Genomic DNA, 120,845 nt, shown 5'->3' with positions numbered 1-120,845 from the left:
AAGAGAGAAAAAAACAAAAACAAAAATGAAACAGCATTAAAATTGCATTAAAGTTCAATTTGCTGCACAGTGACGCTCGCTAGTCTGAGCTGTTTACTGGTCTTTCATTACAGCCTCACCATCTCCACAAAGAAGACACACAACTTTGCGCTGCACTTCTGCGGACAAATAGCTTAAATCCCACCTTTAATACCCAAATTTCATTTAGCTATTTTTTGGGGAGAGATGTAGTTGACTCGTATCCACTCGACCTCAGCAGGAAAAGGCAGAGGAGTCGGTTTGACGACGGAAGCGTAAACGTGCCCGGAAACATCTTATTCTTTGCAATGCAATCAAACGACCCATTTTCACCAAGCATTGTGCACTGATATACATTTATCACCAAACCCAAACACGGGGAATGTAGAAAAACAAATAGGAGCGCTCCAACCTTTCTTGATTTAGGGTGATGACGCCAGCTTTCACAAGAAATTCACATTCGGCACTCATGTGAAATATTGTCCATTATAATCCTGTCCGTCAGACACTTTCAGGATTTTGGTTTCAGCTCCTGCTGGTTTATCTGGGGAGACGCAGAATAAAGTTTAAACTCTCCTTTCTCTTGTTTTCCCACATCCTGACGCAACAAATATATTTTACAATCGATGTCAAGGGGGCCGGATCAGTAAAATCATTACCTAGAAGTAACACTAAGGCCAAATTTCTCCTTTGTTTTAGTGTAAAGGAGGTAAACAGGTACAAAAATCTGTATATGTAATGAACTGTTCCTCTAAAAAATACATGAGGAATTAATATTAAAAATGAATATTAAAAAGAATCGATGAAATGACACCCTAAAAATATTGTCGAGTTAAAAGAGAAAATCTCGTCACTGTGGGAAAATTTGCCACTAGAATTGATAAAAAAATTGATTTGTAGCATGTATAAGAGGAGGTATAATGTTTACAAGGCTGTTCTGGTTATTAAATCAATCTTTTTAATTTTGCTGTTTTTTTTTTTCGCTATCGTTTTTGTGTTTTTTATAGAAATAAGAAAATATCATTTTAACAATATCACTAGAGGTTTTTTTTTCCATCAAAAAATAATTTTGTTTTCAAATTTTGAAGTAAAAAATACATTGCTAAGTTACTTTTTCATTTATTTTCCTTGCTCGTTTTTGTTTTTTTTTTTTTGAAACCCACTGTATAAAACCCCCAGATGCATGTGAGAAAAAACGCGCGGGGCGCACCAACACAAAGATTTAATTTTATATATATATCTATTTATATAGATATATATATTATACAGTATGGAGTTTTAAAATTGCAGTCATGAATTGACCGTGAATGAGGATTTATTGATGGAGTTCATCTCTCTCTATATATCAACACACACACACAAACACACACACACACACACACACACACACACACACACACACACGCAAGGCATAGATAGATAGATAGATAGATAGATAGATAGATAGATAGATAGATAGATAGATAGATAGATAGATAGATAGATAGATAGATAGATAGATAGATAGATAGATCAAGCTTTCCATTAAGTGTGAAAATTTGTAAGCAGCACTAGCTTAGCATTAGGCTGTTGGATGAGGAGATGATTGTGCTGGTGGACAAAATTCGAAGGTTAACTAGCCAGAGGATTATAACCTTAAAGATATTTCTAAATGCCCTAAATTTGTAGTTATTCACATATTTTTAAATGAATGCTATGTTCTGTCCTTGTGTGTGTGTGTGTGTGTGTGTGCATGGCGGGCTGCGGGTGAAGGCTGCTTTACCCTTGGTGTTATAATATAACAGTTAAATCCTTGAACAACGAACTCAAGCTAACTTAATTGTGAAAATGGCACAAACAAATGAATCAGTCTGCATGAGGGAGGGTTTAATCAGTTAATAATCAAATTGAAGCACAAGCAAGGCGGAAAAATTGCTTCCTCTTTAATTATCTTTCCTGATTCGACAGCTTTCATTGAGGAAATCTAGATTAAAATAAGATTTTGACACCAAAATACATAGTTTAAAATATTGTAGAATTAACGCGAGCTAATGTTGCAGCTAAAAGCTTCAATTACATATTTTGAAGATTTCCTGTGCCAAAGATTTTTTTACGAGATAAAATTGTAATGCGGCGTGGCACGGGAAGTTAGAGCGACAGAGGAATTTCCCTCAAGGGATTAATAAATAAAATTGATGATAATTATTAAAATTGGTAATGTTGAGAGCCACAAACCTCATTTTGTTGGGGGACGTCAATGCGAGGCGGACGGGTGAGGGTCATTTTAATCGAATGAAAAAAAATCTATATAATCAAATCACAATTTGTAATTAGGGCTTCGAAATTAGATCATACAGCATTGTATCGCTCAGCATTTATTTACTTTGAATTATAAGTGAACACCTTTCCACAGAGACCAGATAGGAATCAAATTAACCAACGGCAAGATTACGCTCGTCTCTGCAGATTTCTGGCTTGGAGCGTCTCTTCTGTCTTCTAGCTCGAGGCACAGATGAGCTTTGTTAGGGAATAGATGCTCAGAATTATTATTTTAGTCCTATTTTTGACACGAATTGCAAAAGCAAACATTTTGGCGAAGTCACGGTAACAGCTTGGGAATGGCGATCGAGATCGATATCTGTATCCCGAACTGCAACATGACTCAACGGGAAGGTTGGTCTTCCCGGAAACAACCCGCCCTTACTTTCAACCTCCCGCCCCAAAACCTCTCCCGTTACCCAACCAAATAGTGGGCTGCGTTTTTTTCAACCGAAGACGTCGCAGGATAAGGGAGTTTTGGGCGAAGTGAACACAGCAAAAGGCGATGAGTTAGTCGATCCCAACTAAGACATTAAGAATTTCAGTCCCGTCACTCTGATGACCTTTGAGAGCACGCAGCCCTAATGGCTGGGATAACCTGGGATAACCTGGGATAACCTAGGATAACCTGGGATAACCTAGGATAACCTAGGATAACCTGGGATAACCTGTGATAACCTCACGGTCGTAAGGTTATGTTTTCAGGCCATTTCTTAGTCCATTAAACGCTCATCGGCTCGAATCTACGAACCCCAAGAGACCAGACGAGGCCCCGTTGTCTTCCTCCGACCTCCTTTTCAGTCCAACGGGAAGGAGACGGTCCGGCAGAAGCACCCGCCCTCCTGCAGGATCTTTTGTCACTATTTATATTTTCATTTAGTTTGTCGCTATTTGTACTGTCGTTTAGTTCTGGTTGTGTATTTTTCAACCTAACTGTTCCATTATGTTGTCCATTATTATCCCCGATGTTCTTGTTCTCCCTGCTGTCTATTTATTTGTGGATGTCTTACAATTTTCCTAATGTTTCTTTATTTATATTGATTTTTTTCTCATTTTTTGACGGTTATGCTGCTTTGACAAAGGAATTTTCCTCCATGGGGATCAATAAAGTTTATCTCAGCAAACGCTTGCCAGCCGCCTTGGACCGGAACCCTCTCTGGGGACGGGGGATGTCACAACAGGAACAGGTGGTTTCGAGGTGAGCGGAAGAGGAGACCGATGATTATGTCACACACACACACACACACACACACACACACACACACACATATACATACACACACACTCTTCCAGGCGGTAATCCGTCCTTATGGCCAGGTCTAACAATCCATCCACATCTGACAGATACACAATGCGCAACATGATCAACCACATATCTATTTATATTGTTTACTTTGGTATTATTGGTATATTATTTGGTGTTTATTTTGCTATGGCAGGCCCAAAAAGTCATTGCTTGCATTTTTATTTCCCCAGGTGGTGTAGCATAACTGTCTGCAAAAAATGAAGCATAATGCAAACATCTTTTATGTCTTTTATTTTAACATTTAGGTTCTCAGTGGATCTTTGATGCCCAATTTTATATCGCACTTTGGATTTACAGAAATTGCATGAACAGTAAAAAAAAGGGGGGAAAATAAGATATACAAATAAAACTATAAAGTGTCAAAGTCAAGGCTATAAAGTGTTTAGATATATAATAAATAAATATATATATATAATTATATAAAAGGGAGTAGCAAAATTACAGTTAAATGCTGGTATATGAAAAGCTGTGTTCTATTTATCAGAAAACAATTGAGCGCTGTAGGGCAGTTAAAAGTCTGAGGAGTTAAATGCTTAATATAAAGTAATATCCACAGATGCATACACACACACACACACACACACAGATTAGATTCAACTTTGTCATTACACATGTAAGGATACAGAGTAACAAAATGCAGTTAGCATCTGATCAGGAAACAGCAGAAGTGTATATGTAAACAATGTGTAGTATTTTCAGATAAATGCAGTATTAAAAAATGAATGCAATTTTTTTTTTACAGCAGAGTGCAAGTAAAGGTGGATAAGATATAAGAGAATATCTACAGCTAGTGAGAGAATGGTGGATACTTGTCATGTGCAGATTATCTACAAATAGGTAGTGATTAGTATGATTAGCAGATGCCAATATACATATGGAACTATATATAGTGATTGCAAACTGTTATGATGCAATAATAGTGTTCTTCATAAAGAGCCTGTAGGTACTCTGGTAGAGGAACACATGTCATACAACAGTAGGCATATCCAAAGTGTAAGTTTTTTGTTTTTTTTCCCACGTAATTCAAGTTTTTATTGTATTTTTTTAATTATGAGGGCCACCAACACGGTTGACTGAGGTATGAAATACACATGTGCAAAAAAGGCTTTTTTTTTTTTCATGTTTCTCCAGAAGATGGCAGCAGCATTGTGGCCACGTTCAGGTTGTATAACCTTCGCGTGACCACCTTCAGATATTTCAACCATGGCCTTACAAAAAAAAAAAAAAAAAAAAAAAAAATGAGGGCTGACACTTCAAGAACAAGCAGAAATTTTTAGTCCTGGTTTTACTAAAATACAAAAACAATTGTGTGTACCGTATTTTCCAAGATTCTGCGCCTGTTGAAGGAACCCAAAGTCTAGACGCCACCTCTTGACGTGCAACAGCCGCGAGTCTAGGAGGCCAAACCATAACACCTGGCTCGCCACATTAATGTCACGAGTGTGATGCAAATGGCAACGATGCTTGGAAAAATAAGGACCTCGCAATACAGCTGCATGGCCTTGAGGGTGCCGTAGATCCTCTGATAGCAAATTACTGCTTTCGAGGGTTCTAAGATAAGACGGACTTAGTCATTTTACCTAAAACACAGTTGCTAGACTTGTCGTCCTCCCCACCGCAAGAGGCAATGAACACAATGGAAGCATATAGGTATCATAACTCTAATTAAAATCTATAAGCAGAATGCTTTTTCATTTTCAGAAAGTAGCAGCATATTTTGACTCATACTTAAAATGAGTAATAAGTAATCCACTCGTGCTGCGCCCGAAAACAGATGCATCAACAGGTTGGTCAAAAAATGACATGTAAAAGGCATCGGTGTCTGACGCAGGCTGGGGAGCCGCAGGCTGCCTGTAGCTTAGCTGAAGATTTCAGTGAATCCAAACAGGTGGAAGATGTTCTGGGAGCAAAAGAACGCACTCCTAGCCTGAGAAGCCGAAGACGAACGGTCCACCAAACCACTCACTACGAGGTTAGTGGAGTAACCGGAAGGGCCTCCGCATAACCCGAGGAAAGAACGAGGAATGCCGTTGGACGGAGGGATGTTATCAGTGTGACATGTTACGTGAAACCAAGATGGGGTCGCATAATGGAAGACCTGCCACCTGAGACCACCGCCATCTCCCCTTCCAGGTCATAACGACGGCTTGGTAGTTGCCAAAGACAAGGATCCTGGCAGTCCAAAACTCAGCTGCAGAAGGAACATGGAGTGTCACACTATTTGTTGGAGGAAGGAACCTGGGCTGGTGTGAGAGGCCTACAGGTTGGAGGCCAGAAGGACAGGATTGGGAGGACCTGAACTGAACATGAGTGGTAACTTTATAATTGGATATTTGTGCTCATCATAAACTGTCCATAACAAATACTGCATTCAGGCGTACGGGTGTTCATATGTTTGATGGCTGCTTTTGTGTCTGTATCTTCTGACCTGCGGTTGGATGTCTTGAACTAAGGTAAGAGTTGGGTAGTGGTAAGGTATGCCGTAAAGCTGGAGGAGGAGTCCAATCGGGTCTATTTAGGGGTCCGCAATTTCACAGAATAGTTGAGCCTTGGATTAAAGGGGAAAAGTCTAGTTTCCATCGTTGTCGCAGAGCAGTGGATAAGCTCTACATCCTCTGCAGAGTCCTAGAGGTTGCATTGTTCACTCAACAAGTGTCTTGTAGAAGGTATTTGACCACGTCCCTTGGGGAGTCCAGTTGGGGCTACTCCGGAATTATTGGTTCGTGTTGCTGGCTGCTTACTTTATTGAAGTGGCTTGGGTGAAAATCAACAACTCCAAATCCAGCAAAGCCTGATTACATAGACAACAGATCGATGGAGATTTATGACAGTTTGAACAAAGGAGGTGTCAGAGGACCTCAGAAAGAGTCCACAGTCAGACAGAGCGTTAACAAATGGTGAAAATTCCAAACCGTTGTTATTGTACCCTGAAGTGGTCAACAAAAATTTCTCCAAGATCAAGGCATGTGGAAGTCACTAAGGAACCCGGGGTAACTTCGATGTCTGACATTGGTGAAAGTCGATGTTCATGAGTCCACTGTCAGGAAAACACTGAGCAGCAGTGCTACTGCTCTCCCAGAAAAATATTGCTTACCATCTAAGGTTTGCAAAAGATCATGTGGACAGACCAGGATACTGGAAGAATGTTTTGTGGGCGGATGAAACCAAACTAGAACTTTTTGGCTTAAATGAGAAGAGTCAGCTTTCCATCACTGATTTAACATGGTTTTCTGAGCTGCATCGGAGAATTGTAATGGAATATGTCAAGACATCTGTTCATGAGGTGAATCTCAAGAGACGTTGGGTCATGCAGCAAGACGGCAATCCTAAACACAGGGTTTTCCACCAAATGCTGTTTAAATAAGAATAAAGTAAATGTTCTGGGATGGCAAAGTCAAAGGCTTGATCCTAACCCTATTGAAATGTTGTAGAAAGACTTAAAGCAAGGAGTTCACATGAGGAAATCCCCAATCACTTCGGAGTTGAAGGTGATCTGTATGGAGGAATGTGCTAAAAATCGTTGGTTGATCTGCAAGACTAATCACGGTTACGTCAAATTTTTTGCTGCAGTTATTGTTGCACAAGGGGGTTCTTTTGCCACTTGCAGTAGATAATATATTAAGTACAATTTTTCCATTAAATACATGAACAAAAAAAAAAAATCCATCACACTTGAAACTAGGTTTTCTCTATCTACTTTTAGATCAAGCAATGCTTTATGTCACATTTAGGCAGAACTATGGAAAATGTATTGTGTCCACAGGTACATTTACAGACACAGACAGGGAGATGAAAAGCTTTTGCTTGAATTTGAGGTCTATAAAGGTGTATGTGGTGTTTTGTAAGATGAATGAATGTAAAGTAATGGTGTATCAAAACAGGTGATAAATTTAGTATAGCTGATGTAGGGCATGGTTTAAATCAACCACAAAACTGATTGCTCGTCTTTCTGCGAGGACAAAAAAAAAAAAAAATTAATTTAAATTAAAAAAAAAAGTCGAGCACAATAAAGGAGGCACTGTTGAAAGGGAAAAGTATGTCCCAAATCAATTTTTGTACCATTTATTAGTAAATCTGACACAATGCCAAAATACAAGTTTATACCCACTTATTCTTGACAGTCTTTGCAATAGATTGTAAAGCAAACAACATTCTATTACAGTTAGTAGACCTAAGAGGGAATCCAAGGTTTTCTTGGGAATTCTCTTCAAATATGCTTTAAAAAAAACATTCAATTGACTTAATTTTCACTTTCTTTCTTTTTTTATTTATTTATTATGGACAAATACTTTTCTGATGCACACATTCTTTAATAAATCACCATACTTAACCAATTCAGAGAACATCAGCAATAAAGACTATGCTACTATCCAGGGGTGCTTCTCATCAAGAAACCTACCGGTAAGTCTATTTACTGTTGGTCACGGCCTTTGAGTTTAGTTTGGCCTTTAGTTTTCTTAGGAAAGAAAATGACAAAGATAAAGGAAAAGTCCAGCATGCAGGATATTAGAAGAGTTCAGCTGAAGTGCTTTGTTGCTGAGCTATTCAAAGGAGTAAACTGATTGAATATGATTTATATTTCATTACATCATTTTTTGAGGTCCGAAAAGAGCAACCGTGCAATTCCTGGATCCGTACAGGCAAGGGTGGGAGGACAGAAAGCGAACAAAACAAAACAAAACAATACAAATAAGGTGATTCTGTTTTTTGCATTTTGAAATGGGAATCATAACATCATTTGAGGCCAATTGTAATCCATGGCAAACCTACATTAATCCAAAGTCTGTGGTCTTCACAATCCGCATCCTGCTGTAGCCCAGGGAAGGGCTTGCAGAGTGGAGGGGACTGGGATTACATAAATAATGAAGAAAAACAAAAAAAAAACTGTCTGACAATCTGCATTATAAAACAGGTTTTGGAAAAACTGGCAGATCCAACATGTGTGACAAACAGAAATATAGAAATAAATTGGTTGCTTTTGCTTGAAGGTAGACACCAATGAGATTCTAATATATTTGGAGATATATAAAATATATTTTTGGCCACAATAAAACACATCCTTGGGTTTTCTAATCCCAAAATTATTGAATTCACAACTCAATAAATGTTGAACAGAGGTAGCTAATTTAAGAAGCATTTAACAAAGATCATATCTATTAACTAATAACTAAAAATGTGTTTTTTTTTCCTTTTTACAAATTTAACCTACTGAATGATATGAATATATAAGATCGATAATATGAACTTGCAAACTATCAAAAATGCTACTCTTGCTATGCATATTGAGCATCTATCATGATGTAAAAATTCACAAATCTCAACTCCAATGAGATGGAAGATAAATGTACAAAATGGTGATGCTTTTAATCTAATTTCCATTGTCCAATTATTAGTTTATCACATTAAATAGGAAATCTCAACAAGGTAGCATTGGTAGACCTCAACCCAGACTTCAGTTTTGTTTGAGGCAGTTGCTCTTAATTTCTTCCACTTGCTAAAAAAGTAAATCATAACTGCAATGTGGAATTTCCCTACATTAAAAATGTCTTTAATTATTATTCAACACTTTGGGAGATATGAGTCTGCGGAGCTAAGGGGTATTTTTTCATCCAATCCCAGATCAATACCGGAAGATGGGAAACAATATTTTCATACGCCTTAAGCAAACTTCTCACCCATGCTATCTCGATTCAGAGTTCTGAGAAAAGACTTTTCATTTGCCCCGTCCACACGTGAATATAAACGCTCAAAAACAGACCTTTCCACGCATTTGAGCCAAACATCCGCACATGTGCTTTCAGTCCTTAAAACCAGATACTTTCAAAAACATCTTCTATGTGGTAAGATCTCAAACACTGTTTTCACCTTTACTTGTGGATAAGAAAAACATGCTTTTTGGCAGCCCTAGCTTTTTTTTTGGATGTGAAATGTGTTGTTTTTGCTTGTGGCATCAGATGCTGCGCTACAAGCTCTTCTTTTAAATTCAGGCAGCTCAAGAACTGCCACCACCTCGGACGGCATAGAGAACTGTGATATTTAACAAAAGAGCAATTATATTAATGCCATTTGCAATGCACGATGTGGCCAAACGTGCGGTATGTTATGTACAGCATTTTCTGTTTTAAGAGAATTTATAGAGGTTTAGAAAAAAATATTGAATGATCATTTATTTTACATATAGTACGGAAAATAGGCTCATATGCTTACCAGAGATATAAAATATAATATAATATGAGATATGTTTACATATCTCTGGTAAACATCTGAGGAACAGCGAAAATAAGTTTTCTGTACTATATATAAAATAAAGTCTTTATTTTTGGAGAACTTTAGGTGTGCAGATTTTTTTCAAAAATTCTATTCAGTCCACTTTTTCGATCCAGCACCCGTCACTAACTGGGCGGCGGAGGTGCGTGTTTTATCCTTTTTCTAGCTGTTTTAAGAGAATTTAGCATGCTGGCGTGGATGTGATTTTTTGGGGGGAACCTATGGATTTGTGTTCATTTTGTGAATGAAGATGTTTAGCAGAATACTGACATTCTAGACACTGAAATGGGCATGGTCTGGAATTTTAGGTTCTTACTAAATTAAGCTCAGAATAAGGACCAGGCCAATTACAACTTTCCATTACTTAGTCTTAAAAAAAATTCTCTCTCAGTCATATAAAACTATAGCAGCAAAAATTGTTCTGAGCTCTTCAACAGACAGTTCACAATTACAAAAATATGCCATCAATTGAAAAATATACATTTTTTGTTGGAGAATCTCAGCTATCTTTTTTTAAATCTTACAGTAGTTTTACGGATTATCTCAAGACATTTGACTATTTATTTTTTTTAAAATAGTCGTGAGTATTACTTCTGTGGCCCCCACGAAATGCCAAAACACCTCCCCGTGGCTAAGCTGCTGGTGGCTGGTGACAACTATTAAAAAACAACATTAAAAAATAGATACAAAATTCCAAATATAAAAGAGTCTTAAGTCACTTTCAACAAATATGCAAAGAAAGAGCTCTTACTGTTTTGATGCCCAGATTTCAGCATTTTGCTCATTTCCAGTTTAGATTCTTACAACGGAATGGGACAATACTGAGAGGGTGGAGGTTTCTCGTCAATCTCTAAGCAGCAAAAAGTGAAAACAGAAGTTCTAAGCTATAAGGTCCCTGCCTAGGAAGACAAAACCTTCAAAACACTTCTTCTTGCAACAACATGTACTGTAGTCCACTGACAACAGTATCAGTCCATGATGTCATCTTTACGAATGGAAAAAAGAGAACGAATCTACTCTCATGTAAGACATTGATCAGAACAATTCGCCTTAGCGGTTTGTGGTATAAAAGAAGAAACCATTAAATTTGAGACTGAAAAAATTAGTAATCTGGCAATTGTGGATGTTAGCTGGCCAATGTGTTATACTCGAAATGTTCCATTCACAAAACCATGGAGAAAAAAATAACACTAAACCCAGATAAACCTTTATATTGTATAAAAAAAATAAAAAAAAAAACTTGACTTTCATTTAGAGGCAGAAAGTCTTTTTCAGACCATTAAAAATGAATAAAATTGAGATTTTAACCTTACATTCGTTTATACAGTATGAAATCCTTGGCTAATGGCCCATGCTATCGTGGATCCATTAAAAAAAGTGATCGGGAATGACTATGACATTGTTCAGTTTCAAAAAAAAACAAACAAAAAAAAAAAACAACAAGTGTTGGTTTGAGGTTAAGAGTCTTATATCAAAGCCCTTCTCTTTCAAAACTGTTGTACAGATAAGTATATAAATGACCATAGTCAGTCTTTAGCTTTATACGGTGATGTTTTTTTTTCAGTTGAAAAATCTCATTTCCTGAGATGTTGTTCTGGTATTTTCCCCTACAGCAATCTGTTTGTTTTAGGTTTCCTTCTTGCGATACATTTTTTTTTCTTGTGTTCCATCAGTAGTTCCGGATGCTGAAGAAGCCCACGCTGGTTGGTGACTCCTTGACTGTGACGGTAACTAAGTTTGCGGTTACGTCTGTGACAAACACATGTTCTATCACGCTGCGGGTGGGCTTCCAGTCTTGACTCTGGACCATCATGGGATGGCTGTGAGTGGCGTAGGACGAGTCCTGATCGGATTCCGAGCTACTCTCCTCTTCCCCTGTGCTCATCTCGGCCATTTTAGCTTTCTTGCCGTCTCTGGATGCAGATCTCTCCTGTTGGCTCTGGACTTCTGAGGAGGATTTCTGAGCACTCCTCTTCTCCAGCCTGCCTTGGGCTCTGAATGTCTGGGTTTCCGCGATCTCTTTGATTGTGACGGATGAAGGCTGGTTCTTGGCTTGCAGCCCTCCTGAGGTAGTTGGACAGTGAGCGGGTTTATACTTCTGGTTCTGGCTGGCTGATTTCCGTGCCAAATTTGGATTTCTTTGACCTAACAAAGAGGGAGATTCGTGTCCTAGTGCACTGTTAGTCTGCACAACTTTGCCGTGAAGGTTGAGCAGCTGACGGCCGGGACCTTGACTGGTGGAGGGTATTTTCGATGACAAAGAAGCCACCAGTTTAGCATTGGGTACCTTCTCCAAAGTGGACAAAGAAGCCTGGAGTTTCTTTTGCCCATTGGTTAAGCTCAGTGTGTGCGGAGTCATCTGGTGAACGGGATGCTTGAATGTTTTTAAGTTCAACGGTGCCACCCCTTTTGATTTACATGCGACTGATTTAAAATCCAGAATCGTCCCACGGCTCATACCAGAGATTGACAGTTTAGCCTCCGTTGCATTCCTGGTCTGGATGGATTTGTTCAGAGAGACGGGGGAAGGCTGGACTGATCTGCCAGATCCTGCAGAGCTCATGGAATTCTTTATAGCCCCTCCCTGGGAGAGCAAGACCTTGTTCTGGCCGCTCGCTGCATCTCGTACTGAGCCTTGGTAAAGACCCTTGACATCGAAGCTCCCTGGATGAACAGGCTTCTTTATCGTTCCTTGGAGATCGGACTCTTTGGACGTCTTGAGGATTTTACGAGAGCCCTTACTCTGCGGAAATTCCCCGACTTCGGTTGGAAGAGGTTTTCGACCGCGTTTCTTTTGAGGCTCTGGTTTTGCCATAACAATCTGCGCTTTCTTCTGAGGGACGGGGTGGAGGTCTCGCGTTCGGTTACTCGAGTGGTCCTGTTTTGATTGGCCATCCTCCTCCTCATCATCATCATCGTCATCATCATCTGAAGAGGAGGATGAGGAAGAACATGAGGTGGAGGAATCTGAGGATGAGGATGATGAGCTAGATGAGGAGCTGCTTGACTTCTGGGCTTCTGGCACAATTTCCTAAAGTAACAATACAAATGAATGGTGAGTACAGGGAGGAAGAACGCAACGGATGAAAGCAGCCCTAAACTTACAAGGATTTTCCGTGGTCGTCCTCTTGGCCTCTTCCCTCTCTTCTTTATCTGAAGTTCCTTTTCTTGTTCTCTGCAATAATATATGAATCCATGAGTGGCTCCAGTCACAACAAAGTGTCTTCAGTCTATTGGTTTTATTTGAACTGAAATACGTTGGCGTGATTTTAAACCTGAATTAGAGGGAAAACATTCTACTATTTGAGTATAACTAAGATGAGGCACACAGCACAGAGCTACTTCCACAACTCAACCCCAACCACTGAATGATCAAGATCAGTCATTTTAAATGTCAGATGCTGCCCTCCCTTGGGTCTTGAGGTGACGGTAAATGGAAAACAGTGACACAATTTAAAAATATATATATAAAAATGTATATAGTTGAAGCTTTCACGGCATGTCAATTTTTTCATGTTACAACCTTACTCCCAAATTATACCCCAAAATAATCTACACACAATACCCAATAATGGCATGACTTTTTTTTTTTAATGTTTGCAAAATTCTTAAAAAAAAAAAAAAAAAAGATATTGCATGATATTACACAAGAGTTGCAGCCATTAGTCAATACTTTGTTGATGCACCTTTGACAGGTTTCTCCAAACATGACACCTGGGATTCATGCAAAAGAGTTCGATATTTATCTCATCAGACCAAAAAATTTTGTTCCTCATGGCCTGAAAGTCCTTCAGGTGCCAACTGACAAACTCCAAGCCACTGCCTTGTGCCTTTTACTGAGGAGAGGCTTCTGAATGGCCACTCGACAACACGGGCTGGACTGGTGGATTGCTGCCGAGATGGTCATCCTTCTTGAAGGTTCTTCTCTCTCCACAGAGGAACACTTGTGGTCTGACAAAGAGACCATTAGCTTCTTGGTCATCTACCTGACTAAGGCCGTTCTTCCAGGATCAATCAGTTTATCTGGTGGATTTGTATAATTAAAGACTGATAGTTCAGGTATGCTCTTTTCATTGAGACATACAGTTGTGTTAGAAATAATAGCAGTGCATGTCACTAATCAGACCAGGGAGAATTTACATTTCTCATAGCAAATGATTTATTAGAAGGTGTAGTAAAGTACTAGAAACCCATGACCTAACAGTCAAATATATATGATATGCACACTGGTGTCTGGTTAATTGAGTGATTAATTGAAAGAGGCCTGTTCAAAATAATATCAGAGTGGAGTTGAATTAATGAGGTAATTCATTCTGTTAGAAAAGTTTTGAAACAGACTCTTATTCATGGGCAAAGGCAACAAATGTTGCACATACAGGTACTGGTTATAGTTATATTTCGCTCTGAAAATCCGAGTAAACCAATTTGTTTGGGTCATTTTTCAGAAGAACAGGACAGATTAATTAAAAAAAATGAACGGGGAAACAAATAGAACTTTGGAAAATGATAGACTGTTCTGCAAAAAAAACGGTGCAAACTGTAGCCCCAGAATGAAAATAAGAAGCCTATAATACAGAGTTTTAAACCAGTGATGAGACCAGCGATGCTGTACATTGATGAAAAGACAACTGACTGTTATTGGAGCTGCCAAGCAGGAGGTCTCGAGGAAGACCAAAGAGAAGATTTATGGACATAGTGAGAGAAGATATGAAGGTAGCTGGTGTGAGAGAGGAAGATACAGAGAATAGGGTTAGATGGAGAAAGTTGATTCGCTATGTCGATCCTTGAAGGGAAAAGCCGAAAGGAGAAGAATATGTACATACATATATAAACCAATTAGAAGAAGTCTGTACAGCAAAAAAATAATAAAGGAATACATAGGATGAATAACAGTATACTGCTATAAACAGAATAGCATTTTATTTAAACTCAGTTTACAACTATGTGATGAAAGAATGACGCTGCAAATGGTAAATTGCACCTCGATGAAAACGTTACATTGTACATTGCCAATGAGATGTTCTACTGTGTACTGAAATGTGAACCTGTGTTCTCCTGACAAAGGATGGTTGTTGCAGTCTAACAGCAGCAGGGATGAATGAACAGTGATACCTTTTCTTCAGGTACTATGACGTTTCAGTCGGTCCCATAGGGATCTGCTATTGGGGTCTTGCAGAGGGTTGGCCAGATTGTCCATCAGAGATGACGGCGTGGATATCATTCTCCATGCCCCAACTTTCTCCACTGGGTCAAGCGGCATCCGATGACTGAGCTAGCCTTCTTTTTACATTCTGTCCACCCTCTTTCTCTCTTATCCAAACATGCCACTTCCCCGGCGGACCACTCAAGAAAAGATGGCTGATGCCACCACAGTCATTGAAGGTCTGAGGGAGTCTCCTGTGCCCCAAAATACCTTAGTCTCTAAACAGGTCGAGTAAAGTCTGACCCTTCCTGGCTTTGCCATGGTAGAAGCGCTTGAGTGTTCTAGTGATTCCAAGAGTGATGCCATCGGGAGTTTCAAACTCCTGGTGAAGTCATCCCAGCAGGTAAGATCAAGGATGAGGTTCCAGACCAAACGCAACAAACAGCAAGACCCCAACAGCAGTCCAAATCAATAAGGACAATACAAGACCTCTTTTGTCTCCGGGAGAGGAGGAGGGACGACCCTCGCAGGCAACAGAAGACCACTGGCCACCCTCCCAAATTCTATGACCGATTCCGACAAGGAAACAATTGGTTTACCCCGAAAGAGTAGCCAGAATTGGTTCGATGAAAATGATGAGGCCATCACTTGTCGCTAAACGGTGGACATGCTTCGCCCTCTGCTTACTATCTGAACGTGGATAATAGATGGAAACACCAACATGTATAGGCAGAATTCCAAATCCACAAAGCTCAGAACATCAGGTTACCAAGTAAATCAAAAGGAGATCAAACAACGCGCTGACCAACGCAACCTGCGCTGCTTCTATGTCACAGGTAGATCTTTGGCCGAACAAGTTCGCAGGTGGTCGGCCAAAAAGATGCTGAAAGCTCTGCTTCCATCACTGATATTGAGTGGATCCTTGGAGGTATAATTTCGAAAGCCTACACAATTATCATTTGTGCTCCGCAGACAATCTTCTCTGTATGACCCAGCAGTACCTCTTCTACCATCCAATGTCCCTGCCACCTCCATTCCCAGAATTCAACAAGGCAATCAACTGCTCAAAGCTCCAGAACCACATAACTTCCAAATCAAAATCTTCATTCAATTTGGCCCTGAGAAGAAAAAATAACCTGATGCTCCTCATCCTCAAGATCTGGAAAACCAAGATCCTCCTGAGCAACTTCCGTGACGCAAACATCATTAGTGTCTTCAAAAAAGAGGGACCAAGAAAACTCCAGCATATAGTTTCTCACTACTGAGAATTGCATGCAACATCTTTGCTTGCATTCTCTCCCAGCACCTCCTCATCTTTGCAGGAGATATTTTCCCTGAGTCCCCATGTGGCTTCAGATCTTCACGACAGACAATAGACATGATTTTGTGTGTCCGCCAACTCCAGAAGAGTCAGCAACAAAAACAACCAGTAACGTTCAAATACTTGGATCTCCTAAACACCTACAATAAACTTTCCTGATCTGCAATGTGGGCGGTCCTCGCCGGGTTTGGCCGCCCACTTGACTTCATATCTCTAATCCATTCCATCCATGATCACATAGATAGAAAAGTACTTTACTTCCAAAAATTCAAGTAATTTACTTAAATACTTGAATTCATTATATTATCTCAAGGAGCCAATTCATTAAATCAATTTTGGGGCTCCAATTCAAAATATTTTGGGGGTTACATTAGGTTTATGAAATGGGATTTTTTTGTTTTTGCCTATCAATAATGTACAATAAACTAATTACAAGTATGATATTTTCAAAATAAAAATTAAAGAGGACTAATTGATTGGAAATCATCATTACAAGATAGAAATCTGAACCACAAATATCAATTTCTAAGCAATACTGTAACTTTTTTCAACTCGCAATTTCACATGATGTTTGCAGATGACATTGTGATCTGTAGTGAGAGCAAAGAACAGGTTGAGGGAAATCTAGAGGTGGAGGTATGCTCTGGAAAGGAGAGGAATGAAAGTTAGCCGCAGCAAGACAGAGTATATGTGTGTGAATGAGAGGAACTTGGGTGGAACGGTGAGGCTACAGGGAGTGGAGATCAAAAAGTTGGAGTATTTCAGGTACTTAGGGTCAACCGTCCAGAGCAACGGAAAGTGTGGAAAAGAGGTGAAGAGACGGGTTCAAAGAGGTTGGAATGGGTGGAGAAAAATATCAGGGGTACAAAGAGATAGAAGACTATCAGACAGTATGAAAGGAAAGGTGTACAAGACAGTGGTGAGACCAGCGATGCTGTATAGACTAGAAGCTGTTCCAATGACAAAAAGGCAGGAGGCAGAGCTGGAGGTTGCAGAGATGAAGATGCTATGGTTCTCTTTGGGAGTGACCAGGATGGACAGGATCAGGAGTGAGTCTGTCAGAGGAACAGCACATGCTAGATGTCTTGGAGAGAAGGTCAGAGAAGCCAGACTGAGATGGTTCGGTCATGTACAGAGGAGGGATAGAGAATATATTGGTAGACAGATGCTGGAATTGGAGCTGCCAGGCAAGAGGAGACCAAGGAGAAGTTTTATGGACGTAGCAAGAGAGGATATGAAGGTAGCTGGTGTGAGAGAGGAGGATACAGAGAATAGGGTTAGATGGAGAAGGTTGATTCGCTGTGGCGACCCCTGAAGGGAAAAGCCAAAAGAAGGAGAAGATGATCCTTTGGTTGATTGCAATTTAGTATGAAATCTGTCATCAATTATTTAACTAATGCCAACTTATTAATAGATTGTTGCAGTAACTTTGATGGAGGTAAGGACTTTTTTGCAAACACTCTGAGGAGGATTCAGGTTTGAAAACACCTACTGACTGGGATTTGGGTAGCAAAGCAATGTCCAAATCTGCAAGCGTAGACTTACGATCCCATGAATAATATAAAGGCAGGCTACAGACTCATGTTTGAATAAAAACAAACCATGCATTAATTGTTTGTAACCAGATACACTGCAGTCTCCGCTGACATTGGGTGGGATACACCCTGGAGCACTTATCACTAACTAATGCGCCTACATGCTGCCCAAAATATACCACTTAAATAAAAACTGAGAAAACACAAGAGATAAAATAATTGTCCCACTTATTGAAATTATCTCAATTATTAGTTGGCTGTATAAACTTATGTACTGTACTGTAAGGAGAAGGTGCAAGGCAGAAAATCAGAATATGAAAGTCTGACACAAACAAGCTCCCGTCATGTGCTCTAGTATATTTCATAGAAACATAATAATCAAAAGAGAATTCAGGAGAAGAAATCAAGTCCAATTGCCTAGACAAGAGATGACTGACCGTAAACTGGATAATTAAGAATCTCCATAGACACATGAAGAACAATTTATTGACTTGCTTTCAATTTACATCTGTTAAGGTTCTTCTTTTAAAGCTCTGAGAGTAAGCGGACTTGTTATATACAGAAGATACTGCTCAGACTTGATGCAAGACAGCTAAAAATATTACTTTTTAAAATAATCTTAAATAACAGTCCAAGAGCCTTTAAGCACAAACCATATCTACAGTTTATTGTATGAATTTTGCATTTTTGAAATGAAAATGTTGAATTTTGTCACAGAATTTGCCACTTGTTTGTGCGTGGTGTTTAATGAAAACCCTTACTTTTTGTTGAAGGCAGCCAACAGTCTTGGGTCAAGGATGTTTTCTTGTGGCTCCCAGCTGTTGTGTCTGAAATAAATCAACATGTAGTGTTCGCTATGTGATGATAACATGCATATCCACACACACACACGCACATGCACACACGCACACTAAAAAGTTCAAGTATTCACCCCCACTTGGCATTGGATATTTTACCTTTTTCTTGCTTCTAGAAATGAAATCATGGTCAATATAATTGGGCTTTTGGACAAGAATGTGCAAATCAAGCTTCTCCCATGTCAAAGCAGGCTTTTACAAACTACGGCCAATGAATCAAAAATATAAAGTGTAAAGTAGTAGTTGTAGTTGTTGCATAAATATCCACTCCTTCAAAGTGACAGACCCAATTCAACAGAGGTCCAGCTAGTTACTACTATCTTTTGTACTTAGCTCTTACTGGGCATCCCATTTATTATTTTGTAAAAAAAAAAATCTGTTTATATTTTAAATATTACAGAGGTTTGGGATTTTTTCTGAGAATTTTTTTTTTTAAAAAGCTAAATTATATTGAACATGATTATAACGAAAAAAGCTTGAGAAATCAAAGGGGTCAATAGTTTTTATAGGTACTGTGTATACACGAAATTTTGCAGTGCAGTACTCTAATGGTAGAGTACTGCAATTATCTTTCCCAAAAGGGTAAAATGGACAATCTTTATAAAAGGAGAGGTCCTTGAAAAGAGGCCAATAAACAAAACTTTTAAATAAACAAATGAATACAAATAACACTTGAGAGTAAGTGCACAATTCACATTTAATTTTCCTGGTGATCCTACAACTCCTACTGCTTTATAGGGACTAACCCTTTCATGATCACCAATAGCCAAATTACATCTGAAAACATTGTTTTGTGCCTTCTACATACACTCTTTTTTTCCCCCCAACAAATGCACTCCTTTCAGAAATGACGCCTTGTAAAAATCTACTGAAGATGCATTTTAACATGAGTAGATCGAAAATAATAGTTCATATGCGATGGTAAAAATGACAAATTTACTACCGTTTAGACAAAACATGAACTCTCAAAAACTTCCCCAAATCTGGTGGTCAGAGAGACAACAGTATAACACAATTTGACTTCTATTTTCTTTAAGTTCTATGTTGCAGTCGTATTCTTTTCTGTGAGGTCGCCAAAGCAAATCATTTGCCTCCACCTTTCTCTTGAAGGACGATGTTTGAATTGTTTTGCACAAAATTTTTGTAAAAAAATTTTTCCTCTAACACATATAGCAACATACACTCACTGGCCACTTTTAGATTCCTTTTTCACTGATTGTTCAATGCTGAAAGCTTTCGCATGATAGGACATCAATGCATGATTTCACGGGAATTTCAAAGTTGTGTGCTTGTTCCTTCCAGACAGTCTGGCCTCAAAAATATCAGAAACTGCTGAGTGGTTATGATTTATACACACAATTATTGTTGTGATTAACAGAGAATAGTCCAATCAATTAATGAAAAAGGAAACAAATGAAGAAGTAAAAATACATACAGGAGGAAACATACAGTGAGTTGTAGTTCTCTGGGCAAAAACACCTTGCTGACGGCACCATCAGAGGAGAATGGCCAGACTGGTTTGAGACGATAGAAAGGCAACAGTAACTCAAATATCCCGTCAACCAGTGTGAGGAAATGTAGGGAATGACCCTTTCCGAACATTGAAACTTGAAGCAAATGCACTACAATGGCAGAAGACAACAATGGTTGCTGTTCTTGTCGGCTAAGAACTGAAACCGAAGCTACAGTTAGCAAGGGCACGACAAAGTTGGTCGCGTTGGAGTAATATTCCCTGTTCTGATGAGCCGCAATTTCTGAAGGTGCCTTAAAACTCTGGACTAAGAATTAGACGAAAAATTATTATTATTATTATAAATAATAAATTATCAATTGATCTTGTCAAATCAAAGTTTAACGATGAAAGTGCTATTTTTTCCCTGATGAAAATAACCCGTTTAAGTAACACACACTTAAAGTGCTATAGTGTAATTATGTGTATTCCAATTTCTACGAATAACAACAAATGAAATCAAACATTTTGGTTCTCTGTGATCAAATCAGGAAACCATGCATTTGTTGTGATCTTTACTTTCATCATTTGTAGTGGTGGAGTTTAAACCTGATAAGCAGTCATCAATGCCCACCCTTCATATAAACACACACACACACACACACACACACACACACACACACACACACACACACACACAAAGGACACAGCTCAGAAAAGTCATGGACGACATCAGTGTGCAATGATAGCAGATTAATGCAAGTTTTTTTTTTTAGTAATATGGATTGAAAAGAAAATTGTGCTGTGGCAAAATTATAATAAAATCTCAACTTTTTGGAAGCTTTTCACAAAAATAGTCATATTCCCAGACTGTAAGGTCTTTCTCGATTTGACAGTAATATTTGTTTGGTAAAAGGTTTTAAGCTTGTTATCAAAGTATGTAAACATTGAAATTTGTGTATCAACAAGTGACAATAATAGAAACAACACATGGCTAATGAGTTAAGACGTCATTCGGCTTGATGCTAACATCTTACATTTCTGACGTAGCGAACAAAAGAAGACATCTATTGAGGTGGGGGAATGTTTTGCTTTGTCGGCTTTCAGTTTCCACAATAGATAAGGGATTCTGTTTAAAATAACTGCTCAATATGAAGTGTTTTTTGGGGGGAATACAGCGGGAATTCGTCGTTAAAGTACGAGCAACAATCGGCATGCTGTTGTTGTTTTCATTGTTTCGGCTGAGCGGCGGCACTTGGACTTACTTAGCCGACCACCCCCTCCACTTCACCAGAAACTCCAACTTTCCCTGGAAGGAGAGCGAGTAAGAACATGTTAGCGGATGTTAAATGGATCACACTCGGGTTGATTTATCAATATTTCTCGATAATAACCTTTCGAAGTCGTTTGTTAAGAATACATTCGGCATCAAAAACCTGCTCTCCCACAGCGCTTAGCTCCTCCATGTCTGGCTTTATCCCAAACCAGAAGCTCGAATTAACCGTTTCACGTCAAGGGAATTGAATGAGTGCGTTTACAACTTCCGGATTGTCTGATTATTAAATTTCAAAATAAAAGTAAAACACAAACTCGAGAATTTGGAACTGTTACGTTTGACCCCTTTTTCCACCATTAAACAACAAGAACGGCAATACTGACGATAATAATAACAACAATAACGATAATAATAATCATAACATGACTAACTTGAAAATGAAGGCTACCTGAGTGTCTCATATAGCTATATTAAGTTGCGCCGCGTCTAACAAGTGATATTATTTTGAAAATATTAACCGGAAGTCTAGTGGTGTTTAGCGTGAACTTGACATGTCCATCGCAGCCGCCATCATCACATCAGACTAAAAACGAGTACTATTTTCAAGAGGAACGGCGATGATGGAAAATAATAATGAGAAAATGCATTTATGAAAAAGAAATTTCGTGCTGTTCGCTATGTTACGACATCTGCCACCTATTTCAAAGTTTTCCAAACAATTAAAAGTTGTAAATTCAGGTTAGCCATCCCTCCAACTTCAGACTTACATCAAACTGGGATGTATTTGAACAATTTCTCACAATTCAATGAGACATTTCTTGTGTTGACTATAAATAGGAAATACCTCATTTAAATAGTTATCAATACACTGCCGAAAAAATATTTACCCAGTTGGATGTTTTAAACATAAACAAAAAAAGAACTCCACTTTTTTTTTTTTTCCTTTTTACCTCTTGTTGTCTTTAAACCATTACTGTGTAGCTTTAAATGTACGCTTGGGGTCAATGTCTTGCTAGAAAGCAAATCTTCTTAATTTAATTATTTGAATATTTGTCTGCAGTCATTGAATTTGAATTAAATTTGAACACAGAGAAATACTGAGATGATCCGGTTTCTTTGGTAGTGGGTTACCTGTATTTAATCTCTAGTATTTCCTGATACACTTGTCTATTCTGATCTCACTGTCTTTCACTTTCAGATTAGAGTGTTTTTTGGAAACATCCCAGTTTTAGTGTTCATCTCTTGCACTTTTCAGACTTCCGCGTCTCCTGTTGGAATCTCCACGATGTCCTTTGCTAGAATGTGCGGCTCTTTTTTTTTTCCCAAAGGAATTTGGGGCCTGCAACCAGACAGTAAAAGCCAGTCTGATGACCACAACTCACTGTTCCTCGTCTCTGCAGGGTTTTCAGAAGTAAAAAACATAAAACCACAGCTCAGGTAGTTTTGTTGTCATGAAGCTTTTTCACCCTGTTTGCAAAAAAACTATGGGAATGTCTTGAATGGTTGTTTATGGATCCCAAGATTCAGTGGGAGTTTTCACTTTCCGGGCCTTGATCTCCTGCATGTTTTGCACATTGATTTCTTACGCTTTTTTTATGCCCAGTTGTTGCTCCTTTTTTGGCTACCAGCTTTTTCATTTTTTTTTTCATTACAACCTTTTTTTTCTCATTACAATTAAAACCGATGCTTGCTAACAATAATACCTCCCTGTTGTCTCAGTCTGAGTCCAGTTAACAAATACACAGATCCAACAGGCGATAATATTTAATATAATATTATACCATTTTTATACTATAATACGATACTAATATTATACTATAATATTAGTCTCGATATGAACCGAGAGCAGATCTTTGGCAAGGATTGCCCACTCGGTGAAGAGACGGTGCTGAAGAATTGTACTGTCGTTCTGTACGCTTAAGGCGTTGTGCTTGAATCTTAATTTTTCTCTTTCTGGTTGCGTTCTATCTCCTGATCCTTGAAGCTATGGAAATATTTTTTCAGGCAAATAAGGCAAGAGTATCAGACTCGCACCCCGCGGGACAATTGTGGCCCTCTGAACAATATTTTGTGGCCCCCTGCCTGAAATCAAATCTTTGTGTTAGTGCGTCCCGTGCATTTTTTCTCACATGCATTTTGGGGGGGGGTTAAAAAAAAACAGGCAAGGAAAAAATGGAAAAGTAACTTTGCAATGTATTTTTGCTTCAAAATTTGAAAACAAAATTATGTTTTGATGAAAAAATATCTAGTGGCATTGTTAAAACGATCTTTTCTTTCCTTATTTCTATAAAAAACACAAAAATGATAGAAGAAAAAAAAAAAGCACAATTAAAAAGATTGATTTAATAACCAGAATAACCACCATTAACCTTGTAAACATTATACCGCGTCTTATACATGCTACCAATCCATTTTCTAATAAATTCTAGAGGCAAATTTTCCCACAGTGACAATATTTTCTCTTTTAACTCAACAATATTTTTAGGGTGTGAGTTCACCAATTCTTTTTAAATATTCATTTTTAATATTCATTTGTCATGTATTTTTTAGAGGAACAGTTCATAACATATAAAGATTTTTATAATTTACCTGTTTACCTCCTTTACAGTAAAACAAAGGAAAAATTATGACTTAGTGTTACTCCCAGGTAATGATTTTACTGGTACCTTTATTTTACCTTGATATCAAATTTGGCCCAAAATGAATTTGACACCTTGGATAAGGACACCTGTCAGGTTGTCAGATACGACATGCAAGCTTATCATTTTTTCGGGATGACAAATGCTGTGATTTTTGTTTTATCCTTTATCCTGATTTGGTAATGTTAAAATGTGTTAGGGCCAATATATCAGCCTGGCGTTCTTTAAACCATTAACATTAAATGCTAATGAACATTTCTTTAATCTATTTTATCTCTAATATACTTTTAATTTCCTCATATGGAACACATGAATGAAAATAAAACACTATCTTATTCAGCAGGGCCATAAGTCTAAGTGCATATATTTTTAACTGTTGTTTGGATCATCAAAAAATAAAATGATTTCACTGAGATTTAAAAATGTATTTACCTTGGATGACAAAAATATGAAATAAAGTTATGGCTGAAAGGCACCGGTTTTGACGCACATGAAGACGTCACGCAGGCGAGCGTCCCCCCCCTCTTGTCTGTAAAGGGTTCTTGTTAAAGTTCAAAACCGAGAATATCCTCTTGCGCAAAAACTTCAAACCAAGCAAGCTCGGCATTTTCTTAGTAAATATTTGAATCTCTGACTTTATCCAGCTGGCGGTAAAGGTTCACGAGAGAATCGCTGGTGTCAATTTGGAGTCACGCTGCAGCTCAATGAGCTCAAGCTGCAGGTGGTCTGCTGTATCATCGGGTTTCGCGGAGAAAATAGAGGAAAACAAACACGATCTTTTTCAATAAAATCCTAAAAGCGCTGTTGAAACTCCCCAAGTGTCTGCTGCATACCTACTGATTTGCGCAATGATATTGTTTTCTGGAAACTGGTAATATATTCCTGCATTGCCTGGAAACATGTGGTAGTAGGTTACATTTGTGACAGGTGCCTTTGTAAAAGTGAAGACTTTGGTATGTAAGGATGACTTATTTCCACATTATTGCCCCTGAAGGCAATCAGATGGTTTGTAATGTCAACTAAAAACCCAGCCGGCCAAACAAGATCGTGTACTTCTGGCGTAGTAAGTCCCTATTTTGTCAAGAATTATGCAACTTTCTTTCAAAGAGAGTAGAAAAGGTGCAACGCAGACCCTTCGACTGGGCCATCTTAGACCGTTGTGATCCACAACATCTCTGTAATCGGCCTGGATTTAAAAGAGAAGCTGTTGATGCCAAAGAGCTTTGGAGCAAATGTACACTGCTCAAAAAAATAAAGGGAACACTTAAAAAACACATCCTAGATCTAAATGAATGAAATATTCTTATGAAATACTTTGCTCTTTACACAGTTGAATGTGCTGACAACAAAATCACACAAAAATGATCGATGGAAATTAATTGTATCAACCCATGGAGGTCTGGATTAGGAATCACACTCAAAATTAAAGTGTAAAAACAAACTCCAGGCTGATCCAACTTTGATGTAATGTCCTTAAAACAAGTCAAAATGAATCTGTGTTGCTTCCTGAGTGGACACTATGATTTCACACAAATGTGATTGACTTGGAGTTACATTGTGTTGTTCAAGTGTTCCCTTTATTTTTTTGAGCAGTATATTTAGTGGACTTTATTACTGATCTCATAACTTGGTCAAATTTAAGAGGTTTGACACAGATAGCGAGTTGGTGAGAGATGCAGTGGAGTTTCATGGCACCCTAATCCAACTCTCCCTTAAGCTCCACTCTTACCCCTTTGCCAAAAGGGCCTGATCTCCGGAGCCCAAGCCGCCTCACGCCCGGCTTCACGGTGGTTTTCTCCGGTTCCCCCGCCTCATCTGTATTCTGTGATCGTGAACCGCTCACCAGCTGCCGGAACCCCAGAAAAGCTGTCGGTGTACCTCGTCCCTTACACTTACCTCCTTCACCGATTTTGTTGTTGTTTTTTTTTCATGATATCAAACTACATCATCGTGGCAGAACAAACAAATACGTTCTGGTCCTTTTGTTTTGGTCCGTAAGGCTCGGGAAGTCCAGCAGTCATACCATTTCCACTCGTCTCCAAAAAAAAAAAAAAAAACAGTAACTGAACGGCGTCAGATGCATCCCTGCTTTCGTCAACAGGTAACAAAAGAAGTTTTGCTTGCACTGGTAGTTTAAGTGACTTTTTTGTTTTTATTTTCCATTGCCTTACAAGTCATTTCCCTACTTAAGGGTAAGGCTCCATCTCTCTTTGTCCATCCATCTTCAAATACCACTTCTTTCCCGCTTCTCCCATTTTACCATTTATTCTTTTTGATCCAAAGCAGCATGGTTGGTTTAACTTTATGGATAACATATTTATACAAATTACACGCATGATGTTTTGTGATGTAATTGAGGATACATCTAAATGATCTGAATTTTTGGGGGGATACAAGTTCTTTTTTTGGTAAAATAACTAAAAACATGAATATTTAAATCGAACCGAGCTAAATGACGTGACAAAAATATAACATCAGTTATCATCTTTTCCTTTCCTCTTTTTTGAAACTATTTTGTGGATGATCATTGTTACAGCACCTATAAAGAGACATCCAGCCAGAGCAGCCAGTCCAAAGATGACGTTCGATGACACGTTCTCACCTGCAAGGGAAAAAAAGATCAGAATTAACTATTTTTTTAATTCAGTGTTTCCCAACTTTTTTTGAGCCACGGCACATATTTTACATTAGAAAAATCACACGACACACCACCAAAATAAATATGTCAAAAACATTTTTTAACGCATAAGAATGAGACCGTAGTCTCAATTTACTTAGTGTGAAATCTAAACTATCTAATATCTGTAGATTTGTCAAGTTGCAATGCAAATTTCCCACTTTTTTCAATGTCTGAAGACATGTCATCAATATGTCTGGAAATTGTATTATTTGAAAGAACTCTGGCTATTTCTTTATCAACACCAGATCCGAGCATTTCTTCTACAATGATTTTGCCGGCAGGTAGTATTAATGTTTTGCTACGCTGCGTGTCTGTTTGGATTTAGAGACGAGTTCAGCAACTTTATAGCAGCTTTCACTGCTTTCTCACTCGTCTTGGTAGTTTTCAACAACGCTGCCTGTTTGTTTCCGCAGATACAAGTACTTTTTATTTTAAAAATGTATCACGTAAAGCGTCACTAATCACTCTGATACACGGATGCACGGGTTAATTCACTACCCGTTGCCATGGAATGGACACGCTGCCCACATAGACATAGGAAGACACATTATTTGCGTTGGATAAATAATTTTCGGACCAATCGGGTGAAAGTGGGCCTTTTTCCACGGCACACCTGATGATCTCTCACGGCACGCTAATGTGCCGCAGCACAGTGGTTGGGAAACACTGCTTTAATTAACACTAACACGAGCAAAATGCACATTTTTTGACATTTTCCAACTCATTTTGGAGCTTATTTTTCCAATGTTAGCAGTGTAATGTTGGTTATTGATTAAAAACAGTATGAGGTGACAGTTGTTTGGTATTATCACGGTACTCTATTAATGATACTCCACCTCCCCCAAAAACAAATGAATAATGGAATTTTGAAAGCTTAAAAAGCGTTCTCAGTTATTTTCGGGGATTTCAAAGCAGGTCCACTCCAGCTAAAGTGTGATGGCTCGGGGATCTGCGCCTCCCCATCCAGAAACGGTTGCCGCAAATGCCGTTTCTTGTGTCCAGTCTAGTTTGTTTGTTTTGCATCAGCATCTAGCGATAATAATTTATCATTTATTAATTTGCTCTCTATAATTAACCCATCATGGATGAACCAGGAGCAGTAGGCTGCCGTCCGGCGGCATCTTGTTCGAGGAGCCGGTAATCGAACCAGGAACGTTCGGTTCCAAAGACAATCGCTTTACCTCCAGTCCCTACAGATATTTCGACAAAAATTCACCTCAACCTGGATGACTGACAACCTCCGCAGACACAACTACATGGTGATCGAGGAGTTTTCAACCAGCCTGTCGCCGAACGAAATGCAGGTTTTAGGCTCCTTAACATCATCCACCATTTCTACCTATACCGTTGAGTTTTGGATTGGCGGCCGCACAAAAGTGTTTAGGGACAAACCTCCAAACCGCTATACTCTCTCTTCGCCGGACTACCAACTGTCTGCACTCTGGACAGGAGGGTCACACTAGAGGGCCGTCGCAAGCTGCCCGAATGATCAGGCTCATCAGAAACCAGAGCGATCAGGTCAGCCAAAGGTCCGATTTCCCCCCAACTCTTCATCCTGTCAGCTTCCCATTCCAAGTCTGGTGGCCGGGAGAGACACTTGTGGTCTATAATATTGTTGCGAGCCACGAATGTTGAGGTTTATGTGGATTTTTCTGTGTGATTTTGGGGTTGTTTGGAATTCTGTATTTTTTTTTTTTTACCTAGAACTGCATGGGAACAGTAGTTCTACTGAGTCTTGTGCGTCATCGCTCTGACCAACAACACCTATTGGTTATTAAACAGAGGTTTTACCGTCAACCAGGTGTTTTCCTTGAGTAAAATGCTACAATATTGTTGCGAGCCACAAATGTAACAGTTTATGTTGATTTTTCTGTGTGATTTTGGGGTTGCTGGGAATTTTGTGGGTGTGGTTTGGGTTGCAAGGAATTCTGTTTTTTATTTATTTATTTTTTTTTATTTTTTTAACCTGGAATTGAGCAGAAACAGTTAGTTGTGTATCCTGGCTCTGACCAACAACACCTATTGGTTATTAAACAGACGTTTCACCATCAACCAGGTGTTTTCCCTGAGTAAAACAATACGCTTGAACTGTATTCCTTAACATGAGACTGGAAACATGTTTTGTCAGCCCTTCTTTTTTTTTTTTTTTCTTTTTTGGGAGAGTCTGCCAATGACGCACGGGATAAAAAGAGAGAGAGAGAGAGAGGGAGGTAGAGAGAGAGAGAGAGAGAGAAGACTCCTCAATGGCCGTCAGCCCCAGTGAGTGAGCGTCCAGCTGCATCCATGTTCCTCTCTTCACCTTCAGACCGGTGGTTCTTAACCGGGGTTCGATTGAACCCCTGGGGTTCGGCGGAGGTCAATGGCGTGATGACACGCCCCGCTTGGCCATGGCTGGCTGCAGGTGATCACGCGAGATTGCTTGGAGGATCTGGGCCGCAGGGATTTTGGCGCGCTCAATAGTCAAATTGTGACGGTCGTAATGGTCACTCATGGTCACTCATAATATTTCAATCCCTTCGTACTAATTATGTCGAGCAAAAAGTGAAAGTGGTTGGAGGAGAATGTACAATGTAGGACTGGTTCAGAAAATTAGAATATTGTGATAAAGTTCTTGATCTTCTGTAATGCAATTAAAAACACAAAAATGACTTTTTCATGATATTCTAATATTTTGAGATAGGATTTTTGAATTTTCTTACGATGTAAGCCATAATCAACAATATTAAAATAATCAAAGGCTTGCAATATTTCAGTTGATTTGTAACAAATCCAGAATGTATGACATTTTTGTTTTTGATATTGCATTATAGAATTTAAAGAACTTTATCCCAATATTCTAATTTTCTGAGACAGTCCTGCATGGATTCACATGTATCACAGGATGTGATGGGAGTGTGATGGGAGTCAGCATCCCGACTGCATGATTTGCAAAGCCGAGTCGAGCAATTCTAGTCCAAAAACTAAGGAGACATTTCCTTAAGCTGCATGGAGATGTGCAGTAAGTATTCATTATTATGTTTTATGTGAAAATCATGTTTGGCTTGTTTTATCCTAGGAACATAGTGATGTTGATGCATGGTTCATTCAATGCACCAGTAAAACATAAACCTCTGTCTTGAATTTGGAAAAAAAATAGATAAATAAATAAAAAAATGAATAAAATAACAATAATACAAAAAAAAAATCAAATTTTTCCTAATAATGCGGTACCTCCAACAAGGTTAAGAACCACTGCCTAAGACACTCGCATACCTGCTCTTGCACAGAGATGTGCTTTTTTTTTTGTATTGAAATCACCCGATACTCGTCTCATTCTAGGTTGGCCCTGGCTGGCGCTGCGTGCTTCCCATGAACCCTAACAAACAGGGATCAATTACAAAACTTTATGATTAATAATCAAGTAATGATTATTGATGGACACCATCAAGTGAATGGAAAACTAAAAATAAAGCTAAAAGCGGAACCAGTTCCCTGTATTTACATTCTCAGCTCAGTCATGTGGAATTATGGATGAACAGCCAGATAATCTTCCTTCGGCCGAAGGGAATATTCAAATCTTTGTACTTTTTAACACCTGAAAACACTTTATAGCCTTGATTTTGACACTTTATAGTTTTATTTGTATTTCTTATTCTCCCTCCTTCCTACTATTATTTATCATTGTTATGTTTTACTTGAAACTCTGACACAACAATTTCCTTCGGGATAAATAAAGTTGTTCTTATTCTTATTATAACACACTCTCAGGTACCACGGGTAGATAAGCCAAATAACCCCTTACCCTCACTGGTAACTAGCATGTGTTCAGTGTTGCTCAGATGACCGTCGTTGACCTCTGGCTGGATACCCAGGATGTGACACATCAGGGGGTAGATGTTGACTGTTTCGAAGGGCCCCACCACCAGATTCTTCCGGAAAGCAGGGCCCGATGCCCTGAAGAAAGCTTTCATGTTCATTTCCTGGTTGTCGAAGCCATGCTCTCCCTTGTTGAACTGGACCGGGAAATACTGCAGGGACCAAAGACCAAATTTGACAGGACACAATTTGTTCATAAATGTGGTGCCGGTAACCTAATATGACAGTTTTTTTAACTGGTTACATGTTGAAAATGTCAAAATGAAAGCATCAAATATTATAACAAAGGGATTCTCAAAGTTTGAGCTTTTCCCAGCAATTAAGCCATGATTTGGAACAATGGATTAAATAAATAAATTTGAAAAAAAAAAAAGAAGATAGAATTAATGTTTAGAAGAACAATGACAAAATACACATTGGGAATTTTGGAAATAATCATTTTCTTGAGCTTTACTTGATGCTTACCTATTTTTCAAAATTAATTTTTAAATATTTTAATTTCTTCAAATATTCTAATTTTTAAATAATTATTTAAGATATTTTTTACTATAATAGCCGTTCGTGTTTACCAATTTCTGTTGGCTTGCCTCACCATGAATATTACCAAACCAATTACCGGTTTAAGAGTGTCGGATTGTCCACAGGAGAGCCTATTGGTTTGTAGGTCAAGTTTTCATAAATTTAGCAAAAATATTCAATACCTATTTTACATTTCTGTGTAGGTTTGTTGGTAGATTTTTCATAAATTTAGCAAACGTATTCGATACCTATTTTACGTTTCTGTGAAGGTTTTCAGTCATCCGGATAATTGTTAATCATTGTCAAAATATTTTCGCAAACAACTGGATTTGAATTTCTTCCCTTGCAGAGATTTCACCTCTTATTCAGACAGTTTCTCCAGTTTGAGCGGTCTGTGGGGAGTTTCCGTAAATAACTACCACATTTGGGAGCTGGTCTTTCTGGCCGGTTGAATGGCGTTGTTACGTGAATTAGGTATAACTTCCGGGGACTCGTCTTAGTTAAAATTTGAATAGGTACCGCTAAAATTCCGATGATATGAAACAAAGTAGTGAAATCTTGTAAATCGATTGGACTGAGGCTCAGGCGGTGGATCGTCCCGGGCAGTTTGGGGAAGACGAAGAGACCTGGTTTGTGTGAGGTGATGCGTCTTGGGATGGATCTCAGTACGGCGTGATATGTCGGCAAAAGGTTACAGCCGAGGCCCCTTTCACTTTTCAGAAACGTTTTTTTCCATTTTGGCAAAACTTCTTTGACTCCTCTCTCAAACCACCCGTCTCTCAAACCACCCGTGCACCTACTATTATTCATTATTGTTATGTTTTACTTGAAACTCTGGCACAACAATTTCCTTCGGGATAAATAAAGTTGTTCTTATCACGATCCTTATTGAAGGAGGAAGCTACACCAGTTCTCGATCTTTTGCCCGGGTGTCTTGTCCTTCGATTGCAGCGGTCTTTGCCTCTTTTCTTGTGGGGTTTGAAGTTTTACTGGTATTTGGTGTTTGTTGAAAACCCTTCTGAGTTTGTCTGAAATACCAGGAGGACACAAAAGCATGACAATATCTATGTTTGTTCTTGTTAAACTCCTGTTCTGGTTTTTGTTCTGCTGAAGGCCCAACTATGGAGGCCAAAAGTTTTAAAGGCTTTGCTAACTTGTTGGACCTCAGTTTTTCTGCATTCAGCGGTTGATGGGATTTTTTGGGCTCAGTAGTGAAGAGTTACGACAACTCCTATTTTGCGATCAACGGGGTGATGCGTTGTAAAGAGCAAGTATTGGTCCGTGTGTGTTGGTTTCTGATTGATCTCAATATCTGTGTTTGCTGTCACCTGCAATGAGGATTGGGAAGATGTCTACATTGGTGAGATGAAACAACCTCTGCACAAACTTTAATGGACTTTAAAAAACGATGAAGGTTGGACGATTGAAACGACGAAGGGGGCCTTAGCTAGGGGGCCCATAAATAAAGCTGTGCTGGGAAGATCCGCCATCGCAAATCAGACCCAGGTGACGACCCCTTGAGCCCCAGTCCGAATGATCTACAGGTTTTTCTCTTGTTTCACACGATCGGAATTTTAGCTGTACTTATTCAAGTTTTAACTCAGGCGAGTCCCCAAAAGTTTTAACCATCCAACCTAGTTTCTGAAAAACAAGTCTCATTAGCATAATAAGCCATCACTACTATAACCAAACCCCAGGTGTTATATACGGAAACTCTCCATTATAACCGAAGAAGCCTAAGCGATTAGAGGTGAAACATCTTAAAGCGAAAAAAAATTCAAGTTGGATTGCCAAAAAAAAAAAAAAAAAAATATTGATAAGGATTCGTTTAACTTGTGTCTTTACCTCTCCATCTTCTGTTTCTGTATTAGATTTCTAAACATGGTGCAGAGCCATTACAGTACATGAGTCAGGGAAGATAACCTTTTTTGATTTATGATCCATACCTCACTTTTTTTTTTTTAATACATTTGAACTCAATACATTGACGAAATAAGTTGCCGACCAGCCAAGTAGCAAAATTGTTTGTATCAACAAAATGCAACTCTTTTGAAATACTACAATTATGACCGTCTCTTACAGTTTTTTTGAACAAGCCCCCCTGAAAATTCTGAGTTTGTTTTATGTACTCAATTAAATATGTTGTGAACGCATTGGACTTGATGATCATATGTTTTGCCCAAACTACATCTCTTCCCTACTCAACTGGGCTATTGGTACTTACGAGACCAGATCCAGCTGTTGGCTTACTCTTACGGATCTGGGTAAAACAGCCTTTTGTATTGATGCCCCCAACACATGGAACACTCTGCAACAAACCCTAAAATTAGATGCCCGCCCCTCTGCCGCTGTTTTTAAACACTTGGTTAAAAATCTATGTACTGCCAATTGCACTTGTTTTTACTTCTATCCACCCCACTTGTAGTTTTTAATTTGATCTCATTCTCACTTGTTTGGAGTTTTATCTACTGCTTCCGTACTGTCTTTAATTTAATCACATTTGCACCTGTTTTTAGTTTATCTACTGTTTTTTTTAATTTGTACTGCCAATTGTACTTGTTTTTAGTTCTATCCACCCCCTTGTACTTTTTAATTTGATCTCATTTTTTACTTGTTTCGAGTTTTATCTACTGCTTCCGTACTGTCTTTAATTTATTCTCATTTTCACCTGTTTTTAGTTTATCTCCTGTTTTTTAATTTGATATCATTTTATTGTGGTGCTGTGCTCTGCTTTGCTTGTAAACTTGTCGACCCTGAAAATGAGGGAGACCTCAGTGGTCTTACAAGTATAAATAAAGGTTTGAATGAATGAATGAATGAACTGTATGGAGCATCCAAAAAAAACAAAATCAGCATTTGATATAAGAAATTTTCACCATACCCCGTTAATAACATGTCCAGCGTCGGCCAATAAAATAATCGGCAGAATGCGATCGTTATTTCCAAAATGCAGCCGCTCTGGTATCTCTTCCTTCTTGTAGACTTGGAGGTGGGGATGTGCCCCCTTCAAGGCTTGGTAAACCTTCTCCAACTTCCCAGGCTTTGGCAACAGCATACCAGAAGGGCCAAAATCCACCAGGTGGAAGGTTAAGTCTTTAAAAGAGAATCCCGGGATCTTCGATAGAGTGATCTCCTTCACCAGCCCATTGCGGTAAACCGTGGTCATGCCGTGGTCGGATGTGAGGATGACGTTCAGGACATCGGTTAGCCCGCGGCGCTCGGCCGACTCTCGGATGTAGCCAACCGTTCGGTCCACCTGCCTGACCATCTCCCTGCGCTGCGGCGAGTCAGGGCCGTATTTGTGTCCCGTGCCATCCGGTTCCCCGAAGTACAGGGTCACAAAGTCGAGGTCCTCGTCTCTGAACCAGCCCATCACCTTATCGGCGTTCTCTCTCCAAGCCGTCTCATTTTTGTAGTTGTAGAGCAGCGGCTCCACTTCCCGCACCATCGCAGTCTCTCCCCGGTAACTGGAAGCTGTGCCAGGAAAGTGAAGAGAACCAGCTTTCAGGCCCTAGAAGAAACGAAAACAGAAGCTACGTTAAAATAGCGGACAATATTGCATAAGTGACTTGATATCATGCAAAAGGTACAAAGACAGAAACATATCATATCCTGGAAACCACAACTAACAGCTTTTATCGCTATTGCTATGCCTTATCTATAAATCGCAGCTCAAATACTGAAGCATATTGCTCCTGTTTTGTTTGTTCTGCATACAAATTCTTCTCGTGAGGTTTAGGTTACATTCAGGACCGTCTCAGAAAATTAGAATATTGGGATAAAGTTCTTTATCGTCTGTAATGCAATTACAAAAATAAAAATGTCATACATTCTGGATTCAAATCAACTGAAATATTGCAAGCCTTTTATTATTGTGATATTGCTGATTATGGCTTACATCTTAAGAAAACTCAAAAATCCTATTTCAAAATTTTAGAATATCATGAAAAAGTATTTTTTGTTTTTTTTAATTGCATTACAGAAGATAAAGAACTTTATCACAATATTCGAATTTTCTGAGACAGTCCTGTAGATGTAAGACTTTAGCATATTCAAATACATACCATTGGAAAAAGTTGGTTTCAAACATTGAAACAGTGACTTGTGTGCCAGTGTGATGTCCTGAAAGTTGTTTTTTTTTTTCATATATTTTGCACACTTCTAAGAAAATGTGTTGCTTGATTGATGTGAAAATGAACGTATCAACTGCAGAAGTTTGTTGGAAAAGGTATCTTATTTTAAAGTCTGTCACCTGTTGACATCATATCGTGTTTAATCACTGCTCCGAAAGAATCTTGTCCCTATAAAGCATCCGAGAGAGATGCTGTTAATTCATTAGTTTGATACTTGAAAGTTCAATAAAACATAACGTGGTTGATAAGAAATATAATATCATTGAAATAATTTACAGTTATGTATATATCGTAGATATAGATGCCTAGAGCAAGGTCATGACTGCCGTTTGTGGCGCATGAATAAATGTGAATTTATTTTCAGGATTTTGCCACAGGTCGAGCACACGTCACATCTCGACACACGAAGAAGTGTTGAATTGTTGTTCGTCTTGCAACAACGTTCATCTTCATTTTTGGCTGTGCTTTATCTTGATATTAAGTACCTTAATTTCCGGACATTTTCAGATTAAACAACAATGCGGCTGATACATGGATATTTGGGGGTGAGGGGCTAACGAGCCTTACGCCGCTAAAACATTTACCCTCGTCACATCGGGCCGATGAAATGACCAGGAAATTCTGAGTCCTTTAAACTCCGACACCGAAGAAGACGACTTTGACGGTTTTAGTGCGCAGGAGGAAGCCCAAAATAGCAATCGGCTAGCCAGTGCGGCTTATATCGAGGTGCGCTCAATAGTCCGGAAATTACGGTAAGTGTTTCAACAAAGTGTCCGAGAAAACATCAGTCAGTCAGACCAATTTTAAAATGTGCAAAAAAAATTCACAAAAACTTTCAGTGGTACCCCTTCTTGAGCTGCTACCTTACCGTTGTGGAGGGGTTTGCGTGTCCCAGAGATCCTGGGAGCGATGGAGTCAGTTGCTTTATGCCCCTGGAACGGTCACCCAAAGTAAACAAGTCCCAGGTAAGGGACCAGACAAAGTGCGACCACCCACAAAGAGTACAAACTTTGGATCCAGTTTTCCCTTGCCTGGACGCGGGTCCTCCAAGGGCCTCCTTGGAGCCAGGCCCGTAGGCAAGTGGCCGTTGGTGGGATACAGCCCGAAGGACTGACATGGGTCACCACCATCAAGAAGGCCCAAGGGGGTCAGGTGCAGTGTGAGCCGGGCAGTGGCCGGAGCAGGGGACTTCGGCAGTCCGATCCTCGGCTGCAGAAGCTGGCTCTTGGGACATGGGATGTCACCTCTCTGGTGGGGAAGGAGCCCAAGCTGGTGCGTAAGGCTGAGAGACTCCGACAAGACATAGCCGGACTCACCTTGACGCACAGCGTGAGGTCTGGAACCAGGCCTCTCGAGAGGGACCAGACTCTTTTCTTACTCTTGAATTGTCCCCGGTGAAAGGCGCCAGGCTGGTGCGGGCATACTGATTGCCCCCCAACTTGGCGCTTGTACTTTGGGGTTCAACCCAATGGACAAGAGGGTAGTCTCCTAGTCTCCCTCCGCCTTCAGGCCGGGGGACAGGTTCTGACTGTTTGTGGCTATGCACCCATCTTGGGATCCCTAGAGGGGCTGCTAGGGAGCACTCCTACCAGGGACTCCCTCGTTCTACTAGGAGACTTCATTCGACTGTGTCCTGCAGGCAAATAGCCCGAGATGGCTATTTGGTTGAGTGGTCACTTCTGACTCCCGACTACTTCGGATCTTTGGTCACTGAATTGCCCTTCTTGTAAGTCGCTTTGGATAAAAGCGTCTGCCAAATAACTGTAATGTAATATATACTATAATGCTAGCGCTAAAGAGTTTGTCATGCTTGCAAACCCATGCTTTCAATGCTGACGGACCCAAATCTCTGCCAGCAAGAGTTCAAATAAATGCCATTTAGCGGCTAAGAAGAGCTTGTTTTGGTTCTCATACCTGTCTTTGTGCTGTGATCCAGATGGGCAGCGTACCAGTGTCCCACCACTCATTGACAAACTGAGTCTGATAGTAGGGCTTCTTCTCTGTGGTGGTCGTGTTAAACCACATGTTATGGATCACGCCGTGGTTCTCAATGTAGCGGCCTATGGAGGGGAATTGCTGCGATTAGCGTGGGCTAATTATCCAAAGCAGGACACATTAGGACATGAGATTACCATGGAGGAAATTAGCATTCATTTAGCTAAGTAAAATAGCTAAATAAAATCAATCGTTTAAGTCATCCAATTAAAAACATGTCGCACACGTAAAAAAGTGGTTTGGAACTTTAACACTGACTTTCAGTTATAACATATTCCATATTCTGGTGCTTTTAGAATTCATGATTCAAGTCAATGCAGAAGTACTTTTTTAACAAACTACAATAAATGTTTCTTAACGTTTCCAATTACTATTATGAAAAAAACTAAACGCAACACATTTTATATTTCCTATAAGCGGTAGACAACCAGACATAGATCAATGTCTGTTGAGTATCTTTGTCAATATTTGGACATTATTAAAAATGTTTATACAAAAATATCTATTCAATCTACCAACCTTTTTCCTTCGTGAATTCTTTTTTTTTTTTTTTTTTTTTGCTTTTTTTGGGATTTTACGTGGTATAATTTCAATATTCAAAAAAAAAAATCTTATAAGAAAAATATTCTTTAACTCAAATTAATGAGTTAAAGAATTAAAGTACTTACCAGGGCAAAAAAATGGTGAATAACAAGAGAAACAAGTTTACATTTTTAAAAAGTGTGATACTTGTTTCCTGAATTTCTATGCTTGCTTGATATTTCTGAGAAGCACGCAGTATTAAAAAGTCTTTAAAGAGCATCAACTCCAACACACATTTTGTGATTATTTTTTGTTTTCTGGTGCTTAACTAAATGTTATGACACACAGGACAGAGAGAAAAGAATTTTGAACTAATTGTCATAATACACAGTTTAAATCCACTTGACTCAGCCGTATAGCCAAAACAACCTGAGCCTCTGTTATGTGATATAAAACAATTTACCTGTCAGAAGTGTAAAGTGTGTCGGGCTGGTAATGGTGAGGTAAGGCGGTGTGACATATTGGGCCTTGACTCCGTCCTCAGCCATCTTGTCGAGGTTTGGTGTGTCCACATCTTGGTCGTAGTCCCAGCGGAAACCGTCAAAAGAAATCAGAAGTAATTTTTGGGAGTTTTTTTTGGCGGGAGCTCCGAGGATGTCTGAGACACAGAGGAGGCAGAGACTCACGGTCAATAGCATACTGGTATCTACTGGTTCGACTTTCAGTTTGCGCCAATATTTACAACAGGGTCCAACTTTAAGCATCTGAGAAAGTTCTATATCTTATCTGTCATCTTAGCAGACTTTATCCCTTCACAGTTCTGCAAACTCACAATGTTACTAAGCTAATTTGACTGCTCATAGTTGTGTTGGGAACCGGCAATAAAGCAGTTTATACGATCTACATTTTCTGTAATTTCTTGCAGATTTTATGAATTTAATTGTATTTAATTTTATCAATTTATTTTTTTAATAAATAAGTGATTGATTATACATTTAACCTGCTTTATCTGAAAAGTATGCATTGGAGATTCTCATTTTTTTTACACCCTAAGGTAATTGAGGCTTATTTTGATGTTTGTTTTTCAGCTTTAAACAGGAAAGTCTTGGTTCAAAACCAGCTGTAGATTAAATTTAGTTTTTTTCTTTTGGAGTTTTTGTTTACTACAGCCCACAGGGAGCGCAAGCCAATCTTCTCCTTGAGCCGGTCGGAAACTCTGATAAATGCAAAGGGTCGTACCATCAGGGCCATTCAGTGTAAAAACTGTGCACAACATTTATGCTAATCAAATATATGACTTTAATTCTATTTTAATTCCGACATTATGAGGTTGTGCTAAAATGTTGTCAAAGTCCATCAAGTAGCTTGACTTTGTCCTTATTGTGTGTGTCCCTGGCCAAGACTCAAGGGAAAAGTCTTATCTTTAAGTTGATAAGGAACTGCATTCATCAGCTTTCATGAATTCCATCTATTTTCATTCCACCCCTGATATAAAGTTTATCTAATTATCATAAACAGTCAGCAAGATGTAGCGGTGTTTTTGAGTTGCGCTAACCCCTTCATATGCTTTTTCCAGATAAACACGGGTGAAATACAGCACCCTCTAACATATCTGTACTAATCTATCAACATTATCGAAGCAAATACTGCACCTGTAGTACCATGTTGCTGCCAATGCACATCTCTACACCTCTACTACGCTTTCCTTTAAATTTTATGATATTGCTTTACAACGTTATACCTCTAATTCCAAAGCTTTGCACATTGTTCTTGAAAATTAGCACCAGCAAACTTATCCATTCCTCAGACATCAATTCACTCAATAGGAACCTGTCAAACAACCTACTCTAAAGCTTCCCTACCACTGATTCCTAGACACTTCAATATATAATCAGGATCACCTGCCTTTGCACACTTCATCCTAAGCCTTCCCCAATTCCCAATGTTGCCTATTTTGCGGTCCACCACAGACACCTCTTCTACTCTGCATTGTCTTGCACTTTCCTCATTTATCAACCCTTCAAAATAATCTTTCAATTCTCCAGTCACACTTCTGGCACATTCACCTTCTAGCCTGAATTGCCCTCCCCATCTGCAACCTAAACATTTGTCTTTTACTCCTTACTGTCGAACCGGTCATACAAGTCATCATATGCTATAATTGTGCTATGGATGCATCTCAGACCCATGCGCAACACAAGACTCCACACTAAACAGGTCGAGGGTTGAGAAAACTTTGGGTTAAGATTAGACATTAGGAGTGAGGAGATGGAGCTGGAGGGAAACACCAGCGCTTATATCCGCGGAGGTTCCAGCAGCGGCCAAACAGCTCATTGTTGGCACTGGTTTTGGGAGCAGGCGAACAGCTCGTGGACACGATGTGCCTTTGGCAGTGGAAGAACACCGGTGCCGGCATCCATCGAGGTTCCGGAAGCAGGTGAGCTCAAGGAAGGTCCCGGTGTGGAGTCCGTAACCGCTGGCAATCAAAACAAACCTCAAGGAGGGTACAAGTCAGGGGTCCAGGCCAAAGGGCACTGGCCCAGTCGTTACCAGAGGACGGTGCAAAAGTGTGTTGGCATCCAAGCTTGAGGAGTGGGCCTGGTTGGGAACAGGTGACCAGTTGGGAGGTGCTGGCATACTGTGACAGGCAGGGAGGGAGGAACAAGTGATGCAGAAGTCAGGGAAGGAGACAGAAACTCAGCGGTGGAAGGCGCAACGGCACAGGAGACAGAGTAGGGATGACCAAGCAACCAGTGGGTTGGACGCTATCGTGTTTAAGTCCTCACTGATTGCCGGCAATGGGCAACAGCTGTGCGTCCCCTAATGAGCGACAGCAACGAGCCAAACAATTTGGCCTTTACCACTGCTACCCTCACTGTGCACTGCGTTTCCCTGTACTCCTGCATTCGCTGTTCAGCCCTTTAAGTCCTCATGTCTTCCAAACAAAACTTTTTCTCTGTATACTGTGGTAGTATGCATACTTCCGGAGATGAACTATTTTTTTTAAATTCTGCAGCAGAAGGAATTGTCTCACGTAACGTGACAGCATTCAGAGTGTTCAAAGAAGCATCGTATCAATGGGTTATTTTAGTCATCGAACCGCAATATCCAAACACGGTAGCCATCTGCCCTTTGGTTGACACGTCAGCTTCATTTTTGCTTGAAAAACAACTCCATACACAAAATTTAGAATATCAAGTCAGTTTCAGGGCAGAAGTCAGGTTGTTTTTCTCCTTGATAGCAGTCAACATCCCATTTTCCTTGTGCATTGTGAGGCCTATTCTAATTATTCAGCAATTCATAGGAAATCTTTAGCGAAGGTCTTTGAGTATGTAAAAGGAAATATAATTTCTATCGAACTTCCCAACTTTGATCATTCAATGAGTACAGAAACATGTGGATAAACAGGATCAAAAACTTTTGGGACAACATAAATTGGTCATAGAGAATCCGGATGATTCAATCAGTTTGTATGGCGTACGCCCGAGCAACCGATTCGTATAAAGGGGCAGGATTTTGTTGTCGATGTAAGTTTTCCACCTGGTGACAAACTGCGACGCTTGGATGTTTTCCTAAATCTTCCTGTATGAGGTGCTGTCACATACATTATATGGATGTAACGCTGTCAGCAAATCACAAACACAACCAGTTCCTTCTTATTCTAAAAAATGTCCTTTCACGCTTGGCAGTCAAAGAGAATCTGTGGCATAAAGAGATCTTCAACTACACAGAGAATCAGTTATCTACTCGTTGAATTGTATCTGTATTATTATTATTATTATCGCTAGCGTGACTTCCAGACAGCACTGGACTCACACCTGGGGTTGTGCTGAGTCATCACAGTGTAGTTATGGTGTTCCTCATGTCCAGTCAGAGATTCTGCTTAGGCAGGCACTCTCCTGCAGTGGTTGGCATGGATATATGTCTCCCTTTTTGCTTCCTTGATTGACGTCATGATGGTCAACAGCACCTGGAACGGCCCTTGTCACCTCTGAGAATGCCAAGTCTTATGTAACGCAAGAAGAATATAAAGGACGAGGTTCTCACGAAGACTCGTAGACGGAAATGGATGTCCACTTCAAGTCTGCAGTCAAACAGAAAGGATTTCATTTGGACTCAGGCTAAATTGATGTCTAATGGCACTAATGACACCTCATGGACGGACCCGTCTTATCTCCAGGATGTGGTCAAGCTACATGTCCCTACCCGTCCCCTCCGATCTGGCACTTCCGGACGACCGTCCATCCCATCGCTCAGAGCCTCCGGCCGCCGATCAAACCGGTCTCGGCTCTTCTCGGTCTCGGCTCCTCAGTGGTGCCACAAACTCCCGACAAAGATCAGAACAGCAGGCTCGCTGCGCATCTTTTGCCGTGAGCTGAAAACATACCTCTTCACCAAGCACCACTCTACTAATCGCACTTAGCACCCAACTCCCCAAGAAAAAAAAAAAAGGATGAAATGTATGTGGTTCTGAGATGGATCTCTGGTTGAGTGGTCACTTCTGACTTCCGACTACTGGTACTTTGGATCTTTGGTGAAGTCGCTTTGGATAAAAGCGTCTGCCAAATGATTGTGATGTAATGTAATGTAATATAGTGGCAGCAGCTTTTGCTACTTTAGCCCAGCGTTTCACCAATTTTTGTTTCAAGGTGTGATTTTCTTGTACAACGAGCTGGGTGTATGCACGATGCATTCTCAAATCTATGCCGTAATATTCATTCGATGGTTTTATGGCTTCACTGACAAAATGTGAACATTGGCACTTGATAATTTGGCAGGTATTTCCCATTATGCTGCTTGCTTCACAATATTTCTGCACTGCCACAGACTCATGGTCTAAACCAGAGGTCGGCAATCTTTAACACCCAAAGAGCCATTCGGACCAGGTTCCCACTGAAAAGGAAAACACTGCAATTACTTTTTGACGTCTAAAATAAAGGTATCACTGTATATATTTCTTTTTTTTACCTTTACACTTTGTATAAACAACTACAGTGTGTTGCTACTGAAATCCGCCAAATGATACAGAGAAAATTAAATTTTATTTATGGAATTAACACATTTTGAACATTTTGAGCTTTGGGCTTTCAGAGCGTGTAGCGGAGCCTTGACCTGAATTTTAAAAATAAATTGGAAAAAAAAGCACTGTGTCAGTAAACACTACAAATAAATATTTGTAAAATATCTTCATAAATATTTATTTTACCTGTTTAATAGGACTTCTGCTCCTGAACTTCTGCGCACAGCATCTGCAAATCGGAGTGGCGTTTTGGCAGGTATGCTGGCTTCCCCGAGTGGGACGTTTATTTTGAGCGTCGAAAAATAATCTATATAATTTTATTTTAATATTTCAAGATCACAGTAATCATCTAATTTAGACCTAAAATAAAAAAAGGAACTAACACAAATGAAATAAACTTCAATTAAATAATAAATTAAATTCAATTAAATACTTTAAATAAATCCCAAGCCAGTTGATTGGCTGCAGTTGATCGGCTGCAGTTGATTGGCTGCAGTTGATTGGCTGCAGTTGATTGGCTGCAGTTGATTGGCTGCAGGGTTTGTGATTGACAACACGGACAACCTGACAATTTCAGAACCGCAGAAAGTGGGCGCCGGCACCGGCTGTAACATATCACACACAACCCTACAGCGCTGCGCCTTCTACTAATGAGCTACTGTTTGTTAGTTAGTTGTTGGTTCCCTCCAGTGGCTAAACTCTTATCAACACTATTTCAGAACTACAGTAATTCAACAAAAACTGGGGAAGATACAATTCTGTTGCGAGAAAAGTTTTCAATTCACAGAGTTGGAGCGTTTTTCCAAAAACTTAGTAACTCACTAACTGTAAGGAATTGGTGACCAGATATTTGAACAGTTTTTTTCCTGCAGCCCATCATCAGCGTTGATGCCTGATACATTACTGGGTTCCTCTTGAAGAATGCATGTCCTTTTGTATATATCCAAATTAAACTGTATGTATTTTCAAAGCACAATCTGTATTTTTTTTTTGTTTTGTTTTTTAAACATTTAGTGAATATAGAGATTCTAATTCTGATTCTGACACATCAAAACTACTGCAATCCATCAAAGACTGTGGAAGAGCCAATTATGGTGGTAGAAAAGTGTTTATCTCGCCAAGTTGAAGCGTTTTTAAAAAAATCGGTAATAACTTGTGAGCGATTAGTAACTGGTGTTGTGCTGAAATGTTTAATAGGACATAATTCTACACAACATCCGTCAAAATTACTGAAATCCAAGATATATATATCTTGGATGTCAAGATATTGGTAATTTTGACACCGAAAAAGTTTTTTTTAATTTTTGTAATTTTTTTTTTTACCAAAATGCAAGATATATATATACATATACATATATATATATATATATATATATATATATACTGCTCAAAAAAATAAAGGGAACACTTGAACAATACAATGTAACTCCAAGTCAATCACACTTCTGTGAAATCATAGTGTCCACTCAGGAAGCAACACAGATTCATTTTGACTTGTTTTAAGGGCATTACATCAAAGTTGGATCAGCCTGGAGTTTGTATTTACACTTTAATTTTGAGTGTGATTCCTAATCCAGACCTCCATGGGTTAATACATTTGATTTCCATTGATCATTTTTGTGTGATTTTGTTGTCAGCACATTCAACTGTGTGAAGAGCAAAGTATTTCATAAGAATATTTCATTCATTTAGATCTAGGATGTGTTTTTTAAGTGTTCCCTTTATTTTTTTGAGATGTATATATATATATATATATATATATATATATAGACAGAGCTGCGATCAAAGTGACCAGCAGAGAACTGGGTTGTGCTATTGGACAAGTCAGGGCTGCCAGGTAAGTTTAAATCCTGGATATACCACTAAGTCATTCTGCCACGCCTGCTCTGGCCACTATTTGTCTACAACGTCCCACTCGCCACCATTAAGGGCTTCGAGACAAAGGTAAGTGGCTACCTGTGCAGGTGGTTCAGCCAAGTAGTTGGGCCTAAAGTTATTCCTTGTACTATGTTGAAATAATTCATATCACTATCAGTTATTTAGTTGGCATATTTATATATAATAGACCTGGGCATTTTACGGCCTGCGGGCCACATCCTTTGCGCTAAACTAGTTTCTTTGAATATTTTAACAAGTATTTTCAATCAATATTGAATTTAGAAACTCACTTTTTTTTCTTTTTGTTTAATTTTGTAAGGATGATTACATATAAAATATTGTCGTACATTTATATGACCATTAATGATTTTGAAGTTGAATAAAATGCCAAAAAAATAGAATATTTAAATTGCAATTTTCATTTTGTTCAATTTACATGATATGTGGTTGGCCCGCACATAGAAATGAAATCAGAAATGTGGCCTGTCAGTCAAAATAATTGCCCACCCCTGGTATATACCATGGCATTGACTGAATTTAAAAAAATAAAAATAAAATCAGTGTTTGGATCTAATGTCTTCCTAGCAGTGCTGTACAATAAAATTTAACTCTTATTGGTTTAAATTACTCCTTTGGATGTTCAGATAATAAAAATATCTTTCACAGAAAATGTGACTGATTTAACCATTCTAACATGCAGGTCAGAACAGAGACGCATTACGGAACAAACATCTCTGTATTTCACACCTATGTTCGAATCATTACATGAGCAAAACAAATGTTTTTAGATTCAGTTTTAATTACCTGCAAAAAATAAACGAGTGAATGAAGACATGGTCTTTAGCCTCACTGGAAAAAAAAGAAACAAACGCTGCAGATGTGAAAAATGGAAAAAGGATTTGAATCAGTCTACTGTCAGAACATCTACCTGAATTCACTACGCTTCAGTCCAAGTAGTGGGATAAAAAAAATCACGGTTTGCCGGCCTTCAGCTTCTCTTCCATGGTGTGGTCTCCCCTGGACCCCCCCAGGCAAGGTGGGCTCTTGGACAGGGACGGGTTTTTCTGCCACTGCTCTGGAGTCTTTGCCTGGATGGCCAGTGCATGAACGCAGCTGCTCAATTCTGCTTTCAGAGTCTCATTAACCAGACGGTGGCGTTGTATGAGTGACAGACCCTCAAATTTGGAGCTGACAACTAATACGCGGAAATGAGATTCTGACCCGGGGGGCACTGCGTGCATGTGGCTCTCGTTGTGAACTTCCAGGTGGTCTGGCTGGAAAGTTTCAGTCATTTTAGTCGTAATGGATGTCTCGACGGGACGGCTGGGGTCCGGGGCCATGTGGGCTATTAAGCGGTATAGAGGTGGATACAAGGGGAGGCCGGCGGAGACTGTTCGAGAGCAGCGGATGACAGTGGGCAGCATCAGAGGTCGTGACAGGAGATCACCACAAAAACAACCTGAGGGAGCAACGCATGCACAAATGCAGAGTAAATTAATATTGAAAATAAACTACGTGAACATTCAGAGTTACTGCATGCTAATGTCACTTCACATGTGCATTTTTTAGGTTTTAGCTGGTTCCTTCTCCAACTCCACTGATTTGTCCGTTCACTTTGAGACGACTGAAGTGAGGGAATTAATATGTTGATACTAAACAAACCACAACGCAATGGCCTGTCATTGAGCCTGCTGTCAACAAACATGCATCTGAAGAGGAGAACAAATTTAGCACCTTACAGAAAAGGAGTCAGGGGCTTTACAATCCGAGTAACAAGTGACGAGACTATTTAATTGGAGATTAACACAAATAATGGAGCTCAACCATGAAACTGCTAAATATGAAGCCAGTAAACACACGAACTCGAAGTCATTGGGCGTCATCATGTCCGTATTTGTATGCTAGCATTCGCCGTTAGCCTCTAGCCTCATAACCTGCAAATGGGGTTGACAGTCGCGAAGTAATTTTTTTTTCCACTTATTTGAACTGGAAAAGATGAAGCCTTGTCGTGACTAACATTAAACAGAGTCATAGCTCAAAGAGGCAAGAACTAGTCACCACTCACCTTGCCGGGTACTGTGACTTCAGTTTGATTCTTCCCTTTCGTTATGGAACAGGAACCGGAAGTGCATTTACACTGTTGGTTTATGGGTTTTGTAGTTTTTTTAAGGACTACACTGTTCCTTCAGCATCACCTTCTGGAAGGAAGGTGTCTCGCAATACCAGCATCATTCACATAACAACTAGATTGGTATTTTGCAGCAAACATATTCATGCATATTACAACGGGCCGCTGGCTTTAGGTGATGTAAAATGGGAGAGTTTATTCGCTTGCGGTAGGATTGATTAACAGAATATAATGATGTTGCTTTTTATCTTATTCACCCGCTAACCTTTTGTTCCTTGGTTTTTCTCCTTATTTTCACAAATTTGGGATCAGTGACAAGAAGATTGCCCTCATTCAGAAACAATTTCATTTGAACAGGTAATTAGTGCCTATTTTTGCTCAAAATACATTATGATACACATATACATACACACAAACAAATACACTCATATATATGAATATATATCAAAGTACAAACTTAAACATTACAATGTGTCCCCATACGAGGACATACATTTGAATTTTTGGATTTTACACTCCATTCTACCACCTTTTGACTTCTTTTGACTTTGTTCTCTCTTCCTCTATACACACTCACATACATAGATACAGATGTATAGACACACATACATATTACATATGTGTAAATATATATATACATATATATAAAGGTCACTTGGTCATTTTTAATGAGGATGTCTTCATGAATTAGTTTTTACTAATTGCATTACTCTCACTCTACTTTGGCCGTCAGACCTTGTGTTTGTCTTTTTTTCCCAATCTATTTAAGCCATTTTAGGAAAATAAACATCCCAGAGGAGCAAGTGAGCCATTCTTAGAAAGCAACGTCTGAAGCTGCTTTGGGAGAGAAATTCTTTTGCGACTTTGCCTTGAATGTCTTTTGAGTTTTGACCAGTGGATTGAAGAGGATACAGTAAGAAAAAAGAAGATATAAAGAAATGTTCATGTGAAGCTGGAACTATTTTCTAAAGTTTCGTGGATGGCTACAGTCCTTTTGCAGGAGCGAAAGGGAACCACGGGTTTTAGCTCTGCGGTTCTGATGGGAGGTCGGGGTGTCGGAGGCACAAGAACAAGGCTGTAAGACGGTGGTGATAAAGCTAAAAGAATATGAACATTCTCCTCCTCTTCCAAAGGCGCAAACTGACTTTCCACTTTGAGAAACTGCTCTATCTAGTGGCGATAAAGGCAAATACCAGACACATTGATCGTTTCCATATCAAAGTTTATTGCTGACATGCATGTAGAGATCTGATGAAGTAGAAAAATATGTTTTTAATACAAACGCATTTTTCATCTGTACAATTACACAGTTTTCTGTATCTAGATGCCCATTTCTGACCAAGCAGCTTACAACACATTTCCCATTGTTTTTTTTTTTTTTTCTTTTTTCTTTTTAAATTCCACATTTCATTTCCAAACACCAATTTCCAGTTGAAACAGTCAGCAGTGTATCAGTTATCCACTGAAAACACGACCTTAGAAGCAGGGAGAAAATAAGACAAAAAAAAAAAAAAAAAAAAAAAGAATAAAACTCAGAATTTTTGTTTGCGTCCGATCGGGGGACCCAAAGGGAGTGAGCTGAAATCCGGATGCTCTTGAACACCTCGCCACTTCAATAATCATGCAACAGCCACGCTTTTACACGGAGTTTCACCTCACACTATTTCCATGCTTTTCAAACGTATTCGCAGCCTACCGATACAACCGCGTCAAACAAACATTGAATGTGGTACAATCCACTAGCTAGACGGTGAAACACTTTTAGTTGGGGTGGGGGTGGGCGGGGGGGTTTAACATCCACATCAAAGATATATTAAAAACCTCTGGTTGCGATTCTGCAGCTTGGCCGTAACTGGACCGCACGTGAGGTGGCGTCGAGACACTTTCCACCGATCTAGTGTTGGCATTCTGCGAAGGCTATGGCGTCCATGGAAATGGCCATGAACGGACTACAATACTGCTTTGACCCTCGAATTCACATTGAGGGAGAGAGCCCGGTGGCTCCCCTTTTACGGTCTCTGGATGCAGCAGTTTGACGGCCAGTCGGCAAGGGGCGTGAATGCTCACCAGGTGGAACTGCATGCAACAGGACTGGCACGGCCGTGATGGTACATATTTACATACTGGCCTCAAGAGTGCTGCCTTTTGGGGGGATGATTAATTTAAAAGGGGGAAAAAAAAAAAAAAAAACCCTCCCTCACGTGATTCGAGATTGTGTGCAGGTATCTGCACTTGAAAAAAAAAAAAGAACAAAAAAAAAAAAAAAAAACACTATGCAAAAGTCAGTCTATTTATGTAGCTTAAGATGTGGCAATATGGCAAGAAAACAATGAATGAATCCAGTGGGGATGTGGGGTGCTACTTTTCAATGAACGTGGCAGAAATAATGTATTTCTGACGGCTGAAGTAGAAGAACCATGATACTTTTGACAGCTGCGAAAGGAGAGAGGTGCGGGGCCGGGACTCGGGCCGACTTTTCACGCGTGAAGGCAGTTCCCCCGACGGACTAACGCCGTCACACTGTGAGTCCCAGTGGTTGGTGAGAAGTGCAGCTCTGCGCCGGTCAATAAATTAATCAAACACACTGAAAATCACAAGGGAGGGAGGAATGAAGAGGTCAATTTGAAAAAAAAAGTAATCCAGAGCCTAAGTTCATGCAAACTGTAGGAGTATAAATAGAAAAGTCTTGGTAAAGCAGATACCAATAAGCAAAGGCAAGTGTACAGATGGCTAACAGTCACTGGTTAGTAGCTTCGCTGTGGTGTAAAGAAACTGTTGCCAAGGCAATCAGGAACTCACCAAATTTTCATTCTTCTATTCATTACAGTATTAGTTACCAACCACTTGTCTCTGAGATCCTACAGTGGATTATAACATGCATGTAGGTGAGGAGGGGGGGGGCCGGACGATGGCAACTAAAATGCAACCATGCCGTTTATGCTAATGGTGAGCGAGCGCCCGTGATTCGGGACGATCGCTAAGACATTCAGTCGAGCCTGTTCTCAGCAAAGCCCGCTCTGGTTTTCACAGTGTCCACCGCTGGTTGGGGATGAGGTGAGGGGGAGGGGAGTTGGGGGGGGGGCAGGTAACAAAAACTGAAAAAAAATGGTAGGATAGCTTAAAAGGGTCTGAGGCCACCGGAGGCCGGCGGCTCCGTGGACCGCGGCCAGAAACACGTGCCAATAACGCTCTGCATACGCTCACACCGAAGTGAAGAGTTCACATTCATACTGAGAAACACTTGTCCCGTGATCTGTCTTGATAAAGAGAAACAGGGAAGTTGGAATACCTGGAAGCCATTCGATGATTCCGAACGAGGCAGCTGGGCGACGGTTCCTTGGCTAAGAAATTGTTTGGCATCACAAGTGCCTGATGTTCACTACAATGGCATGGCGGAAGGGTTACCATCAGGAAGCCTTGGCGCGGAGGATCCAAACCCCTCCTCTCCTCCTGGCCGTTCAGCTCTTGGCATGGTGACTTCCAGGTACCTCAGACTAGCTGCCTAATGCTAAAACAGATTTTCCACAGGGATATGCAAAAGCCGGAGACGATGTGTTCTAGAAATACCAAAGGGTGCCGGGACACTCTCTGATATTCTCTATCTTCAATGTCAAGGTTGGGATAAAATGCTACTTAAGGTAAATACAATAAAAAGCTTATTCACTTTTGTTTGTTTGTTGTTTTTTTTTTTTTTTTTTAATCTTTTTTTCTGTTTTGTCTTTCTAATGGAAATCTGGTAGAGGGTTTCAAAGCACTGTCACTGATGTTAATGCTTGATGTCACTGGTGGTGTCGGGACTCCTTGGTCGGGATCCCTTGTCTCTGAACAGTGAGCGTGGTTCTACCGAGAAGAGAAGAGAGGCGGAGAGGTAGATTGATTCGAGTTACAGACTGTATCGGGGACATGGCGGGGGAGGGAGAGGAGGAGCCGAAGGGGGGAGAGAGCCGGGATTGCGGGAGATTGTGGTTGAGAGACGTGACATCAGGTGATCTGACTCGAGGCAATACCATGAACACGGGGTGGGGGTGGGGGGTGCTACATGCTTCCCGTCCTGTTCTGCACAGGAAACGCAGAAATGATGGGAGAGTGCGGCGGGCGGGGGTGGGGTGGGATAAAGTCTCTTGGATGCTGAGGGCATGCCCTCGTGTTTCCTCATGTGCAACTGTGCCATCATGTGGGCTACACGGCGATGTCGAGGACAAAAAGCCATTCATTCGTTCGTTCGAGACCCTCCCGGGTGTTTCCGGAGGCTCTCGTGCATTTGGGGTGAAGTTAAAAGCTGGCAGTTTTTGTCCTGTTGCCCCTCCTCAGACCTGTTCCACCTTGCTCCCCCCCAAAAAGCCCACTCACCGAAGAGGGGCTGTCTGTACCCTGGTTTGGGGTCCCAGGCAAGTGAATTCAGTTTCAGGGGTGGATCCTCCTCCGGCGTCTCTGCGCTCCGCGGGCGGGTTCTACAGAGGTGGTTTGCTTGGGGAGGAGGCTTACTTCCGGAGGAAACGCTGCGCCAGGATGGTGGCGTCCAGGGGGTTGACGGGCTGGGCGTCGTGGCCCAGGCGGCGCACGGGCGGGATGCTGCCGAACTGCCGCTTCGTGAGAAAGCTCTTAGCCTCGTGGATAGTGTTCTTCTCTTCAGCCAGCAGCAGCTGCTGACGCATGTAGTTCTCGAACTCATACTGCGAGGACTCTTCTGTCACCTTGACCTGAGAAGAAGGACACACTCCGGTCAGATTCGGGGGCCGCGTTCTTGCCGAGTGAAAGGGAGGGACGATATCGACGTCACTACCTCTTGTAGATGCTCAGGGTGGTTGACCTGATCATCAATGTCTGGCACCACCTGCAGGGGGCCGCTCAGCGAAGACACAGACTGCCTGGGAGGTGGAACAAACACAATCGTGAGAATCGGAGGACGATCCGACCGAGAAAATTCATTTTGCGTGAATCATCGGCCTGCAGCGTAAAGCAAAAGCATTTCTCCGGCATGGACCAAATATAGCTCTGGGTTTACCGTCCAAGACTTCCTCCCCTATAGCCGGTGCTTTTCGGACTTTTTTTGGGGCGGGGCCTGAGGCGGAAAACATCTCAGGTATGCTAAGAGCCCACAAGATGGGATTTGACAGCCATGACTCAACACCAGAGGTGATTTAGCGAAAGAAAATCTAGTCCGCCGTCATTTGGCTAACCCTGCACCCGTCAACTAGTTAACAGTTGATAATAAAAAAAATAACACCGGTGAAACGTTTTGTTTTTGGAAGGGGGCGTTCCGGATGCCCACGCTTTCTTGCAATCACAGCAAATAAAAAAAAAAAAAGACTTGAATCAGAAATATGGAGACAGTTGTCAAATAGTTAAAAGCAGAAACTTCCAGAAACAACACAACTTGAGGATTCAACATAGGGAGTGTGTTGCTGGTTGTGTCCACCAGGGGAGTGCCGTTACCAAGAGGCGATGATGTCACTGAGGGACTCCAGCACCTCTCCCGCCGTCAGCCTCTGCTGAGGATCCAGAACCAGCAGCTTTCGAATCAGACACACCGTGTTCTCGGACACACGGCCGTCCCTGTGAGAGCGGGCGGGAGGGGGAAACAACAGGGGACGCGTTTATTGGCCGAGATCGAGCGAGAGGGACTCGGAGGCACAATGAAATGCTGCGGCGAAGGGTTTGCGTTAAAAAAAAAAATCACCCTGGAAAACTGAAAACTCTTTGGACAGGTCGACTGAATAAACTCAAGACAATTCTGCACATATAAACAATAAAAAAGGAATTAGATTGATGGACTTGTATTGGGATTTTGTGAAACAGTAAAACTTTATGCGTATTAAATCTTTGTACTTAAGACTTTAAAACACTTGATAGCCTTTACATTGACAATTTATATTTTATCGTATTTCTTATTCTCCCTCCTTCCTACTATTATCTATTACTGTTATGTGCTTGCTTGAAACTCTTGCACAACAATTTCCTTCGGGATGAATAAAGTTGTTCTCATCTCATCATCTCTTATCAAAGCACAATTTCTAGGGTGAGCATTTTTTTATTCATTCCGATTGGAATATTAGGATATCAAAAGTCTTTTGACAGTGTCTCCTAGTTCCCCTGTCAACGCACAGTGTTATATCTTATCTGATTTTTAGATAAACTGTTATGTGCATTTTTGGAATTTGATTTCGTTCCACATTTTTGGAAAGGATCGGGTCAATTACCTCAGGTAAATCCTCAAAAACAAAAAAAAACAAAGAATGCTTTTATTTATATTTATTTTATTTATAATATTTGCAGGAATTTATGGCGTCACTTTAGATAAAGCTCAGTCAACCGGCGGATACTCACTCTGGGATAGAGTACTCGGCAGCCTTGATCTTGCGGAAGAGCTCTTGAGGTATGCTGTCGTAGAAGGGGAACTGGCCGTAAAGCATGGTGAAGAGGACGACTCCGAGGGCCCACATGTCGCTTGGTTTACCTCGATACGGTCGACCTGAGACATGACAGGGACGGGGTCGTGTTAAAAGAGCAGGAAAAGTAAAAGATTCCCAGAGGTTGTTATAAAAAAAAAAAAAGAAAAAAAAACTGTGACTCAGGGGTCTCGCTGTGCCTGTGGAGTCAGAGTTTAATGATTAACAGGATGAGCAAACACGAGCACATCAATCATATTTCCTAGAATTTTCCATCATATCACCGCCTTTCAAAATAATCATAATAATAATAAAAAAAAAAGAGGAACTTCATAATTAACATTTGAATTATGAAATCAGTTGGGGCAGTTTGTTTAGTGGGGTAGGGTCGTGCAAGGCTGCAGCAGCCAATTATGTTAAAGTGAAAGACACACACACACACACACACGCACATGCACACACACACACGTATGGGGAGGGGATGGTGGTGAATGATGGGAGTAGTTTCCCTTCCAGTGAGTCATCAGTGTGTGAGTCACCGGAGCTCCGTTTAAATTGTGTGTCTGTCACGTTATGCTGATACACACTCGCAGGTTACATCTGCTGCCTTTGGACGGGGAAATTTTTAGCTCATATGACTTGTCATTCCTTCTGTTTTTTTTTTAATAAACCTGAATATACATGGTGAAGAAAAAAAGTGAGCAAGAATCAACCTGCTCTGTCACCGACTGGGTTTACTTCTTTGTCAAACGGCTACTGACTTCCTGTTTTCACAAAGCTTTATGTGGTATTACCCGCCGACAGAAATACCAAGCGTTACAATCATTGGGGGGTGAAGGGGGGGGGTCTCTTCAGAGATATTTTTTCAGACCAAGATTACGACATAATCCATTTTGATGCCTAATAACCGGAAAATCAAATACATGACCGGCGCTGTTATGCAATGCATTTGAGCAGAATCCCAGGAAATCATGCGGACCCTGAGCAACAAGCGCTGCACCGCTGACCTCGAAATACTGTCTTTGTGGGGGGAAGCGACTGCGTCCGCTGTAGCTGCAATACTGAACGCTGTCAAATCCGACATAGGAGGGGTTAGGGGTTCAAACCATGGTCAGTCAATGTACCAACAGGATGGACCGCTGGCTCTGGGAGGTGACAAAATGTTGCTGATGTAAGCCCGACACGGCTCGCTGCCTCAGCACTTTAGCAACACAGCTCGTGTACACCTGTTTTTTTTTTTTGTTTTTTTTAATTTTATATAACACCTGAACTGTGTTTCACTCACCGCTCAGCACATCAGGGCTGATGTAGGCTGGACTTCCTCTCTGGTCTTTCAGCAAGTCGTCCTCGCTCACGAGGTGTTTCCCTAAGCAGAAGTTGGTGATGGTGATTCGATGAGTTCTGTTAGAAACAAATGATATATTAGGACCTTTAGTGAAGGTTAAAAACCATCGCTTGATATTTTAAGCCTTTGGCCTCCCTGGTGAGAAATGTGTCTTTACAAAAGGAGTTGGTTAAGAACAAAAAATTAACCACCTACTCAATAGTTCCTATTATGGTTACATGGTAAAATTGAACAATTCCCACTAGGAAGTCTGTATTTTCATAAATGTCATAATATCTGTTTATGAGAAATCAGAAAAAAGACATGGTTTTATCCCCCTTCTATTTACAGGTTTTTAAACAGTTAACTGAAACGAAACCATTAACATCAAATAAACGGAACATTTAAGAGCGCAAAGAAACTTCCTGAGCTTGGTTTTAAAAATATTTTCCTCACAAATTTCCCAAAAGAAATTTTTTTAAAACATATTTAAGTTAATTTCTGATTCTGACTGATTACACACTGTCTTAATAGAATTTTCTGAAAAGGTGATCAGCTACTTTATTTAAAAAAAAAAAAAATACAGATTTTACAAAACATCATTTTTCTTTTGCGAGAGTATTTTGTAAACAATATAATAAATCACGATGGTGTGTGTTGAAAAAAAAAAAATCACAATTCAATATTCCTGAAAAATGTTTGGACTTTGCTAAACCATTTTACTAAAGCCATTGTGGGATGAGCCTGTGTCCATACAGTGTCACCACTGCAAAGCGTCAGGAGTGAATAATTCAAAAATTGTAGCATTTCAAGCCCCTGGAGGTTCTTTTACACCACTTTCCGGTCAGATTTGCAAATCTCGTACGACATTTCTCATTTCTTCGGACACGTAAACAAACAACACTTTGACCGAAAACACCCTGTAACATTTATGAGGCTGGGGTTGCTAACGGAGACCCTCGGTGTTCTCTGCCGCCTGATCATAAAAAATGTACGCTTGGGCTATGAAACATTGTGTACTTGCTGCCTGAAGCAAACAAAGGCTGACAGTGAGGAGGGAGAGGTCTAGCACGCTACGTTTGAACCATTATACAGCTCACCAGCTCTGAAAATTCATCAGTCTCCCGAATGAAACTGAGAAAACTCACCCTGAGCCATCATGATCTTTTAAAATCGCAGTACGAACAGATAAGATAAGAACAACTTTATTAATCCCGAAGGAAACTGTTGTGCCAGAGTTACAGAAAATATAACAGTAATAAATAATAAAAAGAAAAGGCAGAATTAGAAATAAAATAAACTATAAAATGTCTCAGTGAAACTATAAAGTGTCTTAGTAAACAAGTGATAAAACTATAAGTGTCTTAGTAACAAGTGAGGTAAGGAGTGCACAATAGTATGATAAAAGGAAAAATTGTAGTGTACTGTTATGAAATGAAATACTGCACAGTTCTGAATATTGCACAGTGAAATGCAATATTGCACAGTTTTTTGTTTTTTTTTAAGGTTAAAGATAGGTTTTATGGTTGGATCTGTTAGTCTCTGCTCGGCGAGGACCTTCTCTATTTTAATTCACTTCATCAACCTTTCAGATATTTATCAATGCGTAGATTGTGCAGTAGTAAGCATTACCTGGAACCATTATCTTTGCAGGACTGGCGAAATCCCGCGAAGATAGTGATTGTCCTTTAACCTATTGCGTGCCTGAGATCACATACAATGAGTGAGATCGCCGCGCCGCAGCTGAAGACTGACTTGTCCTCACAAAATGAGACACTACTGCGGCAGTACAGTATTGTGGTTTGACATGTTTGCAAACCTGAAACTAATCGGCAATTTATAAAAAAAAAAAGCCGTCATGCTGCTTATTGGCGGGTGCAAATATACTATTTTACTGTAAAATGAACCCCCAAGAACAGAGGCAGAGATTACTGTTCCAGCGACACATGTTGCAGTGAACTGCATTGGGGTGTTCATGCTGATTAATGACTCTCTTTCCTTTAACACTTCCTTAATGTAGCCATTTCAGCAGACGGCCCTCAGATAGTTTGTATCGCACACACACAAAACCTAAAAAGCCCCGGCTGTCAACCAGTAGCGTTTATGTGCTGCTCCTTCATCTGATTCAAGTTGGCTTGCTTGTGGCGTGATGAAACCTAACTGTATTAAAGTTGAAGAAAGATTGTTCTGTATCTCTGTTCCTTCTAGAGAAAAGGAAGAAAAAAAAAAAAAAATTGAACGGCAATGCTCTGACAAACATATGACTCAACTTGTGGCTTGGGATAATTGTCGATGACTAAGCCTGCATGGTGATGGGCTTGCAAACAAATTTATAAACATCAGAAAGATCCAGAATATGTACACAAAACAAGCAGTTTTAAATGTAACCACACAACCTCTGTCATGCTAAGAGCAGATATAAGCTCAAGGGCATGGATCCCTCGCCTGGATTGCATCTTCATCCACATCTGCTTTTTCTTTAAAAAAAACAAAACAAAAAAAAAAAAACAGCCCAAGGTTGATGGCTGTATTTTCTCTCACTTTCATGACCCGCAACATCACGGACCCATTGTTGCCACACGTTCATTGAATAAGTAAGAGCACAGGGATACGCGTATAGTCTGGAAGAACGGAGCGCGATACTTCAGCAACCTCGATATAAAAGCTTCCTTTATGAAGGACATTTTTCTTTTGTCTGCAAGTATCACGACCCAGGCTTCTGTTCTTGCACCGGAAATTGTGTAAATGAAATTGCATGTTTGCCTCGTGAGGCAAGGGTCCCTGAGGACTGAGACCACACCGTTCCTGCTTCCTGGTCATGTGATCCCGGACAGTCAGGGAACAAGTCGGGGGGGGGGGACGGGACTTTTCATCCTTGCCTTTAACATTTTGCTAAAAAGACAAGATACACGCTGAAGAAACCAGCGGATTCGACCGCTTGGAACCGCAGGGCTTTCTCAGGCAGAAGCTACAGGATTTAATCCCATGCATGTGCTCTCAGGTACACTTTATTGCATTACGGCAATATCTTATGTAACACGTTTGCACAATCAGTTTTAGTGAATTTGATGTGCTTCACATTTTAACAAATAACTGTTAGCCTGGGTAACTCATCAGATAATACTGACCAAAAGCTAGGATCCCTTAGAAAGACGTCCATAGGGTTCTGACACACAAAGTGAGGTTGCCTGTAAATTGAGTTTCGAGTCCCTGCTTTCACAACAGCTTGCTGTGCGAGAGGAAATCGCATCTTTCCTGCATAAGACACTGAACTTGCAGATAGCATCAGTGCCTTTTCCTGGGTCTTCAGTGACCATCTTCCGATCTGACTGCCCATTCGTGGCCGCGCAGCACGGAGGGGATGGGAAAACTCACAGGCCAGCAAACGTGCATCGTGTGTGCGTTTGAGTCAAAACCCAACCGAAAAGGATGTGACAAAGGGGACGGGTGGCGGGCAGGAAAAGGGGTTTGGGTGTGAGAGAAAAACAAGAGAGGAGGATAAATAAACCATGTGCACGTGTGTGTCCGTGTGCGCACTTGAGTGTGTGTATCTGTGTGTGTGACATGCTTTGTGGTGTGAGTCAGAGCTGAGCTATGGGGCCTTTGGCAGGCCTCTCCTTTGTCTCCAGCTGGGACGGAGTGTTCCGCTCATCTGTCCTGCCACCCTCCTCCTCCTGACCAAAACAATCTTGTGTTTCATCACCACCACTAGTGCTGCTGGTGGGGTCACTGTACTCCGTTACCTTGCGAACACACACATAAGAGTGCGTGCGCACTGCAGAGACTAGGTATGAATGTGATGGGCATGTCTACGCATGCACTCACTATGATCGTGCTCTCTGATTTCTCTTCATTGATGTGATTCAAACACAGCGGGATATTTAAGACGCGGACGTGCGAGTCGCTTCCAAACAAATGCAAGTTCGGTTGAATGTGCTGTTATTTCCAACGGTACGCGTGTGGACTGTAGAGAAATCGGTATCTGCGTGTGACTCTCGCTTTGCGCAGCAAACGCAAGTAGCAGCACACTTTTCATTCCCCAAATATAAACACCTCTTAGATAAGATGCCTTCCATGCTGCGGCACTAACATGACGCGTCCCTCCACTAATGTGAACGCTTCCCTACTAGAAAGGAGCAGCTGTCAACATGCAGACCCAGAGTCAAACGGAGCTCGGAGTTTGGAGGGACGATCTCACGCTTAGTTTAGAGAATGTGACCCCTGCCTGGGTTTAAAATCGAACTGTACGCTGGATAGGAGCTGCAGAGGGCTCTCACGCGCATGTGAGCGGAGACAGAACGGCTAACGGGCGGGCTGGAATGGCACGGGCCTTCTTCTTCAGTCTTACCGTTTGTTCAGCACCATGTTTCCCAGCTTGAGGTCTCTATGCACAATGTTTTTCTGTACACAGGGGAAAAAAGAGAGAGAAGAAAAACGTTCTCATGCCAAGTGGATCATTGGTATCAAAACAATCCTTTTTTTTTTTTGGGAGTGGCAGGGATTCATTGGAAATGAGTAAGCTATGAGTACAAGTAGCAAAGAACAACAAAGCAATGTTTCCTTGAGCAAGTCATTGATGGAGTCAAAGAGATAATTCCCCACAAAGTAAAAATTAACAGGAAAAACTCCCTTTGGCTGTGGTGATCTTTAGTCATCTACAGTGAATGGGTCTCTTTTACTCTTTGTGTATAAAAACAAAGGGCGAAAAGGACAACAAGAACAATCCACTTAGCCATGAGCAGTTTCATGAAGAAACTTTTTTGCTGAGAGAAAGCACTTCCTCAAAAAGGAAATCTGATTCGTCAGACAAGCTGCGCAGCGGATTGTGGATTGAGAAGTTGTTGTTAGCGCTTTCTTTTTGGCTGAGATAAACACCCAGAGAGGAACCCATTCAGGCAGATAACTGGCAATAAACTTGAACTGCTTTCCATATGTATTCTGATTATTGATATAAAATCTGGAAACGACAAGCTGCGGTTCTCACCTTGTGAAGGGCCTCCACTACACGCACCACGTCATAGAAGATGACTATAGCCTCTCGCTCGCTCAGTCGCTTCTCCTTGATGACATAATGCTGGAGGTTTATAAGATCGGCCGTTTTGTTGCTGAAGTCGTGAGCGCACAGGCAGTCAAGTACGAGGCAGATTCGTTTTTTCATCTTGCACACCTTGTTGGCTTCAATGTCCTCCACTATTTCATAAGCCCGATCCTGCGGAGTGACAGCAAGAAGTATGAAAAAACAGATTCGCCTCTCTCCTATTCGTCCTGCAACCACCTGTCGAAGGTTCAGGAAAACTTAAAATTCTTCTACTGACTGTAGGTAGAGTCACGACGTCTCATGAATTGCTGTTTCAGGTTATCGGGCGTTTTGATTTTTGTTTTATTTTAGATGCAGTCGGCACCACTGAAAACTTCCATTATTACCCGCTTTCACAGTGAAGATGCACTAAAATCAAAATCAATACAGCAGAACTGAATGAATTATAGCGGCTCAATACTGCTATTGTGAGAATGCCAGCTGAGTGGGAACAGACAGGATGTGAAAAGAGAGATGTAAAGAGACAGACAATAAAGCTAGAGGAAGAAGCAGCCAGGGCGACAGGTGGGGAGGGGCAGTTTTGAATAGACAACAGATAAATATGGCTTTTGGGTGGTGACATCACTTCTCTGCTGAAATACAGGCAGCTTAACAGACTAATGGCCGGCTTTACCATTAGTGAGGTGGTGATTGCGTGCGTTTAACTCGCTTCCCATTGAAGCATGCAATTACGGCAACAATTATTTTAAGAACTTGTATTCTGAATGAATTTTGTAAAACTCCACTCAAAAAGGGGGGGGGGGGGGGGGGGGGTGGCATGACCTACCTGGAAGAGGCCGTGGTGGTGGACCACCCCGTCCTGGTTGTGCAGGAGAGACAGGAGAGAGTATTCTGTGTGCAGCAGCATCTTCCCCTGCCTCTCCTCCTGAGTTTCCCCAGTTGCGTCCACTCGCTCCTCCAGCGTCAGGATCTACCAGAAGACGGCGAAGCAAACATTAGGAGGTCACAAGACAAGCCTTTGCATTGTACTATGAGTTAGAGAGATCTTAGTTGCATGTAGAAACAATCTGTTGGACTGAGGTTTGCAAAGAAGAGCCGAGCTTTCCGCCGTTTTAAGTTAACAGGCTGCGTGGCAGACGATGTGGCGCTGCAGTTACGGCTGTGAGGGGAGGGTCACGCTCTGACTCACAATGTGCTCATGGGGGTTAAAGCTCAACATTCCAGGTGGGGCACTATGATCCTACCCCTCTGCAGCACCAGACGTTGGATAACCCCAATAAACTGACTGCACGGTTAAGATTTGTGTTTTCGCTCCACAATGAAATAGGTAGCCATAAAGCACAAACAAAAGAAGGTCAAAAGTTCAGGTGAAAAGTCACAGCTGTTTTTAATGACATGCTATTCTCTTTCTATGGACTTTACTTACTTTTAGCTGATAGAAGTCATCGGTTCCGTCTTTTCTTGCGAGACACTGCACTATACTAGGCACTGGTGAGTTGCCCAGACGAGGACCTGCAAGTTGTGGGGGGAAAAAAAAAAAAAAAACACAATGACAAAAACAGCTGCAAGAACAAAAGGCAGGGTACATGCTGGAGTGTGTGCTCTCACTGCTACTCATTAAAGCCTGCATGTGCTGAGACATTAACGCCCCAAAGTGTAATGTTTTGTTTGGCACTTGGGTTGTAGAGTAAATATGCTAGTTTGAAAGATACGTTTTCAGGAGGCAGGGGATAGCCCCGCTCCTGGAGACCCCTCTGGCCGATGTCGGGGGGGGGGGGGGGATCAGCAAAATTCCACACATTCTTGTCTCAGGTGTGCAAACACACACACACACACACACACACACACACACACAACTAACCAAGGACAAACGGTCCTGCTCGCTTGGCATTATTGCCCGATATCCCAGGACAGTGCAGCTTGCTGGCCCTGCCTGATGTTTCTCCAGCTCCCCTCTCCGACGCACGTCGCTTGGACATACTGGAGCTCTGCAAAAAATTTAATAAGATTAGTGCACAGGATAAAGATGGGCGGAGATAATCGCAAATATACTAGTGGTTTCAAAATAAGAGAAGCTACTACCGAGACCATCAGTAGATCTAGTAAGAGCAGGCTGGTGGACTCTTCAATTATTTGGGGGGCCACGGTAAAAGGAGAGGATATATAGGGCAACTCCTCCCAACCTATTTAAATATCCCACCCCATACATTTACCAACACCTCAGTGTGAATATGAGGCCATTACAGCTCCATTCAGAATGATGGCTGCTGGTGTTGTGAGTGACACCTCAAATTCAATCTCTCCAACATACAATGAGGCCGCTGTCCTGTGAGCTCCAATTTATATGGAAAAAAAAAAAAAATCCTTTTGTGTAAATGCACTGCAACTGGGGCATTTTAGGTTTGACTGTTTTTTTTTTTTTTTTTTTTTTTACAGGTTAACCACAGAATTTAAGTCTTCTCATTTTGTATGCAGTGAGCTTCTATTCAGAATATTAAAAAAATCCTTCCTTTCTTAATCTGCGTATTTCATCTCAAAATCTGTACAGTCAGCTTGTCTGCACAAAGCCTCTCATAAAAAGGACATGCATGTACAAATAAGTCAGAGGTTGACACACACACACACACACACACACACACACACACACACACACACACACACACACACACACACACACACACACACACACTTATTTTCTGATCGGGAAACAGATCTACCTGGGCAGTGTGACACATAACTGAACAAACTACTATAACCAGCGATGCAGATCCACGTTCAAGAATTTAGAGAGCAAGAGGTATGCTGTGTTTACTGATACTGAGTTCCTATGTGATGAAACCCCATCTGTTTCCCGTAACAGGGAAGTGGTGCCTTGAACCGAGAGGAATGATTCACCCTACTGTCGTCCCGAGTTTCCATTGGGCAGAAATGTTTAAACGCCTAGGTAATGACACCAGCAGGAGGGTGAAATGTGCCCCCGAGCCACTTCTCTATCATTTGCCTCGTGAACGGAAGGCCCACGGTGAGGTTTCAAGGAAGTGACGGATCATGATTTGAACATTTTGATCAGGTAAAACTCCAAAAATGACTTCAGGACTGGTACCCAATAACAGCAAAATGGAACATACAGCCTGGACAAATAAAAAGTCCATTATTCTGTGGCCTGCTATTTCATTTTAAAGCTAACGGTGTGCCACCAGCTAGTTGGCATTTCTGGGCCGAGTGGAGGCAGGATAGTTGGCAGGCAGTTTGGGCTAGTATGAATTCTCAAGAGCATGAGGCTTTTTGTGAGGCCAGACAGCAGACAGTGTCATCGTCATGTCTCTCGCCCATCTGTCTCCATCTCCACTAGTCATCACCCACTGAGTCTGATGAGCTGAGGTTTTCTGACAGCACTGATGGCACTAGCCAGAATGACACCAAGTCATGCTGCTAGTAGTAAGAGCGACGTACTCTGGAGCAGGCAAACAATGGATTATTAACTGGGGTGACTCATGAGGCTTCAAGACAGCGCAATATGCAAAGACGCATCCAGCAACCAAACTGGTTAGCAAAACTGACAATGTAGTTTGACAGTGTAAAAATACACTTTCAGATATCTTAGCATATGGGGAACAACATTCCCAGAGGAATTTTAAAAGTATGAGCTACATTTGAAAAACCCATTGGAGCATTTTCTTGTTGACGTGGGTGTGACAAACGTGGGTGTGACAAAATCAGCTTAACAATTGTGTGGGGTTTTTTTTTTGTTTTGTTAAGTGTGTTTTTGTGACATTTAAACAAAACATTACCAAAGTCACTCCGCATGTGTTGAGATCAAGGTGTAGGTTATGAATTATTGCTGGAGTTTAAAAACATTTCGGATATTGGTAGTCTCGTGAAAAATAGGCAGAAACATTGGAAAAATATCGAAATGATTCATTGTTTTCAAAATTATGGCAAACTCAGTTCAGTCAATTTAGTTTTCTCAAGCTACATAAAAGGATCCGGACTTTGTCCAACTTGTCCCATGAATCAAGCCCATGATTTGGTCAAATATGAAAAAAAGCAGTTGGGTGACTCATCCACCATGATCAAATCAGATGGTAAATATATTTGAACAGTTGAAATAACAGCCTGCTTGCAGAAAATGTGACCATTGCGAGCCTCTCTGATGACTGAAGTGCTCATGGGTTTAGATGATATAAAGCACGGCTTGAGTCACATAATCATACGTTTGTTGTTAAGGGAAAAGTCAGCATCGACCCTCCCTTTACAGCGTTCAAACTGTGTGCAGGGACAATGTGAATGTCACAGTGCATAGCAAAATACACTGCCAATGAGTGGAGCATGTAATTTGGCCGAAGTTCGCTGAAAGTCACACATGCCAAGTAATTGGTCAATCAGCTCCTTTCTGTTTCATGAGACACAAGCTCTGTATACCTGAATGCATTTTCGATGTCAAACATCAGAGCGGAACAGAAAATGAAGTGAAGGTTTGACCTACATGGACGATACCTATGAAAAACCGCAGTCAAATGGCAGAGCATGCCAGTTTTCACTTTCATTCAATAGATGAGTCAGTTTCTCACAAATAAAAGAAATTAAAACGAGAAAAATCAAACTTAAACATGGGGAAAATAACAACAACTTGAGTGTGACCAGCCGTGGTTTTTCATCACAAGTGTGGTATTACTTGCTGTATGTGTTATGAGATTTCATAAAGACCAAGTGGGTTTAAAGAACCACAATGACAGCTGGTCAGCATCAAAAGTTTGAAATTGAGACCGCGTGTCTAAATGTTACCACTGAATTCATGTTGGAAATTATACTTTGGTTTAAAATGTCTCCAAACCATGAACAGTGGTTCAGCAATATGAAACAATGGCATTCAAAAGGAGATAAAAATCAAATGCTTCTGCTGGAGGTCTTCATTTCAGAGAGATTGTTGCTGGGTTTTTTTTTGAGGGGGGGGGGCATTTCCAGTGAATCTCCATTGAGGGACAACAAATGGAAAAAAAAAGCGGTCAATATGGGCCCTTCAGAGTGGATGCTAAACTATTTGATGGTAAACAGACCCAATGTTACAAATATTTCCAGAGTTAAATGGGACATTTTGGATGAACTGACATGCAGCATTCATTGAAACCACTTGCGAACACTGGAGTTCTCACTCGGTTACACTATGCAAGCCAGACAATATGGACCCAAGGCTGTTCACCTACCCACTGAACACAAACAGCACTTGTGTGGCTCCAACCTCTGACACATCTAAAGCAAAGGTCAAAGCACCCAAGTAATGCACATTGACCTAAATGACATCAGCATGATGGCAGTAAGGAGCTCTCCCTTTCTGCACAGCCAGTGATATGGCAGGCACGACCGCCTCTGCCTCAGAGTGTACAGCGAGGAAGGACGGGAACAGATACTGCCTGTGAATCACATCGCACAAAAGGAGGAGAGACATGCCGCCAGTGCCCACGGGAAATGTTGCCTCCTTAAATAGAACCGACCGCATAGGTGTCCTCCGCGGGGCTCCATGCCACTTTGTCTGGCCCCGCAGGAATATCCGCAGTGGGGGGAAAGCCTTGTGAGATTCAAAACACACAGATTGAGTGGAGGATAACAACAACGATAAATATATATATATGTATATATGTGTGTGTGTGTGTGTGTGTGTGTGTGTGCATATAGGAGATTAAAAAAGCTGGAGTGGGGTCATAAAAACAAAGCCTTGTACCATGTGGGTGTGCAGGAAACTAAGCGACGGTGACAGTGTGGATTGGACACAAGGTCACACTTGTATCCATCAACAAAACTTGCAGACTGGGGATATTTACAGGACGCACTGTTAAGAAACACACGCGTTATTCGCTGTCTTTTTGTGTCTAGTGGGAGTCTGTCTGGTCTTTTTTTATCAAGGGTGGGGAAGGGGGGTGAGAGCAAGTGCAAGGAAGATTGGAAGTAGTGCTTCTTGTGCGTTTGTTCCTGTCGACAGCTGACGTTAATAAATAAACCAAGCGGTAAAACGTTTGGCAGACAACAATTAGCCGCCGTAGGTCTTGTAAACACACCGTGCCGATTTTACACGCCGTCCTTTACCGTCGGCTTGCAGGCTAGAAAATGTGCATTTTAACTAAAACAAAATGCACTTTTCAACGAGAAGGGGGTGGTGGTGTTTACGTAACCTTGGAAGAACATTAAGCCGAGGATGACCTCAAGCACAAAGTTAGTACGAGAACAAGGCGGAGAGAGTAAAGTCAGGGCACCGGCTACACAAAGGGACACACCGCACACGGAGTTTGGCTTTCGGTGCAAACTACACCGAGTGGCACTTGGTTAAAGTGCACATGTTTGAGCACGAATCGTTGAAGAGAATAAAATGCTGTAGCAGTGAGCTACGTTAGCGAACGTCAAGCTGGAGGCTATGAGATAGCCACGGAGGCCATTTAAACAAAGTAGGCAGCATTACAGCTGGCTAGCTTTGCCGGAGAGCTAACATTAGATAGCAACGTAGTCGCCACCTCGCTTACCTCGAGCCAAAACCGCCGGGTAAAGTCCGCCTTGTCTCGTTACAACGTCGACATTTCTCGTTGAAACGTTGCCGTGGATTTGCAAAGCCCCTCGCGTTGACGGGAGAGAACACGGACGGTTGGATTCCGGTTGTTTAGCCTATGTTGCTGAAATGAGCAATTAAGGGAAAGCCTCCGCTTCTAGCTGATCGCATCTTTCCACAGCGACAGCGCCACCTGACAACGGAAATGACGCACATAGTCACTTGATTGACAGCCCAATTCGACCAATCACAACACGGGCCTGTTTTTCTCAGTAAATGGTTGCTCTATGATGATGACATTTTTTGCATATTTCTTGCGAAATGAAACAGGATTACATCATCGCTTGTCTTTGCTTGATCAGTTGAGCTTTCCCCCCATGTGTATTACATTGAAAGAAATACAACGCAGGGTTGTATTTTATAAGGGGTATTTTATTCCTATGTTGCCATCTGCCTAATTCATAAATGCAAGTCTAGAGGTGATACACCCTTGCCTGTCTCAAGGAATCAACTCAGTCAAACTAAAGTACTTCGGATTTAAAGAACCAGAGCAGCTAATCATTAAACGACAGTGATTGCATTCATTTTACCCACATGATTCAGTGAAACTGCATCACCGCACAAATTAGTCAGCACTGGATCTGAGTTACCCAGAATGTTCATTTTTAGAATACTGTAATCATTTTTTCCAAACTTGTTGTGTGGGCACTGCCACACAAACACACGACAGATCATCAATAACTTTCTTACTCAGCATTTCAGTTTTCCATGACAATGAACGCACGACACCCCCGTGTTCCCAATTTAGAGTGTCATTAATCCACCCCCAGTTCACGGTTTCACACTGGTGGGCAGGTGCGCTAGACTCCCTAAATGTCACACAGACTTATTAAAGTTGCACAAGTCTTCCCAGTTTACCTCTGGCCACATGAAACACTTGACAGCATGTGGCTTTACAGAGTTCCTGCCCTCAGATGTCAAGCGGAAACTGAATGGTTGAGTGGAAAAAAAAAAAAAAAAAAAAAGACATTTCATGTCTGTTCAATAAAACTTGCTTGTCAGCATCTGTGGTTAGACCTTGAAGGCACATGAGATGGATTTAAAAAATATCATTTGTGTTGGGGAGCATGAGCTCTGGTTTCTGTTACAGGTTTTTTTTGTTTTTTTTTGTGTTGCATCCCCACCCCACCCTGTCAGAGAAATGTCTCAGCATGTTGTCCCTGCATGGTACGCATCACTGTGTTTGTGTGTTTATTATTCTGGTTGACTCAGGTGCAGATGATCACCCTCTCACTTTGACTCACGCACAGGCAGACTGCACACGCAGCTATTTTTGCAACATTAATTTCCATTGTGTAGTCTTGTCACCTGAAACATAACGGCTTACTGATCTATTATTGATTAAAAAGAAAAAGCACATTTTAATCTGTTCTGCTGTGCTCAAGATGAATGAGGGAAAAAGAAATCAAACCTGAGAAGGGTTGTGAAAAGGTGAGAAAGCGCTCTCTAGTGTCAGCGAGCTAAAACTACAACAGGTTATTCCAATTATAGGCGATAATTGTATTTGTAAAACATTTTATTTGGCAGAGCTATTTCTCAAAAATCACACATGCCATTTCTATTTACTTTATGACTTCAGCTATATGCACAGGAAATTATACATATTTTGAATAAATTAAGTATTTCATGAACATATTTACATATTACACAGTAGTTCAGCTTGCATTACGAACTAAACAAATGCGAGGTCATGTCGTTGAACAGGTTTCTGTATTGTACGATATTCTGAGAAAGATTTGTGCGACACGTTCAATGCCTTTTTGTTTTTTGTTTTTTTAATAAGTTGCACCCCATACAGTAGTTAGTGTAATATGCTTTGGTGCAAATTTGAAGAAAAAAAGGAAACTCTGATAGAATAAATTTCAGGGAATTTGTTTCGTATTAGAAAAGAGCACTTGGGATTCTGCTGATTTCCCCACAGTTTCATTTTGAAGTATTGATTTTCAGGTGATGGTGAACTATCTCCTGGTTGACTGTTATAGATCTTAACCAGCACATTGAACAGGCAAGACATGACAAACAGCAGCACATTTTGAGCCAAATGTTCCTGACACCGTACAGGCATTTCGCTACTATCACACACACGTTTAATCCACTGACACTGGGTAACTGTGTGTCTTGTGGTTGTTCCTAAACCACTGCAAACTATTACAGCGTGTTAACATTTGTCTTAAGGCCCGGCTCCTCGCCTACCATTTGCTGCTAACAAAACTGCAGTTTGCCGTTTGGCCGTTTCATCAACCGAACCACCTGCTTGCATTTGCGTTCCCGAGGCACCTGAGAGCTTCATGGCTGCGTGTGAGGTGGCCGTGGTGTGTCTGCAGGCCCCTAATAGGGCAGTTGTGGTTTCTGACAGGGTCACAGGCCATCCATCATCGCCAGGAGGTCGTCTCCTTTGCTGCTGGAGCTAGGCGAACTCGGAGATGCATCCCGAGGCTCTGAGAATTCCCCCATGATCTTGGCCAGCTCGGCATTGGTGTGTTGATCCTGAAAGAGATATTTTATCCAGTGGACCCAGCCAACAAGCCTACATATGATGCATGGTTAAAATCCAAGCCTTGATTCGTGCAGGATAATCTAAAACAGGCCAGGATTGACAAAATAGGATAGGACGTAAGCGTCACTTTCCACTTTACATTGAGACTTGTTGGTTTTCTCATGCTTGAGTGACAGCTCGTGAAAAGTTTCTGAAAGGTTTCTTTTTTTCCCTCTTCCTTATTTTTGATTGAAACTTTATTTACAAATAATTATTAATGCATGTTTTGCTGATTTCCATATAATTTTTGAGTGATGTTAAAGCACTGACTGATCTGACATTTAATTTTTTGTATTTTTTTTTCCTTTTATCCCTGGTGCCCAAGGTCATCCTAAATCCCTGCCTGATTAGTTTGTAAAAAGTTGAACACTGCTTGCATCGCCTTAAAATCTACCTTCAAGCATTGCAAGTCTCCTTTTGAAAGGTCAGTGCTCCTGGACTCTCATATTGTATGAGAAAAGAGAGATGGATAATCCAGCCAACATAAACAAAGGCTGAGCTTCCAGGTCTTTAGTACAAACCTTTCTGAACTCAAAGAGTACAATTTTAATCAGATTTCAATACTTTACCTTTGTTGCTTGGATGTTTATAACTCCATATGAGAGCTCATCTGGCCTTGATATTAATGCTTCTCTGGAATATGGGAGAATCACAATGTCAGCGATGAGTAATAAAACAAATAACGCGAGGACTGTATTTGATTTCCACAGAGGAAAGACTTGGTACCCACTCTTCCTCCTCATCAGTTGCAAAGAGGTTGACTCGGAAGCCGCTGTCTCCCATTCCCGGTTTTTGAACTTCTAAACCTCCCATAAGCTTGGCCAGTAGATTCAGCTCTTCTTTTGCCAGAGGATTGGGTGCTGTATTCACCTGTTGACACAATAGTCTGTTTTCTCCACTTCCTCTTTCACGTATTTGTGCAGAGCTCCTGCATCAGTGTTTGAACAAAACAATGTGCACAGAGATAACGGTCGGCCTGTTTCACCTTTGTGTGTTGAGCAGAATTTTTAGATGTTCCTGACATGTGGGTCTCGACTGGGCGGCTCACGCTGTACCTGTAGGTCAGGATCAGAGACACAGAGAAGGTTATCTGCACCATGGGGGACATATTTATTTTTTCCACATTCTGCTTGAGTTGTTACACTCTCACATGTTTGTGCCTAGTTTGGTGACCCTGTCTCCAAAAATGTCAAAGGATCCCTCTCGCAGAGGGGCAACGTAGTTTCCCCCGTTGCTGAACTGCAGCCTGCTCACCTCCTCACCGGTACAGCTAAACAACCTGGAATCGGCAGACAGGAAAACCACAAAGTATGCTTGACATTCCTTCTCTGTGCGCAGGAGTTTTTTTTGAACCTCTGCTGCTGGATGATGAGAGCAGCCGTTTGTGCTGATGGCTTATCATGCCAGGACCACATAGGAAACAAGTTTTGTACCAAGGCCAGCTTAGGCTCAAGGATGAACTGAACCGATTTTTTTTTCTGTGTCAAGTAAATAATTCATACTCTAATTAAAATCGAACAGGAGTACAGGATGTGGGGAGCAGCACTAATTTAAGACAAGAGGTTTTTTTTTTTGACTTGAGTCACCTTGTTTGAGTGACCTTAGGTTCAAATACAACTTTCAACTACAACTGGATTTGAATTTCTGGATGACTGAGGAACGCCACCGACAACATCCTCAAGTTCAAGTTTGCCTTGGTCGTGTGGGACACATGCTGTGTGCTACAGTACCTTATCAGACCAGGGATTTGAGTTCCATAAGGCACAGGGCCACTTGTGGGAAGGACAAAACGGCCGTTGGAGTTCTGCACTTTGTCCTTCAGGAAAATAGAAACCTTGCATGGGGGATACAAAGAAATCTTGTGAGTGGAATGAAAAACTAGGACCAGGAGCTCCTAGTGGAGTGTTTAGGGGAAAACAATCCTGATTTTAAAATCTAAGGACTTACCCTTATGTGCATGTCTTGAAAGAAGATAAGAAGAGTTTGTCTGATTAGCTGGAATTCCCCACTAGTTAAAGGTGTATACATCTAAAAAAAAGTATATATACAAAAAGATGACCTTTTTGTGATATCAATGTATTTCATTTATCTAGATTGTATATATACACAATCCTTTGCCAACAATTAATGAATGCAAAACTAGCGAAAGAGGAGACTCCTTCCAATCAGCCAGTCCAACCCCACCTCAATAAGCTGCTGATAGGTCTCGTCCACTTGGCCCAGGATGCTGGGAGAGTCTTTCACAAACTCCTTAATCGCATCCATGTGGTTGAAAGAGACCAGGAGGATGTCCTTGGGCCGGGGACAGAGCAGGACCTGGTACTTGAATGCCATGGTCATTAAGTCGTAGAGCTACATTGAGAGACATGGAGAAACTAGAAAATCCCAGTGACCATTTTGGACCAGCCTCCTATCTCTCCTATAACCACGGCTGCTTAAACGTATTTCACTTTGGGCTTCAATTTCAGCATCCGTCTACCAATATTTTCACCATCCCTTTTCTGTACATGTCTAAGCCATGTTTATCTGGCCTCTTTGACATTATCTCTAAGACATCTAACATGTGCTGTGCCTTTTCTTGATACTCTCAATCCAAGTCACTCCCATCTCAACGGCTTCATCTCTGCTACCTCCAGCTCAGCTCCCTGTCTCTTCCTCAATACTCTGCCCCATTTAGGTTGGAAACTTTTCAAATCCAATCATCATTCATTCCATTGGAATTGTAAGCGTGGCTTCTGCAGATTTTCCATTGCATTATTCAAGACATGACCAAGTCATTTCATGCTTGTCTTGATCAAAACACATTCTGTTACACAGACTGTCAGGGATAAATCTGTAAAGGCAAATAAGTAAAAAATAACAATTATGTCACCAGGTACCTATGCCGTAGTTATACAATGAACCAGAAGAGGGAGCCAGATCACTCACATCACATTATAATACATGATTCGAAAAATCAGTTTATTGTCATGCATAAGTGTGTTTCCGTGTACAGTGAAAATGTTTCTTTGCTGTCCACAATGAAGCAAGATAATTTGGGAGACAAAAGAAAAAAAAAAACAATAAATACCAAGCCTATAAATGCAAAGGAACATGAACAGCGTAAAGAAAAGGAATGTGCAATATCACAATCCTCATTGCATGTCCAAGTCAACTTTGTTGTCGATACTGCAATACGCTCACACATACACAGCTTTGAAATAGCATTACTCTAAGAACTACGGTGCCAAACCACCAAAATTATAGATAAGGGATGACAGCATAAAACAGATTAATCTTATACCTTGGTGTTCTGTCCGTGGGGTGCACCAGTCTTGGGCTTAGTGTATTGCAGGCTTTGAAACATACCAGTATTTGGTGTTGGTTAAAAACCCTTCTGAGTTTTTCCGAAATACGAGCAACATATAGTACGACAATGTCTTTACATTTGTTCCTGGCCTCCTCCTGTTCCTTGTTCTTCTGTTTCGGCAGATTCTGTTTTGGCAAAGGCCCAGTGAGGGTAGCCACAGTATTTAAGAGCTTTCCTAATATGTTGACTTCAGATTTCTTGCCTTCAGCGATAGATGGGATGTTTTCAGCTCACACAATCTGAATTTTGTGCCATAACTATTCATCTTCCAACTCAAAGAGGTCCCCAGAAGTGGTACCTTTGTTCCCCCTGACAACAGACCCATTAGCACAACAAACCCTATTCAACCTAGTTTCTGCAAAAAAAACCTAGTTCATTAACACAACAAGACATCATACCTTAGACCAGCCTCAAACCCTTACAGTTACATTCAGAAAACCCCTATCGGAACTGATGAAGCCTCTCAGATGAGGTGAAACGTCTTTAACAGAAGAAACTCAGGCACAATTGCTACTGAAAGGATTTCAACCAGAATTAACTATGATCTGAATGAGCGAGAACCTCCATAGAAAAGAAATGTAAACAGTATTCACAGGATGTGAAAGTTGAAAAAGTGCAAACTGAAATGTAAACTGTTGTTTTCATGTGGATGTGCAAGTTGAGAAAGTGCAAAGTGACTTAAATGTCGAGTGCAGCTTGAGAGTGCAAACTCACAAAGTGCAGGTTGGATGCAAATAGTTATAAGAGTTCAGCACTGGCTATGCTGTATGAAAATGTGAATACATCAGAATGATTTTGCTATATCTATACACTTAATAAATGAGTTTTGGGACAATCAATACTGAGCTGATTTCAAAATTCACATAAGAAAATCTAAGAGCCACAACAGTGAACAAGAACTCAACAAATGCAGATTAAAATGACAATTTACTATACCTTGTCCATGCTTGCTTGATTTAGCCTCATGATGGAGGCATGGGCCAACCGGTCAAACACAGTCCGTAGGGCCTTCTTGGAATAAAGTTCTTGTGGCTTTAAAAGCTCCTCGAGAAACTTCTTGTTGAACATGGTGGTGATGATGTCATTCATAACTGGTCAAGCAAAGGGGTGGTAAATGGAGAGAGGGTTACCTGCTGGTCTCAATGTCAGAACAGAAAAGCAGGCAGGTGAGCAAACTACCTGCAGGGCAAAACCATCTAAACTGAAGCAGCAGTGTGGAGAGAAGTCAAGCATGAGTCCAACTTTGCTGGTTAGAAAATCAATCAGTTCTTGTAATCACTTTTTGCGCAATTTGCAAAATTGACAGAATGACCAGACTCACCATCATGAAGAGTCAAGTCCACGCCTTTCAGGCAAACAGCAACGTTTTTTACTGTTTGTGAGCATTTCTTGCTATAGCACTATCAGGGCTCCCACCTTCATTCAACACATTTAAAATGTATGCTATATAATGTTGACTTTCATTTTTTATTTTTTTTTATTTTGAAGCACTTTGTATTCTTTTTTTTAAGTCGTGATTCTTCACCAATTTTCAGCTCATCACTTGTTCATTTGAAAATTTCATATACTTTAAAGAACATTTTTAATGAATTTCAAGGCATTTGTTTTGGAAAAATAATGACAATGTAATCAACCTAAACCATAGATTTCAGTAAATTTCCAGTCAAAGCTGCACATCTCTCATTTCTCAATGGAGTGAAATGGAAGGCAGCTGGTCTTTAGCTGCTTTCTGTGGGAACCCTGATTATTATCAAAAAACAACTGATGTATCATTACAAATCAAAATACTACAGTGCTCCTACAGCAAACAGACAGGTGATGATTATCTTTTTGTTCATTTGGTCGAGTAGCTTCTGTAGGCACAGGTTTCGTCTAAACCAAAGCAGGGCAAAAAGCAGGGCATGGCTTCATAATAATAGTCATAGTACCTCTCCTCCTGTCATCCTCTATCCAGCCAGCTACTGTTGGGACTTTATGAATCAAAAGGAGAACCAGCTTGCGTTAATGCATTTAAATAACTCATTTAAAATCGGCGCTAATCTTCAGATAGTCTCTGCATTTGCAGCAACCTGCTTCATTTCATTTGCGTTCACATTGATGCAATTAGTTGTTTTCACAGCGAAAGAAAAAAAAGTGTCCTTTGCCGAGTAATGTTACTATTTAAAATGTGTGACTTAAAATCATGAGAAAGCTGGAATGTAGTGAAGGGAAAAGTGTAAATATCCTGGCGTCAACCAGATGAGGACCGTTTAAGGAGTGTAGCGTCATCCACCGCCGGTGTGACATTTGTGTTGCTGCGTTGCCGAGCTAGCTACCTTTCTTAGCTTTGTCAGCAGGGATGTTCTGGGCTCGGAGCCGCTGGTCCAGAATATAGAGCATTTCTCCACCGAGGTTGATAAAGAGCAATGGGAGAGTCCTTGAGGACATGACGCCGGCGTATGTGTTGTTTAATTCGTCCAGGTGACTTGGGAAGCTAGCGGTCTTAGCTAGCCGTTCGTCTGGCTTGAGGAAGGGTATCTTGTGTGGTTGCTAAAACCTTTTTCTGGTTGCCAGGCCACGGAGGAAACATCCAATCAGCACTCAGTGCGTCAGTGAGAGCCGGAAACGATAGGTCATGTGACCGACAGAGCCGCGATTGATAGGTTGTCCTGAAATATCCCAACAAACTATTGTGTCCCCTTCTGCCCCACAAATCTCTGAACAACATGCTTTCAGTTTATTATGAACACCATTTTCCACAAAACCTCGACATTGACTGGTTTTTGTCATATTGAAGGGGGTTGCCAGGTTATTCAAGTGGCCTTTTCAAGGACATAATCTGATTTTCTTAGTCAGACAGAAGCAGATTATGGGGAAGCCAATAAACAAACCCAAGTTTTTTGTTGATGAGATGAATGTTTACAAGACTCTTTGGGTGATTCTATTTGTTTTAAAAAATGATTACTATTTGTTTTCTGTTTTGATGTTTAAACGAATTGACAGAATAAAGTAGCTGGATTAGATAACCTGGAGCATTCAAAATGTGAAATGTAACATCTGAGATTTTAAAAAGTCATTAAAAAATGTGCAATTTTTGAAATTAAGAGGAAACTTAAGAGAAAAAAACATTCCAAACATCAAAAATAAATAAATAAATACCAACTATAACAACAATAAGCAAGCCTTTACCTCAAATCCCCAGAATTGGCAATAAAAGTAAGCACAAATAAAATGTCAACTTACAAGTTTTTGTGGGCACTGGAACCTCTGTCTTGTGATCGCAAGATAACATTCATTTTTCACTTCTTGATCTATTTACATTTCTTAATCAGGGCAAATGGAGATAAAATGAGGTTTGCAAAACTCAGCTCTGAGATGAAACTGATATACCCACAAAAAGTTAGTGAGTGTATCTCTTCATACATTTCGCAAGAACTTGCATTGATCGAGAATGTGTCGTAACTCCGTGTGTCAGACAAACCAAAGTTACATTTAAACAGAATACATTCAGGCTTTCTTTTATAAATCGTCTCTGCAAATTTTAATTCCACTCATCTCACACAGCATTTCAACTTAAACTTGTGGTCATGTTCTTTTTATTTGTATTCATTTTGGTGGTTTGTATTGTAGCTTTTTAGTCAGGGAAACACCCGAATGATGGTAAAATGTTCGTTTAAGCAATAGCTGTTGTTGGCCACAGCCACGCCACACAAGCCTGCAATACTAACTGTTGCCACCCTGCGCAAGGATGGCACGCAAATTCGTGAAGCGTTCCTTATTTTTATGAGAAAAGGAAAAAAAGAGAAAAAAAACAAACAAAAAAAAACTAACTGTTTCCAGGTAATAAAAAGAAAAACAGAATTCCTTCCCAGCAACCCCAAAAAAAAAAAAATCACACAGAAAACAAGCATCAACATAAACCTCAACAGACTCACCACAGTATTGTGTGTATACACTTCTTTTAAAATGCATTTTGAACATGGCTCGGAAGCTGGAATCAGTTTTTTAAGCTAAATAAAGAAATGGAGAAAGGCAGAGAGAAAAGTTCAAGAGGATGGACATGAATAGTTGAGGTTACAGCGTGACCTCTCCGTTGCGGATGCGTATTTCCCGAGCCATCCTGCACAGCTCGCACAGGCCACAGAAGCATATCATCAAGGCGTCGTTGCACACCGTCCCCTGCGGTCAAACGCAACACTTGTTGAGTCATGTCCCTTTTTTTTTTAACACCCCCCCCAAAAAAAAAAAATAGAAAAAAAAAAAGCCACACACACACCCCAGTTTGCAGAAATGAGTCTTTTGCAAATTGCAGGAAAAATCTTATATGGTAGGAAATACCTGGATGCCGTAAGTTAATCTCATGTGCGTCCGCAGGGCAGTCATCCCCCCCGGGAGGCAGCCCAGACAGCAGTTCTCTCCGTATTTGTGCGCGGTGTAGAAATTCAGAGCGGTAGGGCAGATGCAGCCAAGAGCGCCTGCACGACACACACACACACACACACACACATTTGAGTGGAAAAAACAGAGCGGATGTGCGTGTGTGGATGATAAGCAAGAACAAATACGCACAGATGAGCAGGTCACTGCAGAAGTCGCACAGGCCGGTGCTCCACTCCCCGGTTTGGACGTTGGTCCCGTAACCGCCCGCGCCGGGCTGATGGGTCACCACCGGGTTGGACATTTGGAGGAGGTCGCCGGCTTTCTTTCCTTTGAGTGTCTTTTTTTTTTTTTAGCAGAAGTGAAGTTTGCGTTAAGCAATAGAATGGAGCAACAATCACGGCATGGGGAAAACAACCGCCATCCTCCTTGAATTTAATCTCAGTATTTGAATAGTCAGTTGAAGGAGATAGGTAATAACTATATTATTACACATATATTGGTAGCTTTTAAAGTTGTGTAGTTAAATATATTGGTGTTTGAATGACAAAGAATGAAACACATATGCGTGTCATTACCCCATAACACATTTCCTCCACTCACTTAAATTTCTGTGGTTGTTAATTTTTTTTTTTTTTCCACATTTGTCAGCTCAATCCCGTGAGTATCAACACACTGTTTGGAAATGTTTTGATTTAGGGCACAATCTTTTTTTTTAAGTATAGCAGTGTTGATGCTGATTACAGGCATCGCAATAGTATTTTTTTTACGCTCACCCCTTACTTCTATCTCTACCCACCACTGTGGCATCCGTGCAATATTTACATTTATATTTTCTTTACATTCACCCGGACACCTTACCTATTATCATTTCATTTATACTACCCACATCTCCTACCGTACATGTTATTTCTGCACAAATCTCTACACGAGGCATTTCTTTTACTTCTTTTTATATTTTGTAGTCTATTATATAGCTTATACATCGTCTTTATTTATTTGTATCTATACGTTTTATTTGCCTATTCTGTCTAAAATTACTTTTTGCATACTTTTCTACCTTGTAAAGTCACAGTGATGATTGAATTTTCTCCTTGTGGGATCAATAAAGTCTACCTTCTTCTTCTTTCGGCTTTTCCCGTTAGGGGTCGCCACAGCGAGTCAACTTTCTCCATCTAACCCTAATCTCTGTATCTTCCTCTCTCACACCAGCTACCTTCATATCCTCTCTCACGACGTCCATTATCCTCTCTCACGACGTCCATGGGATCAATAAAGTCTATCTAACCTATTTTTTATGTACTTTACTTGCATCAAGATAAACCAAAATTGCAAAACGAACAGAGGAAACACATTATACAAAACTGTCTAACGTAAATCAATAAAGCAAATCGTTTTAAATTTAAAGGGTTGGTTTTCATACAACTTCAAGTTAAATTAAGAAGGATTCACATGTATTATTATATTTATACTGAAAAAGTGATGGGGGAAAAAAAGTGTGTCACTTACCAGAAGAGTGTGGGAGCGTTCTTGTTCTGATGGAACTGACACCACACAGGAAGTACTGATGCGTGTAAACTTTTGTCTGTTGTCGATGGGGGCATTCTATGATAGCTAGCGACAGATTCACTGTGAGGCTGATGTTGAACACGGAAAGGGGGGGTTGGATTGTGTGATCTCATTGTAGATAGCCAAACTTCACAGAACTAAAATTTTTTATCCTATTTCACATGCGTAATTGTAATCCACAAGTGCAACATTTACCCCCTTTTGCTTTGTCCCATCTTGAGGTCTGAAGAAGAGGAATGACAACAGCAGCATGGAGGGGTGGATGAGTAGGGGTCTTCTATAGGAGAGGAAAAATGCACAAAATCAAATGTGGCTGTGAAACATTTATTCAATATCAATGGGATGTTTATGTCATTTGCGAAATGAAAAATGACAATATGTCATTGCATCAACATACACTTGCTAGTGTTCGGCTCACGGATATTGTGTGAGGACTAAAATTTTGTAAATGAGTGAGCTATTTCTCTGGGTGAAAGTATTCGAATCCGACATATTCTCTGTTTCAACAGCAGCTGTGTAAAGGCCATGCTTTGCAGCAGTTAGGGGTGTGTTGACACATGACGCATTGGCTAATACTGCCACTGACAACTGAAATTGAATGGATGTCTTGGGACGTACACTACGTCGTAGTGTTCCTTAAAGTGAGACAAGAACAAACACATAACCTTACACGTGTCAGGGAGCCAGAACAGGCCTTGTGCTTTTCAGCAGGGCACAATGATGGTTCTTATATGGTGGTTTGGTGTGTGTGTTTGATTACTTTCAACCCTTTAGCTACAGGGTTTAGTAGGCAACTATTAATCATGCTAGGCTAACTATCAGGTGTCTGGCTCCTATTCAGTGTTAACATATCCTGCCCATTTCCTGTTGCATCAGCTCTAAAATAAAACAATGTTCTCAGTTTCAGTGTAGTTTATTCTCTTTCATTTTTGACATGAATCTCAAAACAAACGGACCATTAATTTACACATGGGAACAGAGATAAAAAAAAACAAAAACTAAACATGAAGAATACATCCATCCCCCCATTTCAATGAGAACATAGTGTATCGTCTTTGTTTGCATCTAAGTGTTCTTGGCCATTTCTGCCACTGAGACGTTCAAGCTGCTCTTCATCTTCAGCCTCTGCTCTGCCTTCTGCTTCTGGACTTCCTTAAAGACCTGTGCAGAGAAAAAGGGGCCAGATGAGGTGTGGAACAAATAATTTTAACGTGTTAAGTCGTGATGAGGAGGTGTCCATCTGGCTCGCTTTTAGAAGCAGAGGTTTGTTTCTGTTGCATGAAAGGTTTCCAATGTGTAAAAATAACCGTGCTGTCATGTTTAATGTGCCACACATCAATGTGGTTGAGTATGTGGTCTGCAAGCAACTTGTTTCAGCCCCTTAACTCATGTCACTCTGAGCAGAACAGAGACTACAGATGTACTTGATGTTCAGATAAAGTATCTAAAAAGCCCCATTCATTTGAAACATATAATCATTGTAAATCTTCTTATAGTTTTATTTCTGTTTTTCTTTATTTGGGTGGAAAACACAGCCAAGACTGAGCTGTGGGCCAGCTTTAGGGGAGGGGACGACTTCAGCAGTTGCATGCATGTTGATCCACCGAACTAGAAGATCGATGGAAAGCTTTCGACTGGTTCGCCGGATCTGAGCAGCCTCAAACTACGGTACCTGTGACACTGCACAGAGCTTTTGGCTCCGGTACCTTGATGCTCAAACCCAACAGTAGACTAAAATGATTCCATGGCGACATTGACTGAGACTCTCCTGACGCTAAAACAGTATTAACAAATGGACAGTTGCTGGGGGTGTATGTGGTTTGCAACAGTTAGAGGTTTTGTGATGTGCAGTGAAAACTCAAGGTTGTAGTGACATGTTCTTCTGTTCTCATGATGCTCGTTATTACCACCCTCTGGTGGAGGAGAAGACACTGTGTTGGTCAAGAAAAGGGGATAAAATATTTCCATGAATATTCTAAACCAATATTGCAAGATAGTTGTGATCCCTACAAGAATGTTGAGTTCTTTTAATAATTTGTTAAAAGGAAAAAGTGGTGGGATCAATGAAATCATATGATGATTTCTTATCAGTGAATAATTGTATTACATCATCTCCAAAGAAGTAAAAACAGCGGTTATTTGGACAGTTGGCCATAATAAATCAGGTCTAAATTGTACACTACAAAAACTTGTTTCCCAAAAATGTGGGGTCTTGAGCAAACCTATACGTTCCCAGTCAGCGGTCACACTCACCTGGGGATAAACAATTTTTCATCCAGAATCAAATGATTTTACATATATATCCAATACCAATGATTCAGCTGGGATAGGCTCCAGCATCCCCACAACCTTGACTGCAGGATAAGCAATAGATAATGAATGGATGGATGAATAATTCTTTTTTGTTGACGTGTGTTATAGTTTGTGAGTGCCTTGATGCAGTTTATTTTCATTATGGCAAAATCATAAAACACTCCCTAAAAAACTCAGACACAGGTAAAAAAAAAAAAAAAGATGACTGATTCTTAACTTTTTCAAAGTAGCAATGTTTTTCTTTTCAATTGTCCTTTTTTTTTTTTTTCAAAATTCCCAGGCTGCTGAGGGCTATGGAGAACTGGTTACTGGTTCCTTGAGCGTGTTTGACAGAGGACCTAATGAGGTGAGCAGCATGGTGCAGAGTCAGACACCCCCATGTGGGAGGACAAAAAGCAGCATGAGTCAGAATTATGAAGCCTTTCTTCACTACCTTGATGCAGAAGGCCTTCTTGGCTAGCCAGCGGCGGGTCGCCCTCCTGTAGTACTCTGGAGGGAAGGTGTACGTGATACCCAGCTGCTCGCACACCCTCTCAAACGCATCGTAGCGAACCAGCCTCAGCTTTTTCAGAAGCTTTTTTCTACGATCAATGGCCATGAGCATTTTCCTCTTGTTGGATTTGTCCTGGGAAAAAATAAATAAATAAAAGCAAATACAGTATCAGCTGTTAGAAAAGATGCCAAAAAAAGTACAGATGGCAATTTGTTTGGTAAAGAGAAGCAAAGACTGCTGGAGTATCTTCAATACAGGACACAAATGCAGCAAGCAATGTGCTGGAGCTGTGAAAGCTCCTTTTTTGATATGACGGGGATGTCAAGAAATCCTGCCCTGTGTGAGCGTGGAGGTGTGAAGAGATACGTTTCACAGATGAGGGTGTTTGTGGCATAACGCTATGAAGTATATGACGAAGAATAATTCCGAGTAAGTTCGGCCGATCTTCAAACCATCACTCACCTTGTGGTGCTTTTGTAGGTGTTCCTGAAGGTTGCGGATCCTCGCTGTCAAAACAGCAACTGAAGGAGAAGGATAGTGTTTCATTTCGGCATGTTGCAGATGAAATAGCATTTTTATTCAGTAAAAAAAAAGCAAAAACAAAAAACACAATGACAACGAGAGGACGGCAGCTCACCCCGGACTTCCATGGAACTGCGGTCATTTTCGTCAGCCTGGACTTTTGCGATCAACTGCTCCTTTTTCACTTCTAGCTTTTCCCTCTGAGGGTGGGCACATCACAATGTTCAAGTCGTGTAAAAAAAAAAAAAAAAAAAAAAGAATATCAATCAATCAATAAATGAACTATCTCGACATCGCAACATCATGTTTAAACCCTCACAAAAAATTCCCATTGCAAATAAACGATGAATGAAGACTGAACAATGAAGAGACAGCATGTAAACTTACATGACTTGCTAATTCCAACGAGAGAAGCCTTTTAACAAGATCGTCAGTCCTTTAGTTTCAAAAGTAGACACATGAAGAAGTTAAGAGTAGCTTGGGAATGAATTGATAATGTGAACTTGTTTTTATTTGCAAGGTGACTTACGTCTGAGCGATGGGCACATCTTTGTAGTCCATCTTCAACATTGTGGGAGGAAGATCGCTGAGCTGGCTCTCAGGACCTGAAGACCACATATGGTACGGAAACAAGAGTTCTAAGCATTGTCACTCCAGAGGCCATGATGCGAAGGGAGAAATGACCAACCTGCTGTCTTCTTCTTTGCTCCTCGGGCATAATGTCGGACAGCCGGCTGCGGGGTGAGGGTTCCTGCAGGCACAGAAAAACAAAACCAGCGTTTAAAGTGGCGTAATTTTTTTTTTTTAAATTAGACTTAATTTATGAGGTTTAAGAGGTTCTTGATTTGAAAATCCACTGATTACATTACCTGGACAATAATGTGGTTATGGATGAAAAATTATGTATCACAATTAAAAAAAATTCAATTAAAAACATTTATAAATACTTATAAAAACATGTTATAAAACCAAAGTCCCCAGGAAATCTGACCCGGCATGACTTTCCTTAAACCATAAACCAGAAAAAGATGATAATGCATATACTTTTTTTTCTTTATTTTGTACATATATTCTACATATATTTTGTGATACATGTTTCATTTTAAACAAGAATCAAATCATTTTTTACACACACACACACACACACACACACACACACACACACACACACACACACACACACACACACACACAACACGACAACTGGGTTAGGCTCCATCATCCTTACGATCCTAACTGCAGGATAAGCGATCGATAATGGATAGATCGATGGATGGATTAATTTTTTCCATGTGTGAAATAGCTTTTGATTGCCTTTACACACCAACTTGATTTTCATAGTGACAAAATCATGGAAATATTCAGTCAGGTCACTAAGTATTCTAATTGTTATTTTGGAAGTTTTCCTTCTCAGAAATCATCTCAGTCTAAAATCTTCATCATTGGTGCATTTCCACTGTGAGTGAAAGAATCTAAAAAAAAAAAAAAAATCCGAAACCACATTGTATGTTTTTTTTAAAAAAATGGTCAGATGCGACCGTAACAGAACTTTTTGGTCTTCACTCAAAACGCTGTGTTTGGAGGAAGAAGGATGAGAATCATTCCAATAATACCATACCTACAGCAAAGCATCTTGCTCTGGGGGTGTTTATCAGCATAGGGGCCGGGACAACTGCAATGTATTAAGGTGAGGATGAACGGGGACATGTATTGTGAGATATCGGGCAAAAACCTCCTTCCCTCAGTTTGAGGAAAGAAGATGGGTTGTGGCTGGGTCCTCCGAAATGACAATGGCCTGAAGCACACAGCCAGGAAAATCAAGGAGTGGCTCCGTAAGAAGTATATCAAGGTTCTGGAGAGGCCTAGCCAGTCTCCAGACCTAAATCCAATAGAAAATCTTTGAAGGGAGCGTAAACTCCATGTTACTCAGCGATAGACCCAGAACCTGAGAGATCTTAAGAAGACCTGTACGGAGGAGAGGGCTAAAATCCCTGCTGCAGTGTGTGCAAACCTGGTGAAGACGCGCAGGAACTGTTTGACCTCTGTTAACAAAGGCTTCTGTACGAAATATTAAAATTGTTTGACTTGAGGAATCAAACACTGATTGGACCCTGTCATTTACAAATAAATTGTTAAAAATAAACATAGAATATGATTTCAGTTTTTTTTTTCTGTCTCTCTCAGTGGAAATGCATCAATGATGGAACTGTTAGAACCCTCCATGATTTTTAAGTGGGAGAACTTGCAAAATCACAGGGGATCAAATAGTTTTTGACCTGACTATTTAAACAAAAATCTGACACAAGTATATAAAAACAATAACGGGTAACGTTTATCGAATTAGTTTTTTTTTTTTTTAATCATTTCTCAACGATTTTATTTTCACTGTATGACCAAATGGATGAGGGGAGTTCTGGCCTCTCCGAACAGCCGTGGTTTCTGTCTCAAAACCAGGTCTAGATTTATATAGCCTACAACCTCTAGTAAACACGTAAAAGCATTGCGGGGACAAAAAAAAAATCAACTTGTTTTATGAAGCCTCACTATATTCTGTCAATACCTTGTTTATGCTAAATGTAGCTAAAGGACGTCGCGAAACTTCCAGAATACACACTCACCCGCCGCCCCAACTCCTGGAAGTAAAGACGAGATGAAACTCGCTGGCTTCAGGGACACAGCGGAGCTAAAGGCGCCGTGTTCCCGCAAAACCCCAGCGGGAAACTTCAGCACCGTACGCAGAACCACCTTCGTAAGCATTACTAACAACCGATAAACCGAAAGGGACAAAATAAAATCAACCTGAAATTTGAAGAAACGTTCACTGTCGACCCCTACACAAGGTCCGCCATCTTGGCTAGACCCGACTAGCTGAGTAGCTAAGGCTAAACAAATACATTCCAGAAACATCGATCGGACGGTTGCAAAAATACTGACTCACATCATTATTATTGTTTGTTTGTTTCCTATTGAAGCTATTATCACCACTTTCTTAATCATGTTTGACTTTTGCGTTATAGTATATTCTGATATTTAAACACCTTTTGTTGTTTTTGTTAAACACCATGTTTAAATACCCGTTCATTCATGACATTGATTTATAAATAAAAAGATCCGTTGCACCAAGCAATATTACTTTTTACAAACTGTGAAGAGCTGTACGATTATTTATATTCCATGTTTTCAGCTATATAGATCAATTTAACGCATCATAATTCTTTTTCGTCACACATAGTGTCTAGTTCTGTATGTCAAGTGTTTGTGTTGTAAGTGATAAAGCAGCATGTGTTTGATTTTTGAACTCCTAAGTAATAAAAAAGAATATACTGACCTAGTTGATGACTTAACCGTATAATTATGTCTTTGATTTTTACCAAAATATGCATATACTTGTTCAGCAGGGGAATTGCAGAAATGAGCTTGGTAAGAAAATAGAAAGTTGCTTTGAAAAAGAGGTTTTAATTAAAAAAAAAAAAAAAGCAATATCCTGGAAATTGTGCCACCTGGTTATCGCACTGTATCGGATTTGCTTCCACAATCAAAATGTCTATAAATGAAGACAAGTCCAAATAAAGTAAAATGATGCCCAAGTTGGAGAGAACTGAGTTTGTACCGTCCCCAGTATGACGAATCAAGAGGTCAAGAGGATAGAGTTCCTCATGAGCCTTATATCTTCTGTTTTTATTCAATCAGACAAAAAAACGTCACCGTAAAAACACTTCTTTGCATATTTCCCTCAAACTATGCAACAGGTAAAATTTCTTCTGATTCAAAGACCATCAGCATCGTAATCATCAAATATCAGTGTCATCTTCAGCTCAGGATCTAACAAATATCGCTATCTGTATGAACTCAATAACTCAAGTGTGAACCCAAACAGCACCCGTCTGTTAATTGTCATTCATGGCCAGAGCTCGGAGAAACGGGAAGTCGTCCCAGTGAATGTCCGGTTCCACACTATCTTCAGGCTCGTGGTCGTGGCAGGAGCTGAAGAAACAACGCTGCGCCTGCCTCGGGCCGGAGGCCACGATCTGCTTACACTGCAGATCAAATACTTCCTCTGAATCCAGCAGGGGCTGGGTGGACTCGGAGCGAAGGTAGACGTGTGAATCCCTGGCCGGTGGACTCGTGCTCGGACTTGGGAAGATGACGGTGGCGTAAGGAACGGAATCGCTGTTTGAACCCGAGTAGCTCGGTACGAACGGGGACCCGCATATCGACTCTCCGAGGTCGCTGGTATCGTCCGGACAGCTCAGCCAGGGATCCTTGTCCTTGTCAGCCACTTTCATCGGGAGGTCCAGGAAGCTGAGGTGCGACAGATAGATTGGATTTGGCTCGTCGGTGTCCTGATGACATTTCGTATCCTGTGAGAGGAAAACAAATAAGTTTTCAAATGGATTTCAGCAACCGAGCATGGAAAACCCGCAAGTGACCACCTCATTTCTGTGTGACACAAGTCAGGGAAGTAAGGGGTTTACATTTCTGCAAGAAGTGACCCTCAAGTGACTGAGAAAATACATAAAAAAGAACAAGACCAGCATTGAAAAAGAAATGCCTCGCAAAAATAAGATAAAATGGCAATTGTTGACAAAAAACAAGAGACAAGTGATGAAAATCTTAAAATTCCTAAAGTGATTGTATCAAACACTATTATCAATGGGATTCCCTGTCAACATTTGCATGCTGGTTATATCATAACAGTAAAGATTTCTTCATGGAACTAAAGCCTGCTGGAGATCCTTGTGATTGTCAGTTAGTCACTGGCTATGAGACAGATTTGAAGCGATGAAAATCTTTGGCGAGAAAATACTGACGGGAGCGACCCTGACCTGGATCAATCCTGACGTCCATCTTTTGATGCTGCTGTGAGCGGGATCTGGAACAACTGGCCAAAAATGTACCTTCAGCCTGCGGAGATTGATGGGAAGAAAACAAAAATCTATAGCTTCTGATCGCAAACCATTCATTGACGTTCAGTTTTTATTTCATGCGTTCTTGTGAATCATTTATAACAGGAGTGTCAAACTTATTTTGGTTTGGGGGCAACATACGGCTTAATTTGATGTCACGCGGGCCGGATCAGTAAAATCATAGCATAATTACCTAGAAGTAACAATTTTTTCCTTTGTTTTAGTGTAAAGGGGAACAGGTAAATTATAAAAATCTTTATATGTAGTGAACTGTTCCTTCAAAAAATACATGGCAAAGAACCAGCTCTCCTTGCATTTTGTTGTATTTTTTGCCATGGCGAGTCTCGTCGTGGCACCGAAACTTGCTGCATCCAAACCAAACATTAAGGTTTCTTATTAACATCAACAAACAGATACAAAGAAGTCAATTTTTCTTGGAAAACCCTTCACTCGATGTCCACTTTTCTCTTTTTTGACAAGGGGTACAACAATATACAGGACTGAAAATTAGAATATTGTGATAAAGTTTTTCATCTTCTATAATGCAATTACAAAAACAAAAATGTCATACATTCTGGATTCATTACAAATCAACTGAAATATTGCAAGCCTTTTATTATTTTAATATTGCTTATTATGGCTTACATCTTAAGAAAACTCAAAATTCGTATCTCAAAATATTAGAATATCATGAAAAAGTTTTTTTTTTATTGCATTACAGAAGATAAAGAACTTTATCAAAATATTCTAATTTTCTGAGACAGTCCTGTATTTGCCTGCATTTCTATTTTAAAAAAAGTAGTTAATGATTTTCATGTATTTTTTTAAATTGTAGATTTATTCCGCGGGCAGCATTGGACCCCCTGGCGGGCTAGTACCAGCCCGCGGGCCGTACGTTTGACACCCCTGATTTAAAACATCTCCACAGAAAGAGATTTTACCTGTTGGACACTGGGAAGAACTAAGTTAATATTATGAGAGAGATGGAACAATGCATATGTAGAAACAAGTGTTTAACAAATAAACTCTCCTTGTGTCAAAAAGAAGGTCAGTATGACTGGAGCGCCTTGTAAAGGTCACAGCAGCTATGATCTCACCATTTGTGGTTGGAGAAACAAGTCATGAAGAAAATGATGAAAAGGGACAACCCAAAGCCCGACCCCATGACAATCAGCACAACGGCAAGCACATCTGAGGAGGTCAAAGACGCTTGGTGAATGAAAAATCACATAATCCGCTGTCTCCTGATCTCATGACACACTGGAGTGAGACGATACCGACCGAAGGGCTCGGCATCGAAATGAGTCGATGACCCGTTGCGACTCCCGCTGAGGGTGCTGACCATCAAGAAGGCCTCGTAGGGACCCTTGGTTTTGAGATTCCGCAGCACAACCTTTCTCTCCAGGTTTGCATCCACCTCTGCAGTAACAGGGAGAGAGGAAATACAAGTCCAAACACATCACACATGCACATTCACGTGTTCATGATAATGACTCCATCGATGTGTAAAAACAACGGGAGCTTTTCCAGATTGCTGAGTGGATGTGGATTTAAACTCTTTATTTGTTGTTTTTGTTCCTACCCTGCCTCTCACTTGTTACATGTAATCTATGATGCATGATATTACCCATCTGCAAGGGACATAAATATGACGAGAAAACGTTTCTGAAATATTAAAAAAAATCTCCAAAAATACACCTCAGAATTATGATTGATTAAAAGTGATATCGTTCAAGGTTTTAATTAAAAGACAACAACCTGAAATTGGTTTGTTTGTGATTCCATCAAATTTAGCAAAGGGATTACACAGATATATCTATACAAATGTAAAATAACTGCAAAAATTAAAAGAAAATGGAAAAGGTTTCGGGATTCCCTTTGCATCCGATTGTTTGAACTTCTTGAGCATCTTTATATAAAAAGGAGCAGGTCTTTCTTACCATGTTGAATTCTTTTTGTTTTGTCCTGGTAAAAGACTTTATAATTTTTGATGATCCCGTTCCGCTGGTCTAAAGGTATTTCGTTCCAGGTCAGCTCAACGCCCATCCACCAGTTCTTTCTGATCATGAGCGTCGGCACCTGAGATGGAGCTTCACACACACACACACATACACACACATATAAAAGGACTGTTTCAGAAAATTAGAATATTGTGATAAAGTTCTTTATCTTCTGTAATGCAATTACAAAAACAAAAATGACTTTTTCATGATATTCTAATATTTTGAGATAGGATTTTTGAGTTTTCTTAAGATGTAAACCATAATTAGCAATATTAAAATAATAAAAGGCTTGCAATATTTCAGTTGATTTGAAATGAATCCAGAATGTATGAAATATTTGTTTTTGTAATTGCATTACAGAAGATAAAGAACTTTATCACTATATTCTAATTTTCTGAGACAGCACAGTATATATATATATATATATACTGCTCAAAAAAATAAAGGGAAAACTTGAACAACACAATGTAACTCCAAGTCAATCACACTTCTGTGAAATCATAGTGTCCACTCAGGAAGCAACACAGATTCATTTTGACCTGTTTTAAGGACATTACATCAAAGTTGGATCAGCCTGGAGTTTGTTTTTACACTTTAATTTTGAGTGTGATTCCTAATCCAGACCTCCATGGGTTGATACAATTGATTTCCATTGATCATTTTTGTGTGATTTTGTTGTCAGCACATTCAACTGTGTAAAGAGCAAAGTATTTCATAAGAATATTTCATTCATTTAGATCTAGGATGTGTTTTTTAAGTGTTCCCTTTATTTTTTTGAGCAGTGTATATATATAAACACCAAACTTGAGGGTTCATCAGCATGCATGCCGTTCACATTTTGTCCACAAGAGGGCTCAACTTTAAAAAAAAATCTGCAGCCTCTCATAAATTACACAACAAACGTGAGCTCCAATGGCGAGAAGCAAAGTCCTCCTGACTTCTTCAAAGTTACCCCGACTCCCACACCTCCGCCTGCTCTTTGTGTGATCCTCCTCTAGCGTCCCGGGCTACTTACCCTTTTGTCTCAAGTAGGCATTAACAGTCTGAGGAGGTCCGATCCCGTCTTTAAACCTGGGATACACAGAGATCTCGTAGGGCTTGTACGGCTCAAAGTTGCCTATTGATGAGAGCAGAGGGGTTGAGGTGTATTAGCGCTATAATCTCCTAACAGTGTGTTCAGGCAGGTGTTGCACAAGGAGAAAGAGGCTCCGTGCAGAAGGGAATTCTCAGGATGCCTCATGAGATGAGAATGAGGAAAAGTGAGCGAAATGTGACCCTTTTTCGAAACGCGTAAACACCTGTTATGACCACGTCGGAGACGTTCCTGTCCACCAACTGGAACATGATGAGGGAGGGGTCGGTCTTCAGCAGCGGCCTCCACTGCACCACGAACCCAGTGAGAGTAGGAAAAACCAGAGTACGGCTTTTCCACCGGACTCGGAGGGATTCTTCACCTTGGGGATCGGCTGTGGCGCTCAATACCGCCCTGCGCTCTACACACATTAATAACACAGTAGGTTGCGATGAAACACACTAATGATACTTTATATTGATGTGATTGAATGTGAAGTCTTAATGGTTCATCAATTGATAGGCAATAAGATTCTTCGGAAAGGCTCATTAATATCACCCTACGTTAAATGAATTAAAAAAACGTACAGCCACCTCAGAAGTCTATTTATACCTATTCATTGAAGGAATGCTACGAAACTGAAAATTTTCCACAATTTTTGTAGGGCGTTTTTTTTTCTATTTTAATAAAATAAAAACCTGTTTCATTCATAAATTACTTTTATGGTAATTTTTGGCTGATTTAAAGATGAAATGCTATTTCATAACTTTAAATTATACTGTGTGTTATATTGTGAATAATGGTGACTGAGTTTAATTAATCCTTCGTTATAAATTGGAAATAAGAATAAATCATCAATACATTAAAAAAAAAGAAAAAAAGATTTTAAGGCTAGTGGTTCTAAAGCGATAATGTTCATTATGGTTAATAAATGTGAATATCTAACGCAAATACAGTCGGAGCCATGTGCTCGGGGCTCCGATGGTAAGGGCCTCAGTCAGAGCGGGGTTAAAATTTGGTAAGAAATAAATGATGAATGAAAAAACTCTTAAGAGAGAAATTCCACAGTTTACAAAAGGGTCTGAAAAGGACGTAAAAATAAAAAAAACATGACATTTGTTACAAAAAAGGAATTTGCTTCGTGACAATTTTGATCCATCCATCTATCTATCTTATAATATATAAAAATCAATATAAAAACTACATATAATTATAAAAATATTATATACCTGTATATTATATAAAATATATAAAGATAAATATAAAATATATTTTATATACGAAATCATGTACAAAATTTGACAAGCAATGAATAAAAGATAAATAAAGCTTAAAATAAAAGAAGACAAAATTCTATTTGTATTGCCGCGTTTTTCGGAATATTATCATGATTCTTACGTTGAGTCCGGTAAATTGTAACTTCGGTGGGGGGAGATTTCCCAGCTGCATTGAAAGCACTCAGATACACTTTCTCCAGTCCCTGCTGAAACTGAAAGATGCAGTGTTTCCCCACAGTGGCGCACACCTGTCCACCCCTGCTCGGTGCTTTTTGCAGCGAGACGACGTACGACAAATTTCGTCCATTGGCATGGAATTGTCTTGATGGCTAAAAAGCGAGAAAAAAAAAAACTTTAAAAAACATTTTTTAAAAGGCAGATCCCAGAGACGATTCATAAAAAAATAAACATTTGTGACAACGGGCGACATGTGTACCTTCCAAAACAAGTGTGCGATGCGTTGGTGCTGAGCCCCAGACACTCTCATCCAGTAGTCTAGCAGTCCGGTGGGCGCTGGAAAGAAAAGATGGATGTCAGCCTCACGGCTTGTCAAACGCGCGTCCCCCCTTTTCACTCTTTAAAAAGTACAACTTCTCCGCTCAAGACAGGCCTATGGCTTCGCCGACGGAGTGTGTGGCAAAACTCGATACGTCAATTGAGCCTGAGCTGTGGAGCGTAAGCTGCAGGAGCTGTAGAACGTGACAGTGGCATATATTGAAAAGACGGCCATGTGGAAGAGCGGGCGACAGACTGGAAAACATCGGGGGAGACTTGATTGAATTGATCAGATCGCAGTTACCGCTTTCCAAGGTGTCTCCGGACCGGCTGGCGCTCCATTCGCTCCACGGGCTTTGCTTGTATCTGATTCGGATCTGGGCAAAATATCTGGTTCCGTGGAGGAGGTGACACCGGTCAATGGAAAAGGCCAATTTGGTGTTGTTCACCCGGGTCTGAAAGTCACAAATGCGGCTCCGTTGTCACATTCATACGTCATACAAGTACACGTGTTAAGTCCCATTTTATTTACTGTATTTTCACGACCTTAAGGCGCGCATAAAAGTCTTAAATTTTCTTCAAAATGTGCGGCACGCCCTATAGTGCAGTGCGCCCTGTGTGTGTTGTTGTAAGGTGGACGTTGTAGAGAACACCATGAGAACGTTAAAGGGGGAAGTGTTGGCGTTGATTGTATATAAAAGAACGGGTTATGCAGAACATTGTTGTTCCAACAACCCTGAAAACATCACAGACAAACACATCCCGCCCAGCTGCATCGCTAACATGGACGAGGTGCCGCTCACTTTCAACATGCCGGTGAGTAACACTGGGCAGAAGAAGGGGACCGGCACGGTAGCGATACGCACAACGGGGTACAAAAAGTCTTCTTGGACACCACGGTTTCACTAACAGATGCTCGGGCTAACGTGTCCGCCGGCACTGTTGTTTGAGCTTTCGCAAAAGCCGGCATCATTTCCGAGGTGCCGTGCGGCGCGGAAAGTGACTCCGACAGTGGCGAAAGTAAACCCGGCATGTTTGATGGAGATTTAGCGCAGCTGTTCAAACCAGAAACAGAGGATGAGGACTTCGATGGGTTCCATTGATGATGATTACCGGTAAAAAAACATGTGAATACCAAACTCAGTTTTGCTCCCGCTGCATTTTTAAATACGCGCACTTGTATGCTTGCGTGTGTCGTTGTTGTAAGGCGGACGTAGTAGAGGACACCATGAGAACGTTAAAGGGGGAAGCGTGGGGCGTGGATTGTATATAAAACCTGCGCCTTATAATCAGGCGCGCCTTATGTGTGCGTTAAATACAACAATAGCACACATAACTGAGACTGCGCCTTTTAGTACGGTGCGCCTTAAGGTCGTGAAAATACGGAATATAGCGCGTGACACTTCCATGAAGGGCAGGTCGGGACTGCGCCCTTTAAAATGATTCATAGAAACCCAACATGAACAAGCACCTGCGAGGAAACGCTGCATTTTACTGGTGCAGAAACTCAATGTTGGCCCTCTGTCTTAACCGGTTGGAGTAGAAAGAGAGAAAGTGAGTGCGAAGGAGTTTGCTAGAGAGGTTGGGATGGACAGGCACAACTGATCTAGGACTACTAATAACAGTAGCGCTAAATGTTCCATGTATTAGCCGACATGATACAATGGCAGCTTTACTTTTCATAAAAGAAAGAACAATAGTTGATGCTGTGGTAGATCAAGTAGTTGCCACATGAGAGAGTCCAGGCACTCGGGAGAGGACTTGAGGCTACTATTATGCATTGACGAAGGGGCGCGATAGGTAGACTGGGAGGAATGAGAAAAGTGCAGTGTGGGATATCCTTCAGCGGAGTAAGCCTATGTTAGCATCACCCGCTGCTAGCCTAGTGCTAACTAAAAAGATTTTGAGCCTGTTCTTAAACAAAGATCGGGTGTCCGCCACCCCAGATGGAGGCTGGATGACAGTTCCAAAGAAGGGGAGCGCGGTAAGTGAATGATCCGGCTGCCGTTCTGCTTTTAGAGACTCCAGGGAGCACGAGTAGCCCCGGGTCCTGGGAGCAGAAAGATCGGGTTCACAGAGATGTGGTGGCTACTAGACATTTGGACGGGAGGAGAAGGATTCTGAATTCTTCTTTGAAATGTTCAGGCGGCCGGAGACTCAGGACGCCATCGTTATCGATGGAGTTATTTGTCTTACGGAAAAGTTCTTATCAATTTATGGATTTGACGAAACCGCTTCTCAAACAAAGGCCTGGCTAACATCAACAGCCGCGGCAACAAATGAGAAATCTGTACCGACTTTTGATATTTTACGCGACTGCAATGAGTTGCAGATATATATCATAAGGAGTCTGATTCAAATAAAATCTGACTGAACGTTGAGGCATAAGATTAACGTTACATCGTAAGTCTCAGAGTAAAATTCGTTGTCAAAATGAATTCCTTTCATTGTTTTCCAAAGACTCCCTCAGATAGAGAGAACTGGTTTATTTGTATAGTAATTACACCGAGCTATTAAACCTCCTCAGTGTCATGTGTGGTTAGTGTGGAGGCGTGATGAAGTCCCAGCATTCTCAAATGTGTAGTTCCAATTAGCAGCGATGCAGCTTTCTTTTATAATTGCTAATTGTGTTTCAAATTTGCATGACTATTAAACTATAAATGTAATTTGACGAAGGGGGAGAAAGAGAAACAACCGTGTGAGCTATCAAAATTGAAACGATATCCATCCCGCTCAAGTCTCGGGATCGCGTGTGCGGAGATTAACAACCGTTTGTTGTTGTAATTTGACTTTACTGCCACTTGGGGGTGCAGAGAAGTAGCCACATATGAGGTTTAAAAGTTAAATAAGAATAAGAATAACTGTATTTATCCCGAAGGTAATTGTTGTGCCAGAGTTTCAAGTAAAACATAACAATAATAACAATAATAAATAATAGTAGGACATTGTATAAACAGTTAAAAAAAAAAAAAAAAAAAAAAAAAAAAAAAAAGAGGGTGGGAATAAGAAATACAAATAAAACTGTAAAGTGTAAAGTTAACTAAAATTAGGTGAAGTCAATATGTCAGGACCTCAGGGGATCCACGTAGACCACGTATTTGCGTTCCGGCGCTCATTATACCGAGTGAATCTGTGCTAAAGCGACTCGCGCTCACCGGTTGTTCCGTCCATCGGCCGTTGTCGGCTGTTTTCATCCTGACCTCCAGGGTCATGAGGTTCCTTTTCATCCATGCCTGGTGCGGAGACAAACCCCACCTCAGTCTCAGGCAGCCGGGCTTTTTAGGCTTCGGTTGAATACTAAGAATGTTCGGCTGGTCAAACTTTGCTGAAAGGGAAGACGAACCGATTTAGTCTTGTTTTGTTCCAGTAACATAAAATTATGTTTATGATAATGTAATAATTTCAGGGCGCGGTTTTGAAAACTCCTCAGAGTCCAGAATTACAGGATGCAATTTCCGATGAATCCTTTTCTCAGCAACGGGCTGAGAGTCATCAATTCGTCGATGACGCTGTGTTCCCGAAAAAGGTCAGAACAGCCCGGTCGCAGCACATCTTTCGCCGTGAGCTGAAAACACACCTCTTCACCAAGCACTACCCTATGAAACGCAATTAGCCCTCAACCCAACCGCAAAAAAAAAAAAAAAAAAAGGATGAAATTAATGTATATGGTTCTGAGATGGCTATTTGGTTGAGTGGTCACTTCTGACTTCCAACTACTTCGGATCTTCGGATCTGTATTGCACTTCTTGTAAGTCGCTTTGAATAAAAGCGTCTGCCAAATAATGTAATATAATGTTATGTGCTCACTAGTAACGCCCCGAGCAAAGACATCTGCAGGACTTCCTGTCTCGGCGAAAATGGGTAAAATCCCAACACTTAGAAAGGTATTGTACTTTAAGTCGCTGAATTCCAGACAGAAATCGACCAATTTGTCAACAACCCTCACCGGCGCTGATGGGTTCCAGCGTCAGGCGCGCCGAAGTTTCCCGTCCGAGGTCGTTGGCAGCCGTCACGTATATGTCCATTTCCACAAAGTAGATAAAATGGGCTCGGGGGATGGTGTAGCGGTGGGTACCTTGCGGTGGATGGTAGGTGTAGGACACATTCTGAGACCTGGAATCGTGTTTCAGCATTCGGTGAGTTGAGCTTGGAATATTTTTTGGATGAGGCTGGTGTGGCGGCTGTTACCGGATCTCTGTGTGAAGGGTGTAAGTGGTGGGCAGGTGGGTTTCCTCCCGGCCGCTGCTCCACCGACACGTCAGGGTGTTCGAGGTGGTGAGGTTCGTTTGACAACTGAGGTTCTGAGGTGGCGACGGCGGGTCTGCGCAGCCAAAGAGAAGGGATGGTGAGACGGCGTGAAAAAAAAAAAAAAAAAAAAAAAAAAAGGTGACGATGTCGCTCTGCACGCGGGAAATCGGTGAATATACAACATTTAAAAAATTGGCTGCAATTTGAAATGAATCTGCATTTGGGTGTAGATTATCCAGGGATATTGTGCTTTTCAGGTATTTGTTTTTGGGATTTGGGGGGTCTTTATGTTCCTCATTATTTTCAGATCATTTCCATTTGCCTTTCTATAAATGTAATTTTCATTTATTTTTGAATATTTAAAATGAGGTCAAAAATCCAATTTTTTTTTTATTTTCTTTTTTTATACCATAAAGCACGCTAGGCACGGGGAATTAGCGACAGACAATAACAAACTTATTCTTCCTCACATCCAGCTCTGATCAGCGTCCCTCCGATCATCTGAACAGGAGACGTCTGGATGTAGCAGGTGATACTTTTCATGGTCCAATTGAAACTCGGAATAACAATCTCCGAAACCTTGCCGCCTTCGGCCGCCACCATCCTGCCGGGAAGCAGGGTTTTCCCGAGCCTCCACTCGATGTCAGGGGAAGGAAAGTCGGGCGTCAGGCAGTTGTCCAGGAAACTACAATTAGCCGTGACTGGAGAACCCAGCAACACCAATGAGCTGGTGGTCCTGAACGTCCCACATGACTGGATCTCCTCTTCTAAAATCGTAGAAAAACAGCAGGACCTCACGTTTCGTGTGCAATTACGTAGGATTCACGTTTTAAAAATAACAGATTTTCCAGAATATTTCACTTACCGACTTTGACTCCAGTCACAGAGACCGCCAGCATGATGATGAGCACGGACACGGATCCGGGGATCATGATGAGAAAACCTATCAGGCAATATCAAAAAACACTAATTATTTGAAAATATATCCCAGTTACAAAGACACATGTGGACATAGTGATCGATTTTTTTTCATGAATTGTAGCTATTGCACAATGGCTCGTTGGTCTAGGGGTATGATTCTCGCTTTGGGTGCGAGAGGTCCCGGGTTCAAATCCCGGACGAGCCCGCCATTCTGCGACCTTTTCCAAAATAATTGTCCAACCTCTCTCCCGCCTCCTTAATAGCCGAATTTTAAAAAACAGCCACAATGGCACAATTTGCACGATTCTGCACAAATTCTATGCCGCCCCTCCCAATCGTCCCTCGAGGATCGATCATTCCGATTCTGATACTGGTATGATCATCAAAAGTGCAATTGTAAATGATGCCCGGCCCCTCGATATATGGCTTTTTGATTCATTGCTGTGTTTAATTTTAAGAAATGATCTTTGAATACATACGTCACAATGACCGCTGATAATGCAACAGAAAAATCACCGTAAACGCCTCTTACTCTTGCCTTTTCGACTCACTTGCGCACTGCACGGGTGGGTAGCTACACCCCTAGACTAACAATAACGTGCACTAATTTCACATTTGTAACAGGTCGATTTGCAGTGGTGAAATGTTGGATCTGGAATATGTTTATATACCAGTACTATTCCTATGCGTTTGGATCATTTTTATCATTTGTGTACATACACATCAGTTAAAAAAAATACATTGATCTAAATTTTCCATGTAGAAATTTACATGTAATTTATCCCAAATATTTAAAATATTCACACCTCGCTGATCAGCAAGCAGTTGGTGTATTAAATGATTGAAATGATTTTAGAGTGACTGACTTCTTGCCCAGTTTGAACCAAGATAGGCCAACAGCCCGTGACCCTGTTCAAAAATAATTCAGAGTGAGTGAACGAAATAATTACGTGATTATACCTGAATACTGCAGAGTAAAGCAAAAGTAACGGAACAGCTCGTATAACTAATTATTGTCACTGGGGAGCAGTTAAGTAAAGCAGCTCTATTCCCACAGTTTACTTTGCTTCCTCCAGGATTAATGGGCGTAATAGTGCATTATCCACAATGATTGCAGTAGAATCTACACCAGACCTTGGCGTTTTACGGCCACATTCGGACCATTTTGCTTTTTTTTCCGTCCCGCCAAACTATTTTCTTTGAATGTTTTCAATCAATATTGAATTTAGATTTTTTTTTTTTTTTCTTTTGTTTAATTTTGTATGGATTTTTCCATACAAAATAATGTCAGTACATTTATATGATCATGAATGATTTCAAAATTGAAATAAAATGCCAAAAAAATTGAAATATTTCAATTGCAATTTTCTTTTTTTTTGAATTAACATGATACCTTGTTGGCATAAAAATGAAATAAGAATACAAGGTCAACCAGCTGACTGAAAGCTTCCCGATGAAATTGAAAAAAGCCTTTTTTTCCCACCTAATTTTGATTATCAGGCCTTGCTACCCCCATAAATGCCCTCATTTGCTTATTCAAGCCTTTGCTTTCCAAGTATTGAAAAATCAGGGAGCCTCAAAATAACCCTTAAGCACTTTTGGTAAATCAGACATGAATGTTGCGACAGCGGGACGTGATCCACGCAGGCACAGGCGTAAACAAACACACCCAGACAGCTCGTAAATGAGGCGCGAGTGCTGCGAAACTTCCTCTGGTCCGATCTCGTAACACCATGACTGTTTTCACGTTTTTTTTTTTCAAGAGAAAAATCACAGGGAGGCGAGAATTGTGACCGTTCGGGTTTCAACTTGACAAGAAAAAAATAGCAACATCCTTCATCACTAAGTAATTTGAGTCACTTTTATGCATTTCCTGTTTGCACGAATGTTTAATCATTTTTTTGATATCTTCTAAAACCTGCACATTTCAAACATTATTTACAATTGAAAGTGACTGGTTAATTTATTTTACATACACTAATAAAGACAAACCAGTACATGTGACATGATTGATGTGCTCATAATGATTATATACATCATTTAACCAATGGATGTGCAGCTCATATAAAGTTGTAATTACACATATTGAATGTGAAAATTACATACAAAATGCTGGATTGAATGGCTTTCATTTTTTTGCACATCTATTGTGTTTTAACGCCAGACAAATATATGACTCGGGTTTAACATTTAAATAAGTCTTTCCCTTATTGCATTTTATCTCAAAAATCAAACTTCACAAGCAAGTTCTGGGAGTCGAGGGAAAAACTTTTTTTTTTAACCAGTCGAAACTTTGAACGGATACCCAACTCATGGCGGGCGACAGTCTGCGAAAGATAGTTTAATAAAGATGTGATGAAAATGATAGTGACAGTGGGATCCCGATATATATATATATATATATATATATATATAAATAAAAGGGTCTTATCAGCAAAAAGCGTACAACTGAAGATTGTCTTTGCCTGGTCAGAAACTATCTTTTATTTGATTACCTGTAAATCTGTCCAAGTGCCGGTCTGGGGATTTCACGTCAAGGTTGTCAAACAAGCAAAACAAATCCATCTGAGTGGGACGCCTCGCTTTAACAATTCAGACGTCTGCCCTCCCCTCCCCTCCCAGTTATACTAAGTTTGTGCTAAGGAGATGTGAGAGAAATGGAATTTCTTATCAGCCGAGCGCATAAAAGCCTCAATATCCCTTCTCTTCCCTTTTAAGAATTTTCTGATTACTTCCAACAGGTAATTGCCTGTGGCTTCCACAAAAAAAAAAAAAAAAAAAAAAAATGCGAGTGGAAAGGGATGTTGGGTCCGGGGGAGTGGATTCCTATTAAATTTGGAGGGCATTTTGTCAACAAACAAATTTAATATGCTTAAAATGTTGTCAATATTGAATAGGACTGCCAACTTTCAGTGTTTTGGCCAATTATTTTGCTAATACACTGATGCAAATATATTCTCCGGATTAATTGTCATGTCTCAGTGAGTTCGGAGATATAATGGTTTTTCCTGCAGCCGCCATATGTTTCCTCCTCCTGTGTACGTGTGTGTGTGTGTGTGTGTGTGTGTGGTTGGGGAGGAATTACAAAACGCATCCCTTTCGCAAGATCCTCAAGGTAGCCTCAAACTGTTTCCTCTTTTCGCCACACAAAGGATCACATTTCACAAAAGGAGCTCCTACGATATGATGTATCGATGTGATTGAATTGTTGCTTTCGTAAGATTCAAACGACAAAAAGTCGTCACTTCGAGCCGGGATTGTTTTTTTTTTTCGCATCAGCGATTACTAACCTCTGAAAAAAAAAAAAAAAGAGGAAAAAAAGAAATCCCTCTCACATCCCCTTTTTGAAAAGGATGTGAACACTAACACGTCTTCCCCGCCGCTTCACTGCCGAGGAAACCGCTGGATTCAGAAAACGGCAGGAACACAACAATCTGTCGGCTTTTTTTTATCTCTGAGCCGGCGAAAAACAAAATGAACTTTTTTTATTTCCGACTCCCTGTAACGAACGGTCTCAGTTGTCTCCTTTTAAACCCGAAGCTCGGAGTTCAAACGTTACGAAATCTGTTCAATCGTCGAGAAAAACCTTCCATCTGGTCAGCTGAAAATCAAACGGTTCGGCTTCCAAAACCCAGATGTCATGTTGAGATTATTTGACAGTGTTTATTACCAAATAAAACCCTAAATCTCGACTCATTCGTTTAAAATATCCAATATTAAACCGTCCCGGCCTTGAAAAATCGGAAAACTCACATAGTTCGGTCGACTTCTACCATCACGTTATCAACCGAATCTTTCTTAAATTATAATGCGAATTACAGGGAACTGGTGTTGCAATGCTGTTTTTTTAGATCAATTTTCTCACAGTTTTAGTCAAAATCACGCTGGATTTAAAGTCCGATGGAGTCTCGCTTCCGATCGAAGGAAGCGAGGAGCCAAAGGGCCCCGACCCCGGGAGGGACGAGGGACTCACCGTAGCGGCGGCAGCAGCTCCAGAGCGGCTCAGACGCCTCGGCACGTGTCCGCCGACCGGGTGACGTCCTTGTTTTGAATTTGTGAGAATATTCTCCTTACCAGGAAGTACCACGCCACCGATGTGGGGGGGGGGTTGAGTTTCTGTAAGGGGAAGCAGTGAAGAGAGAGGGAGGGAAGGAGCTGCAGGGTTCAGCTCCGCCGATCATACGTGAAATAAATGAAATCCAGTGTCGTACAGCGATGGATTTTTAATCACCGTCAGGATCGTCAATGTCGACATACAGCAATTAAGTCCTAGCAGATGGCGCTGATCAATATGTGTGGATTTAATCTCTTAATTTCATCTCTTCCCCCGTTAGCCGCCACCGTAAAAATTCCCCGCAGGAGCGGAGGCGCTCCGTTTGGGAGTTTTTTAGCTTTAAACATTGAAAGGGCAAAAGTGTCTCATTTTCTAAAAATCGACTCATTTTCTAAAAGTCGAGGAATTCAACCCATATTTTATCTTTACTAAAACGGACTACCTGTAAATAGAGCGCGGCACCTAAAGAAACGTTGGATTTGAGTCAAAATCTATGATATTTGACACCAAATCCCGACACAGTTGACTTGATAACACGTCTCATGAAGAGCAGGTCTTTGACCAGCGCTCTTTAAGATGATGGACAGAAACCAAACACTCTCAGGTGAGGAATAAATGTCTCTTACCGGTGCAGAACTATCACGAGTAGCAGGGGCGAACTGGAGCAGGGAACCACACCTCAGAGTAGAAATCTGGATCGAAAGCGCTTTATTGCGTTGAAACGGCAAGTAGGGTGTCGCTGGTAAGCCCCTGGCCCCGAGACAGAGTTGCACAGGGCTGGGTCTCACCAGGACGGGTTGCAGGCGGGGTAGGGGTCAGAGGTTACACCGGCCGACTGGGTCCGGTCGTAACGGGGTTGGGGTCCGGTTGTGGCAAGGACCCGCGGTGGTCTAAGAACCACAATCCCCGCCGGGGCCAGGCAGAGCGTGCAGCTGCCTTTTATAGGGATCTTGATTAGCGGCATCTGCTGCAGCTGGCGCCGATTACAAATTGGGATCCGGTGTGATACCCTGACAAGAACGCTCGGACAGATCCCTGCGCAATGCTGGCGGCCTTCTGCCTCAACCAGTTGGGATTAAAAAAATATAATCGCAGTATTGCTGAGTGATACAGTTCAATTTACATGATACCTTAAACGCGATACCATAAAACTGCGCCGGCGAAAAACAACATGATACCATAAAAGTGAGTGGGCTAACTAGGTGTCATGTAAATTGAACAAAATGAAAATTGCAATTTAAATATTTGAATTTTTTTGGCATTTGATTTCAACTTTCATTAAAAATTATTCATGATAATTTAAACGTACTGACTTTATTTGGAGTGTATTCATCCATACAAAATGAAACAAAAGAAAAAAAAAGGAGTTTCTAAATTCGATATTGATTGAAAGTACTTGTCAACCCTAGAACACTAAGGTTTAAATAAATAACAACATCACTAACGTTGGGTATATTTTACCCAATACAATATCCTGGATAAAATACAGTTTTTATTGATTTATAGATGGGCTGATGGGAGGAGGGAAATCAACATACAATTTAAAACATCCGTTAGCAGCCTGAAGCTACCCAAGGACCCATAAAACAATTGTGGCAACACAATAAAAATCACATGACAAGAATTGTGTGGGTGAAAATCACCCGACGTTAGTCTTCTAGTGTTAAAATATTCAAAGGAAATTGTTTGGCGGGCCGGATAAAAAATCAAAACGGGACAAATGTATGTTTGAATTGAACTGGGAACTGGACGTTGCTGAAAATATTCAATAAATAGCCCATCGGAGTGATGCAACCAGGGACGGAGTTTTAAGGATGTAGTGAAAGAGAACATGAAGTTAGATGGCGTGAGAGAAGAAGCTGCAGAGGAGAGCATCAGATTGAGGAAGATGATTCACTGTGGGGACCCCTGAAGGGTTCAGCTGAAAGGAGAAGAAGAAGAAGAAGTGACTCCACCAGTGGAGGAGGGAGTGGTCCGACCCAGTGGTATTAGTCCAAATCCCACAGTGTAGAAACCAGTGGCAGGTCTTCCATTTTACACCCTGGTCTTCAGTAATGCTCATAAACAATCCACCCCCGGCTCATTAGCTTAAGGCTATAAAAAACATCTTATTATGCAGAAATGCACTGTAAAGAGAGGTGGATCGCAGAAAGATAATTTCTGTAGAGTTAAAATTCGCACGCTGGGATGCATCACGTGACCACAAATACAATAGTCCGCTCTCTGACTATCCAATCAGACGATGAGAATACGCTGATGTTGCTGTAGCCTGCTAGAAGGCTTTGATGTCGCCAATTCAAAATCTGATTGGTTGAAGCAACGACGTCATCAACGCTTATTTTTTTGCGTTAAGGGCTAGCAGAACTGATTGTGCAGCCCCCCCCCCCCCACAGGCAGATTTTTTTTACTTCAACCCAGCCTGGCAACAGATGATGGCTGAAATGTGATTGGTTAAGTGCTTTAATATGAAAATGCATATGACCAGGGGAAAAACTATGAAAGGAAGTAAACAGACCATTTGGAATTATTTAATTAGTATTCATGGACAAAATATAATTAACATCTGTGATTCAGATATTTTTTTTTAGGCCAGCAGAGAAGGCCTTGCAGGCACCTGACAGCCCACCACTGATAGAAACGCAGACAGTAGAAATACTTTTCCTCTGAAAACCTGATCTGAAGTGATATATGTTGTGTGTGTGCACAAAATCCAGTGGAAAACAGAAGTATGTGTATAAGCCAGGGGTCCCCAAACTTTTTCCTGCGAGGGCCAAATAACTTTTGCCTCTTCTGACGAGGGGCCGGGCCGGTTTGTAACAAAAAATGGGACGATCGCAGAGGTGTCTGAAAGTAAACATTTATTGTTTTCCAAAAGCCACACATAACAAAAAATAAATAAAAAAATCAGAAAACAAATAATAACATCATTAATGAATAATGTTTTTGTCAGATGAGACAAACAGCCTTTTCTTTGAATTGAGCAAAAAAAAATATCGTTTGTCCTCTGCAGGTTAAATACGCTGCATTCTGCATCTATTTTCTCATACCTAATCTTTTCATCATTGTTCCGTGTTATTTGACAGGGGTGTGTCTAGGATTTTTTTTTTTTTTTTGAGGAAGGGGTTTCAGATGAGACACAGGCTGTAGAAGGGCTGAATAGAATGTTACGTTCTATGCATGTGCAAGTCACGATGACGTAGCTAGAATGAACAAAAAAAAATCATAATGCATCTCTGGTATTGTTCAGGGCCGGGCAAAATGTGGCGGCGGGCCGTAGTTTGGGGACCATCGGTATAAACTGTCCACAGTGGTTCACTACCCACCCCATCTTGAATGTCAACTTATATGACGCGTGTTCTTGCCACCATAAGACTCAATACAGGCAGAGCTACAGACCTTTTATGAGCGGACATTGGGTTTGCATTACTCGTAAAGCAAATACGCTTCCACATTTTTTGTTTTGACAATCTTCCAAGCGTGCCTTCTTAGCATCCCTACACGTTCTCAGGCTACTCATAGTAGTAGCTTGTTGCGATGCTAATTTTTTTACGTTTACCTTTGCAAGTTTGCAAGTCTGTGTGGGTTTTTTTCCAGCTTCCTCCCACAGTCCAAAAACAGCAGGTTTGTCAGAAGAAAATTGGAAAAGTTGCCCGATTGCAGGAAGCTACAGGATTGTCTCAGAAAATTAGAATATTGTGATAAAGTTCTTTATCTTCTGTAATGCAATTACAAAAACAAAAATGTCATAAATTCTGGATTCATTTCAAATCTACTCAAATATTGCAAACCTTTTGTTATTTTAATATTGCTGATTATGGCTTACGTCTTAGGAAAACTTAAAAATCCTATCTCAAAATATTAGAATATCATGAAAAAGTAATTTTTGTTTTTTTAATTGCATTACAGAAGATAAAGAACTTAATCACAATATTCAAATTTTCTGAGACAGTCCTGAATTTGCCTGCTTTTTTCTGCATCTTTCTGCGTGGAGCATAATCGTCGGGTTCCTCCGACAGCCCAACAACATACTGATTCATTGGTCAGTGAGAGGGTGAATGGTTGCACTTCCCAATATGTGGCCCCGTGATTGGCTGGCAACCAGTCAAGGATGAACCCTTGGATTGGCTTCAGCCTCTCCGATACCCCAAGTGCAGGATAAGCAGTATAAAAAAATGAATGACTATACGTAAATATCGGATTTAGGAAGTCAACTGTCATGTCCTCCAATGAGGACTAAAGGTTGCAAGAATTTTAGAGGAAAACAACTCCCTTTGTGTATTGTAAACATGTTTTGATACCCACGTTTCACTGGAGGCAGTAAAAAAACACGGGTCTGAAGAATAACTTCAATGCTCAGACAAATGGAGGGAAATAAGAAGTACAACGATTCCCTGTCTTGAGGTAAAGTAGCAAGCCGAGTACCTTAAACGTGCACGTATAGCCGACTCGATGTATCCTATTCAACCGGTGTGTGTCCGACCAGGCGTTTGTCTGCACGGTACTAGAACAAGCTATTAGACATGACTATAAACTGCGCCTTGACCCCCCCAAGGGCACTCAGAACTACTTGCCATATCACGTTTATTAGCTTATTAAATTGTAAAACGATTCTCTGTCTGAGGCTTGGTTTCAAACGGCGCGAAGCGAGCCGGTGCGCTCGCCCACTCGACTTTTAATCTATCAGCCGCATCCCCGCTCGGTCACTCAGCCTGCCTTCAAAAACATAATGGGAGCTAACTGTTAATCAAGAGGCCGCTGGAGGAAGTGTTAAATGTACGCAGCGGTGGGCTTTTGAATCCGCGGGATAAAAGAAAAAGCAGCCCCTAATTAAAAATATATTAACTGGTTATCATGCGTTGACATATTTTGCTTGATCTTTTTTTTTTTCTTCCTAATCAGCAGTAATGGAAGAAGTGTTCTCCATCCACTGGGTATTACATGCTACATTTCAGCGAGCAGAAAAATTAGCCGAGAGCCCCGAAGCTAGGCTGAACTGATGGGGCTCCGCTAGGTTTGATTATATTCTCGTACTGTACTTAATAGAACCCCGGATTTTTATTCACTCAGAGATTTGATGGGGCCCAAATTAGTCACCATCGGAAATATCCTTCCCCTATCTCTGGTCTCCGGCTTTGTGCGACTGCAATTGTAGATGCTGTAATAATGGCTTCCGCTAATCACTGAAGCCTACCGGGGGTCGGTGGAGTTTGGACGATGGGGGGTTCGATTGGCCCCCCGGTGCCCTCGTGTTCAAAGAACAGCTCTCCGGGGGGGGGGAGGTGGAATAAATCTGCCCCCCGAGGCAGGGGTGGAGCGGCCGATTGTGGACCCCACCCTTCCATCACGTTCCATGCACTCTCTTTAGCAGCAAATGCAAATGATACCAACTTTAAAATGTACCTAAAAGCTACAAGACGTGCAATTTGGGACATGTACAAAACAAACGATACATGTTCTGTTATACTAAAATCTATATAATGACATGTGTAATGGTAGTCTAAGATTATTACTGTCATTTTTCGGACTATTGAGCGACCTCAACTTTAAGCCGCACCGGCTAGCCTAGGGGTGGGCAAACTACGGCCCGCGGGCCACATCCGGCTCGCTGGTCTCTTTAATCCGGCCTGCCAAAGATTGGTACAGAATTCATACTTGATGTGAATGATTGAATGATTGGATCAATGAATGCCAGAGCTCAAACAGGAGATTATTTCATTTTTGGAGCTACTTGAGAATTTTTCCTGTGATTTAGCCTTTACTGTGGACATACTGACACACATAAATGAGCTGGACGTGAAGCTACAAGGGAAAAAACGCTTTGTGCATGAAATGCAAGCAAATGTCAGAGCCTACAAAACCAAGTTGGTTTTATTTTCAAAGCAAATGTCAGATGAGTCTGATATGTACTGTTAACAAATGCGTTTTTTATTATTTTCATTTTATATGTATCATATCTTGTGCTAACCCGCCCCGTCTGTCAAATTTTATAAGTCAATTCGGCCCCTGAGCCAAAAAGCTTGCCCACCCCTGGGCTTGCCGATTGCTAACTTGGGCCGCATCATTGTTTAAGCGAAAAAACTCGCGGAATTTACTGTATTCCGAATGCCTTTTTATTCAAATGATACAAAAGGCAGGGGAGAGAAGGAGAAAACATGACTTTTAATATTGTTTTTTGACCAGTTCCTGCACTTCAGAGTAGGAATATTCAGAGCTTTTACTGTCTCTGCAGAAATGATAGCACTAAGCACTGTAAGTCAAAATCAATACACTGCATCCAGGGATCAATGGTGAAGTAAGTTACGGTTTGCATAATTAACAGCGTCCTTGGACCGCCGGATCCCCTCAACCATCATCCTCGGACCCCCGGGTTTTTCCAAATGCTCAACACCCGCTCGGAGCCGCCGCTCTCTCTAGACCGGCTGCACCAGCGGGCGCAACACACTTGCGCAAAAAGACGTCATTTTATTCTCATATTCAGAAAATGTGCAGCTGCCTGTTAAAACTTAGTTAAAAGTACCTCATAGGTATGAAATGACATCTAAATAAGGTATCTATTTACAGGATTGTCTCAGAAAATTTGGAATATTGTGATAAAGTTCTTTGTCTTCTGTAATGCAATTAAAAAAAACAAAAATGTCATACATTCTGGATTCATTACAAATCTACTGAAATATTTCAAGCCTTTTATTATTTTAATATTGCTGATCATGGCTTACATCTTAAGAAAACTCTAAAATCCTGCCTCAAAATTTTAGTTTTTTTGTAATTTTTGTCTACTGAAATATTGCAAACCTTTTATTATTTTAACATTGCTGATTATGGCTTAAATCTTTAGAAAACTGTAAAATCTTATCTCAAAATTTTTACTTTTTTTGTAATTTTTGTTTTTTTAATTGCATTGCAGAAGATAAAGAACTTTATCACAATATTCTAATTTTCTGAGACTGTCCTGTTTGTCTGTGTAGGTTCTAAGTCATCCATGTCGTGGTTCATTCTTGTCAAAATATTCTTCATATAGAGTTCAGTCTATATTCTTCAGACAAAAAAACATGCCGCTCTTGATGAATTTTTTTTTTTTAACCATTGCTTGAAGCTAATTCCCACCTCCAAAAAGGGTTCCTAAGGGATTCTGCCGATTTAAAATCTCAAAATTTAATTCATGTAAAAACGATATCTTTGATTGAACTCTTTGGTTTCTGTTTTCCGAGTGTGTATCTAAAAAAAAAAAAAAAGCTACAAACAAGCACGCAGATTGAATCTGGATAACTGCTGTCTCCCCGACCCACGTGACCGAATCTCCCAGATGGAGGAGCCATATGTCCTGCGATGAAGAGTCTTGCATGTGCGTTGCTGCAGATTCCATATGCATGGAATAAATTCCCAAGCGCCACGTGCCTTGAAAATCGCAGATTTGTACCATTTCAGAGGGACGCCTGTCAATGAGACGCCCTTCTCGACGTCAATCGGATATTTTGACGGGAAAAGAAAACGTCAGCTGCATTCAAACATGCACTCGGTGTGTGGAGGGGGTTGTCCACGGAGGAGCGTGGCCTCCCGTACTGTACCGGGGTCGCGAAAACAGACCGCCCGGGGGTGTGAGGGGGGTTTGGCGGGCGGGCGGTCGAGCTCCGGCTCACGCTCGTGCTCCTAACATGCACCCAATCCACTCCTATCTGGTACCTGTCACACGCTGGCTGCAAAATGGAATTGACTATTGATTTCCCCCTTACCACAGGTCACCATGCTGGCAGGCTATAGTAGAACAAAGAAGGGGGGTGGCAGCAGGAGGAAACACACACACACACACACACATGCAGACATACACCGCCGCGCGGTGAGACACCTTCTTATTAACCGCAAGAAATGACAGACGTGTGTTGTTGACGATTTTGGAGAGGGTTCCAGTATGTTTTTAGTCCCCGATGAGTTTATTTTTTTTTCTCTTTACAGAAGTGATATGATATTTTTCGAGCCAACAGGGAGGTGAATAAAAAGTCAAAGATATGAACATTGCTTATGTAACCTGTGGTAGACACTGGTGTTGACTTGAATCACAAAGCTGGTGAGTTCACTTGACATTTTGAAATAACTGAAACTCAAATTTAACTTTTTTTTTTTTTTTTTGACTCTGAATGGAGCTCATGACTCAAAGAGTCGAGAGTCGCCTCCAAACTCTGCGTGTTGACTTGAAATACATAAAGGATATGAGGATAAAAACAGAAGTCAACCGTTTTAAAAAAATCTAATTCACTTTTTATTTTTTTTACGGTCCAGTCTTGTTGAATTACTGACTTCAACCCACGGATTCCACATTTTTGGCCCCTGGTCATCACCTTGTGGAGATCAAAGCATTATTACACCCTTCACTGACTTAAAAAAAAAAAAAAAAAAAAAAAAATACCCTAGTCTTTTCCCTCTTTCTATCTTATCTGTTGTATTTTTTGCTATTGAATGTCAGGAAACAGCGGGAAGCGGCTCCGCGGCAGCGTGATGACATTTCGTTTGTAAGCTGTATCTAAATGGGACGCGCTGCGGCTGATACGCGTTGACATTCTCAACGCAGGGGTGGCAACTCTCGTTCGCAACGGCACGAGCCCGAGCCCAATTTTCAGAGCGGGATTAAACGCTCTCGTCGGCCGGCAAGGGTCGGGCCTGTCCGTGCACGCCGCAGAACGGCAGGTCTTTCGGCTCACGTGGTCACGGCTGCAACGACTCGAGCTCGGAGCAGTAAATAACATTTCCAACAACTAGGTATCAGAGTTTTACAGCGGTTTTTCGGAGACCCCCGGCGCCCTCGAGACAAGATCTAGAGCTGCAGGCGTGTTAGTCTGCCGCGCTCGAATCCGACGGGGGGGGGAATGACTTTCCCCTCAGGTTTCCATGGTGAATACAGACATGCCGCGTGGAAATAATAATGAATAAATCAATACCCACTTGAACCACCTGAGAGCCGAGCTCGGGTTTGTCATGCATTTTTAATGTCTCCTAGTTATTTGGGATGAGTAGGGCTTGGATAAGTGAAAGAAGAAGGCTTTTTTTTTCCATTTTTTTTTTCAAATTAGATGCATTTTAAAAACAAAAAAAAAAAAATCTATATTATATTTATCAGTTCCAAAACTGGAAAGTATGAGTGTGTAATTTTGCACAGACAGTAGATCACATATCTCTCCATGCTCAGTGGCCCCATCTGGCACGATGGAGTGGAGTTTATGTACGTGGGCGTGTTTGATACACTTGTTTGTGTTCAAAATCTAACACGCTTATCACGCAACAAATGAGCAAAACAAGTCAGGATTGACTGAAGAACAAGGTTTAGCATGCAAACTGTCACTTCCCCATACGAGGACCAGAGGGTCCGGCCCGGTTCAAACGGGTCAAAGGGCGTTTTATGAAAAACCACTTTCAGTATCACGGTTGAAACGGCAACATTGTCTGCTTTTATTCAAACTTATGATTTTAGATAGTGATTATCGTGTTGGCTCTAAGAGCTCTTCTAAATACTCCGGAAAATAAGGCCTGCAGTCACAGCCACTTTTCATAGATGGATGTCTCTCTCATTATATTAGAGCATTTTTAAATTTATTCTTATACTATTCAGATGTGATTTCAATGAAATTTAATTTGTTCATTAGCCATATAGCTTATCCTGCACCCAGGGTTTTGGAGGGGTTCAATCATAAAGAGACATTAATTCCCATGTCAAAGACATCCAATCATTTCCTCTCATTCACACAAATAGACAAGAATTTCCCAAAATGAATATTTAGATATTTTTTTAATTAACATTTACTGTAAATTTACTGAGTTTAAAAAAAAAAAAAAAATTCATCCCCCACAATTCTTATTAAATTGATCCTGTTTTTTAGCGCCTGCCGGTGGTAGAAAGGAAGTGATGGCAATGTAATGTAAAGTTTTCACTACAATCGGTTTGTAGATTGACAGCTATGAAGTCATGGGATTAACAAACATGAAGAGGAAATGGAATAAAACTAGGTTTTAGATTTCATCCAGCTGTTCCTTCACGACAGAAGTCAACTCACGTTCTAAGTTTCCCCGATTGCTTTATTTGTCCGATGATTAACTGCTGGATATTTGTTGTCGGATGACCTCCGGGGTCATCACCCTCGATAAACCTCTGGCGTCGATTGATCCCGTGGCCGGTTACTTCTCCGCGCTGCTGTTCAAACAGGGCGAGATCGATCGACGGCGGGGCAGGAATCGTACCGTTTGCGTAGCGAATCATCGACTTGAGATTTCGCGCAGCCTCGATTTGTATATTTTAATCTTTTATTTTGCTTGATTGCCAAACACGGGATGCGGGAAATTGCCCTCCCGACCTGACGAGCGTCCCGATCGCTCTTTCCTCGTCGGTCACTCACTTATTCCGCACTGGCGCTCATTACGAACTCTACTCTGCCTCCAAATTGATCCACTGGTCGATCAGAGGATTACCCAACACGTCACAGAGGTATGGGTCAAATATCTCCACGTAAAAGTCCGCTTGTTTCTTCCCCCCCCCCCGCTATAAAATAACGGCTACCATATGCATATCCTTGATGTGAATTTTAAAACATCAGGATGGAAATGTCACTTGCTGAAGGACCGGCGAGGGCGGGCTGGAGATATTAGCATACCCACTTGCAAACAACAGATTGTAAAACAGATTACGGGATTTGTCAAAAGGCTGACCTTCTGTTTTGCAGCACCTGTGTACAATGAGACAAAACAGAACACGCGTCCTTTCGCGACCAACAGATGGCACTCTGGTCACACACAGATGGGGAGATGCTCAGAGGGGAGGGAGGGAAAAAAAAAAAAAAAATGCAAACAAATTAAATTTTATATTCAAGGAAAAAATGTATTGTTTTTCTGCCACAGGTGAGACAGCAGCTTGTACAGAGATACACCAGGTCTTCCTGAGATTATAAGAAACATCAGATTTACTCTGGGACTCTTCATCAGAAACCGACTGACACGCATACTTATTCTCCTCGGCCGCGCTGATGGTTTTAGCGGCTTCAAAGAAACCGGTTTCCTCCGACGCGCGGTTTTACCCGAGCCGATCGAGCGGGAAGCCCGATCTGCCTCGGCCCGCCGACGGCGCGGAGACCGTGGCTCATCGGCCGAGCGAGGACAGAAAATCCTCTTCTGGGGTCGTACCCGGTCAGACCAGGACCCCTCCGGGAAGCGCGGTGACCCCTCCGCTGCACGTGTCCGCCGGGGACGGGCTCGTCAACGGCGAGGTCGTGCAAGCCGCCGCCGCCGTAGGGGAGCGGCTCGCCGAGACCTTGAGAAGCCCGGCCAGCAAGGTCGGACCCAACGGGGTCTCGGCCCGTCGCTGTCGGAGAGGTAGCCTGCCTGACAAGATTCGACTCAGGCCGTCCCCGTGCACGGTTTCCACCGTCCCGGTTGCGTTGGAGTCCAAACGAGCCCCGGGAGTACAAGTCTCGGTCAAACGGGGAGCTCGCAGTGCTCGGGGACGGCCTGCGGAGATCCAGGTTGAGGTCCACCTCGGCTAATCCAGAATCATGAAGCGGAGGGCCGTGGTGAACGCCATGATGCCCGGCTCCGAGGAGATCGGGGGCTCCTCGGACTCCGGGATAATCCAGTCCCAAAGCGAGAGCGCGAGCTGAAGGACAAGTCACAAGCGCATGAACGCACGCTCAAGGATAGCGGCGGCGGCGGCGACATCGAAACGCACAACGAACCTCGCGCTTTTTCCGCACAGTACTTTCCTCCGGCTGAAGCCGAGTGGAGCAGAAAAGAGCTGCAAACATGAAAAAAACAAAAATAAAGAAAGTGTATTGACACCTTAACCCGGGGTTGGACGTACCTGAGGGTGAGGAACAGCGGCGCCAACATCCCGGAGGAGCGAGGATTGGCAAGAAGGCGACTTCTCCAAACCTTTCCACCCGCTGTTCTCTGCATTATTTTGGACTCTCCGACTGGGCCGGCTTGATTTGCTAATTGCAGACAGCTGGTTGTCATAGAGACGGGACCCCAACCCCTCCCCCCCCCGAAGCCAGCCGTCTGCAGACTGATCCATTACAGGCAATTACATCTGATCCTTTTGGTAAAATTCAACAATACAAGATGTTTTTTTTTTTTTTTTTTTTCCATCCAATAGGCTGGAAACACACAGTCAACAGAACACATTTGAAAATGGGAAAGCGGGGCAGCAACGTACTCTGGATCAAAATATGTTCAGCTAATTTCAGTTGCTGAGGTAAAGGTGAAAAAATGACTTCAGTAAAAAAAAAACACACAAAAAAAAAAAAAACATTTGGTGCAATTTAAAGAATTTCAGTTGCTGAGGTAAAGGTGAAAAGAATTAATTCACTGAAAAAAAGAAAAAGAAAAAAACATTTGGCGCAATTTAAAGAAAATTAACTTTGATAAATGATTAAAATATCATTTTTGGTCAAAATGGTAAGAATATATATATATATATATATGTATATATATATATACATATATATATATATATGAATAAAGAGAATTTCAGAAATAGATGACAATAATCTCTTTTAAGCATGTTTTTTTTTTTCTTAATTTTAATTTAATTTTATTTTTCTGGTGCGAAGCGGTGTAAGTCTTGCCCGGGACTACGTTTAAGCAGCTGAAATGCAGCTGAAGCTTTTTAATAATTCACCCAAACTATTTCTGTCAGGACTGACAGGCCAAACGGGGCCTTGATTTAATTCCGTAATGGCTCGTTCACCTTTCGCCCCAAACCCATTGGTTCGTAATTAATAGGCGGGAGTTTCGGCCGAAGGGTTGGCATAGCCCGTCGCGGCGTGCAAGTCACGGGACGCGTCAAAATTTGCGCCAAAAAAGTGAAGTTTCTTCAAACTTCAATGCAATATTAAAAGTGAATTGCAAAGTATAGAGATAAAATTCCAACTGCATGACTATAAATCACTTGACTGGCCATGGATGTTCGAGAGCTTTGATTTCTTCACTCTTTCTCTTGACCGCTTAATCCCCACGCCGGATTATTTGGCGAAAGGCGGGGCTTAACATTGACAGGCCACCTGTCAATCACAAATCACCAATCATTCACACATCTAGACAATATACACGTGGGGCCTTAAATTAACCTAATGCCTGTTTTTGGTCTTTTGGAGAAAAACCTAGAGAACCCAGGCAGGCAGGGAGGATAGTAGACCAAGACACACACACACACACACACACACACACACACACACGGGCGTAAATATACACTGCTCAAAAAAACTTAAGGGAACACTTAAAAAACACATCCTAGATCTAAATGAATGAAATATTCTTATGAAATACTTTGCTCTTTACACAGTTGAATGTGCTGACAACAAAATCACACAAAAATGATCAATGGAAATCAATTGTATCAACCCATGGAGGTCTGGATTAGGAATCACACTCAAAATTAAAGTGTAAAAACAAACTCCAGGCTGATCCAACTTTGATGTAATGTCCTTAAAACAGGTCAAAATGAATCTGTGTTGCTTCCTGAGTGGACACTATGATTTCACACAAGTGTGATTGACTTGGAGTTACATTGTGTTGTTCAAGTGTTCCCTTTATTTTTTGAGCAGTATATATATATATATATATATATTTTACAGCCAAAGGCTTATTATAGAAAAACAGAGTGGGGAATAGTGGTTTTAAAACCCAACAACATAGGTACATTTGGAGACCAGAAAGCAGCTGCAGTCTCTGCTTAAGTGGCCTTCATCACGTTGTAAAATCTATCAAATCCGGCTTTTTCATTTTCCATTAACCACAGGAAATACGTCGGTGTTATGTTGCGATGCACGTCGCAGTTCAGCGGCCGCTGTCTAACTAATCCAAATATATCTCTGTGTGTGTGTGTGTCGAGGATACTAGCTACTTCAGAATCCCCGTTCACGCACAGAATGGAGCCGACCTATTCCACTTGTAGCACACACACACACACACACACACACACACACAGACAGTGTTGGCGGTTGCTTGTCCGTCACATAGATTGTACAGCCTGATGTCTCAGAGGGGAAGCAGATTGACTCTGCAACTCGTGTGGGAGGTTGAACGCCTTGACACGTAGCTCCCCTTGAGGGAGGGGATGAGGTCGACGGTAAGTCACCTCTCAACCTCGAGGTCGTGACGAATCCCCCGGCCGGTCGGTGAAGGCGGGCGGCTCCGTTCGTCCCCTCAGGGCCTCATTTGAGGAACTCCGGGGTCCGCGGTGTCACTCCGCCGCTCGCCGTCCGGGGCCTCTCGCTTGTGATTTAACCCCCAAAAAAAAAACCAAACAAAAAAAAAACGCTCGTGTTTGCATTGGACTAATTTTGCAAACTCATGTAAATACGTATCAGAATCAATTAGTCCTAATAATATACAGTCCTCTGAGGGTTCACATCAGAGCGCATAAGTACACAATCCAATTAAGAGTGTTTACTGTTTAGATTGAAATGCTCAGCGTTCCGCTGTTAAACCCAATCCGCGTATCAGTAAATACTATTTGCCGGAGTGTCTTTTCAAGTGGTTGTGTGTGTGTGTGTGTGTGTGTGTAGGTTTGTACTTGTGTTAGTGTGCTGGAGAGAGAAAGAGAATGAGAGAGATAAGGGGCGATGGTGCAATATATGCAGCTCGGCGGCTTTCACGTCATCTTGCGTCTCAGTTCACGTGCACCCCCTCCCTCCCTTACACCCCCGGATTAATGGTGATAAAAATAGTCGCAATAATAAGAAAAATAATTGTAATGGACGTAACCGTTGTGGTTAAATGTGCATCACCTCACGTGCTCTATCTCAACAGTGATAACACTAATAATGATAATCATGATTTATTGGAATTGAAATATGCATAATCTTGCTGACCTGAGCATACACACACACACACACACACACAAACACACACACACACACATATGTTTGTCCTTGATTATGGGTGACTTATATTCCACCTGGCGCTCAAGTTCCGACACTTCTGTTTAATCCTCATGTTATGTTAAGGGTCAATTTGACCCATTTCACCAATTGACCCTTAACATAATATGAGGGTTAAGGTAAAATAGAAAATTGTACCACCTGGAGATTTTTCTTTTGGTTTATTTCGTTGCATTACGATGCAGAAGGAGCTACCGGACCGCTAACACTCACATCCTGCAGATACCCGAGGTGTGACCCGGACGTGGCACCGGTAATCATCGGCAACCATGCATTTCTCGAAGCGTATTTTTCGACAAACCGCGGGGAAATGTGAGAACGCGTCGCACGAATGCGGGGTGATCACGTTATATTCGTCTTTTCTCGTCTCCCTGGCGTTGCCCGCCGCGGACTGCAGCTCGCTCTCGCCGCTGCGGACGATAGATAGTGAACTCCGTGAGCTGGAGGGCTCTGGCCGACTCCCAAGTACGAATAGCAATCAGCGGCGAGAGCGAGGGAAAAGGGAGGGGGAGCCGCGCGCAGACACGCACTGTAAGCAACAATTTCCAGGAGGGGTAAATCGGCACGGATATACGAGCCGCTGCTAAACATTCGTGAAAAGAAAAACCCCAAACAAACGGAGCGTTTTTCGCGCGCGTCTTCTGAATTAGACCTCGGATCCATCCCGCGCTCGCGGCGTTCATTATAGCGGCCTCCGGGCGCCGGGGCAAGCTGAGCTTGCAAGTTGAGACACTGTCATCTATGAGCAAACTTTATCTCCAAAGTTAAAAAAAAAAAAAAAGTAGAAAGGCCTTTTCAATTCTGTGCCAATTAGGAAAAAGAGCAGTCAGCATTTATTGCTTGTGATATCCCAAACAGCCGCCGCCCCCCCCCACCACCCACCTGGTCGGCTGTTTCATGGTATTTAAGCGATGTTTCGACGGGGATGTGGCTACCTGTCAGGCCTTATTTGCATGTTGTAGATCTCACTTTTCACGCTTTTTTTGTCCCGGACCCCCCCCCCCCCCCCCCGCACCCCCCCTCCGCCTTCGCTGCCAGGCGTCGACAATTAATTAGCTGCGTCTAGAGAGGCCAAGAAGCCCAAGCGAGCTCGTCAAGAGGAAGAGCAGAAATAGTAATGATGAATCAACAGCGACGTCTCCCTCAGTGTTTTTTTTTTTTTTGCTGCCCAAGCACAAGTCGTCGCACTAATTCTGGCGATGCTCAGCAACAAATTCTGACAAGCTGAACTCGAGTGGCAGTAATAACGCGACTTTGCAACAGCCGTTACCCCTCCCCTCCCTTCCCCACCCTTCTCTTAAATTAGTTTAACGTTTTAATGCTGTATTGTGGAGATGATGTTCCATAAACGTCAAATTTGCAGGGTTCGGACACAGAGCTTTTTCTCTTGGATTGCTGGCATCGTGTTCCACAGGATATATGAAATGTAAAAAAAAAAGAAAAAAGAAGTTGTATTTTTATGCACGGGGTTGTTTTTGCACATAACACTTCAGAATACATCGATCGAGCCCAGCGAGCGCGGCGTTATGCAGCTAAAAGCCTTTATGCGTTCATAATGATATCTGTTTTAGGCGAAAAAAAAAAAAAAAAAAAAGGATTCAAAAAAGAAGAGAATCTCTCTGAAAAAAGTTCAAGATTACAGATTTGCAGCTGCAGGGAGCGCAAGCGGAGGAGGAAGAGGAGGAGGACGCGGAGGTACAAAGACCGGCCAAGGTGATGCATCACATTAACGTCCAGCAACGCCGAGCATTATTTGCAAGAAACTGATAATGTTGATATTTTCACAAGATAGTGATGATAACATTCTAGCCGAATGTAAATACTTATTAAATGAGGTGCTATTCCATGAAAAAGAGAGCTGTGAAATTATTAAAAAAAAAAAAAAAAAGGATGGAAATCTGCAAATCATCAGTATCTGAGATCATTCTTCTACCTATTGAAATCTCTACAATTTATCCTGCAGCCCATCTCAGCTGTTACTAGGCGAGAGTCGGGACGCGTCCGACCATTTACCCTCTCGTTCACGAGTCCGGGTGATTTAGAGCGTCCAATGAACCACCGGCTTTTTATTGGACTGTGGAAAAACTGGACAACTTGGAGGAAACGCAGAAACAGGGAGAATATGGAGACTCCGTGCGGAAAGTAACCATATGTTACGTCTTAAGTTGCGAGAAAACTGCAAGATAAACTATCATTTTGCTGCGTAACTCTGTGAGTGACAGGTTTACGGCCAATCGTACGATACGATGCAATTACCCCACGCAGCCAATCGCGGTATTGATAGTACTCGCGCACGTGCTCTGCCCATAAACGCTATATAATAATAATAACAGTGTGGCGGAGTTAAGTGATGCTAATGCTAACATGCTAACCGAAATGAGCGGGGAATGAATGTGATCCGTCCACTCACCGAACCAAAATAAAAAAGAAATGCGGTTCTTTTAAGTTTGGACGGCTGTCGGAGTGTGTGTGTGTGTGCAAATAGAAAAAACAAGCGATGAATCTGGGTGTGATTTCTTTCTTTTTCGAGTGAGAAAGGTCTGCTCTGCAAAACACAAATAGTGAGCGAGTTTTCTGATGGAAAAATATGGACTAAATGGAAGCTATGATCCCACATGTGCACAGCGTGCACATCTAATCTTGCTCACAGTGGTCCTCAGTGTGCTCAGCAAGGTTGTCTGTATGCCCAGACATATGAAAAATTAGAGGGAACATTGGTCGGAATCCAACCAGGGACCTTGAAACTGAACTCTAACCGTAGAGATTGTAGAGATTTCTGTGCTCGTCGAGTGACATATTATATCAAAACCTCTTAGCATTAGCGGTCATGCTTAGATTTGGAAGTCCAATGTGAAACCCAGTTAGCAAAAGCACATAGAGACGATGCTGAGAGGGAGTCTAACGGTACCAGACCCACTGTCAACATTTTGGGTCATCACTTTTGGTGTTTTCGAACTTGTTTTGTTCCTACTGATACCAAATAGCAAAGAGACTTTTCAGGATTTGGAACATGGCGCACTTTCAAATGCACCGTCAACAAAAGTTGCTTTCTTACTGCAGCTCCTATAACCTTTTCGGGAACTAAACTGTTTCTTTGTGCATTCGGGCAGAATAGGAATCGTGGTTCTCTGACCTCCGTTCTTTGAATTTTAGTTCCTACTCCGAGGCAGGGGCTTTTTGTGGTTCCATGGGAACTCATGGGACGTAGCTGCTTGGTGATAGACAGAACTCATAAGCCACGGACATCACCGGATACTTCTTGCAGATTGCAGAGCGCCTTTTATAAAAACTATCACGGTCACCGATCAGCTGTTTCCTTCCTCCGAAGCAACAAAATGAACCGATGAAAGAGTCTGAGCTCTTCCATCCTGCGATGCAACAGATGGGATATCAGGGCTCACAGCAGAACGCAAAGATTTTCACCAAAATAAGAACGGCGCTAGCTAATGCTAGGTTTTTGCAGGCGGGAAAGCGATTCTGTTTTTAGCGACATCACGGAAAACATCGGCGAAGACGGGAACCTTTTTGATTTCTACACGGATACCGTTTTTTTTTTCGGTGTCATCGAAACCCAGCTCTCGTTTCCACCTCCACAACCGATGACCAGCGAGTCATTGCGGTGTTGTCGTGATCTGGCATGGAAAAAAAAAAAAAAAGGCATCCACCGCCGTCATTCTCGACCGGCGGCGCCCTTATGCAACGCACCATCTGGGTTTGGACCAGTTCCGAGTTCTGATTAATTTTTTTTTTTCTTTGGAAGAAGCGATTTAGCCGATCGGAGGATTGGAAGATTCTGGAGTTGCTTTTGGTTTGGAAGAAAAAAAAAAGAAGTGGTTATTGTGAATCATTTTGAATTCTTCTGGAATTAAATAAACAGATTACTTTTAATCAAGCCCAATTAAACACAAGCGAAACAGATCAATGCATGGAGGCCAAAAACCCAACCAGATTTTATTCTATTAATTTTTTTTTATTCATTTTTTTTGCTAATAATTTGAAAATGTTCAGAAAAGGATAAATTCAGGTCTATATTTTGGGTATACGAAATATTCGGGTAAATTCTTTTCAAAATTTTACAAATTTCAAGCAGCATGTAAACATTTGATGAAACCAATGCATCATAAAATATTAATTTACCTTGTCGGCCTTCTTTTTTGCTTTATGTCTTATTGTTGAAAAACAGAACAAAATTTTATCAAAGTAAATTATCTGTATTACATTTTTAATGGTGAAAAATCAGCATGAGTTTGCATAATCTTAGCGATATAATACAACAATAAGGTGTTGATAATATCTAATAATAATGTATTATAATATTGATTTTAAAGGCTCAAAATGCCCGTGACTTCCTTATAAGGCCTTAGCACAGGGGCAAGGAACCTTTTTGACTAGTATTTTTAACGTATAATAATATGTCTTACTTTTAATGCGACCTTTGGTGCTGCACGGATTAGTTCGAAGTGCTGTTTTATATTTGACCGTTTTATCAATGCGATTTTATCATTGCATATAAGACATACCGCAGATCCAAATGCAAATTCCTCCGTCCACGCAGCCCGGAATGCACGGAAATCATCAACCTTTTTTTTTCTCTTCGCCATCTTTTCCGTTAAAACGGTTGATGCAGATAAACTAGTTGGCTATCTGATCAAATCGATTTCTTCACCTTTACAATGGCCCAGACATGAAAAATAATCCTTAAAACTAATTTCTGTTCACTTTAAAATGACACAGTATTATGAAGAAATATCACAACTATTTTAAAATCAGTTCCAAACTGATTTCTTTTTTTTAACTCAAAATTGTCATGGAGCCAGGAAGAGCCATATATGACTCGCGAGCCATTGGTTCCCGACCGCTGCCTCAGCAGGCACTTGTAGCCTGTGAACAACAGGAGCAGTCATTTAAATTTTAATTTTCAAAATGAATCATTTGAACCACATTTTTTGGGACTGCCCTAAACTGATGACATTCTGGGTAGAGGTAAAAAAAAACAAATAAGTGAGATTTTAAAATTAAACAGACCAATTGATCCACGGCAATTTATTATGGGTACAGCATCAACAAGCGATTTAAGGAAAAACCAGGTGTTTTCGCTTAGAGTCCTTCTATTAATTGCACATAAAATGGTCACAGTAAACTGGCTCAAACCCCATAAACCTACCCTGGACCAGCGGCGTCAGAGGCTGAAGGATGTAAACTGCATGGAACGCATAACAGCAAACTTACGACTTCAGACAGACCTATATCTTGACAAATGGGCACCCATTAAAAAATATTTGGAGAATTGAAGATATTATCTCTATTTGACTGAGTTAGATTTTTTTTTTTATTTTTTTATTTTTTAATTTTTTATTTCATTTTTCGCTTGCTATTGAGGAAATAAGTGACCTATAAAGAATATTGTATAATGTGTATCCTGTTATGAGGTTTTGTAAGAATGTGTGTGACTCTGTTAAGGAACCTGTTCTAATAAATGTTCAAAAAAAAAAAAGAATCATTTGAAATTAAACAATAAGAATAAGAATAAGAATAAGAATAAGAATAAGAACAACTTTATTAATCCCGAAGGAAATCGCTGTGCCAGAGTTACAGAAAATATAACAGTAATAAATAATAAAAGAAAGGC

General features: G+C 41.0%; 8 protein-coding genes and 1 non-coding gene across 12 annotated transcripts; 1 reads left to right on the top strand and 8 right to left on the bottom strand.

Annotated features, from left to right (window-relative positions):
* Positions 1–7,661: 7,661 nt before the first annotated feature.
* cbx2 (chromobox homolog 2 (Drosophila Pc class)) lies at positions 7,662–21,676 on the bottom strand. 2 transcript variants are annotated; one of them, XM_086154070.1, is made up of 6 exons: positions 21,590–21,674; positions 21,461–21,504; positions 20,195–20,259; positions 18,650–18,715; positions 12,995–13,064; positions 7,662–12,920 (listed from the first exon to the last, which is right to left on the bottom strand). In XM_086154070.1, the coding sequence occupies exons 3-6, from the start codon at positions 20,239–20,241 to the stop codon at positions 11,559–11,561; spliced, it is 1,545 nt and encodes a 514-aa protein (XP_086010196.1). In that variant the 5' UTR covers positions 20,242–20,259; positions 21,461–21,504; positions 21,590–21,674; the 3' UTR covers positions 7,662–11,558. The 2 variants fall into 2 exon arrangements, with proteins under 2 accessions (XP_086010196.1, XP_086010195.1); XM_086154069.1 differs by lacking the exon at positions 20,195–20,259 and having other exon boundaries at positions 21,590–21,676.
* A 4,634-nt stretch (positions 21,677–26,310) lies between these two features.
* LOC147230627 (ectonucleotide pyrophosphatase/phosphodiesterase family member 7-like) lies at positions 26,311–40,003 on the bottom strand. The gene is made up of 6 exons (XM_086154450.1): positions 39,940–40,003; positions 38,278–38,472; positions 37,212–37,357; positions 34,046–34,675; positions 30,572–30,797; positions 26,311–26,712 (listed from the first exon to the last, which is right to left on the bottom strand). Exons 1-6 carry the CDS (start codon positions 40,001–40,003, stop codon positions 26,585–26,587), a joined length of 1,389 nt encoding a protein of 462 aa, XP_086010576.1. The 3' UTR covers positions 26,311–26,584.
* A 5,488-nt stretch (positions 40,004–45,491) lies between these two features.
* On the bottom strand, positions 45,492–46,842 carry bola1 (bolA family member 1). The gene is made up of 2 exons (XM_086154477.1): positions 46,778–46,842; positions 45,492–46,171 (listed from the first exon to the last, which is right to left on the bottom strand). The coding sequence occupies exon 2, from the start codon at positions 46,134–46,136 to the stop codon at positions 45,684–45,686; it is 453 nt and encodes a 150-aa protein (XP_086010603.1). The 5' UTR covers positions 46,137–46,171; positions 46,778–46,842; the 3' UTR covers positions 45,492–45,683.
* Positions 46,843–51,233: 4,391 nt separating this feature from the next.
* stk40 (serine/threonine kinase 40) lies at positions 51,234–66,340 on the bottom strand. Its single transcript, XM_086154068.1, has 11 exons — positions 66,104–66,340; positions 61,453–61,579; positions 61,018–61,103; positions 60,418–60,561; positions 59,538–59,762; positions 58,902–58,954; positions 54,515–54,630; positions 53,168–53,312; positions 52,277–52,396; positions 51,624–51,708; positions 51,234–51,540 (listed from the first exon to the last, which is right to left on the bottom strand). Exons 2-11 carry the CDS (start codon positions 61,568–61,570, stop codon positions 51,322–51,324), a joined length of 1,311 nt encoding a protein of 436 aa, XP_086010194.1. The 5' UTR covers positions 61,571–61,579; positions 66,104–66,340; the 3' UTR covers positions 51,234–51,321.
* Positions 66,341–67,690: 1,350 nt separating this feature from the next.
* Positions 67,691–75,691, bottom strand: oscp1b (organic solute carrier partner 1b). Of its 3 annotated transcripts, XM_086154063.1 has the most exons (11): positions 74,387–75,691; positions 74,000–74,041; positions 73,008–73,162; positions 70,907–71,074; positions 70,670–70,750; positions 70,453–70,556; positions 69,873–70,001; positions 69,708–69,777; positions 69,453–69,592; positions 69,292–69,355; positions 67,691–68,673 (listed from the first exon to the last, which is right to left on the bottom strand). In XM_086154063.1, exons 1-11 carry the CDS (start codon positions 74,496–74,498, stop codon positions 68,545–68,547), a joined length of 1,194 nt encoding a protein of 397 aa, XP_086010189.1. In that variant the 5' UTR covers positions 74,499–75,691; the 3' UTR covers positions 67,691–68,544. The 3 variants fall into 3 exon arrangements, with proteins under 3 accessions (XP_086010189.1, XP_086010190.1, XP_086010192.1); XM_086154064.1 differs by lacking the exon at positions 74,000–74,041; XM_086154066.1 differs by lacking the exon at positions 74,000–74,041 and having other exon boundaries at positions 75,294–75,691.
* A 153-nt stretch (positions 75,692–75,844) lies between these two features.
* Positions 75,845–78,030, bottom strand: LOC147230623 (cornifelin homolog). Its single transcript, XM_086154067.1, has 4 exons — positions 77,937–78,030; positions 76,620–76,767; positions 76,389–76,525; positions 75,845–76,229 (listed from the first exon to the last, which is right to left on the bottom strand). Exons 2-4 carry the CDS (start codon positions 76,729–76,731, stop codon positions 76,125–76,127), a joined length of 354 nt encoding a protein of 117 aa, XP_086010193.1. The 5' UTR covers positions 76,732–76,767; positions 77,937–78,030; the 3' UTR covers positions 75,845–76,124.
* An 860-nt stretch (positions 78,031–78,890) lies between these two features.
* On the bottom strand, positions 78,891–84,183 carry mrps15 (mitochondrial ribosomal protein S15). Its single transcript, XM_086154476.1, has 8 exons — positions 83,943–84,183; positions 82,013–82,075; positions 81,854–81,929; positions 81,712–81,760; positions 81,440–81,524; positions 81,265–81,323; positions 80,743–80,934; positions 78,891–79,157 (listed from the first exon to the last, which is right to left on the bottom strand). The coding sequence occupies exons 1-8, from the start codon at positions 84,079–84,081 to the stop codon at positions 79,062–79,064; spliced, it is 759 nt and encodes a 252-aa protein (XP_086010602.1). The 5' UTR covers positions 84,082–84,183; the 3' UTR covers positions 78,891–79,061.
* Positions 84,184–84,760: 577 nt separating this feature from the next.
* csf3r (colony stimulating factor 3 receptor) lies at positions 84,761–100,289 on the bottom strand. Its single transcript, XM_086154062.1, has 16 exons — positions 100,221–100,289; positions 96,192–96,269; positions 95,797–96,093; positions 95,267–95,399; positions 95,025–95,191; positions 94,234–94,403; positions 91,383–91,533; positions 91,020–91,096; positions 90,705–90,912; positions 89,533–89,727; positions 89,250–89,351; positions 88,172–88,321; positions 87,513–87,650; positions 87,329–87,422; positions 86,151–86,229; positions 84,761–85,685 (listed from the first exon to the last, which is right to left on the bottom strand). Exons 2-16 carry the CDS (start codon positions 96,256–96,258, stop codon positions 85,212–85,214), a joined length of 2,502 nt encoding a protein of 833 aa, XP_086010188.1. The 5' UTR covers positions 96,259–96,269; positions 100,221–100,289; the 3' UTR covers positions 84,761–85,211.
* Positions 96,381–96,452, top strand: trnap-ugg (transfer RNA proline (anticodon UGG)). Its single transcript has one exon. It is a non-coding gene; the product is annotated as a tRNA-Pro (tRNA).
* Positions 100,290–120,845: the final 20,556 nt, after the last annotated feature.

The sequence above is a fragment of the Fistularia commersonii genome, chromosome 10, assembly GCF_037954325.1.
Source record: "Fistularia commersonii isolate RoL2024-O1a breed Wild chromosome 10, RoL_Fcom_v1.0, whole genome shotgun sequence".
NCBI lineage: Eukaryota > Metazoa > Chordata > Actinopteri > Syngnathiformes > Fistulariidae > Fistularia > Fistularia commersonii.
Note: the sequence above shows the minus strand (reverse complement) of the source record. Positions and strands in the feature narration are given on the sequence as shown.

What these genes read in the sequence shown, in the direction of transcription:
- cbx2 (XM_086154069.1), bottom strand. Translation starts at nt 21,661, where the DNA reads ATGGAGGAGCTAAGCGCTGTGGGAGAGCAGGTTTTTGATGCCGAATGT. An exon ending in TTAACAAACGACTTCGAAAG is followed by an intron (nt 21,505 to 21,589) that starts GTTATTATCGAG and finishes CTCTCCTTCCAG; the next exon opens with GGAAAGTTGGAGTTTCTGGT. An exon ending in TGGAGGGGGTGGTCGGCTAA is followed by an intron (nt 18,716 to 21,460) that starts GTAAGTCCAAGT and finishes GATTTATTTCAG; the next exon opens with ACACAACAGCTGGGAGCCAC.
- LOC147230627 (XM_086154450.1), bottom strand. Translation starts at nt 40,003, where the DNA reads ATGGGTCTGAGATGCATCCATAGCACAATTATAGCATATGATGACTTG. An exon ending in CTTGTATGACCGGTTCGACA is followed by an intron (nt 38,473 to 39,939) that starts GTAAGGAGTAAA and finishes TCTGTGTCTCAG; the next exon opens with ACATCCTCGGAGCTCCCGCC. An exon ending in CATGCTAGTTACCAGTGAGG is followed by an intron (nt 26,713 to 30,571) that starts GTAAGGGGTTAT and finishes TTTCCCTTGCAG; the next exon opens with GTGAGAACGTGTCATCGAAC.
- bola1 (XM_086154477.1), bottom strand. Translation starts at nt 46,136, where the DNA reads ATGCTGCCCACTGTCATCCGCTGCTCTCGAACAGTCTCCGCCGGCCTC.
- stk40 (XM_086154068.1), bottom strand. Translation starts at nt 61,570, where the DNA reads ATGTCCAAGCGACGTGCGTCGGAGAGGGGAGCTGGAGAAACATCAGGC. An exon ending in TAGTGGAGGCCCTTCACAAG is followed by an intron (nt 58,955 to 59,537) that starts GTGAGAACCGCA and finishes CCCTGTGTACAG; the next exon opens with AAAAACATTGTGCATAGAGA. An exon ending in GCCGAGTACTCTATCCCAGA is followed by an intron (nt 52,397 to 53,167) that starts GTGAGTATCCGC and finishes CCGCTCTCACAG; the next exon opens with GGACGGCCGTGTGTCCGAGA.
- oscp1b (XM_086154063.1), bottom strand. Translation starts at nt 74,498, where the DNA reads ATGTCCTCAAGGACTCTCCCATTGCTCTTTATCAACCTCGGTGGAGAA. An exon ending in TGCTGACAAAGCTAAGAAAG is followed by an intron (nt 74,042 to 74,386) that starts GTAGCTAGCTCG and finishes TGATTCATAAAG; the next exon opens with TCCCAACAGTAGCTGGCTGG. An exon ending in GCAACTGATGAGGAGGAAGA is followed by an intron (nt 69,356 to 69,452) that starts GTGGGTACCAAG and finishes CCCATATTCCAG; the next exon opens with AGAAGCATTAATATCAAGGC.
- LOC147230623 (XM_086154067.1), bottom strand. Translation starts at nt 76,731, where the DNA reads ATGTCCAACCCGGTGGTGACCCATCAGCCCGGCGCGGGCGGTTACGGG. An exon ending in CTGCAGTGACCTGCTCATCT is followed by an intron (nt 76,526 to 76,619) that starts GTGCGTATTTGT and finishes TGTGTCGTGCAG; the next exon opens with GCGCTCTTGGCTGCATCTGC. An exon ending in GATTAACTTACGGCATCCAG is followed by an intron (nt 76,230 to 76,388) that starts GTATTTCCTACC and finishes GTTTGACCGCAG; the next exon opens with GGGACGGTGTGCAACGACGC.
- mrps15 (XM_086154476.1), bottom strand. Translation starts at nt 84,081, where the DNA reads ATGCTTACGAAGGTGGTTCTGCGTACGGTGCTGAAGTTTCCCGCTGGG. An exon ending in AGCAAAGAAGAAGACAGCAG is followed by an intron (nt 81,930 to 82,012) that starts GTTGGTCATTTC and finishes TGTGGTCTTCAG; the next exon opens with GTCCTGAGAGCCAGCTCAGC. An exon ending in ACCTACAAAAGCACCACAAG is followed by an intron (nt 80,935 to 81,264) that starts GTGAGTGATGGT and finishes ATTTTTTCCCAG; the next exon opens with GACAAATCCAACAAGAGGAA.
- csf3r (XM_086154062.1), bottom strand. Translation starts at nt 96,258, where the DNA reads ATGATCCCCGGATCCGTGTCCGTGCTCATCATCATGCTGGCGGTCTCT. An exon ending in GACGCTGATCAGAGCTGGAT is followed by an intron (nt 95,400 to 95,796) that starts GTGAGGAAGAAT and finishes TTGGCTGCGCAG; the next exon opens with ACCCGCCGTCGCCACCTCAG. An exon ending in TCGCACACTTGTTTTGGAAG is followed by an intron (nt 90,913 to 91,019) that starts GTACACATGTCG and finishes CTCGCTTTTTAG; the next exon opens with CCATCAAGACAATTCCATGC.